This window comes from Pleurodeles waltl, chromosome 10 (assembly GCF_031143425.1).
Source record: "Pleurodeles waltl isolate 20211129_DDA chromosome 10, aPleWal1.hap1.20221129, whole genome shotgun sequence".
NCBI lineage: Eukaryota > Metazoa > Chordata > Amphibia > Caudata > Salamandridae > Pleurodeles > Pleurodeles waltl.
The window spans coordinates 34,249,168-34,393,346 of NC_090449.1; the positions used below are offsets into that span (position 1 = coordinate 34,249,168).

General features: G+C 44.1%; 1 protein-coding gene across 2 annotated transcripts; it reads right to left on the reverse strand.

The window, feature by feature from the left end:
- Positions 1–26,650: 26,650 nt before the first annotated feature.
- On the reverse strand, positions 26,651–98,121 carry WDR13 (WD repeat domain 13). 2 transcript variants are annotated; one of them, XM_069209571.1, is made up of 10 exons: positions 97,983–98,121; positions 93,886–93,984; positions 90,990–91,227; positions 81,235–81,344; positions 80,331–80,461; positions 79,024–79,331; positions 52,517–52,697; positions 52,246–52,387; positions 36,199–36,317; positions 26,651–28,938 (listed from the first exon to the last, which is right to left on the reverse strand). In XM_069209571.1, exons 1-10 carry the CDS (start codon positions 97,997–97,999, stop codon positions 28,754–28,756), a joined length of 1,530 nt encoding a protein of 509 aa, XP_069065672.1. In that variant the 5' UTR covers positions 98,000–98,121; the 3' UTR covers positions 26,651–28,753. The 2 variants fall into 2 exon arrangements, with proteins under 2 accessions (XP_069065672.1, XP_069065671.1); XM_069209570.1 differs by having other exon boundaries at positions 90,981–91,227.
- Positions 98,122–144,179: the final 46,058 nt, after the last annotated feature.

The following is a 144,179-nucleotide window of genomic DNA, read 5'->3' on the forward strand; positions in this document are numbered from 1 at the left end:
TTTTTTTCCATTGTCACTCCGACAAGATTGGCTTTTAGCACTAGTACCTTTACCAGAGGACCCAGCAGGGGAAGGTTATGATTCCAACCACCACCGCCTTTGCATTGAATAGACCAGTGAGAGTCTGACAACTAATGGCCCTGCTTGCCTTATGCAGTCATGGTGCTGCAGTGGAGGCTGAGGGCCCTGCAGGAGAACCTTCACCAGCACGGACTGCAAATTTCTACATCGGTAGGATGGATTTTAGGGCCCTGACTGCACAAAGGTGTCCTTTTTCTTATAAGTCATCAGCATCTGATTGCAGGAACCATTTCACTCATTTACAGTTGCACACTTGGAGCATTCTAGGAGCAACTAATAGGAAAAATGTTAATGATCATGGTGGAAAAGTGAATTACTGTTATACATGCTCAAGTGACACCCATGTGCTGACCCTGTCCAGAGAAGCACAGGGCATCATCACTTGGTCAGGTAAACACAATAGTTGCTTTTTTGCACATTTGCTGGACTAGACAGGTGATTGCTGGAGGCCGGTGGCCAAGAGGTGCACCGGGGGAGGTAGACCAAGCAAAGGATTACCTGGTAGGTGTGTTTTTTTTTTTTTTTTTAAAGGGGGCGAGGGCGGCTGTACAAGGGAGGAGAGAGAGGAACGAGTTACTTAACTTTGGTAACACCTTCTCTGGTGGATACATTAGCTACCTGTGGATTCCGTTGAAAGCTGGCGCAAGGGGGAGAATTCAATAAGTGAGGAATCCACGGGTAGTTGTATCCATCAGAATGGTTTGCAACCAAACGAAAGAGGGTTTTGTAAGAAGCCACCTGTGGGTGAGTTTTCCATGGACTGGGAAATGATCTTCTACAATTCATGCTCATCCATTATCTACAGGATGATTCGAGTGGCCTTGAATTCAACGTAGCAGACTTGGTTCCCTCAAACTGCTCTGCATGTTGGTACATCTTCACTTTCAGTGACTAGTCTACTTAGTAGAGATACTGGCATCATTCTGTGCTATAGTCTTTTCTCTTAACCACGGTGTATGGCTCTTGTAGGCTTTTTGGGTAGGACACTTAGGGTTCAGTCCATTAATTTATATGAAAATCTTTAAATGTCATTCTTTCTCCTATAGCCAACTTGTTTCTTCCCTTTCAAAGACTTCTTCAGGGCTAGAGGACACAATATATAGAAATTTAAGCCCATCCTTATAAAAGCGAACATTTGCACTCCAATCAGATGACCGACAGGAATTTATTTCCTGCTAAGCTGGACGTAGGCTTAGTTTCCCCTCATCTTTGCAAGCGGGACATTCAAGGGAGTGGTTAAACCATTTGCTTCAACTGTTATTTATCAGGAGGATCCCACATCTAAATTTGACAGTTGTTTAGCACTGGGAGGCGTGATGGAGGCGAAATATATATATGTTCGATGGCATGTGTAGCTGCAGATACACATTGATGTGCACATCCCACCATCTGGTGTTGGGCTCTGAGTGTTACAAGTTGTTTTTCTTCGAAGTCTTTTCGAGTCGCGAGATCGAGGGACTCCTCCCATTTCGGCTCCATTGCGCATGGGCGTCGACTCCATCTTAGATTGTTTTTTTTCCGCCATCGGGTTCGGACGTGTTCCTTTTCGCTCCGTGTTTCGGGTCGTAAAGTTAGTTAGAATCTCGGAAAAATCGCCAGTATTGTTTGCATTCGGTATCGGGTTAGTTACAACAGATCGACACCGACTTTTGAAGAGCTCCGGTGGCCCTTCTGGGTTTTTTCGATTCCCCGTCGGGGCCTAGTCGGCCCGGCCACGTGTCTCTTCAAGGCTGATGGAACGGACCCCATTCCGCTTCTGCCCAAAATGTCATAACCAGTATCCGTATACAGATCAGCATCTCCAGAGCACAAGGAGGATACCTGTGAAGCCTGTCGAGCGTTTCGGTCGAGGAAGACATTAAGAGACCGAAGAGCGAGAAGACTGCAGATGGCGTCGGCACTGACAGGACAAGGGCGTTTCGAGGAGGAAGAAGAAACCTTCTCCATCCAGGAATCGGACGAGCTCGATCCCGAAGAAATGCCGAAAACCGCGAGTAAGACTTCGAAACATAAAACTCACGAGAGGACGACAAAAGCCCAGGGGACGCCACCGCCAACAGGCGACGCCACCGCCAACAGGCCGTGGCTTAACCCGAAAAATAGGTGACCAATCATCGCACCGAAAAAGGGCACCCTTGTGGCGAAGTCATCCGACTCCGGTCGAGATACCGCCACACAGCAATCTCTGGCCCGAGACAGCGGCTCCGAGCAAATTCGGCACAGACAGTGGCACCGAAATGGGTCGGCACTGAGACACCACGACGCCGAAAATAAAGGTGGTTTCCTCTGAGCCCAAAAAGGCGACCGAAAAGGTTTTGATTCCGAAACATCCAGCCTCGGAACCGAAAACAGGTTCTTACACAGAGGAACAGGGATTGTCCTCCCAGATGCAAGGACATAAGTTTGGAGAAGAACTTGAATCAGTAGAGCCAGACTACACTCAAAGAAGGCTCCACATTCAAAACGACACAGGGAAGATAAGCACTCTTCCCCCAATTAAGATGAAAAGAAGACTTGCCTTTCAAGAAAAGTACAAGCAGCCACAGGCAAAGGTGGCAAGACAAACAACTCCACCACCATCAATGCACACATCAGCGGTAGCCACTCCACCACTGATGCAATCCCGACTCATACTGCAATGAGTCAAGATTATCCCGACGCATGGGACCTTTATGATGCTCCTGTATCAGATAACAGCCCAGACTGTTACCCTGCGAGGCCGTTGCCACCGGAAGACAGTACATCCTACACGCCGGTGGTCTCCAGGGAAGCTGCTTTTCATATCACCTTGCATGCAGAACCAATCGAGGATGACTTTTGTTTAATACACTATCCTCCACTCATAGCCAATACCAAAGCTTACCTATGCTCCCGGGAATGCTAAAACATTCCAAACAAATATTTCAGGATCCTGTAAAAGGCAGAGCCATAACTCCAAGGGTGGAGAAGAAGTACAAGCCTCTGTGGTTGTCGGGGGCAGCTCGCAAGAGAGCAAACTCTCATACCTCGGGAGACGCACCACCTCCAGACAATGAGTCGCAAATTCGATGCTGCAGGTAAAAGGGTTGCAGCACAAGCAGCAAACCAATGGCGCATTGCCAACTCACAAGCACTTTTGGCAAGATACGATAGAGCTCATTGGGACGAAATACAGCATTTCATAGAACACTTACCCAAAGAGTTCCAGAAAAGGGCACAACAAGTGGTGGAAGAAAGACAAAGTATCTCCAATAATCGGATACGGTCAGCAATGGATGCAGCAGATACGGCTGCAAGGACAGTAAATACTGCAATAACGATAAGGAGACACGCATGGTTGCGTAGGTCAGGATTCAAGCCGGAAATACAACAAGCCGTGCTGAATATGCCCTTCAATGAACAGCAGTTGTTTGGGCCGGAAGTCGACACTGCTATTGAGAAACTAAAAAAAAGATACTGATACGGCAAAAGCCATGGGCGTACTCTACTCCCCACAGAGCAGAGGCACATTTCGCAAAACACAATTTAGGGGAGGGTTTCGAGGTCAACCTACAGAGGCCACAACCTCACAAGCAAGGCCCACTTATCAAAGCCAATATCAGCGGGGAAGTTTTTGGGGGCAATATAGAGGGGGACAATTCCAAAAGAATAGAGGGAAGTTCCAAAGCCCCAAAACTCCTCAAAACAAGCAGTGACTTCCAAGTCACACATCCCCAACACATAACACCTGTGGGGGGGAGACTAAGCAAATTTTACAAACATTGGGAGGAGATAACAGACACTTGGGTACTGGCAATTATCCAGCATGGTTATTGCATAGAATTTCTCAAATTCCCTCCAAACGTCCCACCGAAAACACACAATATGTCAAAACAACATATAGATCTTCTAGGACTAGAAGTTCAGGTATTGCTACAGAAAGAAGCAATAGAATTAGTACCAAACCAACAGAAAGGAACAGGAGTTTACTCTCTGTACTTTCTCATACCCAAAAAAGACAAGAGTCTGAGACCTATATTAGATCTCAGAACATTAAATACCTACATCAAATCAGATCACTTTCACATGGTGACATTACAGGACGTAATCCCACTGCTCAAACAACAAGACTACATGACAACACTAGACCTCAAGGATGCATATTTCCATATACTGATACATCCTTCACACAGAAAGTACTTGAGGTTTGTATTCCAAGGGGTACATTACCAATTCAAGGTGTTGCCATTCAGAATAACAACTGCGCCAAGAGTTTTTACAAAATGCCTGGCAGTCGTAGCTGCACATATCAGAAGGCAGCAAATACATGTGTTCCCGTACCTAGACGATTGGTTAATCAAAACCAACACGCTAGAACGGTGTTCACAACACACAAAGTATGTCATAGAAACCCTCCACAAACTAGGTTTCTCAATCAACTACACAGTCACACCTTCTGCCGTGTCAAACACAGCAATACTTAGGGGCGACAATCAACACAGCAAAAGGGATTGCCACTCCAAGCCCCACAAAGGTTTCAGGCATTTCACAATGTAATACAGGCCATGTATCCAAAACAAAAAATACAAGTCAAAATGGTGATGAAACTACTAGGCATGATGTCCTCATGCATAGCCATTGTCCCAAACGCAAGGTTGCACATGTGGCCCTTACAACAGTGCCTAGCATCACAATGGTCACGGGCACAGGGTCAACTTCTAGATCTGGTGTTGGTAGACCGCCAAACATACACCTCGCTTCAATGGTGGAACAGTATAAATTTAAACCAAGGGCGGCCTTTCCAAGACCCAGTGCCACAATATGTAATAACGACAAATGCCTCCATGATAGGGTGGGGAGCACACCTCAATCAACACAGCATCCAAGGACAATGGGACACTCAGCAAAAACAGTTTCACATAAATCATTTAGAACTATTGGCAGTATTTCTAGCGCTGAAAGCATTTCAACCCCTAATAAGCCACAAACACATTCTTGTCAAAACAGACAACATGACAACAATGTATTACCTAAACAAACAGGGAGGGACACACTCGTGTCTCCTGGCACAGAGAATATGGCATTGGGCGATTCACAACCACATTCGCCTAATAGCACAATTTATTCCAGGAATTCAGAATCAGTTAGCAGACAATCTCTCTCGGGATCACCAACAGAGCCGCGAATGGGAGATTCACCCCCAAATACTGAACACTTACTTCCAGAGTTGGGGAACACCACAAATAGATCTATTTGCAACAAAGGAAAACGCAAAATGCCAAAACTTTGCATCCAGGTACCCACAAGATCAGTCTCAGGGCCATGTGTTATGGATGAGTTGGTCAGGGATATTTGCTTACGCTTTTCCCCCTCTCCCACTCCTTCCATATCTGGTAAACAAGTTGAGTCAAAACAAACTCAGACTCATACTAATAGCGCCAACATGGGCAAGACAACCTTGGTACACAACACTACTAGACCTCTCAGTAGTGCCTCATGTCAAACTACCAAACAGACCAGATCTGTTAACGCAACACAAACAACAGATCAGACACCCAAATCCAGCATCGCTGAATCTAGCAATTTGGCTCCTGAAGTCCTAGAGTTCGGACACTTAGACCTTACACAGGAATGTATGGAGGTCATAAAACAAGCTAGGAAACCTACCACTAGACATTGCTATGCAAATAAGCGGAAAAGATTTGTTTATTACTGCCATAATAATCAAATTCAAGCCTTACACGCATCTGCCAAAGACATCGTAAGATACTTACTACATTTGCAAAAGTCAAAGCTAGCTTTTTCTTCCATTAAGATACATCTTACCGCAATTTCAGCTTACCTGCAAATTACGCACTCAACTTCACTATTTAGGATACCAGTCATAAAAGCATTTATGGAAGGCCTAAAGAGAATTATACCACCAAGAACACCACCAGTTCCTTCATGGAACCTCAACATTGTCTTAATACGACTCATGGGTCCACCTTTTGAGCCCATGCACTCTTGTGAAATGCAATACTTAACATGGAAAGTTGCATTTTTAATTGCCATCACATCTCTAAGAAGAGTAAGTGAGATTCAAGCATTTACCATACAAGAACCATTTATTCAAATACACAAGCATAAAGTAGTTCTATGGACAAATCCTAAATTTTTACCAAAAGTCATATCACTGTTCCACTTGAATCAAACAGTAGAATTACCAGTGTTCTTCCCACAGCCAGATTCTGTAGCTGAAAGAGCACTACATACATTAGACATCAAAAGAGCGTTAATGTACTACATTGACAGAACAAAACTAATTCGAAAAACAAAACAATTATTTATTGCTTTCCAAAAACCTCATACAGGAAATCCAATTTCTAAACCAGGCATTGCTAGATGGATAGTTAAGTGCATTCAAACCTGTTATCTTAAAGCAAAAAGAGAACTGCCTATTACACCAAAGGCACACTCAACTAGAAAGAAAGGTGCTACCATGGCCTTTCTAGGAAATATTCCAATGACCGAAATATGTAAGGCAGCTACATGGTCTATGCCTCATACATTTACCAAACACTACTGTGTAGATGTGTTAACGGCACAACAAGCCACAGTAGGTCAAGCAGTACTACGAACATTGTTTCAAACAACTTCAACTCCTACAGGCTGAACCACCGCTTTTGGGGAGATAACTGCTTACTAGTCTATGCACAGCATGTGTATCTGCAGCTACACATGCCATTGAACGGAAAATGTCACTTACCCAGTGTACATCTGTTCGTGGCATTAGTCGCTGCAGATTCACATGCGCCCACCCGCCTCCCCGGGAGCCTGTAGCCGTTTAGAAGTTGATCTTGAACATTTGTAAATATATTACTTTAAACTACATTATGTACATACATATTCACTCCATTGCATGGGCACTATTACTAGCATACACAACTCCTACCTCACCCTCTGCGGGGAAAACAATCTAAAATGGAGTCGACGCCCATGCGCAATGGAGCTGAAATGGGAGGAGTCCCTTGATCTCGTGACTCTAAGACTTCTTCGAAGAAAAACAACTTGTAACACTCCGAGCCCAACATCAGATGGCGGGATGTGCACAGCATGTGAATCTGCAGCGACTAATGCCACAAACAGATGTACACTGGGTAAGTGACATTTTCCATATATGTCACTTACCCAGTGTACATCTGTTCGTGGCATGAGATGCTGCAGATTCACATGCTGTGCATTATCCTGCTATCTAGTGTTGGGCTCTGAGTGTTACAAGTTGTTTTTCTTCGAAGAAGTCTTTGAGTCACGGGACCGAGTGACTCCTCCCTTTCGGCTCCATTGCGCATGGACGTCGACTCCATCTTAGATTGTTTTCCCCGCAGAGGGTGAGGTAGGAGTTGTGAGTATACTAGAGGTGCCCATGCAATGGAATAGTAATGTATGTATCTAATGTCTAGTAAAATAATATTTATTTACAATTCTCATGCAACTGAAAACAGCTACAGGCTACCGGGGAGGTGAGAGGGCACATGCGAATCTGCATCGTCTCATGCCATGAACAGATGTACACTGGGTAAGTGACATTTTCCGTTCGTGGCATGTGTAGCTGCAGATACACATGCTGTGCATAGACTACTAAGCAGTTATCTCCTTCAAAAAGCAGTGGTTTAGCATGTAGGAGTTAAAGTTGTCTGAAAAAATGTTCTTAATACCGCCTGTCCTACTGTGGCTTGTTGTGTTGCTAACACTTCTACACAGTAATGCTTAGTAAATGTATGAGGCGTAGACCAGGTGGCTGCCTTACAAATTTCTGTCATTGGTATATTCCCAAGAAAAGCCATTGTGGTGCCTTTCTTTCTAGTGGAATGTGCTCTTGGTGTAATAGATAATTCTTTTTGCTTTAATGTAGCAAGTTTGAATACATTAAACTATCCATCTGGCAATGCCTTGTTTGGATATAGGGTTACCTGCATTTGGTTTTTGGAAAGCTACAAACAATTGTTTTGTTTTATGAAATAGTTTCGTTCTGTCAATGTAATACATTAGTGCTCTTTTTATGTCCAATGTATGCAAGGACCTTTCAGCTACTGAGTCTGGTTGTGGAAAGAAGACTGGGAGTTCCACAGTTTGGGTTAGATGGATTGGTGATATGACCTTTGGAAAGAATTTTGGATTTGTACGGAGAAACACCTTATGTTTATGTATTTATATGAAGGGTTCTTGAATAGTAAATGCTTGTATTTCACTCGCTCGTTTAAGTGATGTGATAGCTATTAGAAAGGCTACTTTCCAAGTCAGATATTGAATTTGACAAGAATGCATGGGTTCGAATGGTGGGCCCATGAGTCGTGTTAATACAATATTAAGGTTCCACGAAGGTACTGGTGGTGTCCTTGGTGGTATGATTCTTTTTAGTCCTTCCATAAATGCTTTAATGACTGGGCTTCTAAAAAGTGATGTTGTATGTGTAATCTGCAGATAGTCTAATATAGCATTCTCTTCCATTAAGATCCATCTCAATGCAATATCTGCCTAAGTGTAACAAATAGCTTACAATGTCTTTTGTGGAGACATGTAGTGGTTGAATTTGTTTAGTGTGGCAGTAGCAAACTAATCTCTTCCATTTGTTTGCGTAACAATGTCTTGTTGTAGGTTTTCTCGCTTGTTTAATGACCTCATACACTCTTGTGTAAGATTTAAATGTCAGAATTTTAAGACTTCAGGAGCCAGATTGCTAGATTGAGCGATGCTGGATTCGGGTGTCTGATCTGTTGTATTAACAGATCTTGTCTGTTTGGTAGTTTGATGTGGGGTACTACTGATAAGTCCAACAGTGTTGTGTACCACGGTTGGCGCGCCCAGGTTGGTTCTATGAGTATTAGTTTGAGTTTGTTTTTGACTTAGTTTGTTGACCGGATAAGGAATGAGTGGGAGAGGGGGAAAGCATAAGCAAATATCCCTGACCAGCTGATCCATAGAGCATTGCACTTTGACTGAGGGTGTGGGTACCTGGACGCGAAGTTTTGGCATTTTGCGTTTTCTTTTGTTGCAAATAGGTCTGTTTGGTGTTCCCCAGCGGTGGAAGTGATCCTGTAGGATCTGGGGATGTATTTCCCATTCGTGAGTTTGCTGGTGATCTCGACTGAGATTGTCCGCTAACTGATTCTGAATGCCTGGTATGTATTGTGCTATTAGGCGAATGTGGTTGTGAATTGCCCAATGCCAAATCTTTTGTGCTAAGAGACAGTTGTGATGAGTGTCGTCGTCCCCCCCCCCCCCCCCTTTGAGATAGTACATTGTCATTTTATCTGTTTTGACAAGAATGTTTGTGGGCTACTAGTGGTTGAAACGCTTTTAATGCTAGAAAAACCGCTAGCAGTGCCAAGTGATTTATGTGAAGTTGTTTTTGTTGATTGTCCCATTGACCCTGTATGCTGTGATTGTTGAGGTGTGCGCCCCACCCAATCATGGAAGCATCTATTGTGATAACAGCTTGAGGCACTGGGTCTTGGAATGGCCGCCCTTTGTTTAAATGTATAGGGTCCCACCATTGAAGGGAGGAGTGTGTTTGGCGGTCTATCAACACTAGATCTTGAAGTTGACCCTGTGCTTGTGTCCATTGTTTTGCTAGGCACTGCTGTAAGGGCCGCATTTGTGTAGTCTTTCATTTGGGACAATGGCTATGCATGAGGACATCATGCCTAGTAGTTTCATTACAAACCTTACTGTGTAGTGTTGGTTTTGGTTGTATGCTTGATCTTACATTTTGGAACGATTGGACTCTGTGGACTTGGAGTGGCAATTGCCCTTTGTGAGTTGAGTGTTGCTCCCAAGTATTGTTGTATTTGGGATGGTTGCAAATGTGAGTTTTGGTAATTTATAGAGAACCCCAGTTTGTGTAGAGTTTCTATGACTTATTGCGTGTGAAGAAGACACTGTTGTTGAGTGTTGCTTTTTTTTAGCCAGTCTTCTAAATATGGGAATACGTGCATGTGCTGTCTCCTTATGTGAGCGGCTACTACTGCTAGGCATTTTGTGAATACCCTGGGGGCTGTTGTTGTTCCGAACTGTAGCACTTTGAATTGATAGTGTATGCCGTGCATTACAAACATTAAGTATTTTCTGTGAGAAGGATGGATGGGTATGTGGAAATACGCATCCTTGAGATCCAATGTTTTCATGTATTCCTCCTTTGTTAATAAGGAAACTACGTCTTGAAGTGTTACCATGTGGAAGTGGTCTGATTTGATGAAGAGATTCAGTGTTCTGAGATCTAAGATAGGTCTTAACGTTTTGTCCTTTTTCGGAATCAGGAAATATAGTGAGTAGACTCATGTTCCTTTTTGATGATTGGATAGGAGCTCTATTGCTTGTTTTTGTAGTAGTGCTTGGACCTCTATTTGTAATAGGTATAAGTGTTGTTTGGACAGTCTGTGCGTTTTGGTTGGCACATCTGGAGGGAATGTTGTGAATTCTATGCAATAACCATGTTGGATAATTGATAGGACCCATGCGTCTGTGGTAATGTGTCCACTTTTCGTAGTATGTGGTTAGCCTCCTTCCTCCAACTGTTGTTGATTAAACTGCATATTTAACACCGCTTGTTGAATCTCTGGCTTGAATCCAGAACTTTGCAGCCATTCATGTCTGCGAATGGTTACAGCTGTGTTGACAGTCCGTGCTGCTGAGTCTAGTGCGGACCTTATCTGGTTGTTAGATATGGCCTGTCCTTCCTCCACTACTTGCTGGGCACGTTTTTGATGTTCCTTGGGCAAGTGCTGTATGATGTCTTGCATCTCGTCCCAGTGTGCCCTGTCGTAGTGTGCAAGTAGGGCTTGTGAATTCGCCATTTATTGGCTGCTTGTGATGCCACTCGCTTGCCTGCAGCGTCAAATTTTCTACTTTCTTTGTCAGGTGGTGGAGAATCTCCTGACGATTGAGTTTGCTCTTTTCCTTGCCGCCCCTACAACCACTGAGTCCGGTGTGAGTTGCTGTGTTATGAACACAGGATCTGTTGGGGGAGGTTTGTACTTTTTTTTTTTTCTTTCAACTCTAGGCCTGATAGCTCTTCCCTTTACAGGCTCCTGGAAGACCTGTTGCGCGTGCTTGAGCATGCCCGGGAGCATCGGCAAACTCTGATAGGAAGCGTGGGTGGATGCCAGAGTGTTAAAAAGGAAGTCATCCGCCACTGGCTCTGTGAGCATTGCTACGTTGTGGATAGTACCTGTGTATATGCAGTACTGTCTTCTGGTGGTGAAGGCTTTGTTGGATAACATTCTGGACTGTTATCCGATACTGGCGCATCATATAAGTTCCATGCATCAGCATCATCCTGTGTCATCCCAGTATGGTGACTGCATTATAGGTGTTCCCACTGGTGACAGTTGTGGTGAGTGCGGTAGGGATGGTTGTGGTGAGACCATTGGTGGTGGAGATTTGTCTCTAACCACTTTTGCCTTAGGTTGCATTTCTGTCTCCTGAAATGCAAGCTTCCTTTTTGATTTGAGTGGAGGTAAAGTTTGTATTTTGCCAGTCTCTTTTTGGATATGTAACCTCCTTTGTGTATGGTCAGGTTCTTCCATACCTAACTCTTGCTCGTATCGATGTCTTTCCTTGAGTTGGCTGGAAAGTCCTTGCTCTTCTGTATAAGAGCTTCTTTTCGGCTCCGAAGCCGCTTTTTTCGGTACCGAAGTTTCTGCAATAAAAGTATTTTTCGGTTCTGAGGAGATTTTTCGGGGTTTAGTTGATTCGATCACTCGGTGTCGAGATCGTTCGGTGCCGGATTCTTGACCGAGTCGGAAGTCTTCGGTAACTCTTTGGCCTTTTTTTGGTGCTGATATTTGGTCACCTTCCTTTTGGTGGGTTGAGCCATGCCCTGCTGGCGGTGGTGTCCACATGGCCTTAAGTGTTTTTGTATGAATCTGACTTTGGGACGGGGCAGGTTTACTCATGGTTCGTTGCACCGTCAATGGGTCGTTCACTTTCGGATTCATCCGAGTCCGTCTCTTGGATGGAGATACTTTCCTCCTCTTGGACGTCGAGCTGTTCTTTCGGTTTCAACGCCATTTGCAGTCTTGCGCGTCGATGCCGCAAGGTCTTGTTCGATCGGAACGCTCTGCAAGCTTCACAGGTATCCTCTCTGTGTTCAGGTGACAAACACATGTTACAGACCCGGTGCTGGTCTGTATAAGGATACTTTGTGTGGCACTTAGGACAGAAACGGAAGGGGGGGGGGGGGGGTCCCCGGTCCATTAGTCTGGGACGATGGGTGTGGTCGGGCCGACCAGGCCTCAGTGAAGAGTGGAAGCCCTGAAGGGCCGCCGAAGCGGTCTTGATGTCGGTGCTGATGCACTAACCCGGTACCGAGCGATAACAATACCGTCAAATTTTCGATACTTTAGCTAACTTTCCCGATTTGAAATACAGAGGGAAGAGGAACACGTCTGAACCTGATGGCGGAAAGAAAACCATCTAAAATGCAGTTGACGCCCGTGTGCAATGGAGCCGAAAGGGAGGAGTCACTTGGTCCCGTGACATGAAAGGACTTCTTTGAAAAACAACAACTTGTAACACTCCGAGCCCAACACTAGATGGCAGGATAATGCACAGCATATGTATCTGCAGCTACACATGCCACCGAACATACATACATACATACATACATAAGTCTAAGTGTGCAAAAGTCTTAGGTGTCCATGACTAGTGTGAGCATACTTTCTTTCTACTACATACTGCTGGTATTATTCTTAATTGCTTGTTAGTGGCCAACAGGGCCTCTGATTATTTCATGGCTCTTGTAATTCAAGGGAGCTTAACTGTGATCGTACACAATAAAGCCAGGAAATTTTGCAACAACTATCTAGGGTAATTTTTACCACTAGAGCTGATCTAGATTTCAAAACATCTGTATACAATATTTAACACCAATAGAGCAGTGGCCTGATGCCTGCTCTATATATAGTGGTAATGATGGAGCGCTAAGGAGAAGGTAGAGCTGCAGATGCTCTTCATACTCTTGCCATCTATTGTCAATGCCCTCAGCTGGACCTTAAGGGCTTCAGGTTCCTTGGGCTCTTACTCCAAGTGGGACATGGGATTGGGGCTGAAAAGCAAAGGCTGCTCGGCTGAGGTTCTCAGCTGTGTTTCCTCCTCAACATCTTGGTCCCTGAAAAGACTAGGGATGTAATTTGCCTGCTACAATGCGTTGGGTCATTGAGCGAGGCATCAATCGTGGCAATAACGTAATGTCTTTTTTGAGCGGAAGGTGAAACAGGGGGCCTTGTCGTGCTCTGGGGACAGGCAGAGGTGGCGGTCTTCCCAAGGACACTTCGCTCAACACTATGGTCAGTTCTAGAATGGACTCCTTTCCATCCTGGATTGAACATTCTCTGGGAAGAAGATGATGGAGTAGGTTGTGAAGGGGGCAGAAGCCCCAGACTGGGCAAAGTTGATCTTGGTCACTGAGCCCAGTGAGACACAACTGTGCTGGATGCACATTGTTCAACCAACAGGTTTGGAGAATCCGAATGGGCCTGAAGACAATCACTGCAAGGGGTCGACCTGGAATTCGGTAGACACATGGCAGAACCCATTGGGGTGAAAAAAACAATCTAACAATGGAGCCAATGTCCATGCCATTAGCCGTAATACCTCATTGCCAGAATATGCTAAGAAAGTGAATCTACTGCACTACAAGGCACGAACAGATGCCTACAGGATAAGTAACATTTTCCTTACTAGTGTTGTTAGGTTGGCAACATTATGTCCCTATAGTTCTGTATAATACTGCTTCCAGAGCTTTAACATTGTATATTTGTACAGCTGTGGAAAGTGATCTTGAGTTTATAGATGTGAATACTCTTTAATATCCCTGAGCTATGCTGGTGTAATTTTAATGCACTTTCACTAGTCTGCAAAGTCTAATATATATTTTTGTCAATTCAGTCCTCAAGTATTCAAAATGAGTTACCCTTTCAAGTTTGAATCCTTCCATCCCTAATTATCCTCAATAAGTTTTGTTTGGCTGCCAGTCTGGCTTCTGCAGCAACCACAGCACGGAGACAGCCCTCCTGGCAGCCACCGAGGACTTCTGATTTCTCGTAGACTGGCCACATTGCAGCGCTCATACTCCTCGACCTCTCAGCAGCACTTAACATGGTCTCCTACAGCACTCTGTGCGCCAGACTCCATGTCATAGGAATCTGCGGAAGAGTCCTGGAATTGAGTCACTCCTTCCCTCTGGTAGGATGCAGAGAGTCAGACTTCCTCCATACACTTCCAGACCCACAGGAGTCAACTGTGGAGTCCCCCAAAAATCCTCACTCAGTCCCACGCTGTTCAATGTATACATGGCCCCTCTCTCTGCCATAGTATGAACATCATCTTTGAACTCGAAACAAAAATGTTGACATTTGCCAAATTTCTACGCTGTACTAAACACAGCAAATTTGCATAAATCAACAGACCTCACCATTGCTCAACTTTTTTTTTTAATCAACAATTTGTTCAAGAAATGTAAACGTCGAGACTTTGATTATAAAAATGCATGATAGCTGTGAAGATCATTCTTTCTTTCTTTAGGGCAGTGGTTCCCAACCTTTTAACTTCTGTGGACCTCCACATTACATTATTGCAGCCTGGGGGACACCCCACCTCCCTCTCCCCTCTCTCTCTGAGTCATTATTGGAATCCAAGCACTCCCCACTGAGTCATCACTGAATGCTGGGGCCCTAATCTGTTAATATTATTTAATTTTCTTAGCATTCGCAGACCACTGAGGGGATATTGCAGGACCACAGGTTGGGAACCACTGCTTTAGGAGATCTCTGTTGATGAACATAAATAAGCACTGCATCGTCCTTCCAACATGCAGCGGAACAAAGGTAACCAATAGAGATCATGCAAGGAGATTTCTCATGTTGACCTACCCTACTTGTGCATCTGTTCAACTAGGAAGGGCGATGACTTGCCCAACCACTGTGTTTTTTTTTTTTTTTTTTTTTTTTGCAGCCTCTGACACCTGGATGGATATAAAGTTACCTTGGTACTGAGCCCACGTATCCCACAGCAGAGCCCAGGTGTGCCACCTGTTAAGGTCTACAAGGAGGAGGCCAGGAAGCCCCTGAACTGCTCTCACTGAGCTCAGATCAAAGGTTGAAACATTGAAATTCTATCCCGAATGTCTTACGTTTGCAGTGGCAGGAAGGCTTGGAAAAAACACTGGGTCCAAAATGGCTCCGATGAAGGAGTCTCTGAGAAGGAATCAGGTGTGACTCCAGCTAGTTGAGGGAAGAGCCCAGTGATGTTAATGGGTTGCCTGGAGGAGGTGGTATACAAATGTTTGAGGTGAGCCTGCAGCAGCTAGTCATTAAAGTAAGGAAAGACTGGTATTTAAAACCTCTGCAGATGGCCCATGACCACTATCATCAGGTGCACTCGTAAGGCGAATGAGAAGCACTTTGAACTGAAAGTGCCCTTAGCCTACCTGAAACTGCAGGTAATGTCTGTGGGATTGCAGTTAGTTATGTGGAAATCTGTGTCCTGCAAATCCAACATTACAGTCCAGAATCCTGGGCAGACACAACTTGGGCCAGGATAAGGATCTTTTTTTGGCACCAGAAAATAACAAAACTGTTGGGGGAACTGCTACACAGGCTGCACCAGCCCTAGAGGACTTGCTGTTCTTGATGCGCTCTAGTGCATAATCCTCTTTGTCTAAAAAGAGACGGGTACCATCGAATGGCAGGTCCATCAAGGATTGCTGTATGTCCACAGAGCAGCAAGTGGAGTGGACGCCAGTATGACACTTAAGCACCCATGTTGGCACCGACCACTCTACCCAAACAGTTGGTTATATCCATGCCAGATCAGGAGTATTTTGTGGCATTATGGCCATCTTGATTTGATTTATAAAGTGCAAACAAATACCGGAGGGGTGTAGGTGCTATGAGGACATGGAACAGTGCAACTATATCCTGCAGACTAGGAGGCCATCAAGCAGCCAACTGCACCAACATTATTTAGGGGCTAAAGAGACAGTTTAAAAAAAAAAAAGGAAATGAAGGCTGTTGCAGATTTTATCTCCAGTGGAAGAAGATTCCAGTTATGGGCTCTGCTGCCCATGGAGCTTCCTCCTCCCAGGGAATAGCTTATGGGAAAGTACAACTAGGTTTTGGCTGAGCTTGATTTAAGCGTCCTGTTGGGAAGAGGACCACCTGAACCTTTCCGTGAAGTGCCCTGGCCCTGTCCCCTGTAGAATGAGGCATTCAGTTTTGGCTAAATGGTGACTAGGGTAGCTGAAAAGATGTCTGCCACCAAGTCCCATAATGCTTGGCAGTATCTCCCCCTCGCCCCCCCAAGGAACAGCTGGTGTTAACTGACTTTAATGCAAGGCTCGCCAAGGCAAAGAAGCTTTCAGTTTTGACTTGTTCTGGCTGGGTTGTCGGGAATGCTTTGGGATTCCATCAGCTAGTGGAGGCTTGCACATGTAGGCTCCCTGGAGAGGGGTGTTGTAGGAGGAAGGCAGGGTGCGCTGGAGCAGGCATGGTGATATTTACAAAGTAAAAGATAGTCTCTTACAGAAAAGACATTACAGAAGGTAAGTAATTTGTTCCTCTGTAAAAGGAGGACATTTTCGACCAATATTGTAATTATAGCTCAGCTTAAACAACAAAAAACTCGGAGGGGAGGAGAATCATCCACAGATACAGCAAAAGAAGCTCAGGCAACATGTCAGGGCAGAGAAGAAAAGGAAGTTAGTTTTATCGGTTTCAGGGCTGAATTGAATGGGTGTGACTCCTGTCATTCTGTACCCCTATTTAACCGTTCAGATAAGAGGCAAATTTAACAATAGCTTCAAAATAGATGGGTGCTCAGCACCATCCAACAAGGCACACCTTGAAATCTGTAGAACAACCTTCCATAAATCATTTAGAAAAGGAGGTCCACTACCATCTTTGGGATAAAAAATAAAAAAAATCCCAGAACTGCTTACCATACAGATGTTGTCAAGGTGCAAACTAGTCCAGCCTTCTATTTTTAGTTCTCAAGAAGTTCACCAAATATTGGGTCTTCACAGAATTAAGAAGAATCTGAATAACCAAGGTTTGCACAAGGTCATTTAGATCCTTACATTCATTGAATAGGGCAGTTCTGATAGCGACTCCTAACCACACATTCCTCACCTTTAGAATATTCCAGAGGAATCCGGCTGGATCTGGAAAATCCTGAGCAGTGCCTCTGCACACCGGTAGGACGGTGTTGTACAGAGTGGAAGGGATGTTGTGGTGCCATCCCAGAGTGCTGACATCAGTTCCCTACCGCACCAAAGGCATGGATCAGGAGATCTTTTTTTTTTTAAATAAAAAATAAATAAACACTTTTTGTCAAGTATATTTTTAACTTTGCTCCCAGTGCGCTAGGGGCATTTATCCCAACAAACCCACTGGGTTTAAACCATGTGTGGATTATTACCAACAAATGTCGGTCTCTGACCCACACTTGGGCCCATATTTATACTTTTTTTTGCACCGCTTTTTGATGCAAAAATAGCGCAAACTTACAAAATACAATAGTATTTAGCAAGTTTCTGCCGCTTTTGTGTCAAAATATGACGCAAATAAATTATAAATATAGGCCTTGGTTTGACTGTTGTTCCTGAGCTTTTGTTTTTCTTTAGCCCAGCAAGGACTTGCGCTGGGTACTGTTAAGCATTACCTGTAACCCATATTGGCTTTTCTATGGCTACTAGATCAACCCTCTCTGTTCCATTGTGACTCATTTTCTGAAAGGTTTACATCACTGGTTCCCTCCTACCCCTTTTGCGATGCCCAAATGGGAACTCAATCCAGTCCTCACATTTCTCATGTGTGCCCCCTTCGAGCCCCAACACAGTTGTTCTCTGCAGCTCTTAACCATCAAGACTGTCTTTGTCATGGCCATTACGTTGACCAGTAGGTTCCCACTCCTTACACCAGTTCTCCCTCCTCCCCCCCCCCCGCCAGATTGGTTCTTCTGAAATGTGCCACTTTTCTGCCAAAAGTTGATGGCAATCAAGTGTTTGAAACTCCTCACATCCAGGCGCACTGGCTCAGAGTTATCAGGATGTGGTTATCCTTTTTCCAGTGCTGCTGGTAGTTTATTGGTCCAGCTTGGGAAGAATGTTGACAAGAAACAAGATGATCCAAACCATTACATTTAGTTTGTTTTTGTTCAATACAATGAATAAAAATATTTTTTTAAAGTAAATGTTTTGCCGCTCGACAGACGTTATTCTTTTAAATACCAGGTTTACCACGTTAGAAAAGAAAACCTAACTGTAGGAAGTTGGCTCTGTATGTACTATTTCAAAGTAAGAAATAGCATGCACGGACTCCAAGGGTTCCCCTTAGAGGTAAGTGTAGGAAGTTGGCTCTGTATGTGCTATTTCAAAGTAAGGAATAGTATGCACAGAGTCCAAGGGTTCCCCTTAGAGGTAAGATAGTGGCAAAAAGAGATAATTCTAATGCTCTATTTTGTGGTAGTGTGGTCAAGTAGTAGGCTTATCGGAGGGTAGTGTTAAGCATTTGTTGTACACACACAGGTAATAAATGAGGAACACACACTCGGAGACAATTCCAGGCCAATAGGTTTTTGTATAGAAAAATATATTTTCTTTGTAAATCTTGAACCTGTGGTTCTTAAAATGAACTAACAATACTTTAAATTAAAGGTATTTCACTTAGGAACTGTGAATTAGCAAAATAGCATATACTGTTTTCACACAAATGGCAATAAGCTATTTTAAAACTAGACAGTGCAATTTTCAACAGTTCCTGGGGGAGGTAAGTGTTTGTTAGTTTTGCAGGTAAGTAAACCACCTACAGGGTTCAAAGTTGGGTCCAAGGTAGCCCACCGTTGGGGGTTCAGGACAACCCCAAAGTTACCACACCAGCAGCTCAGGGCCGGTCAGGTGCAGAGGTCCAAGTATTGCCCAAAACACATAGGCTTCAATGGAGAAGGGGGTGCCCCGGTTCCAGTTTGCCAGCAGGTAAGTACCCGCGTCTTCAGAGGGCAGACCAGGGGTGTTTTGTAGGGCACCAGGGGGGGGGGGGGGGGGGGGGACACAAGTCAGCACAAAAAGTACACCCACAGTGGCACGGGGGCGGCCGGGTGCAGTGCACAAACAGGCGTCTGGTTCGCAATAGGTTTCAATGGGAGACCAGGGATCTCTTCAGCGATGCAGGCAAGGGGGGGGCTCCTCGGGGTAGCCACCACCTGGGAAAGGGAGAGGGCCACCTGGGGGTCGCTCCTGCACTGGAGGTCGGATCCTTCAGGTCCTGGGGGCTGCGGGTGCAGTGTCTTTACCAGGCGTCGGGTCTTTGAAGCAGGCAGTCGCGGTCAGGGGGAGCCTCGGGATTCCCTTTGCAGGCGACGCTGTGGGGGCTTGGTGTGGGGGGGGGGTCAACTCTGGCTACTCACACTCTCGTAGTTGCCGGGGAATCCTCCCTGTAGTGTTTGTTCTCCACAAGTCGAGCCGGGAGCGTCGGGTGCAGAGTGCAAAGTCTCACGCTTTCGGCGGCAAACGTGTTCTTTCAAAGTTGCTTCTTTGTTGCAAAGTTGCAGTCTTTGTGGAGCAGAGCAGCTGTCCTCGGGAGTTCTTGGTCCTTCTAGATGCAGGGTAGTCCTCTGAGGATTCAGAGGTCGCTGGACCCTGTGGAACGCGTCGCTGGAGCAGTGTCTTTAGAAGTGGGGAGACAGGCCGGTAGAGCTGGGGCCAAAGCAGTTGGTGTCTCCGTCTTCTTTGCAGGTTTTCAGTTCAGCAGTCCTTCTTCGTCTTAGGTTGAAGGAATCTATCTTGTTGTGTTCTGGGAGCCCCTAAATACTCGATTTAGGGGTGTGTTTAGGTCTGGGGGTTAGTAGCCCTCTTTGTGCCTCCTCCCTGAGGGGGAGGGGGCACATCCCTAATCCTATTGGGGGAATCCTCCATCTGCAAGATGGAGGATTTCTAAAAGTCAGTCATCTCAGCTCAGGACACCTTAGGGGCTGTCCTGACTGGCCAGTGACTCCTCCTTGTTATTCTCATTATCTCCTCCGGTCTTGCTGCCAAAAGTGGGGCCGTGGCCGGAGGGGGCAGGCAGCTCCACTAGCTGGAGTGCCCTGGGGTGCTGTAACAAAGGGGGTGAGCCTTTGAGGCTCACCGCCAGGTGTTACAGTTCCTGCAGGGGGAGGTGAGAAGCACCTCCACCCAGTACATGCTTTGTTACTAGCCACAGAGTGACAAAGGCACTCTCCCCATGTGGCCAGCAACATGGCTGGTGTGTGGCAGGCTGCTAAAACTAGTCAGCACACACTGGTAGTCAGTTAAGGTTTTCAGGGGGCACCTCTAAGGTGCTCTCTGGGGTGAATGTTACAATAAAATGTACACTGGCATCAGTGTGCATTTATTGTGCTGAGAAGTTTGATACCAAACTTCCCAGTTTTCAGTGTAGCCATTATGGTGCTGTGGAGTTCGTGCATGACAGACTCCCAGACCGTATACTCTTATGGCTACCCTGAACTTACAATGTCTAAGGTGTTGCTTAGACACTGTAGGGGCATAGTGCTCATGCACTTATGCCCTCACCTATGGTATAGTGCACCCTGCCTTAGGGCTGTAAGGCCTGCTAGAGGGGTGACTTATCTATACGTATAGGCAGTGTGAGGTTGGCATGGCACCCTGAGGGGAGTGCCATGTCGACTTAGTCATTTTATCCCCACTAGCACACACAAGCTGGCAAGCAGTGTGTCTGTGCTGAGTGAGGGGTCCCCAGGGTGGCATAAGACATGCTGCAGCCCTTAGAGACCTTCCCTGGCATCAGGGCCCTTGGTACCAGAGGTACCAGTTACAAGGGACTTACCTGAATGCCAGTGTGTGCCAATTGTGGAAACAAAGGTACAGGTTAGGGAAAGAACACTGGTGCTGGGGCCTGGTTAGCAGGCCTCAGCACACTTTCAAATCATAACTTGGCATCAGCAAAAGTAAAAAGTCAGGGGGTAACCATGCCAAGGAGGCATTTCCTTACACTAACCATCTACAAAACAGGCCACAAGCTCATGCTTTTATCTTTTCTTGTCGAGGCCCAGAGGAGTGCCACCATCTGAAGTCTCATTGTGCTTCTCAACTGCATGTGTTTCTGCACTGAATACGCATTGTCAACAATTTCATGGGTACTGAGACAACCTTGTCACACTCCCGCAGCTAAGAAAATAGCTACAGATGTGACTAAAGAGCAACCCCATCCTAGCATACTAGATGTTACATCCGTCCACTGGCCAGATATTATTGCCAGACAATCCTCACAATTATTTTCCCCCTCCTGGAAGGGGAGTGCATCGTCAGGGCTTGCACATCAGTGGCCTGTGGTCCTCAGCAGATGACTTGCGAACGCTCACTCTGAAGAAAAAGTGTTTTTTTCCCTAACATGATCCAGCAAGTTAAGCGTTTGAGAGCTTGTTCAGTGAGGCCATGAAACTTGTGGACTTTTTCTCCAGAGTACAGCATCTGGGGGCTGGATTCAGACTTGAGTCTTCATCAGATACAAAGTCATTGTATTTCAAGGCAGTGTACAGATATGTCACCCTTGCTACTACTATCCATGCTCATATCTGCATCAAAATTAAAGCCATGGCGAGAATCTACTTGTTAATCTATCAAGACACCTGACCTTTGCCAGAGCATCTGTTTGAAGGTAACAACTGCAGAACAACCAGGAGTACCAGCTGGGCACATAAAGGAACTGCAGGCAATGGTTTGGTTAAGTTAGTCAAAGAAGCAATGTCACTTTTGAAGCAGCTGGGGATACTGAAGTTAAAGGAAGTGTAGGCTCTGAAGGCAGAGGTCAGACCAGAGCCAAAACAAAATAGACAAGGGATTCCATGTTATGTTACTACCCGAACATCTGTTGGAGCAGTTTGGGACACTAAAGTAAAGGAATTGTAAGCTCTTGAGGCAGAGGTCCGAGCATAGCCAACACACAGGAGATTTCATTTCATGTTAATACCTGAACAGGAAGATAGATGATGCATGCATCACCTTATGAAAACAAGAGTCTTCCAGACATTTGGTTTACAAGAGATGATCTTGACCAAGTCACTAGCAGCACTTCGACTTTTCTTAATCAACAGAGAGATGTGAGACGAAAAAAATACAGGTCACAAACCAGAGAATATATGTCTATATAAGGAGTGAGTTGTTAGGACGACTCCAAAGTATTATGTTAAGGTCTATATTCAGAAAACAAACTGAAGAAAACATCAATGATAGAAAATTGTCTAGGCATGGTAAGTGTGTCTTTGAGAAAAATATGGGGAAGACATTATTATGTGTTAAGTCTCTGAGAAAGTGTACAGAAGATTGAATTCATTTTGGGACCTGAAGAAATAACAGCCAGTGAAACATGGCATCAACTTGTATAGATCCACCACTATTACGTTGTGCAGCATATTGTGAGGAACAACTCAAATTATGTACATTGATACATAGGTGTTAGTATGAAAATGTTTAAAGGGCGATTGGCTCCTATAAGTGTGTTAGTACTTCCGAATTTTTTTATATTTTATTTTTAACAGCTTTTAAGTATGTTTTGAGTATGTAAAAATCGGATGTTATATTAGACCTAGGTCTCACCTTTATCAGCCGACCTCACAAGTGGTATTTCCAGCTCGTGAGAACCAGCTCCATGAGGATGCTCTAGCTACACTCATTGTCCAAGTAAACTGGTACTGTAGTTCCAGCTCAAACAAAACCATCATCTTCATCACTAAAATCTCTGTTGTCCTGAAAGAAAACATCACTGATGGGGGCTCTGGTGTGGTGCAGTTAGCTGATATTATTGACACCAAAGAGTTGTTCGCTGAAGTTGACATGTATATCTGATCGAAAAGCAGTTGTCCATGGGGTAGTCAATTAGTGAGGATTGTCAAGAATCTTAAAAGCCTACTGATAAGGCAAACTTAGGCAATAACAAACGGCTCATTTGACAAGGTAAGCAATGAAGAGGTAGTCTTTGACGATGTACAGACTGATATTGAGGCTTTGGTGGGTTATCTCCTGGGATGCTTGATCTGGCTGTAGCAGAAGATGTAGCTGAAGAAGACATTTATGTAGAGCCCAAAAGCCTGGAAATCTTTACCTTGTCCAGGAATTCTCTATTAAATCTAGATGTCTGTGCCTTATGAGCTAGTGTAAAGGAGTTTGTGTGGGATCACAAGAGCATGAGGCTCTGACCAACTACTTTTTTGCCTCGACAGGCAACAGTGGAGGCACAAACTTCAAAGATCCAGCACCAGGAGAGTCAGCTCTCCGCGCTCAAAGCAGTGCACCCTCCTTGCCATTGAGGGTTTTTTCAGCTAAAGGTTTGACATATATCACAATCCTGAGCAACATTACCTTATTTGTGACTCATGTTTGTGAAGAATTTCCATGTTCTGGCTCCACATGAAGCATATGGTCTGAAGAAAGATCTTGAAGATTGGCCAGTTTTCTCGGGGTTCAGCTGCATAAGTAGAGGACACTGCATGCTACCTGTTGTTGGGGGTCAGCAGGGCAGAGGGAGAAGACTGCACCAAATTAAAGTGAGATATAATTTCATAAGCAAGATCAAACACTTGACAGTTTCATGTAGACCGCTTTAGAGGACAGGTCATTCCTGTGTGGAGTAGGGAGCTAGAGTTCAGTCTCTACACCTCATTGACCATAGGTCGGGTCACACATTGGGCTAAATACACTATATAGCTGTATCCCTTTTATTTGAGTGTATGTCTACACTTACCTTAACATCAACTACGGCGGGTTACCAAGTAGACAACATCAAAGGGGATATTTAAACGTGAATCCAGTGAGATCCATTGCTGGGTAACTATAATATTGGCTATCTCCAAATCAAACCATGAGAACACAAAAACGTTCACCAACTCCGCATTCGGGTATAAACTTTGCTTTAAAATAGGTTTGAACAAGAAGTGTATAGCATGTGGAATAACTCATACCTTATAAGTGTGAGATTTGCCGCATGCTGCATTCAAGTGTTTTGGTCCTGCAAAAAGATTGTGGCCCAGATTTATGAGAAATTCACTAAAGCTGCTGTGTTGCATGAAAGGGTGATAACAAACAGTACCATACTTATTAATATGTAGTTCTGTTTTCCTTTAATGCTGCACTTTAGGTTGCCACGAGCCAACGCACACTCCCTTGTGCCATACCTCAAGTGTTCTGTAATTAAAGTTTTATTGTACTGGAAGGGACTCCAAGTAAAAAAAAAAAAAAAAAATGATCCCTTAGCCCTTGCGCAGCCAGGCCTCCCCCACCACCCTTCTGAGTGCTAAGTCCTTTTTTTTCTTCACTATTTGGTACAGTTCACGCTAAGGCCCCCATAAGTTTTTATCTACATAAGCTATACATGCCCGAATTTGCATCCTTTTTTTCTCACCATCCTGGGGATCCTAAAGGTGGATTCACCTGGAGGAAACCAGTAAAATATCCAAAATATAGCTACATTTTGAGTCTTTTTGGAAAAATAGAAAAAACCTCCCAAACATGGCATAAACCAACAGTTTGCTTTGCTAACATCACCTTCATCCAAGCTTTCATGAGCATGCAGTGCTGCATAATTATAAAAAAAAAAAGAAAATGTAAGCAGTGTTGCCATTTACCGAAGAAATAGACAAATTTCCTTTTTTTGTGCACTCATCCTATTTCCAGTTTGTGATGGAAACCAAACGTGAAACCCATAGGTGATTTAGTAAAGCTATAGACTGCTGAAAAGTAGACAAAAGTCCGAATTCAGCAAGGGGTCATATGTTCAAATCACTCAAGGTTTTCCCACAGAAACTAAATGTTGAAATAAAGAAATACTGGAAATGAGTAGGAAAAAGTGGCTATTTGTGAAGTTTTCATCTGTCACGTTTTGTCACAATGACCAATTTACAAAGGCGATATACCATTACATCTGCTAGGTCGTTCTGGTTGGTGGTGTTTATAGATTTTCCAAGAACCCATGGTACCCTAATGGAACAACTGAGCTTCACTATAAAATGGTTTTTCATTGTGTGCCGAGTACAGACCAGTTCCTATGGTGAAATATGTAGAATGAAAAAAGGGCATCAAGGAAACAAAAGGATGACGGACAGAGCGGTGAAACTTTTCAAACACTCACCCCCAGTCACAAATCTGGGTTTAATCCATTGTTCTTTTGCTCACCATGCCGCCCCAGTTTAGACTCTGCTATATGCAAATCAGCCTTGACTCTGTTCACCATGGGAACAATCCAGCCCGATGATTAAGAGTATTTTTCAAAATGTCATCTTTTTTTACTCACTGGCTTACCTATGGAAGGCACACATGCAGTGGAATCCAATTGGTAAGGAGATATCCTACTATTCTATGCTCCCACATGTCTTCTGATAAAAATGGTACCTCACTTGTACAGGTAGGCCTAGTGGCTGCGACAGGAAAGGGGCCAAGACGCAATATGGATAAATCACATTTTTTTCACTCAAGTGGGTAGCTGTGGATTTTGGGCACCCGTCAGTTGGCACCTAGGGAATCCTAGCAAACCTGGATATTTTTTAAGAGTAGACACCTAGGGGAATCCATGATAGGGTGATCTGTGTGGATTTCATGAGGTTTTTTTCTTCTCCCCATAATGCATTGTAAACCTCGCCTAAAACCACACTTACGTTTCTGTGATGAAAACGTCCGTAATCCGCATTCATCCACAAAATTCCTTCCACCCACAGATATCAGAAGTTTACCTCACAGAAATGTGAGGAAAATGTGTGCTTTTAGTCAACGTTTAAGGTTTGCATGGCATTGTGGGTAAGAAAATGGTGTAAGATGCACATGAAGCACACCGATGTCTAGTTTTCGGAACTGTCTGGGTCTTGTAGGTGTTTCCAGTTGGCAGCCTACCCAAGCCTAAAAAGTGCAGCTGTTCACCATTGCAAGTGGTATGATACTGGGAGTTATCAAAACTTACCTGACCCATTTGTAAAAACAATACCCAAAAGAATGAAATGTCTTTTGTCTTGCTTGCCATTGGGATGGGATGCTTTAGTCCGCTGGAGAGCCTGGGAAAGACACCCTATTATTTATTTATTTAGTGTACCCAGCTGCCCCGTGGGAGACCGAAAGACTTTCCCCATTTTTATAAGGGGTGTGTGCATGCCCATGCCGGGTTGCCCCTACTCCTCCGCACCAAAGAAGGTAACATGTTTTCTGCTTTGTTTGAGTGCTGTACAATGCAGTGCACATACAGAGTAGGAGCAAGGATGAGACATAAAAAGCTTTATCCTTGTTATGCCTTCTTCTAAAAGGTGTAAGATTTTGACAAAAATACTTGTCAACAAATGTTTATAGCGAGGGATTTCTGTCAAAACCTTTGGATATTTGCATGAGAAGACCCATGTACCACCCATGAAACGCCCCTTGATACAAAGTAATACAAAGCAGAGCACTGGCAACTTTGAATTACTTTGGAAAACTATCCAACGCAAATCCTGATTTGCTTTGGATAGTAAATTCCAGCACAACACTTAGCAAAATGTGTTCACAGAAATTGTAAATTAATTGGATTGATTTAATTCTGATGCACTAAGATAAAAGCAGGAATTGGTACACCAAACTTTATTCACATGATCACAAACAAGACACAGGAGACAAATGGATAACTAATTGCTTTCATCTACACATGCAGCACGTAGGGCCCGAGCAGTTCTGTTCTTCTCCAGTGCATGTGGATTAAGTATAGAATCACAGTGCATACCTTCTTTAAAATAATCTATCCTTATTCTTCACCTTCCTCAACCCCTCACCATGACCCTCTGGGCACGGGGTGGGTGAAGTCACACTTCCTGCTTGGCTATTCGCATAATTTGTAATGAAAAGACTGACAACAATGTAAGAAACTGTCCAGGTGGAGAATAAAAATGGGCTATGCTTTATAAATTAAGTGGCTGTGTTTTTTTGTTTTTTTTACGCCAGTCCATCTGACACCCTAAGCAACCTTCATTCATCCCCCTTCCTTCCTGAGCCAAAAGTAGTGCTTCTCTGCATGCCCATCAAGCTTTAAGCACAAACAGCCAAATTCGTACTTATGCATTTTCCGTAATATGTCATGAAACCCCTGCTGCTGGCAAGAGGGGCAATGAACAACATGAAGATGTTGAGAAGCCCCACAATGTGCACCAACAAAAGTACTGCAAAAGGAAGCATATGCTATGGACCATATCATGGGATGGATGCATATGCAATACAGGGCCCTGACTTAGCCGAGCCTCTACTGATGTAAGCATTATAAGGTCCTCCATTTAGTCAAAATAAATCGAATAGCTTGCCAAAGGTTATAGGGAGTTGACAGTACAGAATTGTGAGTTGGTGTTTGCGACAAAGCACAGATGTGGCTGGTACGATTCCCAGCTTTGTTACTCGGTGTATTGTGCCATCTGCGGGATCACCCCTTGATTGGCCTCCAAAAATACAAACTGCAGCTTAAGCTAGCAATGTTTAAAAGTTACTTTAGGATGAAATTAGTCCAGGAGTGAACTATTTCAGACATTCACCAACTTATTAGCAAAGCAGTAATATCTGTGTGAACATTTACCTTTGAATGGCAGTCCCTAAGATGTTTCAACATGTAGGGTTCGTATCCAGTGACAGAAGAAGTGTGAGGTTGGGCAGCCTATTAACAGAATAAAAAAAAGAGCAGCTCTGAGGCAGATTCAAGGTGACTCTACAGCCAAAATGGGTGAATTATGTCCATGGAGTAATAATCTGGGCACACTGAATTCTCAGGAGGACAGGCGTACAAGGGATGTTTACTCAGAAACAGCTTTTCAAATCCATTTTCATAAGTCACAACAGCCAAAAGGAGTTCACTCTCTAGAGTCTATCAGTCACTCCAAACCTGTAACTCCAACAGGTGCTGGATGATATTTCCCCTCCCAGATAGCCACTGGCCCTGGTTTCATAATGTACTTTAGCAGTGCTTGAAACATAATTTCATTGGTCAAACCACAACAGGACAAATCCCACAGGTTTAGAAGAAAACTTCACAAAGTCATCACCACTACAAAATATTGTGAAGCACCATCCACCACACAAACCCACCTGCATATGGGTTTCACACCTTGCTATTCACACAATAGTATCTTTAATATTATTAGACTCTCTGGTTTGTTCATTAGAGCACTGTCCAGGGAAAGCCTACTTCTTTGATGGTGCAACAAAATTGTGGATTCTCAACTTCTCCTAACTCCAGATAGATCAGCAGCAACCAACACAGATCAAAAAGGTGCCCACCATCAGCTTGCTAAGAGCCCCCAGTTTCCACAATGCTGCAATGCTTACCTCTGCATGTTGGTACACTGGGATAACTGTAAGGACTTGACGACTGAGCAAAATACAAACAAACACAGCAGAAAATGTCAGATGGAGAGTCAAAGTAAAGGGAAGCATATATATAAGACAAAGGCTTCAATTCAGTATTAGGCCTACAGATAGTTAAAGAGGCAAAGTTATTCTCCTGGCTCCATCAGGGAAGCAACAACAAAAATCGAGTCACCTGTCGAGGAGGCCAATTGCAACTCTAAGTCATCATAAAGGTCGAGACCTGCTGGGGAGGTAATCCTACAGGAGTGGCATGAGTACTGTCCAGCTGCATGAACTGAGAATGTTCTTTACAGGTTTGGATGCCCAAAGAGGAAATATGGTGAGTTACTTCTGCTCCCTTCTCCAAATGATGACCATGCCCTTGGCATCACTGGAGGCCAGCAAACTCTCGTCGCAGTTAAAACTGACATCAAGGACAGCTGCACTATGTCCCTGAAGCTTGTTCACAATGGCCTTGGTAGCCCTCTCCACATCAAAGAAGTACACGCACATGTCCTCACTGCCGGTCACTGCGAGGAGGAAGGAACAGTGCAGGATAAAAGGAAATGGAGGGGCAGGGACAAAAAATATATAAATTAGCAAGAAAATAAGGAGATTTGAGGTATGAATAGTTAATAAAATATCAAAGCAGAGTGGGTGAAAAAAGTGGAGAAAGCGCCATGGATACAAAGAGAAATACACCGGCATAAGAGATGGGGGGGGATACAGAGGCAATAGAAATAAATTAATAGAAAAATAAAGAAATTAAGAAAAATACAAGCAAGTGAAATATCAATTTTTTTTTTTTTTTAAAGGGCGATGAAAGGAATCGGTGAAAGAAAATGGCGGGAAAAGTCAAGGAAGAGAACAGGCATATAATAAAAATATGAATTTTTTTTAAGTAGGACACACCCAGAATGAAGAAAAAGAAATATAATAAGTGACATAGAAAGAATAATAAACCACAGAAGTAATATGAAGGGAAAACAGTTAAGAAGAGTAAAACAAAGAGGTGATAGAACAAGTTAAAAAGAGAGAAAACAATTGAACAATGTATGGAAATATGAGTGGGCCAGAGAAACAGAAAAGCACGATGGATAAAGAAAAGCAAGGAAAACAATCAGAGTAAATCAGAGAAAAGGAAGAAAACAATTACAGTGAAAGCCAATTAGAAAGAAACACGTAAGGGAAACCAAGCATCTTTTTAAAAATACTTCATATTCTTGTTGCAGTTTTAATGAAGTTCACAATGTTATTTCTTATGAGGTATAAAAAGTGAGGCAAAGATAAACATTTCTTTCTAAACCTACCTTTCAACCATAGCATTTGACTGCGTTAAGCCGCGTTTAACATGGTTGATACGATATACAACAGGCTTAAACCAATATAATTGATTTTTCTCGTGGCATGTGTAGCTACAGATTCACATGCTATGCACAGCTTCCGCCATCTAGTGTTGGGCTAGGAGTGTTACAAGTTGACTTCGAAGAAGTCTTTTTTTCTAGTCACTGGATTGAGTGACTCCTCCTCTCGGTCATAATGCACATGGGCATCGACTCCTTTGTTAGATTGTTTTCCCGCAAAATGGTGTAGGGAGGAGTGATAAGTGAAAGAATGTAAATGTGCTGTATAGGTGTTATGTATATACATTTACATGGACATCTTATTTACTTATGTACAAATAAGAAACTGCGACGAACACCAGGCTTCCGGGGAGGAGGGTGGTTGCATGTGAATCTGCAGCACTACATGCCACAAACAGATGTACACTGGGAAAGTGACATTTTCCGTTCGATTGCATGTGTAGCTGCAGATACACATGCTATGCATAGACTACAAAGCAGTTGTTCTCCCCAAATGAAGCGGTGGCTAGCCTGTAGGAGTTGGAGTTGTTTGAAATAATGTTCTTAGGAGAGCTTGACCAACATTGGCCTGTTGCTTTGAAAATACATCCACACAGTAATGTTTTGTAAATGTATGTGGTGTAGACCATGTGGCAGCTTTGCATGTCTTTTGGTATGTTTCCTAAAAATGACATAGAAGCACCTTTTTCCTAGTGGAATGAGTTTTGGGTGTTATCTAAAGTTGTTTTGCTTTAATGTAACATGTTTGAATACATTTAACAATCTACCTAGCTAATCCTTGTTTAGAGATAAGATTACCTTTATGTGGTTGTTGAAAAGCAACGAAAAGCTATTTAGTTTTTCTAAACTCTTTTGTTCTATCCATGTAATACATTAGAGCTCTTTTCAGGTCAAGAGTGTGAAGGGCTCTTTCAGCATTTGAATCTGGGTGTGGGAGGAAGATTGGCAATTCCACTGTTTGGTTAATGTGAAAAGGTGATAGAACTAATCTAAACTTTTTGCCAAAGGTTCTAAGTACAACTTTATGTTTCTGTACTTGGAAAAAGGGTTCCTCCAGAGTGAATGCTTGTATTTCACTAACTCTTCTTAATGAAGTAATTGCTACTAAGAAAGCAACCTTCCAAGTTAGAAACTGAATCTCACACGAATGCATGGTTTCAAATGGTGGCCCCATTAGTCTTGTGAGTACAATATTTAGATTCCAAGCAGGAGCTGGTGGTGTTCTTAGTGGAATAATACATTTTAGTCCTTCCATGAAGGCTTTAATAACTGGAACTCTAAAGAGAGAGGCATGTTGTATAGTTTGCAAGTATGCTGATTTTGCAGTAAGATGAATTTTAATAGATGAGTAAGCTAAATTTGCCTTTTGTAAATGAAGTAGGTAGCATACAATATATTGTATTGATGCTGTAAGTGGTTCAATATTTTTAGATTGACAGTAATAAACAAAACGTTTCCACATGTTAGCATAGCACTGTCTAGTTGTAGGTTTGCATGCTTGTTTGAGAACTTCCATACATTCTAATGGAAGTTGCGAGTATCCAAATTCTATGACTTCAGGAGCCAAATTGCTAAATTGAGAGCACTGGGATTGGATGTCTGTTAACACAAAACAAAGGTCAAATCAAAGTTTGCAGTGAGGTACTACTGACAGATCTAGGAGTGTTGTGTACCAATGTTGTCGTGTATCATGGTGAGAGAAGTTTGACACAGTTTGATGACTACAATCGGAAGTAGTGGGAGAGGGGGGGAAAGCGTAAGCAAATATCCCTGACCAGTTGATCCATAGAGCATTGCCCTTGGACTGAGGATGTGGGTTCCTGGGTGCGAAGTTTTGGCATTTTGCGTTTTTGCTTGTTGCGAATAGGTCTATTTCTGGTGTCCCCCACGTTTTGAAAGTACTGTTAAAGTACCTGGTAGGGAATCTCCCATTTGTGTATCTGTTGGTGTGTCCTGCTTGGCAGGTCTGCTAGCTGATTGTGTATTCCTGGGATGTATTCTGCTAGTAAGTGAATGTGATTGTGAATTGCCCATTTCCAAATTGTTTGGGCTAGAAGGGACAGGTGAGATGAATGTGTTCCCCCTTGTTGCTTCAGATAATACATGGTTGTCATATTGTCTGTTTTAATCAAGACAGTTTTGTGTTTGAGAAGGGGTTGAAACTCTTTTAGGGCAAGAAACAAACCTAATAATTCTAAATGGTTTAAGCGGTAAGTTAACTGTTTTGAATTCCATTCCCCCTGTATGGTAAGGTTGCTGAGATGAGCTCCCCCAACCTATCATTGATGCATCTGTTGTTATTGTGGTCTGAGGCACAGGGTCCGAAATGACCGCCCCTTCATTAAATTGCTGTGATTACACCATTGAAGGGACTTGTGCGTTTGGCAGGCTAACAACACTAGATCTTGCAACTGACCCTGTGCTTGTGACCATTGTTGTGAGAGGCAGTATTGTAGTGTTCTCATATTTAATTGTGCATGCAGTAGTATTGCTATGCAAGATGCCATTATTCCCAAGTCTCATGATAAACCTTACGGTGTATTGTTGATTTGGCTGCATTTGTGGTATGAGGTTTTGGAAAGCTTGTATCCTTTGTGTATTTGGATAGGCTAAGGCTTTTTGTGTATTGAGAATAACACGTAGGTAAGGTTGAACCTGTGCTGGTTGCAGATTAGATTTTTGGTAATTGATAGTGAACCCTAATATGTGTAGGGTTTTTGTTGTGTATTGAGTGTGTTGTTGACATTGTATAATATTGCTTGATTTTATTAGCCAATCGTCTTGATAAGGAAAGGAGATGTATGTGTTGTCTTCTTAGGTAAGCTGCTACTACTACTAGACATTTTGGGAATACTCTTGGAGCTGTTGTTATGCCAAATGGTAGAACCTTGAATTGGTAGTGGTTTCCCGGTATGACAAACCTTAGGTATTTTCGGTGAGCTGGATGTATAGGGATATGAAAATATGCATCATTGAGATCTAATGCAGTCATGTAATCTTGTCTTTGTAGTAGTGGAATGACGTCCTGCAGAGTTACCATGTGAAAGTGTTCTGACAGGGTATATAGATTTAGTAGCCTGAGATCTAGAATGGGTCTGAGAGTGTCATCCTTTTTGGGAAGGAGGAAGTATAGTGAGAATACCCCTGTTCCGTGTTGAGATTTTGGGACTAATTCTACTGCCTCTTTTAGTAGTAGCGATTGTACTTCTTGTTGTAACAGAATGTTGTGTTCGGGGGACAGCCTGTGATAATGAGGAGGACTGTTTGGAATGGTAGAAATCAATTCCAGGGAATAACCATTGCGGATAATTGAAAGTACCCATTGGTCTGCAGTGATATTTTGCCATTGGGAGTGGAATTGCTACAGTCTGCCCCCCCACAGGAGATGTGTGGGGTTGTGGTATGCTTATGAAGTCACTGTTTTGATGGAGTAGTGACACTTTTTGAGGCCTGGAATTTGCCTCTGAAGTGTTGTCCTCTATAACAGCCTCTAAATCTCCCTCTCTGGTATTTTTGTTGGCCTTGTTTAGGTTGGGCGGTAGACGCATCTGTAGATTGGGGCTTGAATCCTCCTCTAAATTGTTGCTTACGAAAGGAGCCTTTATAAGGTTGTGTATAGGGTTCCCATTGCTTTAGCAGTGTCTGAATCTTTCCTGAGTTTCTCGATTGTGGTGTCAACCTCAGGACCAAACAGTTGTTTCTTGACGAATGGCATATTTAGTACTGCCTGCTGTATTTCTGGTTTGAATCCAGAAGATCTTAACCATGTATGTCTGCGTATGGTTATAGCAGTATTTACGCTCCTAGCTGCTGTATCTGCAGCATCAAGAGCAGATCGTATCTGGTTGTTGCTTATTGCCTGACCTTTAACAATTTGTTGAGCCCTCTTCTGATATTCTTTTGGCAGGTGGTGTAATAATACCTGCATTTCGTCCCAGTGTGCTCTATCATATCTTGCTAGCAAGGCTGTGAATTGGCAATGCGCCATTGGTTATTGGTACTATGCATAAGTACCCCATGGTACACAGCTGCCCTAGAGATAACGTGTGTATGCAGTTGTATCCTATGGTGGTGAAGGTTTTGAAGGATAGAGGTCTGGGTCTTTTGCTGGTATGGGATCAGGATCATACAGATCCCAAGGATCAATTGTATCACCATGCGAATAAGTGTGTGAGTAAGTTGGTGAAGGCAATGGTGGTGGGCTAACAGGTGGTGGTGAAAAATAAATTTGTAGTGAATGTGGTGAAGTTTACAGGGGTAATGTCTTCTCCTTCCTTTTAAAAGTCTTTGCTGGTGGTAGAACAGTATCAAGATGTTCTTGAAAAGCCAACTTTCTTTTTGTTTGTGGAGGAGGTGCAGCAATGACCCTCCCAGTCTCTTTGTGGATATGAATCCTTCACTGATTTTCATCCATGATTTCAAGGGTAGGTTGGATGTCAGAGTCTTCAGAAATATATTCTGATGTTTTTGGTGATTTAGAGGACTGTTCATCAAATGTCTTTGAGCTCGGCTTTAATCGGCTCAAAAGTTCTTGTTCTTCTGTATATAAATATTTTTTGGCTCCTCATTTGGCAATTTTTTCGGTCCCGAAAATACAACCTGTTGTTTTGGCTCGGAAGCAGGACATCGAGGTTTCGACTCCAAAGAGTGTGGACGTCAGCTCGGACGTGGAGATTTTGATAGTTTTGCTTGACTCCGGTATCAAAGCTGGTGTGGCCTTTTTCGGCGCCGAACCTGAAGGTCAGTTGCCACTTATTTTCTTTCGGGTCGAACCATGGCTCTCTGGCAGTGGTACACCCAAGGCCTTTGATTGTTTCTTAGTAGTGGGCGTAGGGGCAGTTGTACTCACATCCTGAGCCACAGAGATGGGTTGGCTTTCGTCCTCAGAGTCTTCTTTGGAGTCGGTGTCCTGAATGGAAACTGACACCTGGGCCTGTTCTTCCTCCATGGTGTCAATGTATTCTGTAGTCTTCAATGCCATTTCCAGTCTTCTGGCTCTTCGGTCACACAGTGTTTTCTTTGACCGAAACGACCGACAGGCTTCACAGTCTTCTTCTCGATGGTCGGGAGAGAGGCAGAGTTTACATACCACGTGTTGGTCTTAGTATGGAAATTTCACGTGCCATCGAGGACAGAATCGGAAGGCTTCAGCGTGGTAGCCCTGAACAGGCCCGAGTTGGGAGCTCGCACCCAGAAGGGCGTAATCAGATTTGACTGTACTATTGGCTCGACTATAGATGGAAACGCGATCGAAACAATACAGATGGTCAAAGAAAGTTATCTAAAGTTTCTGAATCTAAAATCTTGGAGCAAGAGGAAACACGCCCGAATCCGACAGCCGAAAGAAAGCAATCTAACAAAGGAGTTGATGCCCATGCGCACTATAACCGAGAGGAGGAGTCACTCGATCCTGTGACCAAAAAAAAAAAAAAGACTTCTTCGAAGAAAAACAACTTGCAACACTCCGAGCTCAACACTAGATGCCGGAAGCAGTGCATAGCATGTGTATCTGCAGCTACACATGCCATCAAACATATATATACCCAACCATAAAGGTTTTCCTGACGTGCGTCTGTGAATTCTGCTACAAAACGTTATGCAGGCCCTTCTTCCCTAAAAAGCAGCTCTACAGCTGTGCTATGCGTATTTGTAAAGTGCCCTTATCACCTACGAGGGTAACCTGACAGACTGCACACAGTTTGTGACTTTGTGGCCCACACAGTGTAATCCAGTAAAGAGAAGAGATAATTTTAAAAAATCCTAAAATTAGTAGTGGTTGTCTGCTGAGTACAGCGAAAGATGTGGTAGACAATTCCCAGTCTTGGATGTTGCTATGGAATTTCTACTAAATCCCCCTCACACTTCCATCTTGTCACTCTGAAAACAGATGCCCTGCAGCAGATTCCAGATCTACCTTTTTCCATGCTCCACCTTTTTCAATCCTATCGAGATTGTGAAGTTCAGAAAATGAAGGGTCTATGTGTCTGACAAAATATATATTTTTTTAAATTTGAATAGTTAATGTTTTCTTTTATTCTTTGGAGTGTACGTTTTACTAAACATCGCATACAAAAGACTAAAATGTAAAACAGGCAAATTAAAAAGTTGAATTTCTTTGATATGCATTACAGTATGAACAGGCTAGTTTATTTCTAAATGTTTTAAACTGAAGTAGGCCCAGTTACTTTTTGGAGAGTGATATTTTGTTTTTATAACAACAGTCTTCGTTGTCTGTGCATGCAGATCACGAGCCCGTGATTGGCCGATAAGGGATCATTAATAAAGCTACTGTTCTTGTTCACAAATGACCACTGAACTCTGGTCCTAACTGTGCTGCTCCAAACCACAGACCAGTCATACAGACATCCTTACCCTGACATCTCAAGCAGAAAGTCAAGCACTTAGTGTGATGATGCTCATACTCACCTACACATGCGCCCTGACGGAAGGACATAAGAGGACAGAAAATACTACGTAGGGGGTGCGAGTCTTGCTGGATCTGGAAGCTGCGCTTTAGCTGTAGTGTACCTTCATTGTCCACCACCCTAGACAGGAAGATAGAATGTAGTTCATAAAGGTAAAATTAAAGAAAATAAGAGCAAAATACTTCATGAGTTAGATGTTGCCTTATTTGCTAGGTGAAGGACATGTCTGTCTTTACCTCTAGTAAAGTGTCACCCAACAGAATCTACACTTACTGGGGACCGGCCAGCCAGCTTTGATGAGGTGCGACAACACACCTTATTGGTGAGACCACATGAACCGGTCTGCTGACGCAGGACCTGTAACAGGCAAATCATTTTTCAGAGGAAAACCAGGAGAGGGCACGTCATGTGGAAATCTGGGGAATACGACTGCAATGACACCCTGAGTAGGCAAAATGTGTTTAGCCTACAGTTGTATTGTATTGTATTGTAATCGTATTTATATAGCGCTTACTACCCCTGACGAGGCGTCGAAGTGCTTATCGGTGAGTAGCACACTACTCTGGAACCCAACAAGAATTTGTGATGGATTAGAATCGGGAAATAATGAGTACAGTTTTAGTATTATTAAGAGTTAATTTGAGCCGCGGATATGAGAGTTTGTTTGTTAGATTGACTGGAGTAATGGAGGGGTGGAGGAGGAAAGAAATCCATAAGTGTTAATTGGGAGTATATCCTTAATTTACTCAACCCAAAGGCTTGGGATGAGTAATTGTTTAATTCAGAACCACAGTATCTCTGTGACAGACAAGCATTCACCATCTATACACACACATCCTATCAAATTCAAAGGTTATGTGTGCATGCTACCCTGGGCACAATATATGAATTCAAACCAGCCAAACTTCTAAAGCCTTGTGGAGTCTGCGTTAAGTAGTATGCTTTAATAGCACAATTTAGGGAATTCAACAATTTTAAGTTGCTCTTCAAGGCAGGACTAGGCAGGCACAAAGTTACACCTTGATGTACTAGATCTCCAAAAGTATACAGAGATAGGATGGCATGCTTTGTCATCAGAATGATCACAGGACAATTGTTTTAATTCTCTAGGAAGAGAAACAATCTGCCTCCAAATTTTCTTCACCTTTGCATTTCTCCAAAATATCTTAGGGCCAGATGTATCAAGTTTTTTTGCATTCGCAAACGGTGCAAATTGCAAAATAAGGCTGTTTGTGAATGCAAAAATGCCTTTTGCAATGTATGAAAGGCATTAGCAGTGCAAATTTTAGGTAATCGCTAAAATTGCGATTCCTTAAAATTGTGACCCCATTTAGAGAATCGTAAATTGCGATTCTCTAAATTGGAAATCGCAAATAGAGAATTCCTATTTGCGATTTCCAAAGCACGTATATCAAGCATTTCCTAAATGCAAATTGGGCATTTAGGAAATGCAATTACCACAAATTAACGTTTGGTGGTAACCATGTGCAAATTTTAAAAATGCATTTTAAAATTGACATGTAGCGCACACACACGGTAGCGCACACATGCCCCTAAGGTATGTGTGCTTCACATGTCCTTAATTTTTTTTGGGGTGCAGCAGAGGGGGCCTTAGGCCCCTAGCACCCTTGGATTTGCATTTCCTAATTTGCGAATTCCTAACTGGAATTCGCAATTTGGGAAATGCAAAAACATTCGCAACTATGTGCGAATGGGGCTGGATTCTATTATTTGCGATTCGGTAATAGCATTTGTGAATCGCTATTACCGAATCGCAAAATTCATACATACCATTTTGCATTTCTTAAATAGCGATTTCTTAAAATTCGCTGTTTAAGAAATGCAATTCTGTTTCTTCATACATCTGGCCCTTAGTTCCCAATCTTCACTTTTTTGGAAAGAGATTCTACAGACGAGCCTCATGCACTGCTACTACCACATTAATCACCTGAAATGAAACTGCAGGCATCGCTCAGGCTGGTTCAGCACACCATGTAATCCTAGCCACAGTAGAATTTCCCCCAGGTGTCAGTCTGGAGATTTTGCTCGAGCTAGTTAGGTGGTGTTGATCGGTTCTGCGTCCGTTGTCGGCATTGTCCGCACAAGGTCCTATATAGGCACCACCCCAGCGTGCGGACATCAGTTATTTTCTTTCTGTGGCAGCCAGCGCTAATCTGAAGAAAGAGCTGCCCCTCAGTCACCTTTTTGACTGGTCTTTTTTCAACTTTTGTCAAAGCTTTCTTCTTGCAAGAGCGGGTTCAAACCCTGTGGATCCTACCATTGGGCGATGTCCATGACTGATCCGCACCTCGTGTGCCTTTGGTGTCTGGAGTGCGACCACAACCCGAAGTCGTACTCAGAGTGCCGGGCCATGAATCCAAAGGCTTTGGGGGACCATTCCCTAAAGCTGATGGTAGCCTGGCACACAATTCAGTGCAAATACCGATCTCGGACGCAAGGAAGGTCTCGGGATTGGTCGCAGAGCCCCCCCATCTTCAGTGTCCCACGGCAAGTCCTCTGGTCGACCGGGTAAGTCAAGGCATAAGAAGAAGACTAAGGTGGCGAAACACTCTTCCACTTCACCTCGTCTGTCGAGACAAGGGAAAAGGAGCATCATACCAGCTTCAATATCCCATGGACTGGATCTGGGTAACGCCAGTGGTCTGGATATCTCCCCAGATATTGCCATGCTCTCTCTACCTTCCTTGGCTATGGAGGGGGGGCTTCATATTCAGTGGTGGTGCAGAGAAGAGCTGAGGTCTTGGACCTCGAGGTGCCTTCGGTGGCAGTCAGGACTAACCTCCTGACAGAGGTGCTTTAGCCCAGGGCTTCATCCTCTGAACCCCTGCTTCCCTTTAGTGAAGCTCTTACTGATGTATTTCTTGGTACTTGGTCCAAAAACAGGACAGGGGTTCCAGTGACCAGGACTATTGTCCGCTGCCATCGCCCGGCACCGGGTGACCCAGTGACCAGGACTATTGTCCGCTGCCATCGCCCGGCACCGGGTGACCTAGCTTTACTAACACAACACCCTACCCTGAGAGCTTGGCTATCCAGGCCCCCACTTCCCAAGGCATGTTCCCCTCCACATCCCTGGTTAGGGAATCGAAGAGGCTGGACACACATGGGGAGAAGATGTTTTGTTTTTTTCCACCAGCGTGGCATTTCGGACCGAGAACACTGCATGCCTTTTGGACCGTTATACCCACATGCTGTGGTACACGGTTGCACAAGTGCTGCCACAGGTCCCGGAGGAGGCCTGGGCTCTACTTTCCAAACCAGTTGCTGATGGGAGAGAAGCAGCAATGGTCACTATCTGTTGTGGACTAGACACAACCGTCTCACTGGACAGAACGGTTGCTTCAACAGTGGCCTTGAGGCACCACGCCTGGTTGGGGATGTGTGGCTTTTCTGGGGATGTCCAAGCTAATCTTTTGGACATGCCCTTTGATGGCACCTGTCTCTTCGGAGAGACAGCAGACTCGGCGCTCAAGCGCTTCAAGGATTCTCCTTGTGGCAACCCCTCGACCTCCTCAGTCTCCTTTCTGCCCCTTTCGAGGCTATGGAAGGGGCGCCCAACCACATCCGTTCCCCTACAGCCACTGTGCCGGGCATGCTGCCCAACCTCTGCATGGCTGGGGACATGGGATCCACCATCCTCGTGCATCAGGGAGCCAGAGGTCTGGCCACCGCCCTTCTGCAGCTGCCTCCAAACCTTCCTATCTGCCCTGGACCCAAAAGACTAGGAGGTAGCACTGGACTAGCAGGATGCTTATTTTCATATCCCCCCCCCTTCCTGCCCACAGACGTTACTTGTGGTTCACGGTAGGCTGTGAGCACTTTCAGTTCACTCTGCTCCACATTGGCCTTACCAGAGCCCCTTGGGTGCTCACCAAGGTGATAGCGGTGATCGCAGCTAATCTGAGCAGGTCAGGGGTTTCAGTCTTCCCCTACGTCAACGACTGGCTGTTGAAGGCGGGCTCGTCCCAGGCTGTCATCTCCCACCTCCAGAATTCGGCAGACCTGCATTTGCTGGGGTTCACTATAAATGTGTTGAAGTCACACCTGACTTCCTCTCAGATGCTCCCTTTCATCAGAGCTGTTCTGGACATAGTGCACAGGCTTATACTTCTAAGTAGCGAGTCCAGGATAATCAGGCTATGATACAGATTTTTCAGCCTCTATCCTGGATTTCAGTGAGAATGACTGAGGCTGCTGGGCTTCAAGGCCTCCTGCTAGTGACACATGCCAATTAGCATATGTAAGCTCTGCAGTGGGACTTGAAGTTCCAGTGGGCGTAGCATCAGGGTAATTTCTCCGACATGGTACAGATCTTGGAGGGAATCCGCAAGATCTGCAGTGGTGGCTAGCAAGCCGCAATTGGGTCACAGGCAGATCCCTCCTTTCTCTAACCAGATCTGACAGTAGTGACAGATACATCACTCCTGGAATGGAGGGGCACCCTGGAGAGGCAGAGATCATAGGCATCTGGTCTTTGGCAGTATCTGGACTCCACAAAGAACTGTTGGCGCTCTGGGCAATCAGACTGGTATTTGAAGCATTTCCTTTATTCTCCATGGAAAAGGTAGTGCAGTTGTTCACGTACACCACTACCATGTGGTACTGCAACATGCAGAGCGGGGTGGGGTTGCGGACCCTTTGTCAAGAGGATCGGTGTCTCTGGATGTGGCTGAAACATGAGGGCATTTTCCTGGTGGTTCAACATATGGTGGGCTCTCTGAACTCCAGAGCAGACAAACTCAGCTGACAATGCTGAGTCAATCATAAATGGCGTCTATATACGGAGGTAGCGCAAGGCCTCTGTCAGTAGTGGGGAGAGCCTTGGTTAGATCTGTTCGACTCCGCAGAAAACACGCAATGTCAGCAGTATTGCATGTTGGAGTTTTCAAGGTGAAAATCGCTCAGAGATGCATTTCTTCTCAAATGGAACTCAGGCCTCCTGTGTGCCTTTCCGCCCATTCCACTCCTACCCAGTGTTCTCAAGAATGACTGGGCCCAAGTAATCCTTGTGGCTCCTGACTGGGCATGGAGAGTTTGATATCCCGAGCTGCTGAGGATGGCCATTGATACTCCGATCAGAATGCCCCTTTGGGAGGATCTTCAGTTGCAGCAGCAGGGGAGGGTTCTCCGCCCGAACCTGTCCGATCTCCATCTTTTTGCGTGGAGATTTAGCGGCGGCAGCTGACAGCTTTTGACCATCTACCCGAAGCCTGTAATGTTATCTTAGTAGCCAGGCATCCCTCCACCAATACGGTATATGCCTGTTGCTGGAATAAATTTGTGGCAAGGTGCACAGACAAGTCTGTTGACCCCCTCACTGCCCCTCTCTCGGTGGTTCTGTTGTCGATCTGCGTTTTCGAGGTTACCTGATCAACCTTTTTTGTTTAAGTCTCTTATTGTTAAAAGGTTCCTTAAGGGCCTTACCCATATGTTTCTTCCATCACCATTCATTATGCCGCAATGAGATTTGAATTTGGTTCTGACATTCCTAATGTGCACATCTTTTGGGCCTCTTCACAGTTGTCCCCTCAAGCTTCTCACTTTAAAAACAGACTTTCCTTGTGGCCATTTCATCTGCCCACAGGGTGAGTGAGCTGCAGGCATTGTCATCTAAGCTGCCCTATCTTTACATCTATACTGACAAAGTGGTGATTCACACTAGGGCTTTTTTGCCAAAAGTGGTTACACCCTTTCATGTAGGCCAATTCATCACCCCGCCTACTTTTTATGTGCCCCCCCCCCTTCACCCCCACCCCCACACCCTTGTAAGGAAGAGGAGAGCCTCCAACGCCTGGACCCAAAAAGGGCGTTGGCATTCTATCTTGATCATACCAAGGAGTTCTGGGAGAATGATCATCTCTTTGTTAGTTATGTGGGTGCCAAGTAAGGTCAGGCAGTGCAGAAGAGAACCATCTCCCGATGGGTCATTCTCTGCATTAAAATGTGCTATACAGTGGTTAAGAAGCAAACCCTGAATGGTTGCGTGCTCATTCTACCACAGAGACTGCTGCGTCCACGCGAAGTTCCAGTCCTTGACATCTGTCAGGCGGCAACGTGGGCATCTTTGCACATGTTCACCAAACACTACTGCCTAGATAGTCCGGTCTGGAAAGACACGTACTCTGCCCGTTCGGTCCTGCAGGACTTCCTAGTATGATCTTGGTTCGCAGACCCACCTCCGGGGATGGTATTGCTTGGGTACCTATTATAAGGTAAGGAATCTGCAACTAGATGTCTATATGAGATGGACAAGTTACTTACCTTCGGTAATGCCTTATTTGGTAGAGCCATATTCTAGTTGCAGATTCCTTACAGACTCACCCATCCTCCCCGGCTCTGTAAAATGACTTCTAAGGACAGGAGATACCCTTTCAGGGCTTTAGTTATGATGCACCAGTAGTCAATGTTCTACATGGCTCTACGCTTCTGGCATGGAAAGTCATGAAAAGAACACCAGGGTGGTCGCTATATAGGACCAGCGATGTCATATTCGGACCACTGACAGACGCGGAGCCGATCAACGCCTCCTAACGGCATGCAGGGGTACTGCTTGAGATTCTCCAGATCAAGAGTGACGCCTGGGGGAAATTCTAAGGTAAGGAATCTGCAACTAGAATATGTCTCTACCAGATAAGGCCTTACTGAAGGTAAATAACTTGTCCTCTTACGGCGACCCCTCTAAGGAAATGCTGTGAGCTCAGACCACTTTAGTGACATGAAAATAAATGGGGTCAAATATCTTCATGTAAATCACTGATGTGCACCTGCAGATATATGTCCTTGCTTTGGTGCAGATTTACAACTTTCAGGAATTCACAAGAGTTTACGGACGAATGCTTCAAAACTGTAATCCTGGCTAACTTTTCTGAATTTTGTGTTAGTATAAAGAAATGCACAAGTGTATTAGCTCTTGAAAATATCTGCTGAGAGACTGCAATTTCACTTTCTCTGCACCTACTTTTTTCCCCACTTTTGTCAAGAGTAAATGTCTAACCTTATTAAGTGTTAGAATAGATTGGAAAGGATTTGGTGAATACATACCCATAAGCATGTTAGTTTGTGGGTTACAAGCTCAAGGCATTTAAAGTGTGGAATTACAGCTTCCCGTCTACTTCCAGGCCCTGTCTGTAATTTTGCGGAAATGTGGTAAAATCAGAGCCTTGCTAGAATCAAAACCTTGATAGCTTTTTTTTTTTTTTTTTTTTTTTTATTAAGCATTTTACATTATAGTAAATACAACAAACAAACTTGCCAGTTATCATCGTTAGTGTGTACATATAATATGCAATTAGGTGTCCTATAAAAAGAAACATATTACCATAGTCAACATGTCATATCCATTGAGATTGTAAGCACCTAAACTGGGCACAGGGGCTCAAAAGGGTCATAACATTCTACTTTAGTGCCCAGAGAGGGTGGCCGCAAAATAAAACAGGGGTATCGGTTAGGGTCATGCTAGTGTTAAAGTCATTTCCTCCATTATGTGATAAGCGAGGAGTATAATGTGGCCCCATCGACACCCCCCTCCCAGGGAACATTCGCTCATGGTATCTCCTTCTTATTCCCGACTCTGTTGTTCCCGGGCCCAGCTCACAAACGGATCCCAGATGTCGCGGGGTCTAGATGCAGCTGGCATTAACTCCCAGAATGTGGTTAGCTGTGTATGCCCGTAAGTTACATCCGCCAGCCAATCCCTCACCGCGGGCACCCTCGGCCTACCCCAATGGATCGCCACCCGTCTCTTAGCAAACAGCAAAAGTAATGCATGCAGCCTGCGCATTTCTGGCGGAGTGTCTCTGACATATCCTAGTAGCCCAAGCAGAGGGGAAGGGACATCCGAGCGGCCCACTATCTGGTTTACGATACAAAAACCTGAGACCAATAATCCTTCAACTTCGAGCAGGACCACGCTATATGTAAAAAAGAGGACAAGGCCGACCCACATCGCCAGCATTCGTCCGTCTCTCTAAGCCTCATTCTTTTCAGGCTGATGGGGGTTCTGTAGAACCTATGTAGGTATTTAAAATGTATTAAACGCAGCTTGTAATTTGGCGAAAGCTCAGCGAGCTGCCCACAGCAGAACTCCCACTGCTCCCCAGAAATCCCAGGCTGCAGCTCCTCGTTCCAATGCAGCATAGATTTAGGCGCTACCTCTGGTGTCATGTTTTGCATATGGCGATAAATCCGAGTAACTAGTTTACGGGGAGATGGGGAACCCACCACCGCCTCCAAAGCTGTAAAGATCGGCGGCGAGTCAGGGAACCCCTCGTACAGTGTCCGGCACGCCGTATGTAGTCTATGGTACAGGAATAATTCGGAAAAGGGCACCTCACCTCCCTCCTCCGGCGCGGGGGGGGCATAAACCTGCCATTGGGAAAAAGGTTAGCAAAGGTGCGGAGATTCATCTGGTCAATCAGGTGGCCCGCTGTTCCATCAGCCACGCAAGGCAGCATCGGGTTATGCAGCAGAGGCAGCGGTGGAGCATACAACAGCGGGACTCCGGCCCTCCTACGCAACTCCTCCCATACCCACTGCAGCATCCTAGCCGTATCTACATCTCCTCTAGGGCGCCTTGCTTTAGCGCATATCGCAACTCCAAGTGGAATGGGCGCCACCATATCACGCTCCACCGCCACGAGAGGCTGGAAAGGGACAGGGTGGGTCCAAAAATGTAGGAACTGAGCCTGAGCACAGAGAGCATACAGTTTTATATCTGGGGCCCCCAAACCTCCCTGCCGCAGTGGCAGCGCCAACGTGTCCCACGCTACCCTGGCCTGTCCACTCGCCCACACCAGCTCAACCAGGCATGACCTCAGAGTGACAAAGAAGTGTGCTGTAAGCGGTATAGGTATATTTACGAATAGATAAAGGAATTTGGGTAACACTATCATCTTTGTCAACGCGATCCGCCCAGTTAGTGATAGGGGCAGGGAGGCCCATGATTTCACTTTCTCGCTCAGCCACACCATAGCCCTGCCAAAGTTGAGGCCCCAAATCTCCTGAAGGTCCCAGCTTATCCAAATCCCCAGATATTTGACTTTTTCCGCCTCCCAACGCAGGGGGTATTCAGTGCGCACCTCCGCAGTGCCGTCCGTGAGGGGAAAGATTACCGATTTAGACCAGTTGATGGAGATGCACGCGAACCACTCAAAGCGAACAAATTCCCGCAGGATGGGATCCAAGTTGTCCGCAGGATTTGTAAGATAGAGGGTCACATCGTCCGCGTATAGTGATATTAGAAGGTTTCTAGAGCTGAACCCTATACCTCTTGCAGTATGATGTTGCCTAATCCTCGCCGCCAGCGGCTCCATAGCTATGGCAAATAGCAGCGGGGAGAGAGGACATCCCTGCCTAGTACCGCGCAAGACAGGGAACGGTGCAGATACCAGACCATTCACCCGCACTCTGGCTGTAGGCAAAGTGTAAAGCAGACAAATTTTTCTAAGCAGTAGCGCACTGAAACCCATCCTTTTTAGTATATGGAATAAATATGGCCATTCAATAGTGTCAAAGGCCTTAGTTGCATCTAAAAAAACCGCGGCAGCTTTAACTTCGGGGTGCAGGTAATGTAATGTAGCGAAGATTGTTCGCAGGTTGTGGGAGGTCGCCCTTCCTGGTATAAAACCGGATTGGTCTGGGAGTGCGACCATCGACAGCATTGGCTGCACTCGATTCGCAAGTAGTTTGGCCAAGATTTTCACATCTACATTAATCAGGGATAAGGGCCTATATGAGTTTAGATCGTCAGCAGGTTTATCCGGCTTCAACAGCGTGATAATCATTGCTTCGCGCATAGTGGCAGGTAACACCCCTCTCTCCAGGGCCTCCTCGTACACAGCCAGCAACCGGGGAGACAGCTCATCTACGTACGCCTTATAAAAGGCTGTTGTAAGCCCATCAGGTCCCGGCGCCTTATCAGGCGGTAGGCTCCTGATAACTTGTGCCACATCGCCGGCGTCTATTGGAAGGTCCATATATTCTGTGGTTATTATTGAGCCATACCAATGCAATGGAATCTAGATAGGATATAAGCCCTTCCAGACATTCATCTTGAGTGTTAGTGTATAACCGAGAATAGAACTTGGAGAATGCTCCTACAATGTTCTCCTTGTCATGAAGCAGTTCGCCATCAGCCGTGCGCAGCTCATGAATATATGTCGCGTGACGCGGCGGTCTAACCATATTTGCTAGTACCCTCCCCGGTCTCCCTCCTTCGCCGTAGCGCCTCGCCTCAGCATATTTCCCCAGAAACTTGACCTCCCTCAATGCTTCCTCTTCATATTCCAGTAATTTAGCTTTCAACAGCCCCGCCGCCTCTGACTCCCCATCCTCCAAGAAAGTGCGTTCGAGTTGTTTTATATCGGCTTCAAGTTCTACCAGAGTGCTCCGTATTGCCTTCAATACCCCCGCCTGCCGGGCTATACATTGGCCTCTAATAACGACCTTGAAGGCCTCCCACAGAGTCGCCTCCGTGTCCACCGACCCGCATTACGCTCAAAGTAGTCCGCAATGTCGGTCCGTATCTCCTCCCTGAATGCGACATCAAGTAGTGCCTGGGGTGGGAGTCGCCAAGAGAATGCCGGGGAAGGACCCCCAGGGAGCAGCAACCTCAACATACAGGGCGCATGGTCAGACAGTGTACGAGGCATGTGCTCTACCTGCGACGTCCACAGTGCAACATCTCACGACACAAGCCAGAAGTCAAGACGGGACCACGCGCCTCTATAGGACGATATACAGGTGCCCTCCCTCAGGTCCCCATGTCTACCTCGCCATACATCAACCAGCGCGCCATCCAGCATTATCTCTCGTAGGGCGGAACCCGCCAACGGATTCAATGTGCAAGCTGCCCCCTTTCTATCTACATTGTCATCAAGTACAGCATTGAAATCACATCCCCATACAATTGTATCGCATCCAGTGGTTTTCACCTGCCCCCAGAGCTTATGAAAGAACCCTGGAGTATCTGCGTTAGGCCCATACACAGCCACAAATACAACCGAAACACCGCACACAATACCCTGAACCCAAACATATCTCCCCTCTGGGTCACATTGAACTGCACCCTCACGCCAGTCCAGCCCACGTCTTATGAGTATCGCCACCCTTCGGGCATAGTTGGAGTAAATAGCTGAATAAACATGACCCCATCTAGTGTGACGCAGTCTTTGGGCAGGGGCGGTGTTCATGTGCGTCTCCTGCAATAGGCAGACATCCACCTTATGCCGCACCTAATATGCATGTACCAACCTAGCCTTCCTGTGGTCGTGGAGCCCCCTAACATTCCAGGTGAGACAGTTCAGGGTTTTATCCGTTCTTGGCATTTCTCATAAACATCTTGTAACATTTAGTAAGACATGTTGACAATAATCAGGCTGTACGTTCAGGACACCGCACAGGTAGCATATAATAGATATTGGCAATAAACAACAAGCTAACAGCCCCAGCCAGCCTCCCCCCACCCAATCCAACCCCCCAACCGGGTCGTAGATTAACCTTCCCATTCCTATCCCCAAAGAGACATTTTAATAAGCAAGGGAACATTCCCGAGGGGGTGTGGCAATGCCGGCTTCTCCCCCGTATAAAACGGGGTGGCCGGAAGATCTGCAGGGGATCCTCCCCGCACAAAACCTAGTAATCAAATCTATCTAGTATAGCAGATGACAAGATTGAACAACGAGCAACACAAGTGCGTCTCCATCTCTAGCGAGTAGAAGTCACTTTTAACTAGGAGCAGTTCCCCACAGGGGATATTAAGTAGGGTCGACGTTTACTCATTGTCGCAGAGCCTGCTGTCCTCCGACCTCACAGTGTCCCTGGAGCGTTGTGCAGGTTTGCGCCCCACATGTTTAGCGAATTTCAACGCCTCTTTTGCATCAGTGAATATGTGGGCAGACCCCTCGAAGGACACTTTCAATGTAGCCGGGTAGAGGAAAGAGTACGGGATCTGCGCCTGCAGAAGAAGCCGCTTCGCAGGCAGAAATTCTCGGCGGGCAGCCTGGACCGCTGGGGTTAAGTCAGGGTAGAAGGAGATGTTATTTCCTTTGTGTGTGATGGATCCTCTCTCTCTTGCCATCTTAAGGATCAAATCCCTGTCTTGGTAGTTCAGGATTCTCGTAATTATGGGTCGGGGCGGCGCACCCACGGGGGGCTTCTTACCCAATGACCTATGCGCCCTCTCCACCGCAAACACTGCCGAGAGGCTGGGGTCAAACAGTTCGCGTAGGAGTTCAGTGGTATATGTCTCCATTTTATTTATGGCAGTGGTCTCCGGAATTCCTGTGATGCGTAGATTATTGCGCCGGGACCGTGCCTCCAAGTCCTCATTCTTTGCATGGATTATTCCTAATAATTTATCCATGTGCAGGAGCTGGTCCCTTGTTTCTACTTGAAACTCATGACATTCTGACTGGCGGGTCTCAAGCGTGTCCAACCTCGTCTCGTGTGTGGCCACCTGGGTTTTAACAGAGTCTAACTAACTGGCGAGATTATATAGTTTAGTATCTATATTACGGAGGCTGGAGCGCATCTCAAGCATCAACGTGCGCAAATCTTCGCCCTGGTCGTCTGCGGCTAGGTCGCGCTCCTCTGTCGCCTGGGGCCTCTGCACCAACTCTCCCTGGCGCGTGGAGTGCTTATGATCAAAGTTCAGCTTCGGCTGTTTAGCGTCGTGCTTTCCCATGGCAGGGAGGGATCCACCCAATACTGCCACTAGTTTTTAGCTGAGTCTCACAGCCGCCTCCGTTCCCTCGCATCCACAGTCAGGCACTCCTGCTTCCTTCTCCGCGCCCACGCTGATCGATTTTGTTTTAACAAGTCACTGTGTCGCCACTTGTACCTCCGCTGGGTTCCTTTAAATTGACTCTCCGCAACTAACCCAAACTGTTGCCAGGGTGCAAGCCAATGTCCATTATGCCGTTCACTAGCGCAGGTCGACGGAGTGGGGGCCCCACGTTCGCACCACCGCACACCCGAGGCAATCGGACTGGTTTTCGCAGCCCCTGTCTCTTCTGATAACTGTCCATTTTTGCCCAGTTGTGTCTGCTCACATGCCCCCAGGCGCCTCACCTCTGCATCTTCGGAGCGCTCTATTCATAGCTCAGGGTAGCTCAAACACTTCCACCTTTTCAAACGCTCCCAACTCCTCCACAGGACGCCCTCGGCATTTACGGGATTCCGTGCCAGTCCCCGCGCCACCTCATCCTGTTTTTGGCACTTTGGGCCTCAAAATGGCGGTCGCCACCCCTAGTGTCCGCCTCACCGATCCCCTCCGCAGGCCCAGCGTCTCCGCTCGTCGGGGCGCAGTCCAAATTTCACCCCTCTTGCCGCCGCCTGGGGTCCTTAATCTTGTAGGCGTCGTCTGCACTCTCTAGCTGCGTCCCGCGCCTAGAGCCATCGCCAGCAGCGCGGCGCCGCAAGCCTACCTCCCAGGCAGCCCGGGGCCGCTTCAGCTCCACAGCTCCGGCGAGATCCCCGGGCAGCCCGACAATGCCGGGACCTTCCGCGCCCCGGCTTCGCCACCACTCTGGTCCCGCCGCCGGCACACGCTCCCAGCCCAAGCCCAGGCTCCTCCACCAGAAGCTCCGTCAGACGAAGCCGCCGGCTCCGCTTTCAGGCCGCACTATCCCCCAAGTCCACGCAGACAATAAAATAAAGCAATTCACATGTCGCCATCTGCAGCGCATCATCCTCCACACATTAATACAGGTTTTGGCAGTTTGGGCTCGCCCCGATGTTAAGGATCATTAAAGGATTTCAATCCGGCCGGCGGAGCACACTCAAAGAGCGGCCATCTCGCTGCTCAGCAGGCCACGCCCAGAACCTTGATAGCTTTTTGATTGTTACAGCTCATATGCTATCTTCAAAGCACCAATATAACAAGAATGCTGCCATAATGTGCTACCTCACTGCAATACACCAAAAGAGAGAAACTATGTTTTTACAGGACAAATAGATTCATAAAGCATCCTCACCTTAATAAGTAGAGATTTTAAATAAAATTTCACACCCTTGGTTAAATTTGTCACAGTGATGATTAACTAAGATGTGATATAATGCTAATGTCCTTGATGAAATGGCAGGTACATCATCACCCTTACACTGCAGTAAAATTGCTAAACTTTACAGTTTGCCCCACAGATCTCTATCATAAAAGCAAACTGGTTTTAGGCAATAACAGACCTGATGGAAATGATTAAATCAAACTTAAGTGACTTGAAATTCCTCTGCATGGTAATCTATCCAATTTGTTTTTTCCTTTTTAAAGCAACATTAGAAAGGTGGCAACCACATCAGTTTGGCCTGTTACTCACAAGGAGAACATCAAGATCACGCAATCTTTCTGAATGAAATTGCACGCAATCACTCTCACACTAAGGTCCAACCTAAGCCACTATGACACCGAAATGTCAAGATCCACGTTTGATGCATGCATCATTTCCAAGCACTACTTTTTGTTGTTCTCAGTATGTCACTTTAAAAAGCGAGGTGTGCCCTAATATGGGCTTTGACCTCACCAGTGTCAGAGGTCAAGATGACCTTTAAAGATGATGTCTCCATGGCTAAAGAAGCATCTTAAATGCAAGATGCAGTTACTTGTGTTTCTGTTCTGAGAATGCAAAATATTGCAGTTTTGCCCAGACTAAGACTAATTTGCACATAGATCCAACCTTCTGAAGCATAACAGATAGGCTGAAAGGGATTTGAGGGCTAGGGTGAATTTCAGTGATTCAAGGACCCCCTGTTGTTTATAACAACTGAAAGATACTGTATTGAAATAGCTATTATAACATCAAGACAACACAAACTATTAAGAGATTCCTTATTCTGTTCCCCCCTCTATAAAATTACAAAGTGCCACATAGTCTTGCAGTAGACTGCAGCTTTCCAGACAATTGAAGCAGCAAAAAGTGCCATATCAGAGGCATTTAATAGTTTAGCCATAGAGCTTGACAGGAGCCCTGACCTTACCAGCAAAGAATAGAACACTTTCCCTTGTAAACAGCAACTGTCAACCTTTGGCACCATCCCTAAATTCTACCCCGTGAGATCTTTTTCTGGGAGGTTTGAACAATTTTTTAGCGGCTAACAGCAGTTAGAAAAGCATTTGCCCACAGTTTTTACCTCCAGTGAGGTAAAGTGTCTGTAACAAGTGAAACTAGCTGGAAGGACTTTGGGCCTGATTCAGAGTCGAGCGTACAAGGTACTCTGTCACAAACTTGACAGAATACCCTGTCTGCCAAACCCTCAGATATAAGCTTTCCATTGACAGGGCCTCCATCGGCTCCAATGAGGTACACCTTCCTCCGATGGCATAGGGTCAGCAGGAGGAGGAGGAGGGGTATTACAACTTTTGCTCTGTTTAGGATGAACAATATGTTTTTTTTTGTCCCACAGCCAGGTAAATCTTGTTAGTGGAGGATAGAAAAAATAATTAATGATCTCCCACACTCTGAAAGAAATCACTAAGGGTATAGGGGTCATTATTTTTTTTTATTTTCAGAAGTAGCCTACCACTCTGGCAGTCTTTTTCTAAAAAAAAAAAAAAAAAACGTTTAAAAGTTTGGTGAACAGCCGTCACAATCAATGGCGGCGGTCTACCAAACTTTTTGTTTTTGGAATGGAACTGCTGTGAGTGTAGCTCCTTTCAGCATATAAAGATGACCACAATGTCGGCGGTCACCTCTAAATTTGGCGGCGAGTAATCCGTCACGGTGGTGCAGGTACTGTCCTCCACCACCCTGATGAGCTGTGTGCCTAAGCATTAATCAGGTCCTTTATTTTAATCAATATAGAGGGACCATCTCACTCTAGGTGATTAAGGACACTGTCTCCAGTTCTGAACTTTCTGCCTCCATATCAAAGATTTCAGGTGTGTTAGTCTAATTACTTCAGCTGAAGCTAAACAATAATACAACACCCAGACGGAAGTGGGCTTTCACAACACTGACTGGAGTATGCAGTGTTTCCTGCCCATATGCCATCTGTTTACATGTACCCTACTTTGGAGGAATTTAGGCAACCTCACCTGTAGAGCAGCAGCTTGTTCACACACGCATTCACAAGCAGGGAGGGATCCCTAGCCTCCCGACTGATCCAGGAACGGGCAGATATATTGGTGATGCAGCTACCTTCATTTACCACCAAGCGCTTGGCTTTGGTGAGCTTTCCTGCAAGAGACAGAGCAGAACACACACCCATCATTGTACACTAAGCAAAACGCATCCACAGTTTAGGAGCTTTACCAACATGGTCTATGTTCCCAAGTACATGACTCTGTAGATGCTTCCAAACCTCACCTGTTGCCATGTCGAACAGAAAAGAGAAGATGCTCCCCCGATCGTCCCCAGCCCATAGGATGCGCCCAGGAGAGTCGAAGGACATGGAGAGTACCCGGCCTGTCAGCTTGCTGGATCCCCCTTTCACTTTTTTTCCAGTCGAGATGTTCACCACATGGATGGTGTGTTTCCCATTGCCCACCTTTGGGTGACAAAAGACATGTGCATGACAAAATAGCGGTCAGGGAACGGACTGGAAGATGAACATGAAAGTGAAAATTGAAAGCAAAGGATACCCCACAAACACAGGCTGCATGTCCGACGTTACAGATAGAGATAAGATGAACAAGTTTTATAGAGAGGTTAGAAGAACATGTTGTAAGTATTTGGTTGAAGAGTGGTAGACACATGGTAGGAGTGGAGCGGGGACAAGAAATGGGGAAACAGATGAAAGAGTGAGTGTTCATTCAGGCTAGGGGAAGCGAGAGGGAGATAAAGAGGATACACAGAAAATTTGGAAGAGAGCTAAAGACTCTCTTACTCTATCTTTCTCAAACAAATAATATAGCTAGATCTAAAGCAAATGAATAACCAATACCAACACAGTGGTGGAGCCAGTGCAGGAACTGAGCACAGTCAATGCCTGTAACCTTGAGTCTAAAGTAGACTACAATATTGAGACACAGATCTTTAGTCTGTTTCACAACATCATTATGGCTGGTCACAAAAAAGACCATCTCATCAAAAAAAAATTATGGGTTTTACAATAACATCAGCCTTGCAACATGAGCAGCACGTCCCTCACTTTTGAGCTTGCACAGAATAGTTTTTCAGCAACTGCCTTGTTTATCAGAAGCAGTTCTTTTCGATGGGAAAGCAAGTGTAGAACGTACAAGGTATGGTACCTTGAAGTGCTACAAAATGGAAGAAAGATTATAGATGTGAATCTGTGTGTTTTCTCAACTTAAAATCAACAAATCAGCCTTCCAAGTCAAGTGCAACTCTACATCTCCTTAGGTACTCAGTAACGAAAACCGTCCTGTGTTGTCCGCAGTGACAGAAGTACCCAGTAATAATGAAAACAGTGTGCGTGAAACAGGGTGAACACCAAAATAAAATGTCATACAGCGCTGACAGCCATTGTAAATGCAGTCCTGAAGTGTCACATATAGTAACAGTATGAAGGATGCGTTGAATCGGTACTGTTAAAGATGCAAAAATTATGGAATTCCTTACAAAGCAAAAATCTTTGGACAAGAAGTTATGTTCAATTTAAAGTAAAACCAGAAAAAGAAAAAAGATACTTTCTTATAATTGTATTTAGCCATCAAAATATAGAAATTATCCACACATGTATGGTTCCTTTGGTAAGCACCGTCCATTTAAAGACCACATTTTTGCCTCCTTTTTTAAACTCCAAAAATCATTTAAAAACAATCTTACACAAGTCCCTTAGCAAAAATGCCTAATTTCTCCCCTTTTAAAGGGAAAAAGTGGAGTAACGCGGAGGGGTATGTAACAGCTCACTTTAAGCCATCAGGGTGCTCCTCAATTCCAGAATGCAATGCAGTGCAGTGTCCGCTACGTTCACCTAAGTTTGACCGAAAAGTTAATAGAGGGATCTTAATCACCAGTCCCTCATCCATTCACCGGATTTCACCAGAAAGACAGATGGGTTATTAATGACTAATTATTGAAGATACACTTAATTGAAAATCAGAAACGTAAGTAACTTTTAGTTCACTATCACAGACACTTTTTGTTTAATCCATCATTAACTGAGTAGTATGGAATACCATCTCCTTAATGGAGTGGTGAATATGTGAAGAAAACAATTCTGCATAAAGCTGTGGCCCACTTGGGTCTTTGTTCTGCAGTGAGAATCACAAAAATGTTGGTTCACAAAAGTTTGAACTGATCTCCAAGTGGCCACTCTACAAACTTCGTTGGTGGAAATGTTCCTCAAGGGGTCATTTGCAGCTGTCTTACTTTTTGTGAAAGGAACTCTAGACTTAATTTGAGGAGTCGCTTTTCCAACTAATAACATGTAGCAACAAACGCCACTATCCATTCGGATACAGGCTGTTTAGAGTTAGAATTAAGTAGGCGCCTGCTCTTGCTCTATTTTTGTTTAGTTTGTATTTAACAGACCTGCCCCTTCTTGTCCATCTGAAGCCAAAGCAATTTCACTTAAGGTTGGGGAATGCCATATTAATGAGTGTATGTATGCACATCTACTAGTATTACAGTAAACTTTGGCAGGCCTCAAAAGGCTACTGGATACACTTGCTACCTAATGTGCAGAGAACCATCTAGAACCAATCCTTAAGCTGTATTCATTTATACATTAAGCTTGAAAATTCAACTAACTTACAGAACTGCCCTGAACCTCATGACAGCACTTTGATGAAATGTACTGTGGGTTGTCTCTTGTAAAAAGAAGGACTATAAAGCAGTGGTTCACAACCTTCTGATTTCTCTGAACCCCCTTTTTATCATGAATGGATCTCAGGGACTCCCACTAAATTATTATTGGAATCGGGGACCCCCCACTGAGTCATTACTGGAAGACAGGGACCCGGGCCTAAACATTGTTGATGATTTGAACTGCTAAACAACACACAAAAAATAGAGAAACAAACATTTTATTTAATTTGCAAACAAATAAAACAATATATATATTTTTTAACTTTAATAGGAAGGGTGGAGCTTTTCCAAAATCTATCGAAGCCACGCAACGTCTATACTGGGTTCTGTTTGTTGCACCTGCACTGCTACCACAAATCTTAAAATGTTAATTTGTACTTTTAGTCACTTTATTTATATGTAGTTTATTAATCTGTGAATATTAGTTCATTTTCTAAGCAGTCACAGATCCTCTGAGTAGGCTTTGCAGACCCTCATGGGACCTGGGACCACAAGTTGGGAACCACAGCTATAAAGCAAAAGTGATCCCAGCAGCTACGTACAAGGTGCCCAGGATATTCCTCGGAGCAAAGAATCAATCAGGGGTTTGTATAGTACGACTACTCACCGGTAAGGGTCTCAAGGCGCTGGTGGTGGGGAGGAGGGGTGGGAGTCGGTCGATCTGACTGGGAGCTGTGGTTCAGTCAAGAATCAGGTCTTGAGGTCCTTCTTGAATTGGTGCAGCGACAGAGATTGCCTGAGGTTGAGAGGCAGTGTTTCAGGTCTTTGCAGCAAGGCAGAAAAAAGATTTTCCTCCGGTCCTGGTCTTACGGATCCGTGGGATGATAGCCAGGGCCATCTGGGCAGAGCAGAGTTGTCTGGTGGGTGCACGGAATGAGAGGCGGTGGTTGAGGTACGCAGGTCCCATGTCGTGGAGGGTGTTGTAGGCATGTGTGAGAAACTTGAAAGTGACTTTTGTTGATAGGAAGCCAGTGATGTTCTCTCAGGTGCTCGGTGATTTGGCTGCAGCGGGGAACATTTAAGACAAGTCTGGCAGCATACTTCAGATGTTCTGAAGTTTCTTGAGGAATTTCTGGGTGACGCCAGCATACAGTGTGTTGGCACAGTCGAGTCTGCTGCTGACGAGTGCATGGGTGACCGTCCTTCTGGACTCTGTGGGAATTCACCAGAAGATTTTTCGGAGCAGACGCAATGTGTGGAATCAGGACGATGAGACACTGTTGTTCTGGCAGTTCACAACTGTTACATCAGAGACTCATCTCCACCTTTACCCTCTCCCACATATCAAAAGTTTCTTTTGGAAAGAAGCTAAACATAATCCCAACACCTTTCTTTAATGATGAAGCTATTATCAGAGTGTATAATGGCAAAATCATTATTCTAGCCTCAAATAATGACCTCCAATCCTGCAACTCATTCTTCTGTCATTTTGCTAAAACGGACCAGTGCATGTTTGAGGTCTTAGGATGAGCAGACCTTTTCTTTTATAGAGAGGGATCACATCCATAGGCCAGTACAGCATTGCTTAATGTTGTCAACACATGATCAATAGAAGAAGATAGAGAGAGCTGATTGTGCTCCTATAGTACGAGTCAAGAGGAGAACCCTCTTTCAATCTTAATGATTTCGGACAGTATAATCTCTTCCATTGCAAAATAAAAGCTGAGCCAGTGTTAGTGTGAGATTTAACGGCAGACAGATGAGAGTTAAACACTGAGAAGTAGAAGTGTGTGTGTGCGGGGGACAACTGAAATATTGTGTTGATTTACGAGTGGAGCTCTGACACAGTTCACTTGTTAAATTAATTGTGGCAAAAATGAATCTACTCACAACCTGGGGGCAGATAAACTGAGATGAGGACAGGATATTTGTTCAATATTTAATTTAGGCCAGGGCCCTTTGGGAATTGTGAAAGAGATTTGGGAGTATGTTTTGAAGTCAGTGGAATTTGGAAATGGAAGGACTACTATGTGATCAGTTGTGATCAGTCCATGAATGTATAAATGTCTGTTGAATAACCCTTTATCGTGGTGGTGGTGCATACTATAAAAAAAAAATTAAGAAGATGGAAAAAACATTTTAGTCGTGGCTGTTCCTTCCAAAATGTTTTTGTTTTTAAATCATTCTTTCTTTTAATCCATTCTTATTATTTTCTCTCATATATTCTTTCCTATACACTTTGTTTTCTCTGCATGTTTCGAGTTCAAACCCTTAGTCAAGTGATCACCTAATATATTTACTTTTATTAAACAGAAGACAAAATCAACAATATATTGTCATTTCTAGCTTTTTAAGAAGCAATGTAACTAACTTACAATCATACATAGTACAGGCATTTCAAAATATCTCAATAGTAGGGACTGGGATGTACAAGGAACCTTGTCTTGCATTGTTTTTTAACTGTTGAGCCTTGTTCCTTTTGAAACTGTTTAGCAAAGTGGTTTTATGTTTTGAAGGAGAGGGTAGTATTTATTAGTGTTTGCATTCTATTGTGTAATGGCTTTTAATGCTCAGAAATAATCTTTTTGCATTTCACCTATTGTTCCATAAATCTTGGTTCATATATTCATTCACCCTTTGTTATACTTCACATTTTGTTCAAATGATACCAAGGTCCAGATGTAGGAACCGGTTTGCATGTCGCAAACTGTGAAAAACGCAGTTTGCGCCATGCAAAACGGCCTTCACGATGCTGATTCACATTTTGCGAGTCGGTACCGACTCGCAAAATGTGAATCCGACTCGCAAATAGGAAGGGGTGTTCCCTTCCTATCTGCGACTCGCACCGCGATGCTGAGTTGCTTTGTGACCGCGAAAGCGGTCGCAAACCAACTCGCAGTTAACACCCACTTGAAGTGGGTGGTAACTCATTCGCAAACAGGAGGGGGTCCCCATGGGACCCCTTCCCCTTTGTGAATGTCGCTAAAAATAATGGACCACTGCCTACTCTGAAAAAATGAAACCAAATGGTTTCATTATTTTTTTGTATTGTAACTCGTTTTCCTTTAAGGAAAACGGGCTGCAATTCAAAAAAAAAAACTGCTTTATTTAAAAAGCAGTCACAGACATGGAGGTCTGCTGTCTTCAGCAGGCCACCATCCCTGTGAATGCATGGACTCGATATGGGGTCGCAAAATGCGACCCACCTCATTAATATTCATGAGGTGGGTCTTTGCGACCACATAGCGAGTCGCATAAGGTGTCTGAGACACCTTTCTGCATACAATTTTGCGAGTTGCAAATTGCGAGTCGGTCAGACTCGCAATTTGCAACTCGCAAAATTTCCTGTTGCTACATCTGGCCCCAAGCATGCTGATCATATGTACCACACAAGCTAATCAAATTTCCAAAACAAAAACTACTGGACTACCTTATGCACAAACGAGAAGACAAAGGTTACATGTTTAATGCTAGCAGAATATCAGAAAAAGAAACCAAATATCATGAGGACTACTTATAATACTAAAACCATAATTTAAGTACATTCTTAAAATACCATAGCCATAAATGTTACTTAATTTTAAATAAAAATTCATTTTAGTTAATATTATTAACTACTGGTGAACTAACCAATGTAGATTACATACTTAGCATTTAAATCAACACAATCTAAGGTGATTTACAAAAATAAATGGGGCATGAGGAATTGGCAAAATGTCTACAAGAAACTACCCACATTTTGGATGAATGCCAAAAGAAAGAAATAATTCAAAAGACTGAAACCTGAAATGCGATGGTGTTGATTATAAAAATAATTATGTGTATGACTGGACAGAAATATAAGCTAAATAAGGAACATAAAAACAAACTGTAAAAAACTAGAAGGAAAATGTTCTAGTGAAAAAAGTAATTCGACTGACACAACAAAAACAAGCACATCAGATGAAGAGGAAGAAAGCCAATCATCCATAGGTACTCCATGCAAGAACCACCAACCAATTCACAAAAGAGATCAATCCAAGTTTTAGAAATGGACCTCACGGAAGAACCAGAAGGGGTGAGAAGCAAACAGTGGATACAAGGACACCAAAAAAGATACCACAACAAAGCATGAAAATATAGGAGAAAGCATATGAAATAAACAATCCCAAAAATACTTGAAAATTGCAAAGGAAACAATTTGTTCAGAGAAACCAACAAACCACAGATACTATCACCTATTTAACCCCTTGGGTGCCTTGGACATAATCGTTATGTCCTCAGCCTTGGCGCTCGCATGCAGAGGACGTAACTGTTACATCCTGCACCCGGCCCACGGGGGGAGCGCTAGCAATCCCCCCGTATGCCTGCCACACCCCTCCCCTTGGCAGGGATGGAAGGGGAATCAAGTGCTGACCTCATCAGAGGTCACCCCCAGCGAGATCGGAAGAGAAATGTTTTAATTTCTCTTCCGATCGGGGTGTGGGGGAGATCGGAGAGGCATCAGAGGAAAGGAAAGGCTTTTCCTTTCCTTTGATGTCTCTATGAGCATTTCTGCAGCACGATCGCATAGCAATCATCCTGCAGAAATGCCCACTACACACCAGGGAGTTTGTTTACTTTTCGTAAACAAACAAGGGGAGCGGCCCCTTGGGCAAGGGTGGCTCCCCAAGGGGGGCACTTTGTTTTTATAAGGCAATTTTTACTCCCCTTGGGGATCTGCCCCCTGGTACGAGCAATCTTATTTTGTTTTTATCTTATTTACAGATGGGGAGCGACCCCTTATTCAAGGGTCGCTCTCCTGGGGGGCAAATTTATTTTAGGCCATTTTTGCCCCCCTTTGGGGCAGATCGGCCTATTTTTATTAGACCAATCTGCCCCCAAAGGAGGCAGAAACCACTAGACACCATGTTTTGATTTTTTCGCAACAATTTCACAAAAGGGGAGCGACCCCTTAGGCAAGGGTCTCTTCCCTGCTGGGTAATTTTGTTTTAGGCCATTTTTGCTTCCTTTGGGGGCAGATCGGCCTACTTTTATTAGGCCAATCTGCCTCCAAGGGGGTCAGAAACCACTAGACACCAGGGATTGGTGTGTGTGTGTATTTTGTTTGCAGGGGCAGCCCCTTGGGCAAGGGTTGCTCCCCTTGGGGGCACATTACTGTTGCCCATTTCTGCCCCCTTGGGGGCAGATCGGCCTCTTTTTGTAAGGCCCATCTGCCCCCAAGGGGGGCAAAAAGCCCACTAGACACCAGGGATTTTTTTTTTTTTTAAATAGAAGGTGGGAGTACAGCCATACCCCCACTACAAATAAATGGGGACAAAGATGTTCTGCCCACCAGTGGGCAGATCGGGCAATTACCCCCGATCCACTCCCCGGGGGGCAGAAAGCCTATTAGATGCCGGGGAATAAAGGAATAAAAAATAAAAAAATAGTGGGACGGTGGCTACCAACCAGTATGGGCATGGTTATGCCCCCACCCCAACTGAAGGGGGTAACAGTCTTTCAGCTCTCCCCCACACACTAAAAGATCTTATCCAAATGGCTAGCAAGAGGACATTTGATTATTTTGGGATTTGATTTTACATTTGGGCCATGAGATCTTGGCTAACTCTCAAAATCGTTCCAATTGGAATGATGAGGGCTGCACTTTCTGGACTTTTGGACACTGCCATCTAGAAAAATCTACGAGACCTAGACACATCTGAAAACTAAACATCTGGGTGAGTCCATGATGGTGTGCTTCACGTGCACCCGCACCATTTTCTTACCCACAATGGCCTGCAAACCTCCAAGTCTGCTTGAAGTCACAAATTTTCCCCACATTTTTGTGATGGAACCTTACGGAATCTACAGGAATCCACAAAATTCCTATCACCCAGCATTGTTGCACCTATACCGATAAAAATTCTGCCCCACAAGTGAGGTATCATTGTTATCGGGAGACTGAGGGGAACATTGGGTGGCAGGAAATTTGTGCCGGTATGTTGATCCCACACAGAAATGTGGGGGTAATGTGATTTTTTTAAAGCTAAATTTGAGGTTTGCTTAGGTTTCTGGATAAGAAAACACGTGAGGATCCACACAAGTCACACCTCCCTGGACTCCCTCAGGTGTCTAGTTTTCAGAAATGTCTGTGTTTGGTAGGTTTCCCTAGATGTCTGCTGAGTCGAGGAACAAAAACGCAGGTCCCCCCGCAAAAACAGGTTGTTTTGTGATTGATAATTTTGATGTGTCCACAAGTGAGGTACCATTTTTATAGGGAGACCTGGGGTAATGCTGAGTGGAAGGAAATTTGTGGCTCCTCTTAGATTCCAGAACTGTCTATCATGGAAATGTGAGGAAAAGGTGTTTTTATGCCAAATTTTGAGGTTTGCAAAGTATTCTGGGTAACTGAACTTGGTGAGAGCCCTACAAGTCACCCCATCCTGGAGTCCCCAAGGTATCTAGTTTTAAAAAATGCACAGGTTTGCTAGGTTTCCCTAGGTGCCGGCTGAGGTAGAGGTCAAAATCCACAGCTAGGCACTTTCCAAAAACCATGTCAGATTTCAATGTAAAAATGTGATGTGTCCATGTTGCATTTCCTGTTGCGCTCACTAGGCCTACTTACACAAGTGAGGTACCATTTTTATCGGGAAACTTGGGGGAACACAGAATAGAAGAACAAGTGTTGTTGCCCCTTGACGTACTCTACATTTTTTAATTCCAAATGTAAGACAGTGTGTAAAAAAAATCTATTTGAGGAATGCCCTGTAATTCACATGCTAGAATGGGGACCCCGGAATTCAGAGATGTGAAATAACCACTGCTTCTCAACACCTTATCTTGTGCTCATTTTGGAAATACAAAGGTTTCCTTGATAACTATTTTTCACTCTTTATATTTCACCAAATGAATATACAATGAAAACCCACTGCAAGGTGCAGCTCATTTATTGGCTCTGGGTACCTAGGGTTCTTGATTAACCTACAAGTCCTATATATCCCCACAAACAGAAGAGTCCACCAGACTTTACAGTATATTGCTTTCAAAAATCTGCCTTAGCTGGAAAACGTTATAGAAGAAAACGTGGACAGAAATGGCTCTTTTTTTCACCTCAATTTCAAAAAAATGTATTTTAGCTGTTACTTTCTGTAGGAAATCCTTGAAGGATCTCCAGAAGTGACCCCTTGCTGAATTCGGAATTATGTCTACTTTTCAGAAATGTTTAGCTGTCCGGGATCCAGCATTGGTTTTACACCCATTTCTGTCACTAACTGGAAGGAGGCTGAAAACACACAAAAAATAGTAAAAATGGTGTATGTACAAGTAAAATGCCAAAATTGTGTTGACGAATGTGGTTTTCTGATTCACGTCTGCCTGTTCCTGAAAGCTGGGAAGATGGTGATTTTATCACCACAAACCCTTTGTTGATGCCATTTTCAGGGGAAAAAAAAACACATGCTCTCTTCTACAGCCCTTTTTTCCCATTTTTCTGAAAAAACGAACTTTAACTGTATTTTGGCTAATTTCTTGGTCTCCTCTAGGGGAAACCACAAACTCTGGGAACCTCTAGAATCCCTAGGATGTTGGAAAAAAGGGCCCAAATTTGGCGTGGGTAGCTTTTGTGGACAAAAAGTTATGAGGGCCTAAGCGCAAACTACCCCAAATAGCCAAAAGAAAAGGCACAGCACCTGAGGGGAAAAGGCCTGGCAGCGAAGGGGTTAAAACAAAATGGATTGTGTACATTACAAAAAACAGCAATTAACAATATTAAAAATATACATCTACAAAGAAATCAAATATGAGACAAAACAAAAATGCAATAAAGAATCTAATGTCCTCATTCCGAGACTGGTGGTCCAAGGTCTGCAAGCCTCGCGGTAACAGTAAGACCGCCACATTACAATCCTGGTGGGTGGATACACCAGGAGACCGCCATTACTGCAGGAGGTACTGTTCCCAACGGGGTGACAGAGGTCTGAGTTGTACTCAGCTAGGGTGTCGCTTAACTCTTTGCCGCCTGGCTGATTACAAGTCACCTTACCGCCAGCCTTTTAATGGCGGCCACCTGCCATGAAAAGGCTGGAGGTAAGGGTGTGCTTGGGGCCCCACTACCCTCTGAATGCACACTGTCTGCTTTGCGCATTCCAAAGGTACGTTTCCGCAGCATGTAACAACCTTTGAGACCGAAATAATGTAAACTATTCCAGCTCGCATACCACCACAGTCTTCACCATTGAGAAGGACGTAGCTGCCATTTGAAAGCACCTGGAACGTAGGTCTGATCAAGGGGACTGGAACTCCCTTCAGATAACAAGCTAAGTTCGTAGCAGAGGCGTTACATGCCCCGTGCAAGGACAGCTGTTTACAAACCATCGAATGGCTGACTGAAGTCTCACATTCATAACAGCTAAGAAAGACTTCTTTCATGCCACAGACATTTGTACGAGAAGGGAATCTCCCACACCTCGTGGATGTAACCATCTCCCAGCCTTTCATATCTGCCTACCGGAATGTGTTTTAAACAGGAGGTGAATCGAAGTATACGAATAGGCAGATTAATGACCCCGTGTATTAGCCACTCAGCAGATGGTATTTCAGCCACAGTAAAAGGCTAATCTCTCAATATTAAGCATGACATAAGTTGCTTCCTTCTTAGCCATTAGTTGTTGTCGCGTTAAAGGAAGAAAATATCTCCCTCGCACTGACATGCTGCCAGGGAACGCGACCCGCCTTCAATGATTGAAGTGTCCAACTCAACTGCATAATGGATCTTAGCTGACTCTGTCCATGATGTAAAGAAAACATATCTGTTTGTATAATATCTATAGCAGAAGAGACAATATTATTTAAAGTATATATCCGGTCGGACAAGGTATTAATCCCATTATATACAACAGCTAATGCCTTTTTCTGATTTTCCTGGTCTATCTGCCTTAACCGGGCAGCTGCTCTTGTTGGGAAAGCTTCCAAATTTCATTTTATACTTCATATAAGAAACGCTTCCTTCTGTGTTTTCTGGGGCCGACAGGAAGTCCTGTAAATCAGTGTTATTAGACAGGAGACTGAGGTGTTCTCTAACCGCATTTAGTGAGGATGTTCTTAACCATTGCTGGCACAATTTTCCTACACTATATGTCGTAACTATACCCGCATGTTCGGATGATATATAGCGAGGGTCCGGCCTACTAGTTCTAAAACCCCCCCGAGGAGTTGATAAAACATTGATGACACCCATTGGTATCTATTGGCCACAATAACCACCCGCCAGGACGTGTCAGTGAAACATTAAATGTACCATTCTGGACCCATTCGTCGAACTGATCTTCAGTTGCATTTGAATATTATTGCCTTTTATAAAACTTTGCAGGGGACGGTATACTGGGCATGTTGAATTCCTTAATTTTAGCTAAGCCTAAACAACTTGTTTGTTGTACTGTTTCATTTAAGAATATCATGTGTACAGGTATGAGGCATGCTCTAAATAAAGCTTTGTTTCCCCTAATTTGCCAATTTCTTGTTCCTCATTCACTTTTCAGATCGATCGACTTCAGCCAATATTCATAGCCTTCTATAGACAACCGGGAAACAAAGGATTCCGAATATATAAATTTCATGTTCGTCATTAGTATATGTATATCTTTAGTCGGTGGTACCTTAAAATAATAAGACTCAGCATTTTTCACATTGTTCCCAGAAAAATATGTACACTTTTTAGAATATGTCGGACAATGTTACCATTGTGTATAATTAAAAACAGTTTTGGGGCTGCTCGTTCTATGTATGAAATGGTGCCCATGATAATTATAGCAAAACATATCACCATAATTTTCTTTAGATTGATAAACATCTTCCTTTTCAAAGACAGTATAATACTGCAATTCAGTCATCATAGAGTCAACTGTTTTCACATCCCAATCATCAGAAGCAATGCCTGGTATTATAATATCATTCATTGATAGTTTGAACACATATGGTATTTGAATTACTTCTGTGGGACCGTATATATCAAATATTACTTTGTCCCAAACATTCCCATCAGGAATTGGTACTGCGGAAATGTTCACAAATGACAATTCTCTTTGGACCTTGTGTGATGAAAAATATGGTTTTAAAACCTCCTCCACCAATTCAACTGTTGATTTTTCAGGGAGAAAATGACCATGTATTAACAAGAAAAAGGTAACAACTAAACCAATCCAAAGTAGGAAGGCTAGGACAGTCAAAGAGAGCCATAGATAGATCCATGGAAAAACAAAATATGTTTCTTTAAGCCAGTTCGTTAGCTTAAGTGTTTTTGACAAGTCAGGTGTCGAAGAGGTGAATGAGTCTGAGACGTCATCATTAAAATCGGCAAAATACCCAGAAGCAGTACGTGCAAAAGCTGGAGCCATTGTCATTGGTGGAGTTGGTGTTTCCCGTGGTAGCACACATTAAATAGCACCATCTGTTTGTGTTGGAGTTGAGTCAACTTGGTCAATTATTTCTGTATTGTTCGATGTTAGTGGAATCAATGCAAGATCATCTTCCACCCTTCCCAAGCTCGGAGAGGTGTCAGTGTTGGTATAAACAACTTGTAGAGGAATGTCTTGACCAGTAGTGAGAGGGATTCGGGAACTACTGGATGTTCCTCTTGGTCTGCTGTGCAGGATCGGCCACATGGTGTAATTTGACATTGTCGATGGAGATGAAACAATTTTCTTTGGCACCTGCCAAACGGTGGTAGAATAACAGTTCTGATACTGTGTATCCCTAATACTGGGACTGGTGCTCGATAGGAAGGGACAAATTAATTTTTCATAGTGACTTTTTCACGTACAAGATCCCCAATTTTGGGAATCCAGCATGTAGGTGTTACAGGCACATCCTTAATTCCTGTAGAGGCAGCACTGATAGAAGAATTATTGTCACGGAACGGTTGCAATACCTGTAAAACAGTGACACGTTAATTTATGTCAAATGGTGTTTCTGCTGCCTCCACGCCAGGACCATCAAGATCAGGAACATACATTCGAGTTCCGAACAGGCACCCATATGAAGTACGACCCCCCCCAGGGACCTTCTAGGTAGATTATGAAGTGCTCTCTGGACTCCATATAGGTGGTTAAGCCAACTACGACCCGTACCTAAGATTCTGGCTGTTAAGGATTGCTTTAAATCACGGTTTATTCGCTCCACCACACTATTTCCCTTAGGATGAAATGGAGACGAGTACTGGAGTTGGACCCCCAACAAAGCCATGGCGTCCCTGAATGCCCTTGAGGCAAAAGCAGGGCCCTGGTCTGAATGGAAAGCCGCAACCGCACATGTACCAATAAAGACTTGCAAATCTTTAATACCAGTCCGAGCGTCAGCAGAGCGTTGTGGCCACACCCATAAAAATCTGGAGCATGAATCAACAGCGACTAATATATACTTGTATGCACTATCCGGTGTTAGGGGACCGCAATGGTCCAAGTACACACATTGTAAAGGTTTGTTTGAAATCAAAAGGGGTGTCTGCGGCGGGCGTTTGGCAGTGGAAACTTTAATTTGTTGGCAGATGTCACAGCAAAGGACATACTGTTTGGTCTCTTTGTAGAGGCCTGGCCACCAATAACGCGCTTGTAAAATTGAAATTGTAGCCGCCACACCAGCATGGGCAGATGCCACCCCCTCATGCGCTGCTTTAATCAGCCCTGGTCTTATGTCTTTGTTGGGAATGTCCCTCATGCCTACACTTGGTATTCCAACTTCAGCGTTCAGGCGATATCCCATTCAGTAGTAATATTTAGCCGGAAATGTTTTAGGATGGGGCGTACCATCAACCGTAGCTCTCATGGCAGCCCATATGTCTGCGTCTGGTTTTGTACTTGAACGTGTTACTGCAGCTACAGCGGCCACAGCCACTGCTGACTTTGCGGCTTCATCAGCCAATGTGTTTCCAGCAACGTGTATCCCAACGCGCTGGTGTCCAAGTGTATGTACAACATGGACATTTGGTAGCGTCTCCGTCAGATCTGCTACTTTCCCCCACAGAAGTCTGTGTTTAATGGTGTTGCCTTTAGAATCTCTGAACCCATTCTGGTGCCAGTAATGCAGATATTCATTAAAGGACTGGACACAATAATATGAATCACCAACAATCAGCGTAGGCTGTGCAGGATCCGTGTGTTCCAGTTCCATCACCAGAGCCTTTAGCTCTGCTAACTGTGCTGTGCAATCCCCTAGGATATGCGTAAATGTATGTAGGGGACAAAATTTATCACCCTCCATGTAGCCGCTTCCGACAGCGCAAGCAGCAGAATATTGGTGTTTTGTGCCAATTGCAGGTTGTGCTGAGCCATCGGTATACATGACTCTATGATATTGTTCAATAGGCAATGTGTTTGCTGGAATTGGGTATTCTATTTCATACTGCAAAAATTCTTGAGTTTGTAATTTTGGGTAAAAAATGTAGTCAACATCAGTGGCTGTCAAAGACGTAGACCATTGTTTCCAATGTGGATGTAATACTTTTACGTTTGGAACACTGGCTTTTGTAACAGCCTCTAGGGCTGGGATCGGAGAAACGACAATAATGCGTTTTCCTTGAGCAAGAGGTCGTGCTTTAATAACAGCCATCTGTACAGCAGTGAGTATTTTCTCAGTGGGAGAAAAGCGTTGTTCTGCCGCTGAATATAAGTGTGATTGTATGCAATCAGGACTGTCTCACCTTCAATAAATGTCAGATAGGTGAAACCGATGGCACCAGCTGTTACTCTGATGACCAAATGTGTTTTATTGTCCCTCGCTTGTGCTGCAAGCATGTCTGTTTGCAAATCTCGAAGAATGCGTGTATGTTCAACTGTCCAGAATTTACTTGAAAAATCAGGACTTATCAGATCAGATAAAGGTTTTATGCGTGTAGCATAATATGGAACGTAAGTTCTGCCAAAATGTAGGAAACCCAATAGAGACTGGAGTTTTTTTATCGTATTTTGTGGTTGTAACTGTGCACATTTCTCTAAGAATTGTGGTGCTAGGCTCTTTCCTTCACTTGATGGCTCATATCCCAAAACAGGACGCTGAGGAAGGCAATTTTTGTTTTCTTTTAAATTGAATTTGTAGCCAAATTCAGCAAATCCTACGACAATGCGGGCTACCCGTCTTAAAGGTTGCAGCAATTCATCATCCGTAAGATATCGTCTACACAGGACAATGCTTCAGGATCAATCTTGTGCAAAATTGCTGTCAAACGAGCTGTGAACAGTCCTGGACTGTTCTTATACCCCTGAGGTAAACAACAGAATTTTTTCTGGGACCCTAGTGCGCTGAAACTTGTTAAGTCTCTACTCTCAGCGCTATATTCTGGCAGAAATAAACATTGGAAATATCCAGTGTTGTTTTGTATTTTTTACGCACTATATTATTCATTAGTGCTGTGCTATGTGAGTTCTATATTTGCTACTTGGATAAAGGATTCTTCATTGGGGAGACACAGGGTTCAATTACGCCCTGGTACTCTAATTGTGTGAGTATTTCTCTCACAGGTGCTTTTGCTTCATGTTTTATTTGATACTGCGGTTGAGGTTGAGGTCCATTGAATGGAATTACATGGTAGGGGGGATTCTCTATCCCATCCTACGTGATTTCGGTATAATGCAGTTGCCTGTGCCAAAGGCATAGGATTCAGCGAGCTCCTCTGGAACAAGGGGAGAGAAGGAAGGCTTAATCACGTCTTCCCCATATAGACAGGTACGGACAAATTCAGGTGGCCAATCTTGTTCGGCCAACAAGACATCATATATGTTTACCACGTGATCCCAAAAGATTGCGTCTATTATGCGCTCAGTGTCTCCTTCTAGCTGTAATGTTACTTTATACACCCTATCAGGCGTGGAGACACGCCTCTCCGCAGTTTCTACTTGTAGAAAGTCATCAGTTGCTTTCACCTCCAGATGCTCTAGAAGACTCCAGCGAAATGTTGTGACCTCTGCTGCGCTGTCTAACAGTGCTAGTGCCCACTTCTTGTTCTTCAAGAGGACCCTCTTCTTGAGTGGCATGTCGTACTGTGACTGCTGCCACTTTTTTCTTTTTAAATTGGGGTTTTTGTTGGGAGGGTTTCTCTTCTTTTTTAACAGAAACCTCCGATTAGCGTGGTTATTCCTGTCTCGGTTTCACGTACTCTGTTCTTCGCTCTGATCGCCTTACCTCTATCATTTATTTTTTCCGATGAGTCCTGAAATGAACGAGATTGGCGTGTATCAGTAGATTGATATCTATCAGGCGTTTTTATATTATCTCTATTTCTGAGATTATATCTGTTCTGCGGGGTCTCCGTACGCGGAGATTCGCCACTCTCTTTTTTTAGAAGTTTGTTGTTTTTTATCCCAGCATTTCTTATTGCCCTCAGGTGCTTGTTTGGGAAAATCTTTATTCGATTTGCCCTGAAATTGTGGTTTAGTTGGTCTGGCCCCTAAACTGTCTCGACCAATGCTAGAATAGGTCTCTGCAATTATCTTAGGCAGCTTGCGTTCCTTATCCTGTTGCGTAACGTCACGGAGCCGCATGCGCACTGCAAGTGCGACCGCTTCCCCTTTAAGGTTACTTAAAATGATTGAGGATACTGCAGCAAAATTACCCATCAATTGCATCCCCAAATCTAAGGCCGGTGCATCCCCATATTCATCTTGAATGTGCTTCAACACCTCTGGTAAATTGGCAAGTGTCGGTGTACCGTGTGCGGTTGTATAGAGCGCGGCAAATACCGTGCCCCAAGTATAATAGTTATCCACTGTAGGGACCATCACAAAAGGCAAGCACATCGTTAATATGACTGGAACCCCCTGGGGCGTTAGGCCATTTGCTAATAAATGTACAGTCAAAGGTTGTCTCATATTTACTGCTATTTGTATCTGCTGTGGATTCGCCATCATAGACGTACTATATGTTCAGAGAAGGCACACCAAAATGGTTTTTTTTCCTTTTAAAGTTCAAGCTTGAACAACCTTCAGCTTCAGATAGGATAGCCTACGTAGCCGGGGTGGAAATCCTCAGTACCACGGACGTCTCCGTCTATCGTATTGAAGTGTCATTGTATATGATGAGACAGAGGTACTCCGGAGGACCTGAAAATTAGAGCCTGACCAAACGTTGGCGGAGCCCTGTCGCGTAGGCTCTCATTATTCTAATGAGGCTACTGGATTTTGAGCGGCAGATTCGCCCACGGTGTGGGAGACTAAGTCTAACCCACTACGGGTGACATCTGTCGCTCCATGCTGGGTTTTTCTCCAGCTAACTAGCAGTGCCTCATCTCTACCCAAGGATAGTGATGACTGGGCAGCCGAGCGCATGACATACTTGGCATCTCAGGGAAGTCGTGGTCACTCAGGTCTCATCCGGTTCTCTCATTTACAATTCAGTCTCATATATAAATGACAAACAGAAGCGATATATGTTTCAATAATGAGTTTAATAAAACGACTGCATCTTAGATAGCAAAGCGTGAGCTGCAATAACCAGGACGACACAACATGACAATATTAAAATTGTGACAAGAAGAGTGAAGCATAAAAACAACGCTATCATATTTTCACTAGAAGCGATGGACTAATCCCTACCTAGGTTATGATCGAGCACAGCATGTTAAGCTCTAAATCTGCCCTTCAGGTTCCCCTGGGAAGACATCAACCCCCATACCTGAGCAAAGGCCTGCGGTCTGCGTTACCATCTGTAGCAAAGCATTCAGCAATCAGCATACAGTCATGGTTCCCTGGTTAGAATCTCCCTCTAACGTGTAAGTGACAAGGAAGTGTTTTTATAACAACACAACTGATGTTCTGAGAAAATGTCCCTACGTAAGGATGTGTATTTTCTACGAATGTTGGAGACTAAACTTCTACCACGTTCACCGGCAATGTACTTTGCTGTAGCCTTGGAAGGAGCACAGAGTGATCAAGAATGTCTTGTTTGAGAACAGAGTGCTGGCCTAGGCAAAAACAGTTAGATAAACGGAAAATAAAACAAGACTGTAAAAATGGTTATTGTAACAATAATAAGACAAAGCTGAATAAAATATATCTAGGTTAAAGTGCACAGCGACCGAGTGTGTTAAAATAACGTGCATGGAGCTATAACTAAAATGTCTACACAACACTGTGTGGTCCTTAAAGGGAGCCGAGGCCAATATTGTTGCACTGTTCCCGCCGGTCAGCTCGGCTGGAACATTGTAATACGCACTGGGGGACGTCACCGCCATGGCAGTGGCGTCCTCCCCATGAGTTTGACAGTCCTGCAGTGGGACCACCAAACTCACAATGAGGCCCTAAGTAATGACAACACAACTGAAAAAAATTAGAAAGCTGCCCTAAAATGCATTAAATAACAAAGGGAAAACCTTTTTTCTACACATAGAAACAAATTCAATGGGACAAATTAATGAAAGCTGACAAAGTTGAAACCTCAATTAAATAAATTGACTAAATCTGGAACACATCTTTGCTTAAATTGTGTAAACTACCACAGTATAAGTAAAGGATGCGAAATGAAGTACAGGAGCCTTCATTTCGCAGACACCCGCGGGGAAACAAAATTCATATATTGCCTGCAAACAGAATCTACAATATAAAACATCCATGCTGATTAATAAAAAAACAACATATCTCACAATTCAACTTTGGTAAAATCATCAAACTCAAAAATCAGGAAATATATAAGATTCTAAAGAAACTAATACTGAAAGCAACACGTTCTACACCCTCAGTACAAAAGCCTTTCTGCTCTCCTGGTGTGTTGAAATGGGTATTACCCACCACAAGGAGTCCTGGGAGAAGGAGGAGGGGTTGAAATCCCACTTAGAAACCAGGGAATAGTTAGAAGAAAATTAAGAGGAGTGCCTTGAGCTTGGCTCGTGCTCAACTTCCACTGGCACAAAGGTCTTTCTGCCACCCCACCCCCTGGGGGTGGATAGGGGATGTTTACCACTAATACACTCTTCTGGGAGAGAAGAGGGATCGGAAAGTCAACTAGACCACCAGGGATTATTTTTATTTACTGTTTGGTGGGAAGCGGCTCCATTCAACAACCGGCTAAAACTGTCTTTCTGCCTCCCAGGGACAGACAGGGGCCATTTACCCTAAATCTACCCCCAAGGGGGAGAGAAAACCCACTAGACCACTTAAGAAAATATATGTTCACTTTTTGATGAGAGAGCACCCCTCCCGGGGGCAGGAGCCTGTGCTACCACACCACCAGGAATGATTTTATCTGCCACCCCTGGGGCGAATAGGAAGCGTTAACCTGTCATCAGTCCACTAGGCAATAGAGAGAAACTCCCCCCCACCTCATCTCCCTTCAAAGGCATGGGCCTGTGCTCCCTTCCACCAACAGGCATAAGTCTTTCTGCCTCCCACAGGTGCTGGGTAAGGGGTGTTTCCACCAAATCTGTCCGAGAGGATGGGGGTTAGAAAGCCAACTAGACCACTATGCCCTCCCCAGAACAAGTCCAACAATCTTTATGCCCCTCACCAGCGACACACTGAGGGATTTACCCCATTTGGCCCCCAGTGGAGACGAAAAAAACAACTAGAAGTCATGGAAAAATGGTCAGAAAAAAATGTAGGGGTGAGGGTGGAGGTAGCCAGTCCAGGTGCAGAGCTGTGCCATCATCCCAGAATGGGCTCAAAAGCCTTACTGCTCCTATGGGAGCAGATGGAGGGGCATCACCCCTATTTTGCCCACTGGGATTGGGAGCAGGAAGCCCACTAGACACTAGGTAATCAATGGTAAGAAACAAAAAAGTTGTGGTGGGATGGCCTGCACTAGCATCTGGCTCAGCTGCACCCCACAGTGGGACAAACAGAATTTCTGTCTAGGAACAGATTCAGAGGTTTGCCACAAATCTCCCCTCAGGAGAGAAGAAAGTCCACTAGACACTAAGGATATATAATTTATCAAAATATGAGGTGTGCGCAGGCCACCCAGGTCAGTTCTTGACCGTTTTTGTGCCCTCTTAAGGCCTACACCATCCCCATGGCAAGTGTGAGGAAATTTGAATTATTTTAGGAGCAGTTTTGAAATATGGGCTGGCAGAGTGAGGAGTAAATCCAAATTTTCTCTTGCTTGCCAAGCTGAATGGCTGCAGAGAAGGGTGGTATCATTTTTATCAAGGGATGTGTGGGAAAGCTGGGTGGTAGAAATGGAACATTTCCCTACATATTTCGGAGCTTTCCCTCACAGAAATGTAAGGAAAGTGTGTTATTTTGGCTAAAGTTTTGGATTTGCAGGCCACTATGTGTAAGAAAATGTAGTGGGATCCATGTAAGATACACCACCCTAGATTCCTCTGAGTGCCTAGTTTTGAGAAATGTTTGGGTTTGGTAGGTTTCTTTGGATGGCGGCTGAGTATGGGTCTAAATTCTACAGCTACCCACTTTGCAAAAATGTGTCATTTTTCATGCCAGAAATTTGATGTCTCCAGGGCACAAGTCCTAAAACAAAAACAAAAAAAAGAAGAAGTAGGGCGGACTCACCAAGTTAGGCATATGCAAGTGACACCACGGCATGTGATATCGGATGTAGAATCACAGAGAGTGGCATTACAACCCATGACCTCAGGAAGTGAAATCACAAGAAGTGACATATGTTTAGCAGGTCTATCATGAGTACATTTGATCGCATTACAATATTTAACAAATTAAATTGTGCATCAGGGTTGTGCCCAAAAATGTGACGCAACACCGACACAAAATCTGGGCCCCAAATTTTATATTTATTTTTTAAACTCTGCCAAAAATGAATTGGCAACAATAAGAAACACGGCAGTAAATCTCTTCTTCTTGTATGCAAAGTTTGCACTGGAAAATATCTTATGGGGTTAAGGCACCTTCTGCAGAGATCTTAGTGTGCTCAGTAAATCTCAGGGAATAATGAAAATGGTAAAATAACTCTTGAGGTTAACATATTTGCTTGAGAGATCTGTGTTTTATGTAGTCCAAGTTTTGACTCAGAGTAGCAAAGCACATTATGTAACACAAAGATAACCGATTTGTATTTTATGTAAATGGGTAAGTAGTTTACTGCTTTTAACACAAAGATCCTTTTGTCACTTGCATTTCATAAATTGTCACAGTGAGCTATGAAGGGCATGTGACTCCTACACCTTGTAAGCCTCATTGTCTCATGTAACACATCCTGTACATTGATTGACAAACATATGATTCATGGTCAATGTATAATATGTATGTGTGATGTAAAATGTTTTGACACCCTACACTGGGATGAGAAGCGCTACAGCTCTATAAAAGAAATAAACCAAATAGTGGTATTTAAATTGTTATTTATGTAAATACTGGTACAGACCAACACACCTGACATTCTTACAGTGCATGCACATCTCCTATAAACAGGGACTGAACAAAGTGAAAAGCATGACTTTCTTAAGTACCGGGGAAAGATGAGAAGTGTGTCTTTATTTCCCCTCCTTTGTATTTAGGTGTGAGGCCCCTGGTAGCTCCCAGCCAGGATACTCCAACAAAAAGGGGCTGATGTCCCCTTAGGTTCGGCCTTTGTTATGGGCCCAGATGGAATCTGATAAGCCCCTGGCCGCATGTACGTGCTGCTCACAACAAAAGCAGACAACGTGAAGGCGCTGCTAAATGTGTCCTGGTGTCTAAAAATGACACTGGGACAAGTTTAGCAAGTTTCTGTGGGGCCCAAACTGGTGGCAGGGTAGACCGCAATGACCCTGTGAAACTAATGGGTAGACGTTGTCTACACACCTGTACCTGTACCCTCGACTCGTGTCCTGGATGTCTCCATGTTCTGTTTTGGGGATTATGCTATTGCAGTGGCTGGGGAAGCAGCACAAGAGGGGTATCGATTTTAGAAGAAGAAGTGTGAAACACTGGGTGGTAGGAATTTTGTGGATTCCAGAACTTTCCCCCACAATTATGTTTGGAAAAAGTGTGATTTTAGCCATGGTGTATGTGTTACAGGGCATTGGTGGTAAGAATAGACAGTGGGATCCACACAAGTCACACCACCCAGGACTCCTCTGGGAGTCTAATTTTCTGAAATGTCTGGGTTTGCTAGGTTTCCCTGGGAGCTGCTGAGGATGTCCTCACATTTCACAGCTAACCACATTGCCATAAAGGGTTGTTTTTATGCCAAAAATTTGATGTCTCCATGTTTCGTTTTCCTGCCTTTGATGTCACGGTCAATGGGACAAGCCCCTCAAGTGGGGGGTACTGTTTTTTATTGGTAGAAATACTGGTACATTTGTTATTACTAACTGTATTCCTCTCTATTATCTTCAATAATATGGTAGATATGGGTAACCCCAAATTCAGAGGTGTACAAATACCAAATTTTCTTAAACTCGGTTACTTCTACACTCTTAGAAAAATACCTAGGGTCCTTTCATATGAATTTTTCACTCGTTAGATTTTACCATTTGATTGCTGCATTGCTGGTACACAATGAAAAATCATGACAAGCTGCATCTCATTTGTTGGCTACGAGTCTCGCAATTCTTTGGACAACCAACAAAAACTTTATATCCTAACAATAATAAGAGTCTGATGGACATAACAGTATGTAACTTTGGTAAACTGGTTAAAAATTACAGATGAAAACACTGTCACCGACAGCTACTTTTTTCCTGGTTTTTTTTTCAATGATTAGTTTATTTTAGTAAACCATGAATAGTTCACACAAATGGCTCTGTCCTGAATTCTGAACTTTATCTGGTTTACAGAAATGCATATATATCTAGGTTTACCCGTTGGTTTCATATCTGGCTAAAACCACATACCACATAAAATAGGACACATGGACTACCAGTTAGAAAAATGCAAAACTGTGGTAGAAAAATTGGTTTTCTCCAACAACTCCGACAACTCTGCATGTTCCTGAAAGCAGGATAGATGATGGGCTTAGCACAGCAAAGCTTTTTTGATGTCATTTGAGGAAAAAAACTATACACTTTCTTGCACATCATTCCCCCCCCCCCCCCCCCAACCCCATTTTTCCAACAAAAAAACAAATTTGCGGTTTGTTTTGGCAATTTTCTGGGTTCCCTCCAAGGGAATCCACAAACTCTAGGTTCCTTTATAATGCATGAAAATGTGTAGGAAAGAAATATGAGAATCTGGCTTGGATACATTTCATGGGAAAGAAAAGTCATGCAGGCTTAAATGTGAAGTGCCCAAAACATTAAAAAGAAAATAATAACGGACTCAAGGCTGATGCTGGAAAAACCTCAGCATGTAAGGGGTAGCATTAGCTTTGAATGCTGAATGGAGCTGCCAGCGACAGGGGCAACTGCAACTAGATCCTGAGCTATTCTTGGGGTTTTGGGAGTCTTTCCAGACAAGGTCTGAAGTGGAAGCATTGAACCATATCCCTACTGCAGGTCCAGGGCTCCAAGTAAAAGGGAATAGCCCATTCATCTGAGGCAGATCTAGTCAGCTTCTTAAGTATGCCACGCTTTGAGCATAGGTCACTTGTGCTAACTGTGTAACGGAGGTTACTGTCTGGCTCTGTCCTATGTGCAATGAGTTAGCACCACTAAGTGTTCCACTCCTCAACAGTGCAACTATCAGGAAAGCAAGCTATGCTTAAAACATCCATCCAGCAAGGATTTTAATATACAGAAGGCCTAAGACACACAAAAAATCCATTACCTTAACTACAGCAGAATTGAGAAGTGCAAACACCCGAAATAAAACAGTTTGTCCAAATCTCCTTTTTTTTAAATGAAAAAAAAACAGAAAATGAAAAGCAGAGTGACCAGAGCACAATAGATTGAGGCAATCCTACATTGTAGGTCTCTGTACCAACTAGCCATCTTACTCTCTTTGCTTCTCCGTGCACACAGCGGTTTGTCATTGGATGAATGGCATGCTGATGCTTACTGATAGCACAACATCCCTTTTTAATGAAGCTTTTGCCCTCATAAGCCCATTTCTTGCACTTTTTCATTTTAACTTGGATAGTTCAAAGGGTGTTTTTAGCCTAGTTCATTAAAGAGATGTTTTTTTAAATTCTAATTGGAGATATATGTAAAAGAAAGAGAAAATAGTTTTTATATATATATATATATATAAATAAATAAATATATATATTCTTGGACAGAGGTTTTTCCGTTAATAAAATATGTTCCGGGATCCTGTACAGCCGGAAACATTACATATTTGTGAATACTAATTAAATTGTGCTATATAGAAATAGGAAACTTTCAGAAATTCAGCAGCTATAGTAGGCAGTGTTACTTAGCCCCAGCGATACAGCACTCTACACAATGTTCCGCTCGGATGGGGGAGCTAAACCCTGGTCAAGGGGGTAGCGAAACATACTATGCAGGAGACGGCCTTTGTAGGCTACCTGTTGATTTTCAGGGCACTGAGGATTTCCAACTTAAACCATGGGAATTGCTGTATGGTGATATAAACCAAATAATAAGTCCTCTTTTTTAAATGTTATCCCTTCACTGTTTTTAGAGGTTTGCTGCTATTATACAGTGATACACCAAGTAGGCATATATCATCTACAGCCACTGAGCAGCCATTAAGCATTCCAACAAAAGGCCCGCGTGCGGATAAAGCTCCGATGTCATGACATCCCACTTTTTTGAGTAACACATGAGAAAAGGATTCCTATGTAAAAATGGGCAAATTTCAAAGCATTTTCGCCTGCCTCCTTTTAACTACTTAGCAATCTCCATCAAGATTGGCAAACACTAGGAATAGGCCAAATCTGTTTTGGGGAGGCTTGGTGCAGGATTGAGAGATAGGTGGTGTTAAAAACTGCCAGATTAACAACGACTACATTGTACCATAGCACAATGGCTTTTGTTTCATATCACTTCAGAGATATAATAAAGCATGGGCCAAGACCCAATAATGGCAGTATAGAAAGTGATGTGGCTCTCAACTGGACAACCTGATTTCCAGACGTTAATCATACACTTTGAGATATTTAACTTTGTCATCTCTAGCCCTGACTGCATGAAGTGTGCTGAGCAGTGCTGCAGAATATCCAAGAATAACAGACAGTAACAGTGGGGAAAACATGTATCACACCATCAGCGGCATTTTATATTCATGTCTCTTGCCACAGTCATGGCTGGGGATAATTATTAGTGCTGACCCAGTGTGCCAGTACTAAGCCACTTAAGGGAGCCATGAAACAAAGTGAAATAAAAAATGTAAACATGTATATATGACTTCAAGAACCTGATGTGGTACATTCGGTCGGCTTCCTTCATTCGAGCTCTCAGTAGATCACTGACTGCCATGATAGCTACAGGAAAGACCAAGAGTGATGACAAGTATCCTGTAACATATAGCACTTGGATAGTACACAAGGACCCATAGATTGCCTAAAATGTTTGGACACTCTTTTTACTTCTAATTGTTCCATTGAGGTGGACAGAGACATCTTTAGGGGCTGGCAAGCAATGCATTAACTGCTCTAGCTTCAGATGGTCACATACGTCTGCGCTGCCTCTGATAATGACTAAACAATGAGATGCGCTGTTGACACCATGGCACTCGTCCCTAGTAGAAGAGTGGCAGTAAGGGTGTCTTAGACCTTAGTCCAAGCCAGGAAAATGTTTCTCCTTGCTTCCTGCTGGACAGTTAAAGACAGCCAACATTGTGTTGCAGTAGTCTTCTCAGTTCCCTGGGTCACTGCACCTGCTGTAAAGACTACTGTCTCCCTGGTCCAGAGCAGGACGTTTTCCACAACCAACACATATCTCAGCACCTAGGGTGCACGTATGGCTTTTTTTTCCATTCACAACAAATTTCTGTGGTCTAAAATTTCCTTAACTATGTCTTACAAGGTCATTGTGACTGGAAAGCAAATTGAAAACATAAGGCTCAATCTGGCAACTACAGTGACATGCAAAGCTAGTTCTCCTTCTCAAAACCAGCTGCCTCTGTGAAGGGTGTAGGAAAGAGGTACACTTTCATGCACCAGGTAATCAGCTCAAAACCACAAACAACAGTCCCGTGATGCCCTTCAAAAGGTCACAGTCCTGGAACTGAAGATGAACAGACATAGACAACTGGAATTTGTCTATGCACAAGACCACTGCTGAGACGCACACACGCATGGACACCAGGCATCATAAAATCAACCTATGATACTTGAGATTCACAGGGATCAGCTCCTTTAACATTAGGCAAAATTAGGCACAGCCCCATGCCATCTCTCCCTAAAGGACACTTTCCACTCACCACTGTCAGATTGTTGTTCATGGGTTGAAAGGTACAACACAGCAGCTCAGAGCCATCTGGATCGGGGATCTCCCGGATGCACTTGCCATCCTCGGTGGCCCAGATCCGCATGGTGGCATCAAGCGAAGTGGAGACGATCACATCGTTGGACAGCGACCAGGCAAAGTCTGTAACCCCGCGAGCGTGGCCACGAAGCACCCGCACCACAGCCGGTGGTGTGGGCACCAGCTGGCAGACTGAGATGGTGCCATCCAGTGAGCAGCAGGCCAGCAGGTGCTTGTCATCGTTTGCAAACTGCACCTTAGGTACTGGTAAGGAAAGAGCAGTGTTTTTAAACTTTCTGAAAAAGTACAAGCGTCAGACAAAGCATTCAAAGCAAAAATGGAGCTAAGCTAAAGAGCATCACTGGGAGCAGTAAGTCGTGTATCGGAACGTGGGTTAGGATCTGGGTTATTCTAATTGCACAACATTTACCCTCGATAAACCAGAATATCTATGCCAAGTCATTGTCCTTCTAGATGTGTAAAGGAGGTTACCCTCTGGCTGTCTACACCACCGCCTCTCCCGCAGAACAAACTGTATCCACCCTGCCCACTGATGCACTTCCACCCTATGCTAGGGGTTAGCAGGGCACTTAAGACCCCATTCTCCTTTGACCTAACTACAAGGAAAGCTGACAAGGAGAGATTAGTGTCTTCAGGGGGGTTTGTGTTTTTTGACTGAAAATCACTGGAAACTGTGCTGAGACAACAAGTTCATTTCACACGACTCCCTAAGGAACCTAGAGTATGGAAATAAACTCAAATCACAGACCACCTTAAAATGATGACAGGTTTAAGAATCAGCGATTTTGTTGACTGAAAAATAAGTAATTATGTTCAACATTTGTGAACTAGAATGAGGTGTTTATGAAAACACAGCCCCTTCGTGGGGCCAGAAGTACTGTGGTCTACACACAATGACTGCAGAAATAAGTCAGTCTCTTGTTAATGGCTAAGGGTGCTACTATATTACCTGTGACAGCAACTAAACAAGTCACAAGACTTGCCAAATCCACTGACCGGAATGTAGGGAGGGGGAAAGTTGGGCAAGTTGAAATGTGTTAGATTGGACCTTGCAAACTTCAAAGAGCAGCATACAGAGGAGTGCCAGCTGCACACACTGTGAAAATAGTGAATTCCAGTTGTGGCATGCTACTGTAAGTCATTTCGGACTTACACCACACTCACTTCAACATGGCCATTTCTGCTCCCAAGACTTTACAGACTGCCACATCAATGAGGTCATCCATGTTCCCAAACACCGACCTGCCTCATCCACATGCTGATCAAAGATGTGGTACATCCCGGCAAAAGCGTAGTTCTCACTAAGTGTTGTGTCGCCAGCCATGGCCCGGCTGGCTTCTGCCACGGAGGTGGGCACCACACTGCCTGATGGCCTGCCACATGGGAGAGAAAGACAAGAGGGCAGGGTGAGAAAGAAAGGAATCACCAAAAGGGGGAAGTAAGCAATATGGAACTTTATTCACACACTGATTGAACAGACAGGCAAACCAGAGGGGACACATGGTGAAAACACCCTGGAGAGACATAGTAATTGATTCAGACAAGTAAAAACCATCAGAGGTGGGTATAGTCATGGATCCAGATAGTTCAAACTCATTAAGGAAAAATAACCCACCGAAATGGAAGAATGAGTTTCACAAAAAACTAGCAAAAACACACAACATTCAAACAGCTCGTACACAATCCGGACACAGACACTACACAAGTAAGCCAAAGAAATCACACAAAATCCAGACGCAGTTGTATCAGACGAAGAGATGTACTTAACGAGCATCCTAAACCCAGGTTTGTCACCAATGGAAGTACCTAGGAGAGGTGCCTCCGGCCCCTTTGTTTTCAAGTCATTCCTGATCACAGGATCTCAGAATCTTCACCCAGAATCCCAGGATAGAACATGAACTACATTCCACAAGCTGATTGCTAGTGCTTTGCAGAGAGGGTCTCTCGCAGCACATGGCTGAGGCAGTTAGCATGACAAAAGGAGAAAGGAAGGCAGGCAGTTCATCAGATCACGATTCTGTGAGTGAATGAGACACTGTAAACATACATCAAACAAAAAAACATTTTATAGGATATGTCAACGCCTTCTAGGCCTTAAGCATGATTCTCTTCACCTAGATCTCTGGTCAAGAGTGAACCACCTCACCTCTCATCGTAGACAGCTCGGTTCATCTGGGCTTGCAGCTGGTATGAACCCCGGCTGACAGAGCGACGATGCCCCCGGGCACCCTGAGATCGGGGATCCTCCTCAAAGTCCTAAAGTGCCAATAAGAAAGACGTCAGTCTGAAGCAGGAACACATGAGAGAGCTAGGTTTTCCATAGTGTTTTCAGGAGATGCGTTTTTGTTCTGTGAACTTAACAGAAAGCTGACCCTTAATCGTCACAGATGTTATGAAGGAACCAGTCATCCAAACCGTAGATCTGCCTGCTCTATTCTGAGTTAGGCAGATGGTAAGTTTTCTGACAGCTGGGGCCCCACTGGTTCTCCTTTCGCAAAATTTATTCTGACGGCCCCAGCGAGAAGAGGCAGTCAGAGTAAGGACATCAGCCCGCCTGGACTCTTTAGAGCCGACGGTCTGATATATTTTTATTTCTGCCCATCACTGCCAGGAAAAATTAAAAACCTGGCGATCACTGAGAGAGAGAAACAAATAATGATCCCCACATTCTAGAAGACACATCTCACGGTGTGAAGGTCATTAGTGTTTACTTTTCTGAAACAAGCTTTTGCTTTGGGAAGTTCACTAAACGACCATCTAACAGATAGCAGCTGACCACCAAACTTGTCGTGACTTCAGAGGATGGACAACCAGCAATCCAAGGAATAAAGATTTAGGGGGTTATTACAACTTTGGAGGTGGTGTTAATCTGTCCCAAAAGTGACGGTAAAGTGATGGATATACCACCAGCCGTATTACGAGTCCATTATATCCTATGGAACTCGTAATACGGCTGGTGGTATATCCGTCACTTTACCGTCACTTTTGGAACGGATTAACACCTCCTCCAAAGTTGTAATAACCCCCTTAGTGTGCACAGAAATTAAACAATTTTAATAATTTTAAAACCACTGACAGCAAACATCATTTCTTTCACACCCTAGCGTTGGACATTGAGTCAACCTTCCCAAAATGATTGGCTCCTCCTTGCATTTACCATTAAGAGACTAGTGTTACTTTATGCTCTATGATCTTATGCTTTATGCTCTATGATCACTAAAATAGCAAATCTCCAACATGCACATCATTGGGTCAGTCTCCCAACCTAGGGCTGCCAACAGGCGCCCTTCATGGCTTTGTGCCTGTGCCAATGGACATACACAACCCAAGTTTGGAGTACACTGATATCTTCAAAAGTACCTGAGAGCACGAAAGTGAGACTACCAAGAGGTGACAGGTGGGGAAATCATGATGGGTGAGGAGACTGTTGTGGTAACGTCGCAGTCTGCCAAGATGGTGTGTGTCAGAAGTGGTCAAGCCAGCCTGCCGGTTTTCTTCAGTTGTAAACGATACTGGTGCCATGGAAAGCTTAGAGCTGAATGCCACTGCGGCCTGACACACTGCTGGTTTAGGAATATCCCATGCAAGGCATACAGGCTTCTCCCCCTGCCCTGAGTGCCCATCTAAATGACTAACTTGTATTCTGACTTTTAGTTTGACTTGTATCCTGACTTTTAATTTGGCTCTGACATCATTGCCAGTCTAAGCGTGTGTGCAGAAGCCTAGGTCTGTCCCTTACAATGTGATGTCCTAGACCTCTCCCATGACTCACAGAGGTGGCACCAAGCATGCCCTTAATATGCCACTATTGTCCTTATCCTGGGTATATAACATAAAGCCATAGTGAAAGCATACTGTATTTTTAGATTAGTCTGTATTCTGTGTGTCAGGATTGGAGTGAGGCCTACAGGTCAAATTAAGTAAAGTTCTGATATTATGTGTATGACGAGAACCTCATTCTGTACCAGTGTGTATGTTGAATGCATGTGTAGTGCGTGAAAGATGTTGTGATAAGCTGTGTGTGAGGAAGGCCACTTGATCTATTTTGGATGTCCCTGCCATAACACAACATGGAGGCGGAAGACTGTGCTCTCAGACATTGGAAGTGTATTGGATACATTTAGGTAGCTAGAGAGAGGAGAACCAGACACTGATGTGAGGAGAATGGAGACAGTGCTGTCTTTGGAAATTTTAAGAGGCCTCGTATGCAAGGAGCCTTAGACCTCTTAAACTGCAGTTTCTTTCACAAGAGGTGGAGAAGTTTCTGGGTGAGGCCTGTCTCTTTTGTCTATTTGTGATTCCTCTTCAGTTGGGCGGATTCCAGGCACATGCAGAAACCTCACACCTCACTGTGCCATTGTGGTGGGTGCTCTGGGTTGCAGACTGCATCAGGGCTACCTGCTGTGAGAGGCATCACTCTACACAAAGGTTGCGCCTAGACAGCAGCTTGAGGAGGACACTGGAAAGAAGGACCCATCCAAAACAGTTCTGCAGCTTGACGAATTAGAGCCACATCCCTGGTCTATAAGTTTTCGATAAACATGGACCCAACCCACCACACTGTGTTCCAGTTCCAAGTCCTTTATGTTCAGGGAAGGAAGTGCTCCACATAATACTAAAAAGACTGCTGTGCAATGAGGGCCAGTGTCTACTTGACAGACAATCTCCCTGAGATGAGGGGGCATCACCTAAATCATGCACTCTCTACTGCAGGAGCTGTGCATATGCTTGAGGCATTTAGATACCTGTGTGCCTCCGCACAAAGAGAAAAAAGCCTACCTGGCCATGCTGGAACCAAGACTGTCCAGGAGGAGAGAGGCCCAAATTTTCCCTTGCCCCCAAGACAGTTGCAGTGCGCAAGCTAGGAGGGACATGTGTCAAAGCAAACACTGTGGTCTCTCACCTAAGTTCTTAGCAGGAACAGTAACTGCTGTAACCATCACAGACCCCAGTGGGGCCGCAACTCCTCTGATCACTGTAGGCCCAGATGGGGCTGCACCTGTTGGGATCATCTTGGGCCTTTGACCATGAAAGAGGTCAGACAGCACCTGCACTAGAATTCCCAGAGGAGAAGAAACGAGCAACACAAGGGCCACTCAGTAGAGATTAATAAAGGAATCTGATAAAGGAATCAGATTGGATGTACCGCCCTGAAGAAGAATCGCATCCCAGGGTCACTAACCTTGCATGTTACATTTAAATGAGTAGTATTATTACTTTCTTTTTCTGAAAAGACAAGCTCCTGGCTGGACACTGGAGTTATTGTGTCTCTTGGTTAATTATGGAGTGCTGAGATAGAGAAACGCAAACTACCTAATTGATAAGCCTGTGACTGCTCTCCTTCTGCACCTGATAGTGAAGTGAGGAACGTGGGTGTACTTGCGCCATCATAGGCCTAGTTCCAAGACATCAGTAGGAAACAACTTCAACCCTCATAATTGAGGTCCAGATGTCTCTGCCCTTCTTGTGAGCCCCTTTATGGGTGATAGGAACTAGGCAGAACTGCTGTAGACATGAGAACCAGGCATAGTAAATTAGCAATCCTCAAGAGTTTGCAGATGGGCCTTCACATTGTTTGGGAGGCCAAAACGTTGCCCTCTACATTGGGGAGCAATGCATGCTGCATAGGATTAAGAAACTTGGTATTGGGACTCGAAAAATCATAAAAATGCCAGACCTGCAGGTCTAGTGACTTACATAACCCACTCAACCTAAATGTAATGCTCTTGACCCATAGTGCATTTTCCATCTTGGAAGAAAGAGCAGGCACAGATTAATATGCTTCATTTAATTTTGGGGACTGTGGTTTGTAAAGGTGATTTTGTTGACTGTCAGGCCCAATTTCGGCACTATAAGTTTAAAGTTTCATTTTTACATACAGACGGTAGGAATGAAAGTTGAATTTGGGGTTCCTAAGGCTGTACCGTGAACACATTCCACTATAATATACAAGCTCAGAGCAGGTCCATGCACCCGTTCTAGCTAAAATTGCGCTGTCTGCAGCACATGGTAGGGAACAGGGCAGCAGTTTCCTATTCATGTTTCTGGGCTGCATTGACTTGCATTTCAAACAGTAACTCATTTTCTGAGTTGAATTATGTGCTGGACGCAGCACAGCATCAGAAAATACAGACCATAAACCCTTCAGGACCGCAGCCAGGTTGTCGAAGATGTTTATGATGTGGTCCTAGGAGTGTTGGGTAGAGTACTTTATGGGAGGTCATGGATTCTGAGGGCACTCTTATGCACAGTAATCTTTGAAGCCACCATCCTGAGATCTGAGCTTTCAGAAAGCAAAGCTCTTTCCCGCTCTCCGTGAAAGAGGGTGATGTCATGGGGGTGTCTTCCTGCCTGGTCAGAGACCCTGCTCATAGCTCAGCTGTGAATCTGCTCCCATCTGCACAACGAGAAAGAAATAGTGAGCTGAAGCCATATGAGGTCTGACATGCTACCGAAGGGGAGCGGAAGTAGCTTCAGAGAGACCAAAGGACCTAGGGGATCTCGCGGGGTGGTCAAAAGGCCATATTAATTGGAGTGCCAAGGTCAGAGAGGCTGCACAATTCCTGCTTTGACACTAGGCAGAGCTGAAACAGTAAAATTAAGCAAAAACATTGTGGTTTTCAGCTTCTACTAGGAAGCAAATATTCCAGTCCTTTGTGTTTTACTGGTTCGAATTGGTTTTAACTGAAAGCGGAAATCCGAACTCTTAAAATCAAATTTTCTTTGCCAGTCATCAAGTGAAGTCTATTCTATTCACAATCTAATTTGGTCGCCTTTTTTCCGGTTGAGTAAGTCTTGCCTGCATTCTTTAGATCTGTACAGTGAGGAGGCTAATGTACATGGACATTGACTAACCAAGTGTAAAAAAGGGTGATTGCTCCAGTTAGATATGTTATTAGGAGTCCAGAAATTGAACACATCTGGAGGTCTTAGGAGTCCAGAAATTGAACACATCTGGAGGTCTTAGGAGTCCAGAAATTGAACACATCTGGAGGTCTTTGGAGTCCAGAAAAAAAAAAAAAAATGACTCTGGCCAAGTACAGTTAATAATTACAGGCATTACAATCATGACACCCAGGCAGGGATGTTTTCATGCATGGTTAACCTGCTGTAGGCAGAAACCCCCATGTAAACAGGCACAGGACAAGCAGCTTAAAAAAGTGCAGATATCTCTGGTAACTGCCCTTTAAATTTTGTGAAAAGTTGCATTTAGGATTTTCTTCCTCGCCCATAAATTGCCAGTGTGGTACAGAGGTCTGTGAATCCCAACACAAACATGATTCTCATCACCAGTCCAAAAATATAAATAGATCACAGTACTCCCATGTAATCCATCATCACCGATGAAACAGGCTGACTTGTTAGGCTACACAACACAGACACAGCAATCTTCAAAAAGAAGACCTGGAATTGCTGGTAGACCACCTACAAGCAAATACTGTGGTTTCAAGTTCAAAGATTTTTCTACTGTATCTTTTTTCAAAGAATAAGGTGCTATCCAGTGTCCACTCGAATCAGCTGCACCCCTTTTGCTGCACATACCCAAGTCGGAATTTTTGCATCTCTATATCACAGCACATTCTGCCCGCTTTCAAGACCTAAATAGTCAAAGATTTTAACTATCTTAAATATAAAAGTCCATCTTTTGTCAAGTTGGTCGTACTTTCAAGCTTAATATTTAGATTTCAAAATTCCATTGAACTCGTTCTGAGCTCATGGGAAGTTGCAACATACGTTACTAAGACAGTTGCTTCAATTACAGCTGTTAGACCAGCCAGATAATAGGTACAAATTCGTATATCCTAAAAAAAAAAAACTTGTTTTAAGAAACAATGTTGATTTTTTTCATAGTTTCTTAAATTCACGTTAATTTGACTATTTTTCTCCTCCGTACAAATTGCATTGTTTCAATAACAAATTATTTTTTAGTTAATAAAGAGGCTTGCCATCTGACTTGAGCAAGAGGCCTGTTGTCATACAGTTCTCCAGATATTAGTATAGATGTTTGCAAACACGGTTCACTCAGGTGGCATGAGACTTGAAATTACATGTTGTTGCTAAACCGTCTGTCATCCCCAGCAAGGTTGCCTCAGGAGCCATTCTATTAGAGGCAAAACTGCTACTGAGGCACTCTTAATAATATCAAACTTGCAGAAATTTGCAAAGCACCTCCCTGGTGGTTAGATAACAATGTGTGCAAACACTGCTGTTTGGGTATTGGTGCTAGAGAAGATGGTAACGCATGCTGATCAGTCGTTAATAACACCTCTCTCATTTCCTCAATAGTTCACCACCAAAAGACTCTTGCTTGTTTGATTCTATTTCCACTTGACTTAACTTTTCAAATTTGTGAAGAGGATCCTTTCAAATGACCCTACCTCAGGTTACCACGGAAGGGCATCATATTACATGGAAATCCCAAGGCCCTAGGGGTTGAATTGGGCATGATATATGGGAAACAAGAGCCTCTTCTTTTTTTAATTTTACAGAAACAGTTCCAAACTTTTTAATTAAAAAACAATCATCCGTGAACGGTTAATGAGAGATTCGAGCTGCTAATGGCTGGAAGCGAAGGGAAGGGGTTTCCATGCTGCGAATCTGAGGGAGCAACAGAGAGCTAAAAGAGAAACAAGCCTTCGTACTGTGGGGCCTTCTACCTTGAAATATTGAAAAAGCATGCAATGGGTTGAACTGCAAGTGTAATGGCTGCTTGGGAGTCAGTGTAGGCCTTCACTGATCTGGTCACTTGAAGGTTCATGGTGACAGATTTATTATTTTTGGGAGGTAATAAGGGATGTTCCAGTTGAGGTATAGAATACATCCTTTCAACGGACACATATACAAAAAGTTTCCAAATGGTACTGTTTGACTGCATATTGCTAAAATATACATTTTGAAAGCACTTATTTTATCTTGAACATTAAGGGCTGAATTTCTTTCATTATATGGATAGTAGGGTGGAGAAAACTCAGCTGGTGCATTCTGTTCTGTATTTAGATTTTCACCTGCAAAACCTGGAGGACTTTCACCTGCTCACTTAAATCTATTTTGTAGCAGGCAACCTGATAATGTGTGTTAATACAGTTTTACAACAATGATTTCCATTCTCTCAGTGATTTATGTCACAGGCTGGGGACTTGCAGCACTACAGATATGCAAGTCACTATTCCCCATGACGCCAAACAGGTTCCACTTTTCTGACTCTCTTGCTAGACACACAGACATCTGCAGTGATTGTGGTAAGCAGTTCTGCGCTCATAAAGTAAAAGAGTGCATTTCCCACTGATTAGTTCAACCTGCATTTAATATTCTTTTAGGGTGTGTGTTATTTTATATGTAGTTAACTGAAAGTGAAACAAAAAAGTTACAGAATATTTTGTTCTTTTTAGCCATGTCTTTGACCCCACCACAACACTCATTGACCCTTCCCCAATTACAGTCAGGATCACAGTTTCCCATACTGTGTTTATGCATTTCAACTGCTGGCAGGGCCCCATTGGGAATTTCAGATTTCCTAAAAAACATTATTTTTTTTAACAATGAGGGATGGATCCTCCTAGGAGGATCAGTGAGAGTAATGGTGTTCTACCAATGAATAACAAATGTGGGCAATTTTGAGGAGCTTCATATGCAACTGTTCCTGACGACACTTTTGGAAATCATGTTCGTAGCATCCTGTTTCTGAAGAAAATGGCACTGGTTGAGCTGCGCTTTTAGGACCTTTCACACCATCATCTGAACAGTTTATTCTAGTTCAATAATGCCACAACTACTACTCATGTGCAATATGCTAGCAAGAATGTAATGCCACAGAGGGCATCAAAAAGAATAACATCATATACCAGTGCCTTCTTCACAGTTTACCCTTCGGACTTCATTCTTATTCATCTGTTGAAAGGCTGAAGAAACAAGCCAATAAAATGATAAATCAATATAACCTTCACAACAGAGAGAATGTTTGCCCTAGACGTGTATGTCTTTACAATTAGTACCCTAAAGAAGCAGCTCTTAACAGTCTTGAGTTCTGTAGACCCCACAGAGTAATTACAGAAATTTGGGGACCCTGTGTGTCATTACTGGAAGCCGCGGACCCCCGGGCATAAACAATTTCTATGATATGAACCTCAAACAGTACAAAAAAAGATAAATACAAGTATCTACCAAACAAATGTTCAAATATTTAAATACTTTATAATCATTCACATTTTCAGTGTTGCTTCTTTATTTGTATATATTTTATTAATTTTAATTGATTATTTTTAATATTATTTAATTCTGCAAAACAGACGCAGACCTTCTGAGTAGGCCTCGTGGATCACCAGGGGTCCTTGGTCCACAGGTTAAGAACCACTGCACTAAAGCCAGGTATTATTTACTCCAGGCTCTTGGCTCCTTGGTGGATATGCCAAATAACACCTATGTCCTTGCCTTCCAGAACTCACAAAAAAAGTCACTTTTCCCACACCACAATATTTTTTACATTTGTTTAGGACCTGTGCAGGTTATAGATGTATTCATTTCACATCTGGTTTGATTAATAACTAACCTCTGTACAAACAGTATCAAATGCCTATACTTCAAATTAAGTTATACATGAATGCATTCGGCTAGTAATCATATGCGTATTTTGAAATAAATGCACACATTTTCCATCACAGAGCCCTGTTGTTGTTTCCTCTGACCACACACCATTTCCAACAGCAACAACTCGCTATATAACCAGGTAGATGTAACATTTCCCTGAATATAAAAACAAAACAGTATTACGCAGTGCTTAAAACGTGCCAGTGCCCAAAGCCCTCCTCTTATAAACACACAGGTGCTGCATTTAAATGTGCAAGCACAGAATACTGAGGCAGCATAATCCTGAAGCCATCTCGGGCCTCTTCAATCCATTTACAGCCACTCCCTGCCCCTCAGCTCACTCTGGCAGCTTTCTGCTTTCTCCCTTTGGGACACTTTTTCGTTTTTCGCTTTCTCCGTCGTTCCCATCTGTGTCTTTTGCTCGCAGCAAATGCTTGAGGCAGAAGATTAAGCCCCGGCCCTCAAAATAAGTGCCGGTGCTCAGCACCGGAAACAACAAGCACAAATTAAGCATTGGTATTATGTGAGATACAGTTTCTTCATTGTTCCTTCTGCATACTACATCCTACCCCTCATCTAATAATCTCCTCCCTAACTTAACTGAAGAGTTGAAGGTAAAACCCTGCCACCTTTGCTATGTTGGCTGCTTGGGTGAACCTCACATCTACTGGCAGAAAGACAGAACTTCCAGTCAAATGCCCTCCTATTGCTGCCCGGGATGAGGATGTTGGAGCACTAACGGTTTGAAGGGCAAACCTCATCAAACCCACGTATGCATTTTGGCCAAGAATACACAACTAGCAATTAAAAGCAAAAGAGCACCATACTGCCAGGAAGTGACAAAGACTTCAGGTGGTGATCTCCTAGAGACAACAGATCTCTGGAGAGGCAACCTCTGTAGACCGCACCTATAAGAGAACATCACTCTACTGTACCCAATTTTTTAGTGGGTGGCACCAGTACAGCCACGGTATTTGGAGGAGACCAATACGGTAGGACACAAGAGCTGCTTTTTTACCTTCAGTAAACACTAAATCAGCAGTCTTTGTATGTAGCGGAGGAAAAGCAGTGCATCCCTCCCTCATAGAGGACACTGCATCACTTTCAGTCCTTTTGCTAGGAAAGCATCACACAGAGATGAGCAAATTAAGCACACCTCAGCCTTGAGATAGAGGATGGGTCTGAATATACCACTAGCAAACAAAAATCCTCCACCAAACGAGAGAAGATAATGAAACACTTACAACAAGACCACAACCTTGTAAGATCCACCACCAACATGCATACGTAATAAAGGAATGGGCCCACCTCGATTACCTCCATGCGGTCCAGAGTGGTGCGGCTGCTGCGGATGCTGTTGCTGTAGGCCCTGAAGCTGCTCTGTTCAGACAAGGGGCCGTAGCGTTGTGCCAGGAGCTGTGCCCGCAGCTTCAGGTACTGCCTACGGACCAGTGGGTCATAGCCAGCCTTGGCATTCTCCCGCAGGAGCTGGCTGCGTCGCCGGATGTACTGCGTGCGAAATTGCGGGTAGTTTGGAGTGCGGTAGGCGTTGTATCTGCAGGAACAGGGATAGATGAAAGAAACAACTAACAGCATGAATCACTGGGATCTCTTGAGGAGCCCAAGAAGAATAACTTGAAGGCAAAGCATCAGCTGTGCGACTAAAATTCTGTCAAGGGCACTGTCCTGCATACATTGCAGATCTAGACGTTTGTGTGTGCCAAGTGATGGTCAAAGGAACCAGATTGAGCAATAGAAACTAAAGTCCTCCATGCATCCTCCGTATAGGTACAGCCTACACAGCAACAGGGCAGCCTTCCTCACACACAGCAAACACAGACAACCAAAGGCAGAAGAATAAGCTTCTTGCAGAAAGAACAAAAACAGTATAGGTTATAAAACACACATGTAGGAAAAGCATCTGAAAAGGCATCTGTAGCAGCAGCCACTCACTGACACAGAAAATGTATGTCAAACCCAGCAGTGACGAGCCTCTATTACAAAAAAAACATACTGAAGCAGCACAATAAGCTTCTTTCACAAACATAAAGAAGAGAACAAGAAAGCAGCAGTGGCAGACATACACATACAGGCATGCACAAGTGTACCCAACGGTACAGCCCGAGCAGTAACCTCCCCTCAAAGAGAAACTCACTAACAAGCTAAGAACGAGCCTTGTATAAAGTAATCTAGAGGGCAGGGGAGGCGACAACCCTTTTATAAAACACCCAGTGCCACCTTACGGGTATGTAGAGGCACACTATTACTAGTGAGTCATTGTGGCACATAGAGAGATCAAGAGAGAACTCAACATAAGCTGTGTATTGTTTGCAGAGCTTTAGTTACTCTCAAACACAAGGCCTGATCTGTATGCTTGGGACTAGAGATTGGCCACTAAGCAGAAACGTTTAGCGGCTAGAATGGAGTGATCAATTATGGTTCAGCATTGAGAAGCAGCAAGTGTAGGTTCTTTAATCAACTATTTGTTGGCTAATAATTCTATCGACAGGACACGATTTTAAGATTAAGTAATTTCTTGATGAGGCGGAAATAGTGCATGGATACCAATATACAGGGAGTGCAGAATTATTAGGCAAATGAGTATTTTGACCACATCATCCTCTTTATGCATGTTGTCTTACTCCAAGCTGTATAGGCTCGAAAGCCTACTACCAATTAAGCATATTAGGTGATGTGCATCTCTGTAATGAGAAGGGGTGTGGTCTAATGACATCAACACCCTATATCAGGTGTGCATAATTATTAGGCAACTTCCTTTCCTTTGGCAAAATGGGTCAAAAGAAGGACTTGACAGGCTCAGAAAAGTCAAAAATAGTGAGATATCTTGCAGAGGGATGCAGCACTCTTAAAATTGCAAAGCTTCTGAAGCGTGATCATCGAACAATCAAGCGTTTCATTCAAAATAGTCAACAGGGTCGCAAGAAGCGTGTGGAAAAACCAAGGCGCAAAATAACTGCCCATGAACTGAGAAAAGTCAAGCGTGCAGCTGCCACAATGCCACTTGCCACCAGTTTGGCCATATTTCAGAGCTGCAACATCACTGGAGTGCCCAAAAGCACAAGGTGTGCAATACTCAGAGACATGGCTGAGGTAAGAAAGGCTGAAAGACGACCACCACTGAACAAGACACACAAGCTGAAACGTCAAGACTGGGCCAAGAAATATCTCAAGACTGATTTTTCTAAGGTTTTATGGACTGATGAAATGAGAGTGAGTCTTGATGGGCCAGATGGATGGGCCCGTGGCTGGATTGGTAAAGGGCAGAGAGCTCCAGTCCGACTCAGACGCCAGCAAGGTGGAGGTGGAGTACTGGTTTGGGCTGGTATCATCAAAGATGAGCTTGTGGGGCCTTTTCGGGTTGAGGATGGAGTCAAGCTCAACTCCCAGTCCTACTGCCAGTTCCTGGAAGACACCTTCTTCAAGCAGTGGTACAGGAAGAAGTCTGCATCCTTCAAGAAAAACATGATTTTCATGCAGGACAATGCTCCATCACACGCGTCCAAGTACTCCACAGCGTGGCTGGCAAGAAAGGGTATAAAAGAAGGAAATCTAATGACATGGCCTCCTTGTTCACCTGATCTGAACCCCATTGAGAACCTGTGGTCCATCATCAAATGTGAGATTTACAAGGAGGGAAAACAGTACACCTCTCTGAACAGTGTCTGGGAGGCTGTGGTTGCTGCTGCACGCAATGTTGATGGTGAACAGATCAAAACACTGACAGAATCCATGGATGGCAGGCTTTTGAGTGTCCTTGCAAAGAAAGGTGGCTATATTGGTCACTGATTTGTTTTTGTTTTGTTTTTGAATGTCAGAAATGTATATTTGTGAATGTTGAGATGTTATATTGGTTTCACTGGTAATAATAAATAATTGAAATGGGTATATATATTTTTTTGTTAAGTTGCCTAATAATTATGCACAGTAACAGTCACCTGCACACACAGATATCCCCCTAACATAGCTAAAACTAAAAACAAACTAAAAACTACTTCCAAAAATATTCAGCTTTGATATTAATGAGTTTTTTGGGTTCATTGAGAACATGGTTGTTGTTCAATAATAAAATTAATCCTCAAAAATACAACTTGCCTAATAATTCTGCACTCCCTGTACTTCAAGAAGGAACACCTTGACTCTTTGCAAACCCTTCTCCATCCAGACTGCCATTCTATTTCTGCTTTCCTCTTACCTTGCATCCACAGCCAGCACCTGCTGCCACACTGCGGCCATCCCCAGGCTCCACAGCCACCTTCTCCTCCTTTTCAGTGCTTCAGCGTACACGTGGGGCCTGGTATATGTGCAACACAATGGACATGGTGGTAAGGTACAACAGCCAAGACATCCTCAAGTACACTAAATGTAATGGCTCAACAACCTCTGTCAAGAAAACAGCAACAGAACAGTAGACTGTGTAGTTGGGGATCACATCATCACCAGCAGAGGGACCTTTCAAAGTAGCGCTTACAGGTACCCAGTCAATCCTAGCAGAGCAATAGGTATGCCTTTACCAAGATGTCGCAGAATTGTGGGGAGAAAAAACTCAATACTACAAACATTTACACAAAAACAAAATAAATACACCACAAATATCAAATCATTGAAAAAGAATTGTTATATTATTCAGTTAATGCAAATTCATTGTATCAAAAAGACAAGACAAATCACTATGTCTATAATCTATCTGATCATGAAAATTGTTTCCCACATAACATTTTCAGCAGTAAAATGCACCTATAATATTCATTACATGTACATCATAATTACATCTCCAACGTTCATAGCATGTACATCACATATGGATTATAGTTGCCATAATTGATCCATCAACGAGACGTAGCTGAAGTTGCCATCCATTGCAATTGCCAACTCGTGTTTTGCAGAATATCTGCTTCTTCAGGGCAAAATCCATTCAAAAACAAAACAACATAACCGTCTTAACTCATAAAGTAAATGCTTCACAATCCACAACAAGACTCATAAACCGTAACTGATAACTCATAAAGGGCCCATACTCTTGTTCATCTACTCAAAAACTGCATCACAAAGGAACTGTGCATATCCATTGCCATATGTAACATCTTCAATGATCTAGTGAAATTAATCCTGAAAAATGGAGACTAGCATTGCTGCACAAACCTCCAAAGTGAGTTCAGCCAACTTTACCAAGAACAGAACCTAAGAGAGCCATCAATTAGTGTAGTTCCTAAATGCTTCCAACTAAAGATGGGCATAGAGGTATGTGGCCAATCTAAGTATTACAAATGTGCTTCTTATCTGAGCCGCACCTTGAGGTGCGTCACCAATCACAGTGGCCCTTAGAAACATTTGTCCAATGATGGCTTGCCTACATTTCCAGAACAGCATCTACAAGAGCAAAGCCAATGGACTGTACACCTGGGTATGCATGGGGAATCCATATGCTTCTAGAGGTGCAGACAGTCTGGACTGCAGTGCTTAGATGTTACTTTTTTCAGGTGTCAGAATTGTCTGCGGTTTGGAAGTAGTCATATATATTTTCTCAAAAGCTCAACATATGTGAGATTTGTCCAATCACCTTCCTTGCTGTAACCTTATATGATCCCTACTCAACTGATACTCTTGTCCAATCCCTTTACCCACCAAAACCATGAAAAATCTCATATTGATAGAGCCTCTTGTCCATTACTTTCCTCCCTGAAGCGTCCTAAATCCCTTAGCCACCAGCACTCTTGTCCAATCACCTCCTCAACCAGGCCCTTGGCAGGCCATCCCAGTCTGACATGTAGAAGTTCACGGGGAAGAGAAGCGAGGGGTTTCTTCTTGCTTGGCTAATAGTGTCCAGTGCATATATGATTAAGATATTTTAAAGTTCAAAACAGTATATTTCTTTATAAAGGGGCAATTGCAACTCATTTGAGTATAATAAACGATACCATTGTATTGTGTGACAGTTGTTAGAAGTGATTCTAATCATGAACTTTCATGCCCCTCAGCCACTGCCATGATAACGATGCTACTCGTGATCTAAGAGGGAAGTCAGTTGCTCATGCCCTCTTTATTTGTGACCTAGGGTGTCACTATAGATTAAGTAACATAGACTGAGTACAAATTATAGTATCAACCAACGCCTCAGCAACCACCAGATCCTCGACAACACAGAGTCCAGATTCAGGCCCAGCCACAGTACAGAAACAGCACTCATTGCTTCCACAGGCAGCTGCATGATCCTTGACAGAAGACACAGCTGCCTCATTGTCCTGGACTTCTCTGCAGCATAGGACATGTCTCACGACCCATCCTCTTCAGGTGCCTGCACAAGATTGCCATCCAAAGTCCCAGTGTCCGCTGGATCTGCTGTATTCTGGCCAAAGTCATCTGAGCACACAATATAAATATCCTCTTCTACGCAGACAACACACAACTCATACTCTTCATCTCAGACAAGACCCCCAATACAAGAAACAAGTTCACTGCCTTCATGACTGAAGTGGCTAACTGGATGAAAGCCAACTGTCTCAAGCTCAACACCAAGACACAAGTAGTGATTTGGGAAAAACACCTCACTTGGGGCTCCAACTGGTGGCCGGCCAAACTCAGACCCATACTCAGAACCCATGCCAGGAATCTCGAAATATTCATCAACAGCAAACTGGCTGTCACTGCATCTTGCTTCCACACCCTGTAGATGCTGAGAAGGATATTTCAATGGCTCCACGCACCACTAGAAAAACTGTCACTCATACCCTAGTCACCAGCAAGTTGGACTATGGGAACACCCTCTGCATAGGGATTAAAAAGCAACTCACTAGATGGCTACAAACCATCTGGAACTTTGTAGTCAGACTCATCCTCAACCTCCCACACATAACTCACATCACACCACCATCTCAGGGAACGTACGGGCTCCTGATACACAAATGCACTCAACTCAAACTCCTCACACGCACATTCAAGGCACTATACAACTCAGGTCTCACTAAACTGAGCAGTTGTGTCTCCTCCCACCAACCACCCAGACACCTCCGCTCCACAAGACTCCCACTCAGACATATTCCACGCATATACAGAACCACATTAGGAGGACAGGCAGTCTCTTGCATTGTTCCTAAAGAGTGGACTCCCACCCCACATCAGAGCCTCCCCGTTACCTTCAATTCCCAAAGGACAACTAAATAAAAAAAATACCAATATTCTACTCTCTGTTACCAGGTCATAGCTGAACACATTTACATCCAATCTACAGCTTTACCCACCAGAACACCCAAATCAACTGTGATATCACCGAGATACTTTTACTGACAACACAGATATCCCAAACATCCCATGCCATTTCTTTAACTACTTAATAAAATATAATTCATAACTATGCCACTTTCTGTAACCAGATTAGAAGGCTGTTCACAAATACTTATACCCTTAGCTGAAATAATATTGTCTCCGTTTTAGTGTCTGTGAGTTTATTCTCTCAACAAAAACGTTTACTTCAATATCATGATATTAGATCGCTCTAAAATGACTGTGCTTCTCAGTGATCGGATAGACAGATCTAGTTTGAGGGCTCCGCCTCAGTAACATACGCAAACTGAACCTAAAATCTCTATTAACAAAATCTTCCTGATGGGTTTAATAATAATAAAGATGGCTAGTAACTGTATACAGTAAATCTAAAGTGGTCCTGCTATAATATAACAGATGCCAAAATAGTTATGAAATAAGGAATATTAGCCAAAAACTATCCCGTTCTAGTCTTTCATGTCTGTGTGGCTTACTATTTCATTCTATCTTCTTTATTTGTGTCTTAGAAACAAAAAAGGTAAACATTCCCATCTCAAGTGTACACCCTCATTGTGCAAATACTGTGTGCATAAATGTGTCTGGCTAGTGTTTGTATAATAATGTGATCCTACCAGAGTAGCTGCTAGCCTCTAAAACAGAATGCTTTTCAATAAAGGACAATGACAAATGTAGGGCTGCCCCACATTCTAATGAGACACCTACTGAGAAGTATTGACAGCCACGGCACATATGTAACATGTATGTTAATGGGACCTAACAAATTGCTTTTCTACTGTCTTGTTTCACGATTGCCGGTCCTTTTAATGTTGATTGTATCAACTCATTTTGCTCTGCCTGCTCTAAATTATCCATTATCCCACTGTAGTCGGATAAAAATAAAATAGCCCTGCAAAACCTCACTGGAATGTTTCCAAATGATCAGCAGAGATGGAGCTTACATTATACTGTAACAGGTTTTATGGAGCGCTTACTACCCCAGACGAGGCGTTTAAACGCCTGTTCACTACTTACACGGACGGGCCGCACATTCAACCTCATATTCGCCGTCCGTAGGAGCTCCTTTAACGGGTGTCATCTGTCCGTGATTCCAGCACTTCCGGGTCGCATCACAACCAAACCCACGGATGACACATTCTGGGAGTACCCTGCAAGGGGGCGGTACTGTTGCTGTGTTACGTAATCCAAGGTCGGAGAACTCCAGCCAATACTAGCGCGCCAAACAGAATTCTGAAGTGCGGATTGGCTAACTTACTGTCACATGACTTTGTTGGATCCCGCCTCACACAGTGGACGGGCGCCGCCCATCTTGGATTGGGCGGGGCTTAGTTACCTACTGCGACAGTCACGGGACGGGTTGTGATGGTAGCCTATTTGGTAGCGACAGTTATGGCTAGGCTGCTGACCTCCTGCATAGAAAGAAAGGGGGAGAGGAGCAAAGTGGGAAGCTGCCAAGTTACCCAGGTCCAAGTGTGATGTGCTGCTCCAGTCCAGTTTTTTTACTCTGAAATCTGGACATGTAGTCCTGTTTTATAATGGACTAAACAAACTGCAAGTCCCAGAATTCAAAGGATAAAAACATGACCTGGAGCAGGACCTCAGCATGGACCTGGAAAACTTGACAGGGCTGTAAAGTGAGAATGAACCTGGTGGGAGTAGATGTTGTTATGATCTGTTCTCAACTGACAGATGAGCGGGCCCTTGTTCCACCAGGGGCATAGCTCCCTTCGGTGTAGCAGGTGCAGTAGCACCAGAGCTCTGAGAGGCCCACTGAACCCTGACAATAGCTGTATTTTACTACTTCCAATAGCAGACAAAGGGGCCATTTTCCATGTGTGCAACAGAGTCCATGCCATTCTGGCTACAATACTGTGTTGGCCTTTGTTTCTGGTGCTCTGGATAGGCGTGATAGTGGAGGGGTCCCAGGTAACCACGAGAGGACACGCGTTCCTCAAACTGGTACTGTTTGGGACTGACGCCCAACTCAAGTCACTATTTTTGTGTGCTTAACATTACACTTCTTATCAACCTTATAACAATACACACATTTGTAAGAGGTTCTATTACTTGTACTCAAAATCTCTTTCTTTTGGCGATTGCTTAGGGTTCTCTTGAAGGGTGTTCCATGTCCTTCAGTTGCTCAGTGAGGTACCTCTCCACCCCTATGTAAGGGATTCTCTGCATTTCCACAACCCTCCTTGTGAAGATGGCAGGGCTCTCAGTCATTTCTGGTTCCTCCAGATTCTAAGACATTCCTTTCATTTCTCCTGTCTTGGGATGTCATCACACGCGTTTGGTGGGATCTTCTTAAACATTGATAAGTTTCTAGTCATGACTTCATAACCTCTCCGTCTTCTAGATATTATTGTCCTTTTTTGTCATACAGCTTCCACAGCATACATTTATAAGACATCAAGAATTTAGTACTGAGGTGTTGTTCTCTCACAGGCATTTGGTAATTTATTGAATCTCAATGTCTGTTGCTCTCCTGTCACCTGATGCCGCGTCGTTATTTGATTTTTGCTTTCTGTGGTTGCTCTCCTAGTCGATATCTTGATGGTGCCATCCCAGAGCTGTCTGTATAGTCACTCTGGGAGGTCTTCCATATAGCACTGATGCAGGTGGACAGTTTGCTTTGCTAGGTGGACTGGTTATGGTATGCTTACAAGAAATGGTATAACACACATTTAATGTTGTCTTCCCTGTCAACGGCTGCTGTGTAGGAGGCTGGCCCTCTATGTAGTGTACAAAACTAGGTACACTGTGTAGGGGGTCCAGGCAACCACATGTTGATTTTCCAGAGGCAAAAACTAGATCACCCAATGCCCTAATTTTTGAGGCAGCTTGGTCGAGCAGTTAGGCTAATTTTGGAGAGGTGCAAAGCATTTGTTGTACTCACAGTATCAATTATGCATCTCACACATTCGAAGGAATAACTCGCGACCAATTTATAAAAATACTTCAGATTTTTATATACATTTTAAGACCAAGGTTATCAAAATTGGTTAAGTTCTTTTTGAGTTATGAATTTTTGAAGTTCTGATAAATGCATTATTTCTGTGCGTTATTATGCACCATAGGAATTAGTAGGCAGTCACTATAAAAATGCATATAAAATCGCACATTTGTTACCAGGTTCCTCTTTTGCAGGTTGGTCGAGGTCGTTGGTGGGCACACTGTGCCAACCAGAGAGGCTTAGGCGGTTCCCTATTCCAACGGGAGCAGCTCTGGAAAGTCTCTTGGAGCAGGCACAGGGCCACTCAGAGGGACCACTTGGAAAAGGGTGGTTTTTGCAATTTTAAAGGTGGTGCCTTGTGGTTCCCCTGTGGTGTCGAGTTCGCAATCGGTGTGGGACCCTGGGGGCACAGCTGGTTCCTCGTTGCAGGGCACTGGGCGGCCGGGTGCAGGGCGAGTTGTTCATCCAGGAGCTGTGCGCAATGGAGTCCCTTGGAGCTGGAGCTAGGTTCCTTTGAGGGTGGCTTACGGGTCAATGGGGGCACTCTGGCTGGAGATCTGTGGTGTTCCTGAAGTCCCTTGACTGGGGCTTCCTCCTGGTCCTTTTTCAGGTCTGGGGAGCTATTTTTCTGGTTGACCTTTGTCACCTAGCGAGTACCCAGGGTATTGGTACGTTCCAGCCACCAGAGGGCACAGTGCCACCACACTTTGCACACTTTGCAGGGTTTCTCCTGGCTGTCATCGGTGTGTCGTCGGGTCTGGTTGCGACTTCCGGTTCGGGAGATATCGGCCGGTTAGTGAAGTGACTCTCACTGTCTTGCTGGTTCTTTGCTAGTTGGCAAGTCCACTTAGAAGGGAGATCTTGGATGATTTGTGAAGCATGGAGATCCTCTGGGTTTCTTGAGGTCAGTCCATTGTCCAGCTCCTCTGCAGCGGCGATTGTCAGGTCCTGGGTGCAGCAGGTAGGGTTTGGCGCCTTTTCTTGATGCAGCAGGTCCACAGTTCTCTTTCTTTGGATTTTCGTTTGTGCTGGTCTTCTTTGTCCTTTCAAATCTAAAATCTTGGTGTAGGGGTTCCCACTAAATATTGAATTAGTGGGCGTTTTAGTGGGAACCTGGTAGCATCCAATGGGACTCTTGCCCTTGGGTGGCTACATCTACAATAGTGACCACTTCCTGTGGGGAAGGTCACTGCCCTAGACCTAATTGGCTACCTTCCCTCCATTCAAGATGGAGGAAAATGGAAAAGAGGGTCACCTTAGGGGTGGTGCATGACAGGCGAGGCCACTCTTCCTACCCTTTGTTAGGTTTCACGCCTTTGCTCCAGACAAAAGTGGGGGTTTGCAAAGGGGGATGCCAGCTGCGGCTAGCAGCAGCCTTGGGGGTAGATATTCAAGGGCGGTAAGCCCTTTGAAGCTCACCACCAGGACAGTGCACATTCCTGAGGCAGGAGGTGTTAGATCCTCCACCCAGGAAGGGCATTGTCTTACAAACCGGAGAAGCATGGCTCTCCCCCAGGGTTTGTATAATGGCTGTCTGGAGGTGGCAGCTGGATAGGACCAGTCAGCAACCATGCCAGGATAGCTAGTTTTCGCAGGGGGCACCTCTAAGGTGCCCCCTGGGTACATTTAGGGATAAATCTAAGACTGGCACCAGTTTCGATTTATCATTCTGAGTTGTTTGATACCAAACTACCCAGGGTTCAGAGTGGCCATCATGTAGATGGGAAATTCGTGTTGACCAGTGTCCAGCACATGTATTAAAATGGCTGCTCTGTTTACTCACTATGTCCCAGGTTTGGCAAGGACATGATGGGGACATATTGCTCATGCAGCTATGCCCTCACAAACACTATAGCACACCATGCCTTGTGGCTGTAAGGCCTGCCAGAGGGGTGTCTTACACATAGTGCATGCAGTGTATGGTGGACAGGCACACAGGCAGTGTGCCATGTCAGATTTGTATTTTAGGTTTGCACCAGAACACTCAGCCTGAAATGACAGTGCTGGGTGCATCTGGATGCATGGCCCTAGAGGGTGGCACAATCAGTGCTGCTGCCCTCAGGGTTCTACTCATAGTACCCCATGCCCCTGTCACATAGGTACCCACTTACCAGGGACTTATAGTGGTAGTTAAGGAAGTATCCAATTGTGCCAATGCATCACAACAGATTTAGGGAAAGAGCTCTGACCCAGGGAACCTGGTTAGCAGGGGCCCTTGGCACTACAATTTCTAGGACACATCAGCATCAGGTAAAAAGTGGGGGGATAACCATGTCAAAAAGAGGCCTCCTCTCCCATGCTGTTTGTGTCTTTCTCATTGGCCTGAGGCTATCAGGGCATAATCTTATGATTATAGATGAGTTGTTTGTTCATACCCTCCTCAGACTCAGATCTACAGAAAGATGGACCATTGTTTGAATTGGGAGTCCATAGGCTGTGATGATCTTTTCCAGCTTTGTTTGACTAGATCAAAAGCTGTGCATTCTACTATGTCAACTACAGGATATTTTGAACATTCATAGGCAATGACAAGAGACTTATCTGTCTGACAGATTTAGAAAATCAGTACTGATTTTTGGTCCACGGTTTAGTGCAGGCAAGTTCCACAATGGTTAGGACAGGGGTATTCTGAGTATCTGTGGATCAGCAGTATAGACTGTTCCCAAATCTTTCTACACCTTTATCCATTTTGGAAAGTCACACTTTTTCCTTCAGGCAGGCTTTTGTTTTGGCCATATCTTGATAAGCTAGCACAATTGTGTGCTTTTGTAGGGTCCACAATACCCTCCAGCCAAAGACAAGCACAGCAACTAGGCTCCTTCAAAGAACTATCACAAACCAAATGCCTGGATTTTGCCAAAACCAGACAGCTTCCCCTCTGCCCCTTAGCCACCTCAATTCTTGAAAAACATCCTACTATCAATTTCAGCAGCCATCCCAGTAAGAACACTCATCAACAACTCATTAACTACAGGAGTTTTCCCAGAAGACACTAAAAAGCCATATATAAGTTCCCTTAACCTAACCTGGACAATCAAGACCCTCACAACTGTTTTCCTGGTGTTGACTGGGAGCCACTGAAAGACTTTGAAGAGCAAGCAGAGATTATGGAAGCAGGAAGAAGTGATGGCGTTGACTTGGCGTTCATGGAGTGTTCGCTGTCCAGAATGATGAAGAGGTTGAGGGCATGGTCTTTTGGAGTGGGTCCAAGTTCAGATGGCCACCAGGAGTCATTCCAGAAGGAGGTGTGTCTACCAAAGATCAGTATTTCAGTTTTGTCTGTGTTGAGCTTCAAGCAGTGGTTCTTCATGCAAGCTGAGACGTTCTTCATGCAGTTCTGGAAATTGATCTTTGCTGTGGTGGGGTCCGCTGAGCGTGAGAGGGTGATCTGAATTTCATTGGTGTAGGAAACTATGTTGTATTATTCACTTTTTACTTCTGCCAACTACAGAATATAGGATGGGGCAGTGGGTCAGCCTACGTAATCCACTGGTTAACTTCACTTTAAGTGACAGCATTTTTCTCTCTAACAAGGAGCAGATCTGGACACAAGGTAGCTTCCTTCAGTGTCAGTGTTTTTGTTGTTTTTATTTTATAATTACTCTAGGGTTGCCTTTGTGTTTAGAGCCTGGTGTGATAGCAGGACGCTTCTGAAGCACATCTTTATCAGATCCTATCTCCTGCCAATGCCGTTGTAAATTCCTTTCGGAGTGTTTTGCTTTTCTGACTGCTTCCATTGCACAGCATATGCAACCAATGCCAGACTGATTGACTTTTCTAGGTGTGTGTTAGGCAAGACCTTTTTGATATTACTAAAATTATGTGTATAGCATAGTTACTTATAGGGATTTCAGCCAAACGTCATCCATTAGTCTGTGGTTTGTGTCATTCATAATTTTCTTCCACCCCCTCCAGCATGCATTAAGGGGCAATGCATCATCCCATTCAGCCACTTGCTGACTTCATTACGAGTTCCGGTATGCTGTCCATCTACACATACAGTAGTTTCCTTCAGTGCCAGTGTGGATTTCCGTATATGTGTGATATTATACAATTTGGGGACCACTAGCAAATTTGTTACTTATGTACTGTGCTGCGTGCCTACTGATGGGGTATTATTAATATGAATGATTAGGGGGTGGATTTACGTTGTGGGTATGCTTGACATATATATCTGGCGTTCTTTATCCTTTTGGTCATGTATGATATGTCTCACTCTAAATCATATCAGACTTGTGAAAGCCCCAGACCTGAATGCCGGGAAGGGGTGAAACACATGTTGGCTGTTAGCTTTTCTCAAGACCTGGTTCAATGTTAGAACCAGCACTTCTGTCTCATCTAAAATAAAAGCAGCACTGCTCGACTGATATTTGGATCCATTAGCCTTTATATGGAATAAGATAAGGATATAAATGAACTCAATTTGGCATCTAATCTCCTGTGATCCTTTAATATGAATAATGCAATTGGCAGCCGTCTGTGTGTTATTTCCAATTTGAGTTGTTTGGTTCACATATTTTCACTTCCACCACAACTTGCATCTCAAGTGCACCACATTGTCACATTTCTTGGAGCACCTCCTGTAAATGTAAATGTTGTTATTGGAAAGCAATTATGTTTCAGGGTTAAGTAAATTATGCTGCACAAAAAAGCAAATTATGCAGCACATTGTAGCACATTTTGTGTTAGTATTACCTCATTAATTTGGCATTTTTACAAATGTCTACACTTTCTGTGGAAAGGTTGCAACTCATTTTTACCACTTTGACTCCCAGATACAGAAATAAGCAAGCAAAATTTGATCAGTCAGTCTTTGCGAAGGGCCTTCCATTTTTCGGCACCACCTGTTACTGACAAAGCATCTGTTTGAGCCCGAAACATTTTTTAGTGACATCTGCAGATTATGATTCAAATGATGGATTACATGGCAAATGCGGCTAATCCATAATTATGCGGAAAATGCTGTGGCCGCAAAATCACATCACTCCAGTGGCTGTGACTATATGTGATACAGTCTGGTATACATTCTAGCTTGGACTCTCTGCTTAACGTTTTTGTGTATTGAACACCTAAAGGGGATTGAATCCAGATTCTCACTTGATCATCTGTATCAGTGGTTTTTAAACTTTTGATCGCTGAGGACCACCACTTAATAGTCCCTGGAATCTAGTGACCCCCACTGAATCATTCCTAGAATCCGGGGACCTCCACTGAGTCATTACTGGAAGCCAGGGAGCCTGGCTTAAGCAATTTCTATGATTTGCATCTCAAAGCAATACGCAAAAAATAAACAACCATTCATCTAACAAATAAACAAATGCACAAATTATGAGCTAGATTTTTTAATTCACAAATAAAATAAAAATAAAAAGTTTCGTTTTAATTGGTAGGTTGAGGCTTTTCTAAGTTCACCTGAGGCCATCCATCCGTAAAGTATTCAGTTTGAAGCATTTTTACTCCTACCAGTGAATCAATCTGTGGACACTAATTTAATTTTTAGCCTCCAATTTTAAATTCCTTCACATTTATGGAACATTTCAACATTTTCAGTTTTACATTTTGCTTTTTTATTTATGTACAGTTTAATGATCTATTAATATTATTAAATTTTCTTAGACATAGCAGACTACCTGAGTAGGCGTTCTGGACCCCCGGGGTTCCCAAAGTCCAAATTAAGACCTGGTAATCTGTATAATATGTTTAGACGAAGGCCCTCATTACGAGTGTGGCGGTCGAACCGCCCTATTATGATCGTGGCAGATGAGCCACAGTTGGACCACTGGCGCACCGCCAGGTTGCTGCCTGTCAACAGCCTGACGGTCTCAGTGGTCGCAATCTGCAAGCAGCACTGCCCTGGGGATTACGAGTCCCCTATCTGCCATGCAAAGGCCGGTGGAAAGAGGGCGTCGAGGGCACCATGGGGGCTCCTGCACGGCCCATGCACTTGGCATGGGCAGTGCAGGGGCCCCCATTGACAACCTCATCACGCTTTTCACTGCCTGAATTACGATCAGTGAAATGCGCGACTGGTGCTCATTCACCTGACGCACTACAACATTGCTGCCGGCTCCATTACGAGCCGGCATCAAGTTGTGGTAAGTTTTCCGCTGGGCCAGCGGGCGGAAATGCTGTTTTTGCCCGCTGGTCCAGCGGAAGACTCTTAACCCCTTCACAGCCAAGGACGTAAAGGTTACGCCCTTGGCTGCGGCGCTGAGGTGCCAAGGACATAACCGTTACGTCCTTGGACTGGCTTATGGGGGGAACCCTAGCGCTCCCCCCGTGAGCCTCACCCCCACGCTCCCAGAGCAGGGATGGAAGGGGAATCGCTTCTTCTTACACCCCCACCCCTCCCCACCCCCAGTGACTTCTGATGATGTCAGTACGCTATCGCGCGCTGATCTCATCAGAGGTTGCCCCCACCGCACTGGAAGCTCAGCTTCCTGCGCAGATCGGAAGAGAAATGTTTTAGTATTTCTCCGATCATGTGGAGGGGGCGAGAGAGGCATCAAAGGAAAGGAAAAGCCTTTCCTTTCCTTTGATGTCTCTCTCAGCATTTCTGCTGTCCATACGTGAAGCGATCGGGTAGCAGAAATGCCCACTAGACATCAGGGAGTTTTAAAAAAAATGTTTATTTACTTTCAAGGGGAGCGGCCCCTTGGGCAAGGGTAGCTCCCCAAAGGGGCACATTTTTTGAAGCCTATTTCGCCCCCCCAATTTCACGCAAGGGGAGCTTCCCTGGGGGGGGGTGCAAATTTATCGTAGGTCATTTCTGTCCCCCTTGGGGACAGAAACCACTTAGGCACCAGGGATTGGTGTGTGTGTATGTGTGTGTTTTGCTTGGGGGTGAGCCCCTTGGGCCGGGTCGCTTCCCAAGCGGGCACATTAATGTTGGCCATACCTGTCCCCCTTGGGGGCAGATCGGCCTATTTTTGGAAGGCCCATCTGCCCCCTTTGGGGGCAGAACGCCCACTAGAGACCAGGGAAGATTTGGGGTATGGCCATACTCCCACCCCAAATAAATGGGGCCAAAGTTGTTCTGCCCACCGGTGGGCAGATGGGGCAATTAACCCCGATCCACTACCAGGTGTGGGCAGAAAGCCTACTAGATGCCAGGGAATTAAAAAAATAATAGTGGGGTGGTGGCTACCAGCCAGTATGGGCATGTTTATGCCCCCACCCCAACTGAAGGAGATAACAGTCTTTCACCTCTCCCCGCACGCTAAAACATGTTATCCCACGGCAAGCAAGAGGACATTTGATTATTTTGGGTTTTGGTTTTACATTTAGGCTATGTGAGCTTATCTAATTCTCAAAATCATCCCACTTGGAATGCGGAGGGGCTGCACTTTTTGGACTTTCGGACGCTGCCATGTAGAAAAAGCCACAAGACCTAGACACATCTGAAAACTAAACATCTGGGTGAGTCCAGGGTTGTGTGCTTCACATGCACCCGCACCATTTTCTTACCCACAATGCCCTGCAAACCTCCAGCTTGGCTGGAAATCACACATTTGTCCCACATTTATGTGATGGAACCTTCCGATATCTGCAGGAATCCACAAAATTCCTACCACCCAGCATTGTCGCATCTATACCGATAAAAATTTCGCCCCACTTGTCAGCTTAAAATATATATTTTTTCAAACTGCCCTTTTGGACCTGCTTTGGTTCACCCTCAATTTTGACATATTGTTGGCTCTTCCCTGTCACAGGCACTTGGCCCACCTACACAAGAGAGGTATCATTTTTACCAGGAGACTGAGGGGAACGCTGCATGGAAGGAAATATGCGGCTCCTCTCAGATTCCAGAACTTTCTGTCACGGAAATGTGAGGAAAAAGTGTCTTTTTGGCCAAATTCTGAGGTTTGCAAAGGATTCTGGGTAACAGAACCTGGTGAGAGCCCCACAAGTCACCCCATCTTGGATTCCCCTAGGTGTCTAGTTTTGAAAAATGCACAGGTTTGGTAAGATTCCCTAGATGCCGGCTGAGCTAGAGATCCAAATCCACAGCTAGGCACTTTCCAAAAATCAATGTAAAAATGTGATGTGTCCATGTTGTGTTTCCTGTCGCAGGCATTATGCCTACCCACGCAAGTGAGGTACCATTTTTATCAGGAGACATGGGGGAACACAGAATAACAGAACAAATGTTATTGCCCCTTGTCTTTCTCTACATTTTTTCCTTCCAAATGTAAGACAGTGTGTAAAAAAGATGTCCATTTGAAAAATGCCCGGTAACTCACATGCTAGTATGGGCACCCCGGAATTCAGAGATGTGCAAATATCCACTGCTCCTGAACACCTTATCTTGCGCCCATTTTGGAAATACAAAGGTTTTCTTGATAACTATTTTTCACCCTTTACATTTCAGCAAATAAATTGCTGTATACCAGGTATTCAATGAAAACCCATTGCAAGGTGCAGCTCCTTTATTGGTTCTGAGTGCCTAGGGTTCTTGATGAACCTACAAGACCAATATATCCCCGCAACCAGAAGAGTTCAGTAGACGTAATGGTATATTACTTTTGAACATCTGACATCGCAGGAAAAAGTTACTGAGTAAAATGTGGAAAAAAATTGCTTTTTGTTCACCTCAATTTCAATATTTTTTTTATTTCAGCTGTTTTTGTCTGTAGGAAAACCTTGTAGGATCTACACAAATGACCCCTTGGTGAATTCAGAATTTTGTCTTCTTTTTAGAAATGTTTAGCTTTCCGGTATCCAGCACTGGTTTCACACCCATTTCTGTCCCTAACTGGAAGGAGGCTAAAAGCACAAAAAATAGTAAAAATGGGGTATGTCCCAGTAAAATGCCAAAATTGTGTTGAAAAATGTGGTTTTCTGATTCAAGTTTGCCTGTTCCTGAACGCTGGGAAGACGGTGATTTTAGCACCACAAATGCTTTGTTGATGCCATTTTCAGGGAAAAAACCACAGGCGTTCTTCTGCAGCCCCATTTTCACATTTTCTTTTAAAAAAACAAAGGGTTTGGTGTATTTTGGCTAATTTCTTGGTCTCCATCAGGGGAACACACAAACTCTGGGTACCTCTAGAATCCCTAGGATATTGGAAAAGAAGGACACAAATTTGGCGTGGGTAGCTTATGTGCACAAAAAGTTATAAGGGCATAGGCGTGAACTGCCCAAAATAGCTAAAAAAAGGCCTTGCACCCTGAGGGGAAAAAGGCCTGGCAGCGAAGGTGTTAATAGGGTGGCTAGCATTACGGAGCCATGATGAGGGCGTAAATCTGTAAGAACCAATGTTGTTAATATTGACTGGTTCAATCGAGGCTAGATTATGCCAATGTGATCTATATATATGTCAATGACAAACTTCTTCTACTTCATGGTATTCAGAAGCCAGCAGCTCATTTGGGGACCAGTACAGGTAGATGTGCTCACATTACTCCGCTGTTGAGATCTCTGCACGGTCTCCCTGCTACATCTAGGATCATCTTTAAATGAATGACATTTGTGCATAAGTCAATTACTACAAATACACCTGCTTTCCTAGCTAAAAATAACCACCTTGCTCTGTTTCGTGTGAGGGCTTTGATTAGCAGAGCTCTTCTGTCCTATATCCCGAGAATGCTCTCTCATTTGGTGACTGCATGTTTTCTATAGCAGCTGCTGTGACTACACGTTTTCTATAACAGCCGCCAGACAGTTGAATAAACTTTCTCCAACACTTCAGTCCGACCAGAATCTTATCCATTTTAGACATCAACTCAAATCTGACTGTTCAATTTATAATCAGCTTAGTTTAGTGAGCAGTTATTTTGTGTTGTGTTATTTTAGCACTAAGCAGCTACAGCGTGCATTGGGGACTATGAATAATTATCACACAACTCACCTGTGTCTCAGCCTTACTTTTCTCACTAAACCTAACACTGTGGGTATGTTTCAGCTTGTCTGCCATCAGTGCATTTGCAGGAATGTTGTCTTGTCCTGCTGCTTTCGAATTTCTCAGATGATTGATGGCTTGCTGTATTACTTCCTTGGTTGGTGTGCTGCAGTTGACTGGTCCTTGTCAGCTGACTGTATGTCAGGTGAATACTGCGACACGGGGTGGTTCAGCAGTTCTTCAAAATGCTTCACCCATCTTCATTGATGGCCTTCGTTACCTATGATTGTCTTCCCAGCTTTGACTTTAACAGGTCTTTCTGACATGCAGACAACCTTCTTGCAGATGCACTGAAGGCAGACAGTGTGTGCAGTGTGAACATCGCGATGGTGCCGAACCGGGGTGGGGGGGTGCCTGCATTGCCCATGCCTGCACCCTTATTCCAACAGCCTTTTCATGGCAGTGAAACCGCCATGAAATCACTGGCGGAAGACAAGGTTGTAATCCCCAGGGTGGCTCTGGCTGCAGTGCTGCCCTGGTGGATTAGGACCACCAAGACTGCCAGGCCGCCAGGACAACAAATCCTGGCGGTGCTGGCGGTTCGACCACAGTGCAACTGCCACAGTCGCAATGTGGCACTTGGACCGCCACCTTGAACCTGGTGGTCATTAGACTGCCAGGTTCGTAATGAGGCCCAAAGTGTTCAACAGAGTCATCCTGAACAGAATGAAGTAACAAGTTGACACTCAGTTGCAAGATCAGCAAACTGGCTTCCGCAAAGATAGATCCTGTACAGACCAGATTGCAACACTGCACATCATCATTGAGCAGTCCATGGATTGGAACTTGCCCCTCTGTGTCAACTTTATTGACTATTAGAACGCATTCAACAGGATGGATAGATAGACCCTTTGGAAACTCCTTCACCACTACAGTGTGCCAGATAAACTTAGAAGGATCTCTTATGGGGGAATGACCAGCAAGATAGTCAATAGAGGACAACTCACAGAAGCCTTCCAAATGGGGACTGGAGGCAAGGGTTGTTTGCTCTCGCCTTTTTTCCCCCTGCTGGCCATACACTAGATCATGAAGATATCCACAGCAAGGAGAAGAAAAGGGATCCAATGGACACCTTGGATGCAGCACAACAACCTGGGTTTTGCAGACAACCTGGCCTTACTCTTCCATACCCATCTGCAGATGCGAGAGAAGACAAACAAGGTGGCAGTCACATCAGCACAACTTGGCCTCAACATTCACGGGGGAGAAAAGATCCTGAAGGCTAAACTAGCCAGCACAGTCTTGCAGGTGAGGCACTGGAAGAAGGTGGCAGTGTCATAGACAAGTAGGGTAGCAGGCTGCCCCCTCCTACCTTTCGGGCCAATTACAAGTTTCCCACTGGGTCAGCAGGAGGAAACATCTGTTTCTGCCCGCTGGCCCAGCGGGAAACGGCCTACAGCATTGTCCCTGGGTCATAATAGAGCCAGTGGCAATGCTGTAGTGCGCAGGGTGCACCAGCACCCTCGCAATGTTCACTATCTTCAAATCAGACAGTGAACATTGCAATGGAGCCGGCCAGGGGGGCCCCTGCACTGCCCATGCCAAATACATGGGCAGTGCAGGGTCCCCCCCTCAGGCCCCCTGCACCCATTCTCCTACAGCCCTGCATGAAATCGCTGGTGGAGAACAAAGTTGTAATCCCCAGGACCGCCAGGCAGCTAGGATAACTAATTCTGGCAATGCTAGTGGTCCGCCTGCGGCACCACTGCTACAGTCGTAATATGGCGCCCAGACCACTGCATTAGCGGCGGTGCGACTGCCACCCCGAACCTGGCAGTCATGCAAACGCCAGGTTCATAATGCTGGCCTCTGTGTCTTACTTTTGCAATGCATGTATTTACATCATATTTTTAATTTACCAAGAGTTTTTAAAATGTTAGCATTTACTATTAGGAACAACCCTCCCCCCCAAAAAAAAATACTATGTTGAAGAAAATATGATTTTTTGTACCTTTTGAAATGACTACACATATGTCCACAACAAAAATGGAGCTGTAATTTGCCAAATAAAGTACATCAAAATTGTCTTTTCACATGTTATCAATATTATTTTCAGTTATAAAATTAACTGCTATGAAACATTTTCTGAATTACACTTTGTGTTAAATAACAATTTTCTTAAAACATCAGAGCAAATAGTATGAATAACTGTATCCACTATTTTAAAATCAGTCGAAGCCAGCCTCTGAGTCGTCAACACGACCCTAAAAGTGAGATACATTTGTGAAAACTACACTGCTCTCTAGGCAAAACCAAATATAAATAAAACAATAACTTATTACATGAATCTCAATTTTTTTCTCACAGAAAATTGTGAGAGAAATCTTGAAGTAAACATTAAGAATAACCTTTGAATCAAAGTATTATACATTAAATTAATGAACCGAAGCTTCACAAATATAATGGGAAGGTAAATACAAGCTGAGGTAACCTTAAGTATAATATTAATCACCTTTGTCCAGACAAAAGCAGGTAGTAACCTAAACAAAACAAAAATTCTACAACAGAGCCCACTAATTATTTTTTTGCAATAGGATCAAGAAATTGGAAAATAAATTAACATGTTGACGAAAGAAATTTCAATTTAATATGAATGTTTTCTAAAGTTTCAGACGATTGGAAAGAAAAAAACAATATCTCGATAAGGGCTAAAGATCTAGCAATGAAATAAGACAGTAATAAAGTTAGTTCTACATTTTATGCAGATAAATATGGAAACATGGCAAAAGCAAACTATGTTTTATTTAAAAGGGGAATCATTTTCTCAAACATGAACGATACATTTCCTTTAAAGAGAGACGAATTGAAACCAAAGGTTCTTTGAAGATTTGTTGATTATTTCTCAACTCATTGGAAGGGCAGAGTAGTTACTCTAGGACAGTGGTTCCCAACCTTTTGACTCCTGAGGACCCCCACTGAATCACTACTGGAAGCCGGGGACCCCCAAGCAATTTGTACGATGTAAAAATTCAAACATTAAAACAGTAATTCGCAAAAAATACACAACAAGTACACACCAAACAAATACTCAAATTACTAAAGATATAATTATTTTATATTGAAAAAATAAGCAGAAATCTAAACATTTTATTGGGAACTCTGGTGCTGCTTCTCAGCGACTGACTTTTCAAAGTTTGGTTTTATTTAGGAAAGCTGAATCCTCAGGTCGGATTCTACATTTCCCACGCGATTTCTGTTTTTATTTTTTAGGTACATAAGATCTGAGAAAGCTTTTTCACATAAATATGTGGTGGGGAAAGGAAGTAAACCATAATGGGCTCTCCTCTCTCCACAATCTCTCTGTCTCATGTAATTCATTTGTTTTTTAGCATCTCTCATATCAATGTAGGGTGTCCGAACACCTTATAAGGTACTACAAGGTGTAGGATTCACATGTCATCCACACTGGTAGGCATTTTTTAAGAGTGCTTGGTCTGAAGAAGCACAAACTCAGGATTCATAACATTACACAGTGGTTAGCGTTGACTTGAATAATAAGAATGTATTTCTATGCAAGCAAACCTTTTTTAGCAGCATAAGGAAAATGAAAGACTGGGAAAACACATAACTTTCTAATTTGTGCCATAAAGTTTGCATGCAGCTCTTTGATATGCAGTTCATAGCTCACTGAGCTAGATCACGAATGTAACGCATGAACTGCACAGTAACAAAAGAATCTCTGTGACAAAAGCAGTATCCTACTGAGCATTACACATAAAATACCATTCTTTGCCTGGTACAGTTTTTTTTGCATCAGGCATATTAACCATATGCACTACCTTAGATGAGTCAAAACAGCCACTAGTCAAAACTCCCATCTCTCCGCAGAAGATACATTAATCACCAGAAATATCTTGACACTTATTTTTGCCCGAAAGCTGCTGGATGTACAAGGGACTTTACAGTGTTTTTAAAACTGATGCACAAAGGAAGTAATAAATATAAAAACACCCACATGTTTCTGTCAGAGGCTACAGCTGGAGAAGTGTCTTCCTAACAGTCCAGGCCTGTGGATCCCATCAGAATGTGTCATGGACCACTGGGGGTCCGCGAAACACAGGTTGGGAACCGCTGGTCTAGGAGAATGTACAAGTGAGCATAGCCACTGTGCCTCTGCAACAGACTTGGAGATAAAAGAGAACATACAACAAAAAATACATCAATATACACCTCCAGTGAGCCCAGTGTTTCAGTTCTTAGGGAGGGAACAAAGAAACTCCCCACATATGTTGCCAAAGGGAGGACCACTTTTCCAATTCTTAAAATAATGATTAGTAGAAAATAGCAGGTGATTAATGTACAACCAAAGCAGTCTAATACTTTAAGTGACTTTGAAATTCCTTCTATACTAACAGAAACCTACAACCATGAACCATTCATTCCCTATGCTAACAAAAACCTCCTAAAATAATTCTGCTATATGCAACACTTCATAACACTGCAAGTCTAGAAAATAGTGACATCTGGATGACAGATGGGATGTTTAAAGTAATGTTCCATCCATCAACCCAGATTTACACTCCACATGGTAAAATAAATAATACCACATTGCCTCTTACCTATGCTGTATTGCCAGACAAACAATCTTCAACTAACACTGACTTTTTTACAGTCATAAAAACTATGTGTAAAAGTCCTAGGAAAATAATAATTGACTTTAAAGTTGTAATGATAGTCAGTATTGATAAGCTTTATCCTGAAACACAAATTCAAGGATATTTTTCCATTTTCCCACAAACATTTTGGAAAAAAAATAAAAACATCCTTAGCAAGGGACAATCAATCAATCAATCAATCAAACATTTGTAAAGCGCACTACTCACCCACTAGGGTCTCAAGGTGCTGAAGCTGGGGGAGGGGAGGGGAGGGACTGCTATTGTTCGAATAGCCAAGTCTTGAGGCGTTTCCTGAAGGTCAGGAGGTCCTGGGTCTGTCGTAGGTGAGCTGGGAGGAAGTTCCACGTCTTGGTGGCTATGGGTCTTATTACAAGTCTAGTGGTCCGAAACCTTGACTCATGGGGAGGAGACTGCAGCGAGGCTGGCGGGCTCCTCCTCAGCACCATTACAACGTTTCCACTGGACGGGCAGGTGGAACCCTCCAAAATCAGAGGTTCCCGTCTGGCAGCCAAGTGAAAACCGTGCAGCGGCATTGGCCTTGGCTCCCCATGGTGCCAAGGCTAATGCATTCGCACAGAGGGTGCTCCCAGCACCTTCGGAATACACTCCGTCTGCTGTACCAGACAGTGTGCATTCCTGGGGTGCTGGGCAGGTGGAACCCCTGCACTGCCCAAGACATGGTCATGGGCATTGATGGGGGCCCCCTGCGGCCCCCGCGCTGGCTTGTCGCCAGCCTTCCCATGGCAGGGTCTGGCCGAAAGTGAAGTTGCAATCAGCATAGCGGTGGTGCCTTAAGCACCGCCATGGCTGAGCACGACTTTGACCGTCACCTACCCTTCGGGATCTATGATCTTGGTGGTGGTCCCCTGGCAGACAGACCGCCAGGGCCGTAATATGGTGGTCAGGACTGCCTGGCTTGCGGCAGTCCCACTGCCACCATGGGTTTTATGGTCCTCGGACTGCCAAACTCATAACGAGGCCCTATTCGTCTGACAGTAAACTACAATTTGCGGTTAAAAAATACCAGCTTTGGGGTTGATTTGAAGTTTAGTGGAAAGTGTACTCTGGTGTAACAGCGTTGGAGTACCCTGTCCATCAAACCCTCGGTCCATCCACCTCATTTACAGTCTGGCGGACCTTAAGTAGGTCAGTGATAGAGCCTATTCCATCACTGCTGCTAACATACTCCTCCAATGGCCCCACGGAGTAAGGGTCCTTGGAGATTTGGCCATTTGACTGCCCGCCTGATTATAAGTGGGAAGTCCATTGGATTTTGTTTTTGAAGAAACAAAAAGTTAAAATCTTGGCGCATAGCCATCATGATTGAGGGAGCAGTCTGTCAAACTTTTAACTCAGTGACAGGAATTGGTGCTGTCCGCTTGGGCTGCCAGATAGTTCTTAATTTGTATCACTTGTAGTCTATGAGTGCGAAGAAGTATTACACTCCGTTGCACTAACAGATTACAATCCATACTCTGAATTCTAAATCCGTCCCTTTGTGTTTTGTACCTTCTGAATATGTAGATGAATACTAATCCACTAATGTACAATCTGACTACTTTCCAAAAAATTAGGACCATTTAGCACCATTGCCAAATTAATTTGAAGAGACATGCATTGACTATCTAAAAAGTTTGTGTTGCAGAACAAAATCAACTTCTATTGAATGGAGGAACTGTTACTCAACATGCTTATAGGGAGTTACAAAAACAAACAATGATATTAAGGGTTGGCATAGCTGCTTTTTCTAGTTCAAAAGAACAACTCTATTCTTTCTACTAAGTCCTGGAAATTATAAAAAAGGAGCAAAGTTTCTAAGAAATGAGACAGGCACAATCATTTACAGTTATTCTGCAGCACAAAGAGCCTCATTACGACTTTGGTGGTCCTTTTCCAGGACCCCCGAAGCCACTGCAGGCAAAAGACCACCAGTGCTGATGGTCTTATGCCCGCCATATTAGAAGTCCTTGGAGGACTTCTGCCCAGAAATGGGCAGAAGTCTGACTCCGAAGTGTCGGGTGCATTGCCAGCATCGCCACAGCAGCAGGACTACACCCGCCGTATTACAAGCCGTAATACGGCTTGGTAGAGTCCTGTTGGCGTGGTGGTGCTGGTGATGCAAGACTGCCAACACCCATCCCCTCTCGGACTTCATCCTCGACGGAGAAGGTAAGTGGGTATCCGAAAGGGGGGGAAGGGTGTCCATGTGTTTGGGTGCGTGTGTGCGTGTCTGCAGAGGGGGTAGGGAGGTGGTGAATGCGTATGTGTGTGCATGCGTGTGTGGGGGTGTCACGCTTGGGCATTTAACGCAGGAGCGGGCCTTTAATAGCCGGTAGATCCCGCTACGGCGGGTTCTAAGGCTATATTCAACAACATGGAATGTTCTGGAGAACACACTACCTAAAACACATTTGTATAAATTACATTACTAACACATTTTACTGAAAAATAACATTTAAAACATATTGTACATTAATCTCCTGTTTTGATAAAAGCATATTTGGCAAACATATTTTTAGTTACACCCTTACTAAAAGTAATTTTCGATCAACTGAAATTATTAAAAAAAATAAAAAAAAAAATAGGTCCTGCTTAATCCTTTTACCAACGCTGTATGGCAATTCAAACGTAAATTCACAAAATCAAAGGCAAAAATCACAAAAATTGGAAAGAAACTCACCTGAATTTTTTAAAATCCATTTGACATCATAAAAACCAGAAAATTCTGCTAAAAAGGCATTGGCAATGGGTAAAAAGATGAAGGCAGATAAATCAAAATGCCCAATTTTGAGAATACTTACCTTCTTTATCCATGTCCAACCAATTTGATATGTTCCAGAAGTAAAACAATGTTTAAAAATAAAACCACTTTTAAAAGCCTGAAAAAATTGATGTCACCTATAAAAAAGCTTGAAAACATTTCAGCCAAAAGCATTTTTTTTTTTAAATGGAAAAACCGTCTAAAAACAAATGATCCACAAGAACACTAACTCCAGAAACCTGTATAGCAAAGTATTGCAAGTTAAACTAAAACTACCTTTTCACATGTCCCCTAGACTCTCCTTACAGAAAATATATGTTCCTTAAGCATTCTGAAATAAAAAACATGAAGTTCTTACCTTAAAGATATATCCTCCGTCCTCAACCACGAACATCCGAACATATAAATATATAGTTTGAAAATAAATCACTCAAGAAATGTTTAAAAAATAAATACCATCATAAATAAATCCCTCTCCTGAAACATAAATTACAAAATATAATAAAAAAATATATAAAAAAGTTATAAAAATAATTTGAATTAAAAAACGAAATGACCACATCCTGAAGACAAATGTACCCTTGAAATTAAAATACTCCTCATGCTAATCCCCTAAAGCCATTTACATCCTGCTCCTACCCCATTAGAAAATTACAAATTCAAAAATAAGATTGCAAACAAGTTAACAGTTAAAAAAAATCCCAAATATCAAAAACACAACTTTAAGAAAAATAACCCCAAACTTAAAACATTTCCAACACTAAACCCTTAAAACCCATACATCCCCCTTCTAAGGAATTCTTTCTTATCTTCTTTCTGCTGCGAGTTCAGGTGGTCTCTTCCGCCACGTCGGCTCCATGGGTGGCCCCATTCAGGCTTTCTTCGGGCCGTCGACTCAGTTGGCCTGGTTGCTGCGGTTTCTTCCTTCTCTGCCATGTCTTTTACCTAACTCAACTCAGAAGGCGCACAGGGGATTCTGGGGTGATCCTGCCATGGCTACAAGGGTCCCAGAGGTGCTCTATACTGCAGCAATTTACTCCTGGGCCCCTAATAATTATCATATGATTATTGATTATTATTATAATATTACTTTTTCCGTCAGAATATGAATAATGTATCATAGAGCTCCTGATAGTGATTATACCTAATGTCATATTTTTATATTCTCCCAATCCAAGATGACCAACACCATTTTGAAATTCACCACTTCTTGGTTAGGACTATAAAAAGAGGGTCCATTTTGTGTTGCAATTGTTTATGTATCATTGTTCATTCACTGGACTCCCACGACTGCCTTCCCCAGTTCCTTGTTGTTTTCACCTACTCTTCACCTTTGTTGTGTGGCCTGGTCTGCTGGAAAGTTTTTTATCCGGTCTCCACTTTTTTTCATTCCTGCTGGTTTTATTATTTGGAGCATTACCAGACTTCCAGTTACAGTTTGCCATGTGGTACTGCCCCTGGAGGTAAACAACCATTTCTGCGATTTAAGGCACTCCAAGCCTCACCTAGAAGACCAGCCCTTGACAACCCCTGCTGAAACACAAACAACAAAGTGTGACACATATAAACATTTTAAAAAGTTAAAAAAACAATGCTCACACCTCAAGAATAGATATCCACACACTCCAAAAAATATAACCCTGAATTTAAAATACTCCGCACCTTAAACCCCTAAAGTGCTTACATCCCGCTTCTACAACACAATCAAAACATTTTAAGTAAATAAAAGAATGGCAGAAAATTAACAGTTAAAAAAAAGAAATATGCACACCCTCAAAATGAAATACCCACACTCTCAAATAAAACCCAACATTAACACTCCACATCCTAATCCCCTAAAATTATAACATCCCAATTCAACAATACAAACACAAATTACAGAAAAAGAATGACATAAAATTAAAAAATAGAAAAATACCCACAACTCAAAAATGAAGGCATCCACCCATAATGAAAATGATCCTAAATAAAAACACTCCCCACCCTAATCCCCTAAAGCCCTTACATTCTGCTCCTAGTACTTTGTATATCAAGATAATAAACGACAAATAAAAAAATAACATTATGAAGACGAATTCCCAAAAATAGATAGCCAAGTCCCAAAACAAAATTATTTTTCCTTAGTCCCTAACATTCCGACTCATCTTGAACCCCTCTTTCATATATATATATATTTTTTTACTATTTGGTTTGGTAAAACTCCCCCCCCGCCGCATTTAACCCCAGTGCATCATAAACCTCTTTTTACCATATTTATTTAGGTTTCAGGGGTTTAATCCCCAAAACCGCTCAAACCCAACACTTCTTAAATTTCTCTTTATCACTAATTTTTGGGTTTAAACCCCTCATCCAAACCCCTGTTTACTGCCTTTATTTTACTTTAAGAGGCAGAGGTAAACCCACCTTTAAACCCCTTCTAATCCTGTATACTTACCTATGCATTATAAAGCCATACGTGGTAAATACGTTTGTTGTAAAGATAATTGTGTGGTAAAATCTGCGTGGTAATGTTACCATCTTGACATCAGGTGTGAACCGCAGTTCTGAGCACCTTGTCAAACAGGCTTCCAGAATAGATTTTGATGAACACCTGGCATATCTCAGACATCGAAGATGACATGTCAAAGAAGAAGGAAAGGTGGACAAGCCCTTTGGGTCAGAAAGGCTAAAAATAAAGATCTTGATGCATGGTCCAGACACAACATTGTCCAGAATGCTGGATTGTTAGACTGGTAACATCTAAACCTCTGCGGAAACTCTCTCTGACTTTTTTGATAGGGATAGGTTCTCACTTCTCTTTAATGTTGAGCATACGTGCAGCTCTCTGGTGCCTCTTGAGCTGTAGAGGCTGGGATACAGCCCTGAGACTTGCTAGTGAAAAGTGTGCCCTTAACTATGCAGGACCTACTATCCGATTATTCCCTGACTTTACAATAACTGTAAAGGAGTCAGTGTGGAACATTAACGTGCGTCAAGAGAAATCTGTAATCTCGAACTGCTCCATATGCTATGTTCTGTCTGGCTCACCTCAGGTTTACAATGAACAGCAAGACACACATTTTTCTAAATCCAAAGTTGGCAGCCTCAGCCTTGCAAAAAATGTGCTAAGAACAAGTCACCTTCACCCTCTTACACAATGAGCAACAAAACAGATCTGAACATGGATAGCAATGAATGATGTTCTGCCATATGTGTCATTTGTTTTGCATTGCCTTATGCTCCTTGTTTGCATGCTCAATGCCCTACTTGCTTAGTTCTTTGCCTAAGGTTAAGGTGGGGTGACCATGCTGCTGTGGGCTGAAGTAGCGGTGTTATCCTGGGCCCCTGCTGTGAGATCCATTATTTATTCTTATAAGATAGGTTTGGCTACTGTCCTTTCACATTCTGCTCACTTCTTGATCTGTGTGGGATGTGGTCTTCCTATGGTGGCCTGCCTCTATTTAACTTAAGGGGCCACTACTGCGTGTTGGTGGTGTATGCTTTGGCCCTTCTTAGCCAGTAGAGTGTTCCACCTTTGACACTTATTCATGATGGGATTTATGTGGTACTGCCCTCTTTGGGGGGGAAGGGATAGAGTCACTGCTTGGTGGGGTATGAACTGTGGGTGGCCAATTATAGAGTGGTACATATGTGACCCTTTTACACTTTTCTCACAGTTAAGTACAAATGTGAGACTTTGTTTAGGTTTTTGCTCGCCCACTTATCAGCGTACATTATGCATGAGGGTATGCTCACAGCGTGGGACGTTTTGATGATTTATTTGGAGTTTGCGTGAGCTAAATGATACAAGGAAGATTGGGATGGTCTCAGTCTATTAGAATGAACCCATAGCAGATGTAGGTTTGCAGCAGGACACTTCATTCCCCATAACAGAAAGGCTAAGACAGGGAGTTTGGGTATTTGCTTTCTGTTTGCTTTCTACAGCATTCATGCTTCAGTGGGCGAGAAAGAGTTTTCCACTCCATGTGATCAGGGCAAGTTGTTATCCTGGAGGGATGTACCTAGTTGTTCCAGATGTGGTGCAAGGGTTTTCTATTAAATTCAGAAGTGTTTACGGCCCTGACGTTGACTGTCCACAACTCTATTCTTATTTTCACTCTCTGTGTAAAAGTCTTGAGTGCAGAGCTGTGATATGGGGTGAACATTTTTATACTGTCATTAATACTGATTTTGTCAGATTCAGTGGTGCTTCCAGGGTACCACAAGCCATGAACAAAAGTTTAGTCCAGATAGTTGAACAGGATGATTTGGATAATATATGGAAATGGACTCTATTGAATTCCAAGTTGTTGACTGTATTAATCTATTCACAATATGTTCTGCTTTATCGACTTCTGGCCTCTCACATGAGATCTTTGCCTGTAGGTGTGCTGGTGCTCTGCCCTCCCCCACATGCTTTCTGATCATGCTCTCATCATTTGGGAGTTTGAGCTGCCATGGTGCACTCATTGGATGAGACTAAGGTAGACTACTAAGTGGGTTAGTTTTAATTATTTTCTCCTATGGGAAGTGTTCAAGCCCTATGTTTGGGACATTTGTATTGCTAAGCAGTCTGGCTTCCTCAACTCGAACTGCGGTAGTCTGGATTGATTGGAGACAGAGATCAGTGGGCTGGAGTTACACCATTTCTCAGTGGGTGATGATGAACGCTTGGCAAGATTCACTCAGATCTAGAGGAGGGCATCAATTTCAAAGAAGGCAAAGTCACCTTCTTGGGGAAGTATGCAGTGGTCAGGGGCTTTGCTGAGGGGGATCAGCTGAGCGGGATGCTGAATAAGATGCTAAGGCCCATATGAACCACTGGTGGTTGTGCTGCGTGATTTGTACTTTGCCCCATTTCAGGGTGCTATGAATACCTCTATTCTTCACTCTTGACCCACTCTGATATAATATGTTTGACAGATTGGCCATGGCGTGGTTGGAGAGTAAGAATATGGAACAGTTGCTGCTGCAGATCAGGGTGGTCAAAATGAAAAAAGCTGTCAGTGAGATGCCGGGTGGCTGCGCCCTTGGCGCTGATGGTCTCTCTGCAGATTTTTATAAAGAATCCATTGATGTCTTGGGCCCACATATTACAGCTATGTTTGACAAAGCACACAATAGTGTCTTTATTCCGCCGTCCCTTGTGGAAGCAGTTGTCTTTATTAGGGGTCGAGAGTTTTTCCCACTCCGTGCTCCGCTTAGAATGCAGAGTTCCGAAACACTGATTTTTTTCCTCATTCGCACTTGCCAACGTTAAGTTGGCGAGTGAGGAAAATCTTACTCAGACTACCTCCTAGCGAGGTTTCTCAACGTGGGCAGTCGCGGATGCTCGCTACTGCTCGTGTTGAGAAACCTTCCGTTTGTGTTGAGGAAGGTGCTGCTAAAGTAGGAAAATTACTCGAGTGGCAGAAAAGAAGCAGCGCCCTCTTGCAATGTGCATGGTGCCTTTCGCACTCATTTTTCAGAGCGGACAAACACCTGGTGCTAAAAATCAGCATGCACGGCATGACCTAATGCACTCCGCCGCTTGCGGATCTACGCATAGCACGGCGGAGTTTTTGGGTAACTTTGCGGAGTTCCACCTACCAGAACTCAGCGAACTCCACCCAGACCCAATCTCTATATCTTTCAAACCAGGTAAACCAGATTTTTTGTGTATTTCTTATGGACCCCTCTCTCTTCCAAATCCTCACACTAAAAGTATGGCAAAAATTCTGGCTAATCATTTCTTCTCCTTTATGCTGAGGCTTGTTCTACATGACAAAGCTGGTTTCATTCTTCGCTGCTCTACTAGGTGTAACCTGCACACATTTTTTTCATTTCTGTTGATCACTTGAATCTAGAGCTGAAGGGTGCTGTGTTGTATTCAAAAAGAGAGAACACCCTCCATATTGAATGCAGTAGATTTGTTGATCGATGTATGATTAATTTTCCCATTGACCTCCAACTTTTAAAAGGGAAAGACTCATGGTGCAATCTTTCCCAGGTAACGCAGCTAGAATTTTGAATTGGCTACCTCCAAACTTTCGCACCACCACCTCTTGACCTAAAAACTCTTCTCCTCCAAAGACATTTTTCTCAATAGCCCTCCTTGGCAATGCTCCCCACAAGGCATATGTCCTCACATTTTATAGCATGACCATGACTGTTGCATGACATCCTCGAGAGCTATAGTGTCCTTTCGCACCAACTCAGTAAGTATGTAATATTTATGTACCACTAATCGCTTTACCTTTTCCAATATGTAATTTGTTATGATTATGTAATTCTATGTCAGGACCGGAGACGAGGATTATGCATATCTTTCTTCACTCTTTATTTAAAAGCAAGTTCTAAGTTCAACATCTCCACGAAAGAACTACAACACCCATGAAGCAATGTTCCCATGTTTACGAGTAGCAGCAAGGTGGGCACTATGTGAGCAAGGGGGGAGTGTTCGGCGGACCAGAAGTTGGACTGGGAAGAAGACAGTGCTTAATTTGTAAATGAAAAGGTGCCGGTGCCCAATGCCCTCCTCTTAAACATGCGGCTGCTGCAATTAAATGTGCGAGCGTACTGAGGCGGCGTAATCCTGACGCCATCTCGGGCCTCTTCAATCCATATAAAGCCACTCCCTGCCCCTTCAGCTCACTCTTGCAGCTTTCTGCTTTCTCCCCTTGTGACGCTTTTTCGTTTTTCCTATCCCCTGTCTTTCCCATATGTGTCTTTTGCTTGCAGCAAATGGTTGAGGCAGAAGAATAAACCCCGGCGCTCAAAATAAGTGCCGGTACAGCATCCATTTTAGGACATCCTCACTCCTCATCCCTACTTCATATCCCTGCTTCTCATCCATCATCCCTACTTCTCATCCATTTTACATCATCCCTACTTCTCATCCATCATCCCTGCTTCTCTTCCATCATCCCTACTTCTCATCCATCATACATCATCCCTACTTCTCATCCATCATCCCTACTTCTCTTCCATCATCCCTACTTCTCATCCCTACTTCTCATCCATCATATATAATCCCTACTTCTCCTCCATAATCCTTGTTTCTCATCCATCATACGTCATCCCTACGTCTCATTCATCAGCTCTGCTTCTCTTCCATCATCCCTACTTCTCATCCATCATCCCTACTTCTCATCCATCATACATCAACCCTACTTTTCGTCCATCATCCCTGCTTCTCTTCTATCATCCCTACTTCTTTTCCATCATCCCTACTTCTCATCCATCACCATAATTATTCCACTAGTGGGGTACCTGATGACTTAATACCCTAAGATGGCAACTGAATGTCCTTAATAACAAGGAGTGGGACAGAGTATCCACTGGGCATCAGATCAATCATGATATTCACTGCACTTTACCTATAGGATACTGGGCCTGATTTAGATCTCGGTGGACGAGTTACTTCCTCACAATGGTGACTAATATCCTGTCCGCTAAATATAAATCCTGTTATATCCTATGGGATTTATATTTCAGTGGACGGGATATCCGTCACCGTTGTGATGGAATAACTCATCTGCTGAGATGTAAATCCTGCCTTTGTAGACTAATATTCCACCCTTGGCATTCTACTTTACCCAATAGCTCTTCAACTTCTGCTTCATTCTTTTTCACCATCTCCTACGTCTTAATAATCACCTTCACTACAACATTGTGTCTTCCTGTCCCTAAATCACATCACAATGAAACATCCCTGTGATCTGTCTGCTGTCTCCCTCCACCTCCATCCCTTTGGTTTTAGAAATAATTCTTCCTTCACTTTTGGAGTGTTTCTGTAGTAGAGTCTCAAAATGTAATCACCTGTCTTCAAGAAAGCATCCAAGACAGAGTATAGGCCTGATTTAGAGTTTGGCGGAGGGGTTATTCCTTTACATCTGTCCACCTAAATATACATCCCATCACATCCTGTGGGATTTATATTTCGACGGATGGGATATTCGTCACCCTTGCGCTAGAGTAACCCCTACGCCAAACTCTAAATCAGGCCCTATGTGTCTCCCAGAATAGCCGCTCAGTTTGTGGGGATCTTCCTCCTTGTCCGGGCGAAACAATGCCTCGAGTTAAGGCTGGTCCTGGTTAGATAGGTCTTCTCCACAGCTCTCCGAGGTGGGAGCAGCCACACCCAAAAACCAATAGGTACAGAAAGAATCCTATCGGCCATGCTTCCTCAAGGGCAGAGTGGGTGAGGACTGTTCCACCTACACTGATACCTTGCTCGGACGGTCTCCATGGACTGGGGCAGGATCGTCTAACTCCTCATTGCTTCCACTAAGTGATAGGTTTCCATGTCGGCCTCGAGATCCTTGAGATATCTCCACGCAATAGAGAACCTAAGGCAGCACTGTAGCTCAGTAGTGAGCAGCTATTGTGCTCCACCAGGCTCTGTTGCAGTTACTGTTCTAGGAGATGCACCATAGGGGGTGAAAGAGGGCTTTGGTATTGCAGCTGTCGAGGTAAACCTGGGCTAGAGGCGTTTTTCAGTACTTTATTCTGAACTTTTGTAAATAGTATATTAAATAATAGTACTTGGAGGTGTTTGGGTTAGTCCCCTTCAGTCATCTACTGACTGTGAGCCTCAAACTGAGCACTGCGTGACTCACAGAGGCGTGGGTGACTTGAGGGCTTACACCGTGAAGCACAGTCCTACTACTGAGTAAAATCTCACACATTGGGCTTTTCACAGTTTGGAGCACATTGTAATGTGCTTGACTTTGGTTCCCAGCTTCATGAATTGTGAGTCTTGGACTGAGAGAGCTTCTCACTCATTGAATATGAGCATCACACAACGTGGCATCAGCTGCGCTTGTAATTTGTGAGTTGTGATCATGGAACACAGTCTTACCTAGCATAATATGTATACGTCACTTTAAAAAGTTATATTTTGTGATGTCAACTGCACTGTCTATCGCGTCCCTACACCTCTGTTATGTTTAGTCTAGGTGATAGATCTTCAATCAGCGATCCGCAGTCATCCGTATTCCTCTAGCATTCAGGCTCCAGCACGTTATGTATGGACAGACATTTAATGCATGGTGTTGTCTAGTACATGACGTTGGCAGCATGGCATGTGCCTGGGGAAATTTTGGGTGTCACCCTCTGGCAGTGTGTCAGCAGGATTGCTAGCTGAGAGTGGAGAGTCTTGTTCCAACTTGGGTGGGTGGGAGAATGTGTCATATTTGTGTGAGATTACTGCATACCTGCTGACAAGGAGCAGGAACTAGCTGTGTACACCGTTCAGTGTGCCTGCACAGACCTTAGTACACATGGCTTTCACTGCACTCATCTTTTCCCACTCTGTTTGCAGTGGAACAGATACAAAGAACTATGGGGGTTATTCTAACTTTGGAGGAGGTGTTAATCCGTCCCAAAAGTGACGGAAAAGTGACGGATTTACCACCAGCCGTATTACGAGTCCATTATATCCTATGGAACTCGTAATACGGCTGGTGGTATATCCGTCACTTTACCGTCACTTTTGGGACGGATTAACACTCCTCCAAAGTTAAAATATCCCCCTATGTTCTCCAAGTTGGAAAAGATGGTGGAGGAACAACCTAGGCACTTGCAGGCTTTTCTTTCCGAGGCCTTCAGGCTGTCCCTCACATTCAATTACAAACATGTGATGAAGTCCTCAGTGTACATATACATGGCTTTAATTACTCCCACTGTAAGGCACTTCATATGTAAGTAGACTTTTGTCCTGAAGAAAGAAAATTCTTTGGGGCATATTTGAGAAAATTGGTGCTGCACCCAGTGGAGCACCACTTTTCTTGCACCCCTTAGCGCTCCCCTAACGCCACCATGTGTTCGCCGTATTTAAATACGGCGCAACATGGCAGTCGTTAGGGGACTAGTGTCAGAATATTTTACACTAGTCTGGCACTTTGCCAGATTACCTTAAAAATTCTGGCGCTAATCCTGCAAAGCACCCAGAGGCCCTTTGTAACCAAAGGAAGCCTCCTATTAACGCCTGCTCTGAACAGGCTTTAAAATGCCAAACAAACGGCTTAAAGAAATCTCTTAAGGGAACGCCCCCTTTACATACATTATGCCTGGCACAGGCATAATGTAGCGCAAAGGGTTACAAAGGGGCACAACACATGCATTGCGCCACTTTGTAAATATGGTGTGGTATTTTTGGCCTTCTAACGCCACATTAGCGTAGAAAAAATGATGCTAATGTGATGTTGGAATGGTGATAGGGGCTCTTAAATATGTCCCTTTGATTTTCAGAAACTTTAAGTATGCACTCGACCAACTTAGGTTAGATCAAAATGTGGTATCTTCTTTATTCGCAAACCAGTTTGACTAAAACAGGCTTCTTCAATTTACGTTATAGTCTGAATACTGACATCTGCTGCAAAAAAAAGAGGTATTAAGTATTAAGAAATTATGTTACCGGGAAAAGTCCACAACCATATTTGGCATGGAATTTGCCACATGGGGTTAAGTGCTTTTGGATTATATTGAGACTGTTATATACTACTGTAAAATGTATTAATTTCTAAATGACATGGGTTCTCAAATGTTTGCAACCTGTATCAAAGTGGTATCCAGGATTTGAAACATGTCTTATTTGTCTGCCCTGCCGTATTATTACGTCATCGCAAGTTGCCTAATTGCTTTTATGATTTTTTAAGTATTATACTTCTGTATGTCTTTGTTTTATGTGGACCTCCTAGGAGTTCCAAAGCATTAAATACAAATCTTGAATCTACTCACCCGACACTGTTCTGCCTTCCTCTGGGAATACAGGTCACTTCCTACGCTGTGGCTAGTCCAGAGCTTCAGTGTCAGCAATGCCCTCGTAATGTATAGGGATTGCAGCCCCAGGTCTGTCAGTCACTTCCTGTCCTAGGATGCTCAGAGGGCCATGGTGCCCAGTCTGTCCCTCTTTATCCCTGAGAGTGCACAGTGGCTCCAGGTGCAGATCTGAAAGTCCTCCTTCAATGTACTGCTGTGTGTTTAACTCAAATGTTTGCTCTCTCTCTCTCTCTCTTTCCTCCATGATTAGGAAGGTCAAACTGTGCATTTACTTTTTGGTCCTTCTTTAGCCATTCCTCCATCCATCAGCTGCACTGCACTACCTGCTCAGGAGCACAGCATGCACAGGGGAAGAGCCAGGACAGCAGGTCCAAGGGTGCTGGCCTACACAGCACTGAGTCCATCCCTGCTGAGTAGAGAACTGGGGCTCCAAGGCTGGGTGAAGTGCAGCAGCACTGTCTGCAACAATGAAGAAAGAGAACACACTGGGAGAACACCAGGAGAAGTTAAATATCTCTCTGTCCATCCTTTTTCTTTATCCTAAGTGTTCTGCGCCTTTGTTGTTTATAAAATCTGTCCCCTCACCTGTCTCTTGTGTAGTCTACTCTGAATCCATTCTTGTAGTTTCCTTGTACCTTTGCCGTTATATCTCTCCTTAGTGTTGTGGCTGAGAATCTCCAACCAGCCTGACTGCCAGCCTAACTAGATAGCTCTCAAGCCACTGTCCCACCCTGCACACTGTATGCGGTGAGATGCCTGTGGAAGGGACTCTTTGCTTTTTAAGTAAATGGGAGGGATGCGGAGCTGCTGTGAGGAAAGTAACCCACTAAACAGATTTAAAGATATGAGCAAGGAATGTGAACATCTAGAGTGAAGCAGGCTTGAACCAAGAGGAGAAGGTGCCAAAGCCTTTAATGCAACCTCGGGAATCCATCAATTTGTATGACCCCATCTGTACTTTATTATGTATCCCCTGTTTTATCATGATTTGCCTTAATCTGCTAGATTTTTTAAGGACTGATTTTGATTTCTGCAGATGGTTACTCCGTCCCAACAGTGACGGATAGCCCTCCTAAATAGAAATCCCATAGGATATAATGGGATATACATTTCACTGAGCTGGATATCGATCACGGTTGTCACCGTGTAACCCTGAGAAAATGTACATAAAGTTAATCATACACCATAGCTGCTAGGCATCTGTTTATCTTTATTATGTTGCCATGTGCTCGACAAACCCCCTGAACTTTGTTGATTGACCTTGTGCTCGCAGCCTTGGGCTGCAGTCTGCTTATCGCTGTAATTTACTTGTTCTAACCGTAGTTCCGAGAATGTTTGTGCTTAATCAGTAACTGCCAGAACAGGTTCGTACAGGTCGTTGCTACCTCCTGCCAGCTGCATCTGTACTTTCTCCCACCACACGTGTATCCCTGAAATATTCTGAAGGCCGCAGAGGACCTTGAATACACTAGGTGTGGAGTTGTCCTCTGACTAAGCAGTTTTGTGTGTATATAAGGTTGGGTGCCCCAGAGTGAAGGGGCAGCCTCCGTAGGAAAGTCTCTATGACTGTCCTGGGACTCTGTACTGGCTTGGGCTAGTAAACCATTTAATAAAACTTATCTTTTCTCCTACAGTTGGTGACTCCGTCTGGTTTGTGTAATCTATGACTATATACCCTGAGGACTTAGGATGTCCCTTCACCGCTGAGAGAGAATCAGCGACATTTTCTCCTGGTTCCTCAGTTGGCGCCCAAACAGGGACACCATCCAGGCATCCAGGGGGTTGTCCCGGTGACGGAGGACTCATTGATGAATTTCCAAGGGAGGCGCACCACATCTGATCCTGAGCACCGTTCTCTGTTGTGGACCTGCAGGCTTCGACTACTGGGTCTCTCGGTCGCCTGAGACACCTCCTGGCGCTGTCTGGACTGGTGTCTTTGTCTTCTGTGAATAATCGGAGTCCCTGACTGACGGAGAAAATAGAGTGTCAGGTAAGGACAGGAATTTGAAATTCCTGTCTAAAACTGTCTGTATCTGTTTCTTTTAAAAAGGTAAAATCGCTCTTTCCAAAGATCGACGTCGGTGGTAAAACGGACCTAAGTTGTCTGATATATATATTATGATATAGTAGGAGAAAGCATATTTGCATTTGAGTTGTTTTGAATACCACTGATGTAAGTAATTGAACGGTTTATTTCTGCAATATTTATCGTACTATATACATAATGCCGGTACTGAGTCGTTTTAGAAAATGGTGTTGTTGTTGTTGTAACAAGGACACCCGTCTGGAGGAAACGTGTCCTGCTCCTCCGGCCGGGACTCCAAACCATGACATGTATGTTAAATATGGGATAGGCCCTATTGTCTGGTCTGACATATGGAGGAAAAGAACGAGAACTAGTTCAGACCTACAATGGCCTATTCATGGCACCTTTGAAGAAAGTAAACTTAATTATTTACAGGAACGATTGTTTGCAACTAAAAGTAGACTAGGCATGTTCGACTCTTTGCGGATCTGGCAGAAAGAAGCAGACCAGAAACGCAAAAAGGCGGAGAAGGACGCTAAAAGACATATGACTAGGACACTGACTGATAAAGCAGGTGAATTAGACAGGACAGAACGTGAACAAGGCATTATGGCGTTTGACAGGACACACCGCTTGAATACTGATAAATGTTACCCTTCCCAGACACTTCAGGAAAAAACTACGGAAGAAGACCCACTTATGAATGACTTGTTAGATAAGCCACCAATATACACGCCCCCGTTATACCCCGTTTTACCTAATTAACCACCGGTGCCAGGCACGCCTATTGTCACACCTCCCGTTGGGTCTAATACACGCACCCTACAGCCCCTTACCACTCCTGTGATACAGACGCCTCAGGAATATGGTCCCCAGCGTCCCACTGCTCCTCCTGCTACTATTCTTCCCCCTCTGAATAGATTACCCGTCTCATGGTCCGCGGAACGCCCTATGACTTCTGGGTCAATAGTTTCTCAATCCCTTTGAGACACCTCGCGTCCCACCACTCCACGAAAGAGTACTTTACGGAGTCAGTTGTTCTCCAGTCCTCATGAGGAGGATGTGGTGGACGAGCTAACTCGCCGATGGATGACTAACTGGAATGAGTATGGGGCACAGGATATTTACCAGACCATAAGGCAGTGGAGGACCCAAGTACAATTTCACGCGGCCTCTCTTATGTGTAAATTAGTCATCACCGAATACGAAGATATGGGAATACCGACCCCGTAGGGCCTGGTCGCCCTCCGAAACCGTGCCTCCGGCGGAGTCCCCTTCGGGACAGACCTTTTTTCTTATGTTGTCACCCTTCTTACGTTTCGGGACTGTCTGTATTTATGCGACTCCAGTCCCGACACCAGCATGTTCCCAATGAGGGAGGTCCCACCCGTCTGGCACGCACCAGTACCGGCGGTTGGGAACAGCGCAGCAGTACCTGGCCACTTCCAACAAATATGGGTCCATACCCCATGGAAGAGGACCAAAACGTATGCATTCAGAGCAGCGTTACCCGACCCCCGAAAGAATCCAGCAGGTTATTATAAGGAGTTGAAACAGACGTTAGACTCCTGTGTAATGACATTGTCCGATATTGACATGTTGATGCCTGCGGTAGTTCCCCCGGACATTTGGACACGTATACGCCGTGCTGACCATGTTGCTGAACTCGGGGGTACCTGGGCAGCATTTGAAGGAGCTGAGCGTGCACGAACAGGGGGAGCAAAACCTGAACCAATAATATTAGCTCTCCCAGATCGCATTGTAGATTTCATGAAAACAATGTTAACGCCGCATAGAATAAATTGGGATAAGTTGTCAGCTTGTAAGCAGAAAAAGGATGAGAGTGTTTCAGACTTTTTCACTAGGTTTGAGAATATATTCTCTGACTTTAGTGGGTAGGATATAGCCACCGAAGGTGGACTCCGATTGTTTGTGGACAAATTTGTTGCTAACCTGTTACCTGACATAAACGCTAAATTGAAACTTTGTGAAAGTACTTGGCCAGTGACAACATCCACTGGTATTCTGACAATGGCCCAATATTACGAGAATAGGGAAATAGAGGAGCAAGAGAAAGCGGACAAAAAGACTAAAGATTTGAAGACAAAAATATTAATTCAACGGCCATATCCGCCGTCCCGTCCACAGCCTTCCAGGTCCCATTCCCAGGGCCCATCTAACAACAAACAACTACTACCACCTTCCCGCCCGTCTCTAGGGTATTACCAATGTGCGTACTGTAAAGAGGCGGGCCATTGGAAAAATGATTGCCCAAATAAAGTTGGCCCCTCCTGAAATATCGCCCACTCAGATAATAGAGTACGCGGGCGCGCAGGCCCCTCCCCACAGAATACTGACAGAGACAGACAGCAAGTGGGACCGCGCTCGCACAGTACTCCGCGACCGAACTATTTTGACAATCCCTCCTCCAAAATTCTGCAGCGCCAATTTTTTAATGATGACTATGATCCAATGGAGGGACAAGGTTCCTCTTTTGATTAGGACAGCGTAGGACAGAGGGGGGTGGGACCGGTCTCTATCCCCGTTAAACAGAATGGCCTTCACGTTGAAGTACAAGTCAACGGTACTCGTAATTTTCTAGTGGACACAGTGGCCCTACTACAGCACCTTGCTCACCATAATCACAAGGTTTCTCTCCCTAAATTGCAGTATTGTAGACAGCAGGTCACCTATCTCGGTCACCTCCTGTCTAAGGAGGGACGTACCTTGACTGCTGAACGAGTACAAGCCATTCGAAACATACCTGTCCCACGGACTCAGAGAGATGTGAGAGCCTTTATAGGCATCACTTCCTTTTGTCGTCAGTGGATTCCAACTTATTCCCTTCTCATCAAACCATTTTTGTCTCTCATACGTAAGGATTGTTCTGAGAACATCGAGTGGAATGATGATTTCCAATCCAGTTTTGACGACCTTAAGCACGCACTCTGTACAGCACCTGTGCTAGGCACACCTGACTATCGTAAGCCCTTCCAGTTGTATGTCTGTGAGAAGGACGGATGTTCCCTGTCAGTACTGACCCAGGAACATGGGGGCAAACAGCGCCCGTGTGCCTATTTTTCGGCCCTGTTAGATCCTGTGGCCCGTGCTCTCCCGGGATGTTTGCGCGCAGTAGCTGTGGCTGCAGTTGCAGTGCGCCAGTCTGCTGGGATAGTAATGGACTCCCCTCTCATGTTACTGGTTCCACATACTGTTGATGCATTACTGAATAAGACAAAAACGCAACATCTCACAAATGCCCGTTTGACCACTTATGAATTGACACTTCTGTCTAGCCATATCACACTTCAGAGGTGTAACACACTCAATCCTGCCGCCCTGCTGCCCCTCACGGAGGAGCTTGAGGATACCCACACTGATCTACATGACTGCATCCTTCGTACAGAAGATGAGACAAAAGGCAGAGTAGACTTGCAAGATACTCCATTACATGATCCTGATGGAACACTATGGTGGTCATTACGACCCTGGCGGATTACTTCCGCCAGGGCCGCGGGACGCGGTGGCACCGCTGACAGGCCGGCGGTGCCCCGCGGGGCATTCTGACCACGGCGGCTTAGCCGCGGTCAGAGAAGGGAAACCGGCGGTCTCCCACCGGTTTCCCGCTGCCCCCAAGGAATCCTCCAAGCCGGCGCAGCTTGCTGCGCCGGCTTGGGGATTCCGACTCCCCCTCCCGCCATCCAGTTCCTGGCGGTTCTCCTGCCGGGAACCGGGTGGCGGGAGGGGGAGTCGCGGGGCCCCCGTAAGAGGGCCCCAAAATGTATTTCACTGTCTGCATAGCAGACAGTGAAATACGCGACGGGTGCAGTAGCACCCGTCGCACCTTCCCACTCCGCCGGCTCGATTACGAGCCGGCTTCATGGTGGGAAGGTCGTTTTCCCCTGGGCTGGCGGGCAGCCTTTCGGCGGCCGCCCGCCAGCCCAGGGGAAAATTTGGAATACCCTCCGCGGTCTCTGGACCGCGGAGCGGTATTCCTGACGCGCAACATTGACGGGCGGCCTCCGCCGCCCGTCAATGTTGGAATGAGGGCCTATATGTGGATGGTTCATGCCTTAAATTACCCGATGGTACCACCTCTGCAGCCTATGCTGTAACAACAATGGAAAAGATAATAGAGGCTGCTAGGATACCAAAGAATTCGTCTCAAGCTGCAGAATTGATAGCTCTGACTCGAGCTTGTGAGCTGAGTAAGGGACTGAGGGCCTGATTCTAACTTTGGAGGACGGTGTTAAACCGTCCCAAAAGTGGCGGATATACCACCTACCGTATTACGAGTCCATTATATCCTATGGAACTCGTAATACGGTAGGTGGTATATCCGCCACTTTTGGGACGGTTTAACACCGTCCTCCAAAGTTAGAATCAGGCTCTGAATGTCAACATCTACACAGATAGCCAGTATGCATTCGGAGTGGTACACAATTTTGGTCGATTATGGGCAGAAAGAGGTTTTCTGACCTCACACGGTACCCATATTCAACATGGGACACTGATATCGAACCTCTTGTCCGCTCTTGCACTTCCCCAGACCATGGCCATCATCAAGTGTAGCGCACACAAAAAAGGTGACCGATGATGTCGGCCGAGGCAATGCCTTTGATGACCAGATAGCGAAAGAAACAGCACGTGAAAAGATAGGATGCATGTACATAGTGGAAAATAGAAAGGAGGTCTCTGAGCATGAGATATTTGGGAACACACTGAAAAGTGTACAAAGGATTCAGGCAGAGGCTACTGAACAGGAGCTAATTTCATGAAAGGGAGGAAAGGCCGAGTTTGACGAGGACATACAGTGTTGGACAGATCTGTCGCAAAACAAAAGATGGATGCTCCCTGATGCATTTATCTTACCAGTAGTAACGATGGCCCATGGTCCAGCCCATATAAGTGCCAAAAGTATCTGTGACATACTTGTCCCTGTTTGTGCTAATGATAGTATCAGGAAGACAGCAGACCATCTGGTTCGAACATGTATGATATGTTTAAAACATAACCCAGGAAAAGGTACACCAGTCCCACCCGGACATTTTGGCCTGACAGATTATCCTTTTGAAGTGTTACAAATGGATTATATTGAAATGGAAAGGTTTAACAATTTGAGATACGTCCTGGTCGTGGTTTGTATGTTTAGTAAATGGGTGGAGGCCTACCCAACTAAAGACAACACTGCTATTACTACAGCTAAAATACTCTTGAAAGAATTATTTCCCCGATTCGGGATCCCTCAATGTGTATGGTCAGACAACGGAAGTCACTTTACTGGACAGGTCATGAGGAAGGTCTGCGAAGGTCTAGGTCTCCGCCAGAAGTTTCACGCAGCCAATCACCCCCAATCAGCAGGCTTAGTAGAGAATTATAATGGTACACTCAAGTTGAAAATATCAAAAATATGTGCTGATCGCGGTATTACATGGCCAGACGCACTGCCCCTAGCATTATTATCTGTTAGGATGACACCCCATTCTAGGTCAGGGTTGTCACCACACGAGATAGTGATGGGGAGGCCGGCGAACGTTTGGGGTGTTCCACGTCCTCGTAAATACTCTGACATTGAGCATCCTGTCTCGCTGGATTATCTTGCTGAACTTACTAATTCTTTACGTCTGATTTGTCAGCAGGTACATGAAGCACTACCCTCTGTGCCCACCAATCCAGGCCACAACTTGCAACCTGGTGATTGGGTCCTCACGAAGAATTTTCAACGGAAAAACAATCTTGAGCTCTGCTGGAAAGGTCCGCGACAGGTCTCCTGGCTACTCGAACAGCAGTCAAAGTCGAGGGAGCCAAGAATTGGATACATGCTTCACACTGCAAGAAAATAGCTCTGTTTGTATCCTGTGAAGGCATAAAAGGTGGTGACTGCCCAACAAGGAAGGACAGTTCCAATAGAAATACAGAAAGAAATAAAGAACAGAACGACAGAGCCCTGCAGGGGGCCTCTCCAGATCCTGGTCCCACTGAACATTTGTTTCCTGACCATACCGTACCGAATTCCACCAGATACAATTTTCGCCCACGAAAAATTAGAAAATAAGAACATGAACTAATTGCTTGTCCCCTGTACTAAGTCTGACAATAGGTGCAGGGCCGTAATTTTGTCTGTTAGGGCGGACCAGAGTGTGTCAATAGGACTGCTGGAATCACCCCTCAGTGAAGAAACCAACAGTCACGGGCAGCACCTAGGTTGGACTGAACTGCTAGTGGGACAAGCAATAAACAGAAATGGGCGTTATACAGGAAGACAAGAAGAAAATGCAGAAAATAAAATATCGGAAAAGACTATTGGGCCCGCGTATCGCTTGCCTCACCATAACAGTGCTATGTCTGGTAATTCTGGCCTGCATTGGATGGTTGATACATGATTCTGACTCAAAGGTCTCTCCAACTCTGTCACCGCCTCCAGAACACAGCCATGTTTCCTTACCACCCAATGAGGAAGGACGACGCAAGGAATATGAAAAAAATACCTTCATATCTATGTTACATCAACATCAGCTGGCTGTATATAGAACAAATTGTTGGGTATGTGGCTTGCTACCAAGTTCCGTGCAAAAAGGGTTGCCATATATTTCATTTCCTTTTTCTTTTGATGGCTCCTGCAGCGCCTGGTATGAACTATCAGCCATCTGGGCTACCTCAATGGATGCTACTAATTCTGGACTATTGGTCACCCACCTATACCGGTTATGTTGGCCTACTGGAACGAGAGTCTATGGAACAAAGGAAGAAAAGTCAGAGTATGCTGACTGACGAAATAGGTCTACTGACATATATTTTTTATCCTTTAATACCACACCCCGGATTGGCCAAAGATTTTTTGTAACACAGGATAAGGCTCCACTTTGTTTTCAGAAAAATTGTAATAGAAGTGTAGGTGCCAGCAACTGTAATGCTACAATAATATTGAATGGAACTGATTGGCCTACCATGATACTGTCACGAAACACGTATTTTGTTTGTGGTAATAATGCCTACACCTCCTTGGTACCCACCTCGACCGGTACGTGTTACATTGCTTGGTTACTACCACCAACACACACAGCTGGCCCTCAACACCACAGGACTCGGAGAGGGGTAATATTTGCAGAAGATACCTCAGCACAAGAAGCATTGGAGTACTTTAAAGGAGTCCTTCCATTTTGGGGCCCTATGACGAACAGTAGGGATATCAGATATCTCACACGAGTTGTGGAGGCAACAATTAATGAGACTGCTGGGGCCCTGAGCAACATCACTGCAGAACTCGCTGCTGACCACCTTGTTACTCTTCAAAATAGAATGGTACTTGACATCATACTAGCAGACCGTGGCGGAGTCTGTACTTTGATCGGATCGAGCTGCTGCGTTTATATACCAGAAAATGCCCCTTCAGTGTATAAAGCTATTCAAAGGTTGCATACAATAACTTCCACAATACACCAAGACGAAGGAACATGGTCTTTGACCGACTGGTTTTTGGGTTTGATTTCCCAATGGGGCTGGAAGATACTAATATTCCTTTTTGTGCTCGCTGCTGTGTTCCTCACCTGTTGTCTTTGTGTACAGTGCCTACCTGCTTTGTGCGGTTGCTGTATGGCATCCCTTGCCCCCTGGCCTGTTCGCCCTCCTCAACACACAGCTATGCTGTCCCTTGAGCAGGAGATGAAAGACCTTATGTCCATTAACATAGACACTGAATGACGTTCAAACTTGCCTCACAATGGCAAAAGGAGGGATTGAGAAAATGTACATAAAGTTAATCATACACCATAGCTGCTAGGCATCTGTTTATCTTTATTATGTTGCCATGTGCTCGACAAACCTCCTGAACTTTGATGACTGACCTTGTGCTCGCAGCCTTGGGCTGCAATCTGCTTATCACTGTAATTTACTTGTTCTAACCGTAGTTCCAAGAATGTTTGTGCTTAATCAGTAACTGCCAGAACAGGTTCGAACAGGTCGTTGCCACCTCCTGCCAGCTGTATCTGTACTTTCTCCCACCACACGTATATCCCTGAAATATTCTGAAGGCCGCAGAGGACCTTGAATACACTAGGGGTTGAGTTGTCATCTGACTAAGCAGTTTTGTGTGTATATAAGGTTGGGTGCCCCAGAGTGAAGGGGCAGCCTCCGTAGGAAAGTCTCTATGACTGTCCTGGGACTCTGTACTGGCTCGGGCTAGTAAACCATCTAATAAAACTTATCTTTTCTCCTACAGTTGGTGACTCCGTCTGGTTTGTGTAATGTATGACTATATACCCTGAGGACTTAGGGTGTCCCTCCATCGCTGAGAGAGAATCAGCAACATTTTCTCCCGGTTCCTCAACCCCTCCGCCGAAATCAGGCCCTTAGTCTGTTATACCATTGTGGACCAGTTACCACTTGGGTCAGCCAGAGGGACGCAAGGTTGATCTGAGTAACGAAGAAGGCTGGGCCGAGCCAAAGGACATACAAGAGAATCAAAGTGTGCTGGAGACCTGGGTGGTGTGCAGACAGTTCTTCCTCCTACATACGGATTGATAATAATACATTTGGATTGACCCTACCCCTGTAAAAAATATTCCAAGCACCAAATGTTAGTCTGGGGGATCCTTTTAGATAGACAATGTGACCTGTGAAGCATGTTCTTTTATTACATGTAAAGAAGCAGTGTATTGTTAACCACAATAGTGCTACATCTTAGGTCTCCGCTTGCTCTTCTCTTTGCACTATAACTTCAATTTGGTGATCAGTGCTGATATCATTCCTGATCCACACCTACAAGGCACTGCACAACATAGGACCGGCATACCTCAACCACCACCTCACCTTCTACGGACCCAACAGACATCTCCAGTCCTCCCAGCTCGCACTTGCAGCCATCCCTAAGATCCGGAAAAGGACAGTAGGAGGAAGATCCTTCTCCTACCTTGCAGTCCGACAAGGAACATGCCACCTCTCAAGCTCAGGCAGACCCCATCACTGAAGCAGTTCAGGAAGGACCCCAAGACCTGGATCCTCAACTGAGCAGCACGCCCACAAACAGTGCCTTGAGACCCTATGGGTGATTAGCGGCACTCTACAAATTTATGATTGATTGATATTACACTTTCTAGTCTCATACGTTTGTTTGATGTTTGCCTCTTTCAGGTTTTTTGTTTCCTTTTTCTTTTTTTCTCTTTGTTTTTGTATGACAATTTTCTCGGCACAGAATTCCCCTTGGAACAGAAGAGGTGCCGGAAGATATAGTAATAAGGGTGTTTTTATTTTGTTTTTAGGTGGAGGTCGAAGCGGCAGCATATTCATCTACTAACTACACCAACTCAACACTACCTGATGGAGTCCACTCTCCATCCATAAAAGCAACTGCTCTCAGTAGGGACAGTCTACACTAGCTGAGGCTGGACAGTTTTGGCAAACTGATGTATTGACAACTGGCCATCTAACTGAATGATCTTCCTAGGGTACCAATGTTTGTCCGACAGACCACCACATCTAAATTATGAAATTAGGAGGTTTATCTTGAGGTCGGTGACCATACCTGTGCTCTTCTTTATTTTCAGGCGAGTAAAGAATCTGCTCACTGCATGCATTTTGAATATATTGCGCATGGTCAAATAACTAACCAAGAGGCAATGTAATACAGACTGGGCCAATATCTAAGAGTCGTCCTAATGAAAACCCAAGAGCATACAGGCCAGTCACAGGGGCTGAAACATGTCGACGGATTGAAGTGGGAGTCATAAGACCATAACATCTTAGAGCCCTCCCCATTTACAGTTTGTTTTAACCATACCTACTGTCACCATTAATAAAGGGAAACCTTAGTGAACAGTAAGGTGTTTGTAATCCTTATCTCCCCGGTAGGATCTTTTTAAGAGCTCCCGCAATGTCGGTAGAGCCCACCCTGGCTCTTACGGGCAGGGGTGGACCCGATAATGGACCATGCCACTACTAGAGTGGGTGAGGGTCACTAAAGAAGAAAATAAATCTTTCTGTAAGAGAATACTAGAGATTAAGTTTCTGACACTATTGACCAGAGGGTTTTCTTTATGGATTAGGAATACTTGGTGTTTATGGTCACTGATACAGGAAGTGTGTATTCCTAAAGATTCCCTGGGTCACACCCAATAATTCATCCTTCCCTCGGGAATGACAGGTTCGATTTGTTTGGCCCTAGATTTACTCCTTTGTTGATGCATCTTTTATTTTAAGTCCCTGTCTCCATTATTGTCTATGGGAGTATGTGCACTACAAGTGGCCGGCCATGTATGGTGCTGGACTGGGTCCTTTTATGTTATAGTATCCCTTCCTTAACCCTCTTTAGACCCCTCCTTACGCCTCAACAAAACCCTTCCCATTTAGTAGTAAATATTCCCCTTTTTCCAGCTACTCCCATGTCCCTCCCACCTTTACTACTAAATAAATATCACTATTGCTAAATACTATACTTATATGCAGAAATCTCCACATATAAAAGATTGGAGAAGTGGAGGCACAGACCTCTGTATGTAGGTTAGCGAATAGTATTTTGTTGTATGTTACATAGTACTATCGAAGTACTACTAAACGCACTACAGAATGCAGTTTGTGGGGTTTCTTTGTACTCTTACTGGACTGAATGTGCACTTTGCTTCTGTTTCAGTAGAAGGGAGTCTAACTAGCTGTGACCTCATACTGTGAAAGCTTTGGCTGCTATCAGTGTTGTCTACATCTAAGATTGAAGGGTTTTATAGACACCCATGAAGTGCCATATTATACTAAATCACAAGTTTTTGTCACGATGTTTTGGAAAGTTTATCCAGAACTTGACTCCATTCCAGGTGGCCATCCTCACTTTATGGCTAGCAGATTCTGCTCTGGAACCCAAGGTTACTAGTTAATTTAGTGGTTTGTAAGCAGTGAGTTTAATCTTGTGTTTCAGAGGAAATCCTTACATGCGTCACCCCAGGCTGTTTGTATGCAAATAACATCTCACACACAGCATAGCCACACCTGGAGACCCTCAGCTTGTTGCATTTAAAAATAGATTTTAATTCAATTATTTTTAACTCCTTGTTTTTAACAATTGTTTATTTGGTTTTGCATTGTTAAGTAGTACAAGACGATCATGGAAACAGAAAACCTTACGTAAGATGACTTCTGATGGAGTCATTACTATACAGCGCTGTTTGTAGCACACTTGGGCCCATATTTATACTTTTTAGAGCCGCATTTGCGTCATTTCTTTTATATTTTGTCAATAGAATTATATTTTGTAAGTTTGCGCCGCTTTTACGTAAAAAAATGACGCATGCAGCACTAAGAAAGTATAAATATGAGCCTTGGTGGTTTTATAGCTGTAACAGTATCTTATTTCTCCATCCTCTGTGTTGCTGTATTTTCTGCAAGATGGATCTGAGTGTGGGGTTTAAGGGCCCATTTTTGCTTTATGCTTAATGTATTTGTGTGTGTGTTTGGTTCTACCTTCGGATTTGTAACATAGCAGATTTTTGCATGACCATATCCCCAATAAACCACTGCGTGTAACCCTTCCCAGCATTCAGGTGATGCTACACTGCAGTGAGTTCTGGCCTGTAATGATTTACATTATGGTCTCCTTTTGCACCAGGGTTCTCTATTCATATTTGTGGTGTTCACAGTGGCCTAGGGTCTGGTGGCTTGGTAAGTCTCCTAAGCAATTCCACCCAATCGGTCAGGACATCAGTAAGGTTTTTATCAGTCTAACCTTTTTCATTTGGCCTTCTTCTGCCATCGACCATTCAATCTTTGCTTTATATCTCACATCTTTTTTTAATTATTTTTTGGTATGAGAACAAAACAGAGAGGTTCCCCTTTTCTTCTTTGTGATTGACTTGCACAGCACAGTTTAGCACATTAACATGTGGGACCACGAGGGTTGTCCAAGTGCACCCAAGATGGCTGCATGTATTTCTGATATGCCTCCACTGGGCCCCACCAGTGAGGGCATCAGGAATTCAATATCTCTAGTGGCTGCTCCCTAGCTCTTGAGTTTAGAACCCAGTGCCGCAAGTGTGTGTACCAGAGTCTCTCCTTCACTTCCAGGTGACATTTGTTTTTGCGTTGTAAGAACATATACCAATTCCTTCTGCACCCCCTTTTTGTCCAAGTTGGAAAGGGACCTTTTTAAGGACTCGGGTGAATTCTGTGTTGAAGTGATTCAATGTGTATGCGGATGGGAGTGGCGTTGAGGCACCTTTTCTCTGCTGCTTTGTCCCTTGTGCGAAGTGTAGGCCCTATCAGCCAGGTAGCCATTAGAGGATCTCTGTTTTTCTCTAACTAGAGTAGGTCCCAAAGTAGTCTACTCACAATTGCATGAGCCACATGTATCCATATTTGTTCAGACTCTAGTTTGGACCATTGCATGACTACTCACAATTGGGCTGCAACGTAATAGAAATATAGGTCCTCGGGAGCCATGGCACCTCATCTGTTAGAAAAGTTTTGGGGGAAGTCTAGGTCTGGTGTTATTCCAAACAAAATTCAACTTCATTTTCTAAATCTGTTCGATAAAATATTTTCCATGGGGATGAGTAGGACTTGAAATATGTATGAGTCTTGGTACTATGTACCTCTTTATTGCTTTGATTTTCCTGGATGGGTAGCCTTGCAACAAGGTAATTTTTAATGTTCCATACCACAGGAAGGCATCTGCAATATTGGCAGTTATTTTGACTCTAAGGGCCTGATTTATGAAAATTTAGTGCCACCTTTGTGTCATTTTTTGATGCAAATGCGGCGCAAACTTACAAAATATAATTATATTTTGTAAGTAGACGTCGCTTTTGTGTCACAGTATTTAATGTATCCCTTTTCCCATCTAAAAAATGAAGTTCCCAAAAGTTGTGCCATCACTCTTTGTAGGGATGAATTCAAAGACACAGATTTTTGTAAATTTATTTTGTATCCCCCAACCAAAATAAAGGGGCCAATTATGATGACAGCGGGAAGAGTCCCGCCATCATGTTTTTGGCAGTCTTGACGCCCACTTACCTGGCAGTCTTACAGTCTGATCAGGTAGTGAGTGGGAACACCTCCTCAAGACCGCTAACTCCGCCAACATTTCTGCTCCCGGGGCGGGAGAGGCAGAGGCGGCCCATGGATGCTGTCCTGGCATTTTCCACGCCGGGCTGATTATGAACTGCCTTTCCGCTGACCTGGCGGGGACTCCGCTATGCATGAGTCGGCGGAAGGGCAGTAAATGTGCCTTAACTTGTGCCGGGGGTAATTGTGCCCTTGTGTACCGTCACTGGTGCGCATGTAAAGCGCTCCAGTATCTTTGATCCAGGCTTGCTCTGTGCCACACAGCTCACTCATCGTAATGGACAACATACAACCAACCGGCTGGAACCACGTTGTGGGTGTGTCCAGCAGTCAGCAGTGTGGCCAGCATTGTATTCTGGCTCATTTCCTGCAGCGATATGTACCACTGTCTTTGCTCTGCCACAGTGACATCGCCAGCCCCTTGTGGTTGGTGAAGGATGTGGCTTTACCTGCCCACAGATGGCCGCTAAGGCGGTGCATGGGGTGAGGGCAAAGGGGATCCTACTTTTTCGGGCTGCAGCTGATATACCAGTGGGTGCAGGTGATCCGGTGGGAAACTCACCCTAGCTGTCAGACCAATCTTATTCCCAAGGCCCTACTACTCCTGCCCACTTTTTAGGCCACTGTCAGCCTCAACTCTCGTTTCTCATCCATTGGGCTGGGGGGAACCCCACCCCCTTTCCACCAGTGGCCCAGCTGGGTGTCATTCATGGGGGTAGGAGTGAACACACTGAGGACTTGAGAAGGCAATTGGAGGTCAATTGGCTACCACCTCATCTTGGTGCTTCTCACGCTAATGGCCCGCCTAGTCCAGTGGATGACCTCAGTGAGTCAGACAACACTTTCACGGTCAAATGAGGTTGATTACATGTCACTGGGTTCTGCATAATGCACTACAAGCTTCTTGTGAGCCAGGTGGCAGCTTTTAGTGAAGGCAATAAAGGATTATTGGAGGCCTGGTGGGAACTGCTCTAAAGGACATCTACACATCCATCTTACCATTCCCCACTCCCAGTTATTTTACTTCCTTCCAAAATTTCCCCAAAGTAGGTCAATGATCATGTACAATTCGTCATCCCATCTAAAACTCTACCTCCTGGGTGTTGACTGATGTCAACATATGTAATCTACCATCCACAAATGTGAGTATATTCTCATGCTGT

Bases quoted from the DNA above. Each gene is read 5' to 3' on its own strand.
- WDR13 (XM_069209570.1), bottom strand. The intron at 52,698-79,023 runs GTGAGTGGAAAG...TGTCACCCAAAG, and splicing joins TGAACAACAATCTGACAGTG to GTGGGCAATGGGAAACACAC. The intron at 28,939-36,198 runs GTGAGTATGAGC...TCCTCCTCGCAG, and splicing joins CCGTCAGGGCGCATGTGTAG to TGACCGGCAGTGAGGACATG.